This window comes from Homo sapiens, chromosome 13 (genome assembly GCF_000001405.40).
Source record: "Homo sapiens chromosome 13, GRCh38.p14 Primary Assembly".
In the NCBI taxonomy this organism is placed as follows: Eukaryota; Metazoa; Chordata; class Mammalia; order Primates; family Hominidae; genus Homo; species Homo sapiens.
This window is the reverse complement of record NC_000013.11, coordinates 45,742,016-45,885,039: the sequence shown is the minus strand read 5'-3', so window position 1 is coordinate 45,885,039 and position 143,024 is coordinate 45,742,016. Positions and strand designations below refer to the sequence as shown.

At 43.5% G+C, this 143,024-nt stretch overlaps 1 protein-coding gene across 1 annotated transcript, besides 15 other annotated features; it reads left to right on the top strand.

The window, feature by feature from the left end:
- Positions 1,486-2,092: an enhancer, noted in NCBI's record as "OCT4-NANOG-H3K27ac hESC enhancer chr13:46457083-46457689 (GRCh37/hg19 assembly coordinates)". NCBI's record gives its function as "activates a minimal SCP1, AML or CMV promoter by ChIP-STARR-seq in primed H9 embryonic stem cells {active_cell/tissue: H9 hESC(primed)}" and the evidence as "EXISTENCE:reporter gene assay evidence [ECO:0000049][PMID:30033119]".
- Positions 2,093-2,701: an enhancer, noted in NCBI's record as "OCT4-NANOG-H3K27ac hESC enhancer chr13:46456474-46457082 (GRCh37/hg19 assembly coordinates)". NCBI's record gives its function as "activates a minimal SCP1, AML or CMV promoter by ChIP-STARR-seq in naive and primed H9 embryonic stem cells {active_cell/tissue: H9 hESC(naive and primed)}" and the evidence as "EXISTENCE:reporter gene assay evidence [ECO:0000049][PMID:30033119]".
- Positions 10,412-11,040: an enhancer, noted in NCBI's record as "OCT4-NANOG-H3K27ac hESC enhancer chr13:46448135-46448763 (GRCh37/hg19 assembly coordinates)". NCBI's record gives its function as "activates a minimal SCP1, AML or CMV promoter by ChIP-STARR-seq in naive H9 embryonic stem cells {active_cell/tissue: H9 hESC(naive)}" and the evidence as "EXISTENCE:reporter gene assay evidence [ECO:0000049][PMID:30033119]".
- On the top strand, positions 33,287-107,798 carry SIAH3 (siah E3 ubiquitin protein ligase family member 3). The gene is made up of 2 exons (NM_198849.3): positions 33,287-33,545; positions 100,983-107,798. The coding sequence occupies exons 1-2, from the start codon at positions 33,411-33,413 to the stop codon at positions 101,655-101,657; spliced, it is 810 nt and encodes a 269-aa protein (NP_942146.2). The 5' UTR covers positions 33,287-33,410; the 3' UTR covers positions 101,658-107,798.
- Positions 34,178-34,715: an enhancer, noted in NCBI's record as "H3K4me1 hESC enhancer chr13:46424460-46424997 (GRCh37/hg19 assembly coordinates)". NCBI's record gives its function as "activates a minimal SCP1, AML or CMV promoter by ChIP-STARR-seq in primed H9 embryonic stem cells {active_cell/tissue: H9 hESC(primed)}" and the evidence as "EXISTENCE:reporter gene assay evidence [ECO:0000049][PMID:30033119]".
- Positions 37,341-38,031: an enhancer, noted in NCBI's record as "NANOG-H3K4me1 hESC enhancer chr13:46421144-46421834 (GRCh37/hg19 assembly coordinates)". NCBI's record gives its function as "activates a minimal SCP1, AML or CMV promoter by ChIP-STARR-seq in naive and primed H9 embryonic stem cells {active_cell/tissue: H9 hESC(naive and primed)}" and the evidence as "EXISTENCE:reporter gene assay evidence [ECO:0000049][PMID:30033119]".
- Positions 45,998-46,514: an enhancer, noted in NCBI's record as "H3K4me1 hESC enhancer chr13:46412661-46413177 (GRCh37/hg19 assembly coordinates)". NCBI's record gives its function as "activates a minimal SCP1, AML or CMV promoter by ChIP-STARR-seq in primed H9 embryonic stem cells {active_cell/tissue: H9 hESC(primed)}" and the evidence as "EXISTENCE:reporter gene assay evidence [ECO:0000049][PMID:30033119]".
- Positions 46,515-47,031: an enhancer, noted in NCBI's record as "H3K4me1 hESC enhancer chr13:46412144-46412660 (GRCh37/hg19 assembly coordinates)". NCBI's record gives its function as "activates a minimal SCP1, AML or CMV promoter by ChIP-STARR-seq in primed H9 embryonic stem cells {active_cell/tissue: H9 hESC(primed)}" and the evidence as "EXISTENCE:reporter gene assay evidence [ECO:0000049][PMID:30033119]".
- Positions 67,932-68,432: an enhancer, noted in NCBI's record as "H3K4me1 hESC enhancer chr13:46390743-46391243 (GRCh37/hg19 assembly coordinates)". NCBI's record gives its function as "activates a minimal SCP1, AML or CMV promoter by ChIP-STARR-seq in naive H9 embryonic stem cells {active_cell/tissue: H9 hESC(naive)}" and the evidence as "EXISTENCE:reporter gene assay evidence [ECO:0000049][PMID:30033119]".
- Positions 68,433-68,933: an enhancer, noted in NCBI's record as "H3K4me1 hESC enhancer chr13:46390242-46390742 (GRCh37/hg19 assembly coordinates)". NCBI's record gives its function as "activates a minimal SCP1, AML or CMV promoter by ChIP-STARR-seq in naive H9 embryonic stem cells {active_cell/tissue: H9 hESC(naive)}" and the evidence as "EXISTENCE:reporter gene assay evidence [ECO:0000049][PMID:30033119]".
- Positions 100,890-101,390: an enhancer, noted in NCBI's record as "H3K4me1 hESC enhancer chr13:46357785-46358285 (GRCh37/hg19 assembly coordinates)". NCBI's record gives its function as "activates a minimal SCP1, AML or CMV promoter by ChIP-STARR-seq in naive H9 embryonic stem cells {active_cell/tissue: H9 hESC(naive)}" and the evidence as "EXISTENCE:reporter gene assay evidence [ECO:0000049][PMID:30033119]".
- Positions 101,391-101,891: an enhancer, noted in NCBI's record as "H3K4me1 hESC enhancer chr13:46357284-46357784 (GRCh37/hg19 assembly coordinates)". NCBI's record gives its function as "activates a minimal SCP1, AML or CMV promoter by ChIP-STARR-seq in naive H9 embryonic stem cells {active_cell/tissue: H9 hESC(naive)}" and the evidence as "EXISTENCE:reporter gene assay evidence [ECO:0000049][PMID:30033119]".
- Positions 110,357-110,856: an enhancer, noted in NCBI's record as "H3K4me1 hESC enhancer chr13:46348319-46348818 (GRCh37/hg19 assembly coordinates)". NCBI's record gives its function as "activates a minimal SCP1, AML or CMV promoter by ChIP-STARR-seq in naive H9 embryonic stem cells {active_cell/tissue: H9 hESC(naive)}" and the evidence as "EXISTENCE:reporter gene assay evidence [ECO:0000049][PMID:30033119]".
- Positions 110,857-111,358: an enhancer, noted in NCBI's record as "H3K4me1 hESC enhancer chr13:46347817-46348318 (GRCh37/hg19 assembly coordinates)". NCBI's record gives its function as "activates a minimal SCP1, AML or CMV promoter by ChIP-STARR-seq in naive H9 embryonic stem cells {active_cell/tissue: H9 hESC(naive)}" and the evidence as "EXISTENCE:reporter gene assay evidence [ECO:0000049][PMID:30033119]".
- Positions 115,371-115,892: an enhancer, noted in NCBI's record as "OCT4-NANOG-H3K27ac hESC enhancer chr13:46343283-46343804 (GRCh37/hg19 assembly coordinates)". NCBI's record gives its function as "activates a minimal SCP1, AML or CMV promoter by ChIP-STARR-seq in naive H9 embryonic stem cells {active_cell/tissue: H9 hESC(naive)}" and the evidence as "EXISTENCE:reporter gene assay evidence [ECO:0000049][PMID:30033119]".
- Positions 115,893-116,414: an enhancer, noted in NCBI's record as "OCT4-NANOG-H3K4me1 hESC enhancer chr13:46342761-46343282 (GRCh37/hg19 assembly coordinates)". NCBI's record gives its function as "activates a minimal SCP1, AML or CMV promoter by ChIP-STARR-seq in naive H9 embryonic stem cells {active_cell/tissue: H9 hESC(naive)}" and the evidence as "EXISTENCE:reporter gene assay evidence [ECO:0000049][PMID:30033119]".

Genomic DNA, 143,024 nt, shown 5'->3' with positions numbered 1-143,024 from the left:
GTACAAGGATCTGTAGTATGGATGACTGGGTGGAGCTCATGGTCAATGGTGAGATACAATTTGGTCTTGAAGACAGAATAGAAATTTACCTGGATGGGCATGGACTGAGGAGAGGAAGGCATAGGACTGAAAATCAAACTCAGTGAAGATGGAAAGATATGACATAGGGACAAGGTTATTTTAAACTGCAGATAACGCAATTATTAATTTTAAATTATTTGTGATGCTCTATAGCTGGGCAATATTCAAAGAAAATGATTTTGGAGTAAAATATCTTACTTGTAATTTATTAAACAATGTTACCTGCCAACATTTAAAAAAGAATTGAGGTGATTTACAATAAAAATTCCTTATTCTCAACAAAAAAGAATTCTCTTTTGAGCACCTGAAGTTGGAGTGGATGTTCTTGGTAGTCCACGGCCCTCACTAGCCCCAGATATGATGACTGTCTACTGCCAACAGGACTCCTGTGACTCTGCCCCTGTGCTCTGGTGCTGGGTATCTTGCTGTGTGCTCAGATACTTGTTATTCCACTCTGTACTGGTTGGCTTCCTCCTCTTCCCTTTCTCATTTCCCCACTTATTTCCCAGTGCTTCCTGAGACCTCCTCACCAATAAGCTATTTGCATTCAAATGTTTGTCTCAGGGTCCATTTTAGGAGGAATCCAACTGCTGTAGTTTGAACTGTGTCTCACATAAAGATATGTTGGGATCCTAACCTCACCCCCTACTTGTGCATGTTACCTTATTTGGAAATAAGATCTTTGCAAATGTAACCAATCAAGTTAAGATGAGGTCATCCTGGATTAGGGGAGACCCTAATCCAATATGACTGGAGTCCATATAAGAAGAAGAGAAGAGACACAGACACACACAGGGAGAACACTGCATGAAGATGGAGGCAGAGATTGGGATGACCCATCTGCAAGACAAAGAACCCAATGAGCGCCAGACGCCACCGGAAGCTAGGAGAGATGTACAGGAAGGAATGTCCCTCAAACCTCCGGAAGGAGCCAATCCTGCTGACATCTGGATTTTGGACTTCTGGCTTTGAGAACTATGACAGAATATATTCTTGGTTTTTTTAAGCCACCCTGGGAAACTAATACACCATCCTATGACAAAAGTATTTCATTCTTCTGAATTTTCCAAGATTCTGGGGCTCCCAAGTCCCTTATAGCTGGGGTCTAAATTTTTCCTGCTGTGGCGTCAGACTATGATGGCCAGAGAGATCAGGCAGAGGGGATGGAAGAAAGAGATGAATGGACTTTTGTGGAATCTTCCTGGGTGGTTAGAGCCAAGGAAAATAACAATGTAACAAGATATTACAAAAAGAGGATTGGAAAGCCTAATGCTTCTGTAACATTTACAGATCTTTCTGCACACATCTACAAACCCTACACGCACATGTAACTGACCTTGTACATCTTTTAAATGCTAAGGTATGTTGTATGTCCCCTTTATATGGATCACGGCACTTATCAAAACCTGGCATAAGACTGACTTGCTGGAGGGCGTATAATTTTGAAACTTGCCTGTGTCAAACTATGCATTTCAAACCTCTTTGCTGTTTACATTTCTATTCCATTTTTTAAAACAAAAACAAAAAACCCCCACAGGCACAATTATTGAGATCTCTTGAAAATTATCTTTCTTTATCAAAAACAAATTCCAATTTTCAAATCTTCAAATGTTTTTATCTTCTTTTATCTGCCTTCATTGAGCAAGCTACCTCTTCACTAGCTTGCATGCCAGTCCATTTCTATAACAGATAAATCTTTTAAGTGTTTGACTTTGAATTTGGAAGATGGGGCAAAGACAGAGGAAAATAAGCACAGCCTGATAAAGACCCTGCAAACCCACTCCTGAGGCTGAGGGAGATGCTTCACATGTCTTCGGTAACTTTGAGTTTGACTCCTGGATTGTCATGCCTTAGACTAGGGTCATCAGATAGATACCCACAGCAAAACCCAGTGTGGGCCTCTGGCTGCAAGTGGCCACACCAATTTGGAAGTCTCTTTTAAGGATTTGATCCTGCCATTCTGCAGACAGGGATTGCCATGGTAACTCCCTGGGGGGCATTTTCAACTAGACAGAGACATTCCAATACTTGGAGATGGTTGGTTAAGAAAAGTCTATCTTGACAAATAGTTGGTGTTTTAATTTGGGGCAGAGTCAGAAACTCTGCCTGCAGCTCTGAGTGATCCTTTGAGCAGAAGAATGCCAGTGATCAAAGTAACCTGTGATGTGTGTAATCAGATTCCCAGTGGGGGAGAGGAGGGCCCAAAGCCCTTTCTGTGAGGACTCTTCTTAAGAAAGCAGCCCAGTCAGCTAAAGACCCTGTTAGCGCTGTTAAGAGCAGAGTTAATGATGTTGATTTTAGAAAGGGAGACCAGCATTCTCTTTCTTTTACTCACTTCCTCACTCATTCGCTGTTCCCGTCTCCCTCCTAGAATCTTCCTGTCTTTCTGAGTTCTTTTCCTCTTAGCCCACGTACCATGTTGGATTTTGGATTCATTTGAACATGGAGTTCAATCCCAGTTGTGTGACCTTGTTACCTAATCTCTCTGGGCCACAATTTTCTCATCTGCTAAAAGGAGATAATACCACTTATGGTAAAGGATACCTGAAAACAGTAAATAGATGAGATCTGTAAATTGCTTAGCATAAAAGGAGCACAGTGCTATCCAATAAACACTGGCTCCTTCCCCTCTTATAACTTTTCTTCTGTAGTCTTCGTGTAAAGAAGAATGACTATAAATTAGAGATAAACATATTATTCACCATAGTGCTGTGGGAGGTTGGCTGAAATTAAAGTGTTTGGTGGTATTACTGTTCAAATGGAGGAGAGACCCTCACAGGACAAAGGTGTGATATCCTCCAATAGAGTTAGAATGGCACGAGTAGAAATATCAATTAGTCAACAGAGTCTTCTGTGACCATTACGTGAGTCCAGACTGATGAGGGTGGGGGTAGGAGGAAGGGCAAAATTGTAACAAATAGCACAATACGAATGTACTTAATGCCAGTGAACTGTATACTTAAAAATGGTTAAGATGGTACATTTCATGTTATATGTATTTACTGCAATTTTTTTTAAAAAGATCACAAGTGGTTTCTTGAGGATTTTATACCAGATGGAATAATAATAATGTAGAATGAAATTAACATATTAAACTAAGAAATAAATCCATTTAGGTTTTTCATTAATAACAACAGCCACATGCTTCACTGCTGCTCTGCAAAGAAAAAAGTTGCTGTACATTTTGAAAAGCCAATGAGAGAATGAAAAATCATCAAATCCCACAGATTACAAATGTCTTTTCAAATCTCCTTGAACCAGGATCTTATGCACACACAACACTGATAAAGCTTCAGGCTACCTTTAAAACATCGGCATTTGGTTTTCTCTCTAAATGTCTCCATATTTTACCCCTGAAGGTAAATTAATCTCCATGGAATTGCAAAGTCATTAGACAACTGCGTGAATTGCAAAGCCATTAGACAACTGTGTTTTGCCAGAAAATATGTGAGAGCTTCTGGCTTCTCATACTACCCAGATTCCTGATTCCAGAAAACATGGCCTTCTGCTGGAGGAAGGCTACTTCTCATTTATGGGATGGGCCCTAGTGAGGCACTAGGTCCTGGGCTTCTCTTTGATAGGAAACTTTTTAAATATTACTGATTCAACCTTATTACTCATTATTGGTCTGTTCAGGTTTTCTATTTCTTCATGATTCAATCTTGGTAGGTTGTATGTGTCCAGGAATTTATTAATTTCTTCCAGGCTTTCCAATTTGTTAGCATATAGTTGTTCATACTAGTCTTTTCTGATCCTTTGTATTTCTGTGGTATCAGTTGTAATGTCTCCTTTTTCATCTCTGATTTTATTTGAGTCGTCTCTTTTTTCTTTGTTAGTCTAGCTTACAGTTTGTCTATTTTATCTTTTCAAAACGCCAATTCTTCATTTTATTGATCTCTTATAATGTTTATTTAGTCTCTACTTTGCTCATTTCTGCTCTGATCTTTATTATTTCTTTCCTTATACTAATCTTGGTTTTAATTTGTTCTTGTTTTTCTAGTTCCTTGAGGAGCAACATTAGGTTGTTTGAGATCTTTCTCCTTCTTCGACGTAAGCATCTATCGCTGTGAACTTCCCTCCTAGAACTGCTTTTGTTGTATAGGTTTAGTAAGTTGTGTTTCCATTTTCATTTGTCTTAATAAATTTTTTAATTTCCTTTTAAATTTCCTTGTTGACCCATTGGTTGTTTAGGAGCATGTTGTTTAATTTCCATGTAATTATACACTCTCCAAAGTTCCTCCTGTTATTGATTGCTAGTTTTATTCCAGTGTGGTCAGAAAAGATACTTGATATAATTCTGATTTTGATTTTTGAAAATTTGTTAAGATTTGTTTTGTGGGCTAACTTATAATCTATCCTGGAGAATGTTCTGTGTGCTGTTGAGAAGAATGTGTATTCTGAAACTATTGGATGGAATTTTCTGTAAATATCTGTTAGGTCCATTTGGTCTAGAGTCCAGTTTAATTCTGATGCTTCTTTGTTGATTTTCTGTCTGGATGATCTGTCCGTTGCTGAAAATGGGGTGTTAAAGTACACTACTACAAGTGTATTGCAGTCTATCTCGCCCTTTAGATCTGTTCAATGTTTGCTTTACATACTTAGGTGTTTCAATGTTGAATATAGATATTTTTTTCAATTGTTATATCCTCTTGCTGTATTGACCTCTTTGTTACTATAGGATGGCCTTGTCTCTTTTTACAGATTTTGGCTTGAAGTCTATTTTATCTGATATAAGTATAGCTACTGTGCCCTTTTTTGTTTCTATCTCAAAATTTTTGTCCTAAAGGAGGCTTCAAGGATGGTTGTATTAAATTACCACTTAAAACGGCAAATGCAGTAAATTATTTAATGACTTTTCCACTGCAAGGTTTGGGCTTTTGTTTTCTTCGAATTAAAAATGAAAAAAAAAAAAGCAATTTCAGCAAGACACCATTCAATGTTTTTCAAGTCTGTGGAGTTCCATTCCCAGCTTTACTGCCAGAAAAAAGCATGTCAATCATGTAACTGAAAGGAGCTGAAGGAAGACCTTTCCAGGAGAGCTCTGATTCAAGGCGTGAGGACCAGCGCCAGCAACCACCAGGTGGCTTCTGCTATTCTGGGAGTGAATGAGGCCATGTGCCAGAGGTGTGAGTCCACTCATCGGCCAAAGACAGAGGCACTAAACACTGACCCTGCGTGACACGGATGAGCCTGTTCCTGCCTGGCTCACAGGCTCCCTGTCAGGGAGAAAGAATAGTATTTCTCAACCTTCTTATATTAACACAGGACAATTGGTGCTTTATGTTCTGTATCCTTCTGAGTCCTCACACCAACCCTGTGCAGTAGGTACAACTCTGCCCCTCTCCTCCAAGTGGAAAACGGCTCAGAATGAGAAAATAACTCCCTGAAGTTAACACAGATGGTGAAACAGGGGGCCAGTAGGACTCTGGAACCCTCCCTGCTTCTGCCACACCACAAAGCTTCATTCAGCAACCTCAGAGGAGAAGCCGCAGCAGCTATTGGGAGAGGAGGTTTTTCCAGTTTAGTGGAACACATGAAAGTTGGAAAGCAGCAATAAAATATGGTGCTGCTAAACCGACCAATCAGTTAAGGCCAAGTCCTAGGGGCTTTGAGTGCTATGATGAGGCTTACTGCCTGTGTGGAGTAATTAATGGGGAGCCACTGAGGAGCTGTGAGGAAGGCAGCATCCACACCAGATCTTTAGGGCATCTCTTCCCGCAGCTATCTGAGGACAAACCAAAATGAAAGGGCTTTATGAGTGTCAGATGAGCGTGAGGGCACTAGGAAGAGACACCAAGAACACGTGGTGATGATGTAGGCTCCAGAGCGTGGACTATGTTTTCTGAACAGTGAGACTTTCTTTCTGTACACATCATCTCATGGGAGGAGGCAGCATAGTGTGCTGGTCATATGCACTACCCCGCTCTGCCTCTTTATAGCTGTGTAATTTAGGGCAAATTACTTTCCCTCTCTGTGCTTAGGTTCCTCTTCTATAAAATGGGCATCATAACATGCACCTCACAGGATTGTTCTGAAAGATATCTGAGAAAAAGTTTATTTAATATGTAGCAGAGTATTACATATTTATGAATGGCAGCCATTATATAACTATTTGAAATGGATAAAAGTACTTTGCTCTTTCAATATACCTGGGCAGGCAGGTCTGACTAGAGTCAAAACTATGAAGTAAGTAAAATTAATCTTTGATCTTCCATCTCTAATTCTCATCTCCCAAGCTTCAAAGACCAATGATTATTTTGTAACTCATTTGGTGCCAAACCTGACCCAAAGTCAGGAAGGCTAATGATAGGCTTTATTTTACTTAGTGTGAGGACACATTTTACTGCTGAAGTGTTCATGCATTTGCTAATGGGGAGTTAGGCTGCGGTGCCCAGCTGTTTCATCAAATACTAGTTTAGAAGTTGTGTGATTGACATCTAAAATCAGTTGACTTTAAGTAAAGGAGATAATGGTTAACTTGCGGGTGGACTCCTGTGTTGGTTTGCTAGGGCTACCGTAACCAAGTAACACAGACTGGGTGGCTTAAACAACAAAAATGCCTTTCTCACAGTTCTGGAGGCTGGAAGTCCGAAATCAAGATGGTGGCAGGGTTGGTTTCTCCTGAGGCCTCTCCTTGGCTTGCAGATGGCTGCTTTCTCCCTGCATCCTCACATGGCCTGTTCTCTGGTGTTTCTTCCCACTACCCCACCCTGTCACCTCATTTAACCTTCTTCACCTCTTTAAAATCCCTGTCTCTGCCGGGTGCAGTGGCTCAAGCCTGTAATCCCAGCGCTTTGGGAGGCCGAGGCAGGCAGATCGTGAGGTCAGGAGTTCAAGACCAGCCTGGCCAATATGGTGAAACCCCATCTCTACTAAAAATAGAAAAATTAGCTGGGCATGGTGGCGCACATCTGTAGTCCCAGCTACTTGGAAGGCTGAGGCAGCAGAATCGCTTGAACCCAGGAAGTAGAGGTTGCAGTGAGCTGAGACTGTGACACTGCACTCCAGCCTGGGCGACAGAGTGAGACTCTGCCAAAAAAAAAAAAAAAAAAAAGCCCTGTCTCCAAATGCAATCACTTTGGGGGTGAGGGCTTTAACACATGAATTTTGGGAAGACACATTTCAGTCCATACGAGCCTCATCCAATAAGCTGAAGGTCTTAAGAGCAAAAACAGGTTTCCTAAGGAAGGAATTCTGCCTCAAGACTGAAACATGGAAATCCTGCCTGAGTTCCCAGCCTGTCTTACAAAGTTTAGACTTACCAGCCTCCATGATCATGTGAACCTCACTCTTTTTGTTTGTTTGTTTGTTTTTTGAGATGGAGTCTTGCTCTGTTGCCCAGGCTGGAGTGCAGTGGCATGATGTTGGCTTACTGTAACCTCTGCCTCTTGGGTTCAAGCAATTCTGCCTCAGCCTCCCGAGGAGCTGGGATTACAGGCACTCACCACCACGCCCAGCTAATTTTTGTATTTTTAGTAGAGACAGGGTTTCCCCATGTTGGCCAGGCTGGTCTCAAACTCCTGACCTCGTGATCCACCTGCCTCGGCCTCCCAAAGTGCTGGGATTACAAGCGTGAGCCACCGTGCCCAGCCAGAACCTCATTCTTTAAATCAAATCTCTTTATGTCTATCATATGTATATTTTATATGTGATATATACTTTATAGATATATTTTAAATATATATGGTATATATGTAATAGAATATCTATAACTATATCGTATTAGTTGTGTAGTTGAACATATATAGTTGGATTTTCTCTAGAGAACCGTGACTGATACACTTGGTAATTATCTTAGTTTTCTCTTTAAAGAACCCTGTGAGGGAAGAAGGGGAAATGTATTACCCCTTTTTTCCAGTTGAGGAAACAGTTTCAGTATGTCAAAATGACTTGGTGACTCTCAGAGGTTACAGAGCTCGAGAGGGCAGTGCCATGCACGCCTTTCTTCTGGCCTCTCACCTGGGGCTCTGTAGGTCATGCTGCCCAGAGGCTGAGGGCACCAGATCTGGGGAGTCAGGGCATGCTCCGTGAGTGGAGCCGGGTTGAAGAGAAAGTGGTGGGAATGTCAGTGAGAGTAGCTCATTGAATATACATTTTATTCAATAGGGACTGGCCTTTTGAAAGTGAGCCCCTTTTGGTAAAATGGAAACTCATTTTATTTCATTAGATAACACATTTTATCAGTCTTTGGTGGTCAGTGCTCCTTGCCACTTGATCTTGTCCATTGGCCTTATAAATGATCTCAACTGTGACTCTGGGCTACTGATTAAGTCTGCTAAACATTGGGGATTTTTTGCCTCTAGCAATGCTAAAGAAATCAAGTGTTTTGCTGGTAAGTGACTAATCCATCTGAATATATTAATTACTACATGAACTGCTAAAGCTTTTAGAACACTCTAAGAATATTTTAAGAATACCTTGGTAAAGAAACATCTTCCCCATGACTGTTCTTTTCATGGCCAGGAGAATGTCTCACACCAGAGGAAAACCTCTGTGTTAGACACATCGAAATAAGAACTCAAAAAATTAGAATTAAGTTAAGTGATCATTAAATGTTTGATGAATGAATAAATGAATGTTCTTTCACTGTGTTAGATATGAGTTCAAATTTCTTTTCAAATAATCAATATGTCAGTATGTTTAATTCTTTTCCTTCTACTTTTAAACTTGACTTCCTCATAAAGCAACCTTTTTTGATTATCTGCTGTACCCTGACTCATTCCAATCACCTGCTCCACCCTGACTCATTCCGATTACCTGCTCCACTCCCGATTACCTGCTCCGCCCTGACTCATTCTCCATCCTGACTCATTCTCCACCCTGCATAACCATTTCTTTCCCGCCAAACCACTCACACCTGTCACTCTCTTTAAAGTAGCCAATCGGAATTAGTTTAACCTGTGCGATCTAACCTTAGCCAATAGGGGATCGACACAGCAGCAAGGGCCACGTGCGTCAGGGATAAGAACCCCTTTCCCTCCCTTGTCCAGGTGTGCACTCACCATTGCTCCATCTGTAAGGGCACACCCTTCTATAGAAGTAACTTGCCTTGCTGAGAATTAAAAAGAAAATTTTATATTCGAGTGCTATTTCTTTTGTGGCACCGAAACTTTATTTATAATAACTGGCTTCCCCTCCATCTTGGATTTTGTTTTAAATGAAGGGAAATAGTACCTTGGCTACATGTAGCCACCTTAGATCTTTCAGAGAAGTTAGACACATCGAAATAAGGACTCAAAACATTTCTCTCTTCTGATATAAGTACTAGTCGTTGTCTGTTGTTCTTGTTGACAGAACATTCCATCCAATAGCTTCAGAATACACATTCTTCTCAATAGCACATAGAACAGTCTCCAGAATAGTAATAGGTTAGACCACAAACCAAGTCTTAACAAATTTTAAAAAATAAAAATCATATCAAGTATCTTTTCTGACCACACTAGAATAAAACTAGAAATGAATAGCAAGAGGAACTTTGTATTTGTATAAGTACATGGAAATTAAGCAACCCAGTGACAAATCAGAGAGTTACAAGTGTGGATGGTGTATGTCCACAAACCCAACATGTCTCATGTATAACCAGAGAAAATCCTTCAAAGGCAGGCCAAGGAAATGAGGGAGAATGTTCATAGCAGCACTGTTTGTAAACCCCCAGTCTGGAGCACACTCCATGTTCATCACCCATAGAGTGACACAGACATCGTGGTGCAATTATGGGAAGGAACGCTGTGCCGCAGTGAAAATGAATAAACTCCAGCTGCACACATCAACAGAGATAGATCTCACAAACTACCATGAGCGGAAGAAGCAAATCTCAGAACAAGTTACATAGACCTCAAAGACAGGCCAAACAAAACTCTCTTTTTCCTGATGTATACATGGGTGGTAAAATCATAAAGAAATGCAGGGAATTATCATAAAAGTTAGGATGATGGCTGCCTCTGAGGGGATGGAGGCAAGGGAGGGAAGGAGAGTCCAGAGATGGCTTCTAAGGCACCAGCTCTGTTCTGGTTCTCAATCATAGCAGTAGGAATTCAGGTTCCTGCTTCTTTAGACTCTAAAATAGATAAATTGTATATATGCTGCTGGATGTTTATTTCACAATAAACATGAAGGTTAGGCTGGGTGCGGTGGCTCATGCCTGCAATCCCAGCACTTTGGGAGGCTGAGGCAGGAGGATCACTTAAAGTCAAGAGTTTGAGACCAGCCTGGCCAATAAGGTGAAACCCTGTCTCTACTAAAAATACAAAAATTAGCTGGGTGTTGTGGTGTGCGACTATGCTCCCAGCTACTCAGGAGGCTGAGGCACGAGAATCACTTGAACCCAGGAGTGGGAGGTTGCAGTGAGCCGAGATTGCACCACTGCACTCCAGACTGGGTGACAGAACAGGTTCTGTCTCAAAAAAAAAACAAGAAGGTTAAAAAATAAACATAAATATATAGTATGTCTTACTCTAATACACACATTCATATATCTGTGTGTATGTGGATACACTAAAACAAAAATTTCACAAAGAAATGTATCTTTATTACGAGAAGTACACTCATATTTTAATCCTATTCTATTTGTTCCCATTTTTAAATGCCAGTTGTAAACTACTAAGCTGATTTCAGAATCCACTAATGGATTACGACGTATAATTTAAGAACACTGCTTTAGACTAATGATAAATACCACTATTCCTCCTTGCTTAGCTCAGAAAGGCGATTTGAAATATTTGGTAAAGCCCAATGTAGCAAGGGCAGCCCTTATTCTCAGAAGGGATTCACCTCTTTTGATCCGACATTTGCATTTCAACAGCTGAGCTTTTCCCCTGGGAAGCTCGTCCAGTAAGTGGTTGCTGGTTATTGTATTGCAGATTCAGATGCTCTTATCATCTTTTTCAAACAGTTGAAGAAGAAGAAAAAAAAAAGACCCTATGCAACAGTTTAGGGGCTGTGTTTCTGGGGTGGAATAACAGCATTGCCAAGAGACAAAGTATATCATCAGGAAATAAGCAACAGAAACTATTTGCAGAGGCAGCAGGAGTAAGAACTATAGCAGGCACACCCAAAAGACAAGGAATGCTGAGATGAAAATGGAGCTGGGATAGCGCATCCCATGAAGAGAACTTTGTTCAGTGCTGTCCTGCTGTGGTTGGCAAAATATGTCCAAGGTATGGCTTGTGGATGGAAGAGCTGCTTGCTGGCCGGATAACAGGGTGGCAATAGAAATAATCAATAGACAACGGGGGAACAATAGACAATCCTTCAGTGCCTAGATTACTCAGAACATTCCTCTCCAGTGATTCAGCTTTAGCTTTTTTTTTTTTAAAGCAATGTCTTGCTCTGTTGCCCAGGCTGGAATGCAGTGGCATGATCTTGGTTCACGACAACCTCAACCTCCTGGGATCAAGAATCTTCCTGCCCCAACCTTCCAAGTAGTTGGGACTATAGGCATGTGCCACCATGCTTGGCTTATGGGCTTTTTTTTTTGTCAGTTATGGAGTCTCAATTTTTTGCCCAGGCTGGTCTTGAACTCTTGGCCTCAAGAGATTCTCCTGCCTCGGCCTCCCAAAGTGTTAGGATTACAGGCAAGAGCCACTGAGCCTGGCCTAGCATTGCTTTTAAGGTTGAGAATGATCCCAGTTAGAACAAGCCAGCCACAACAGAAAGACCAGGTACCTGCTTGGATGGTCTCATGCCTTTCAGGATCCCTGGAGTAAAAGCCTTGCTGCCTTCTGACTTTCCTGGACACTCCCAAGTTCAGAACTGAATATAAGTCCTATTCGATAGGACAATAGAAGCCAAGAGGCATTAACAGTTTTCTGGGGTGAAGGGGCAAGTTCGGCAAATGATGACTTCCAAACAGCCTCCAGAACCCAGCTAGGCCAGGATGGGAGCCTGTGGGGTGCTGTTTCCAGGTCCCCCTGCTCAACTAGCAAAGCCCCATATGGGCTATATCAGATGGCCTCTGCCCTGGGTAGGTCTCAGACCCTTCTTCAGTGTGTGACTGGAGGAGGGGAGGCTCTGGCTGCTTCTGAGTACTTTGGGACACACTCTATTCAAGCTTTGAGAAGGTAAGCAGATGGAACATCCACGTGTTACCCTCCAGGAAGGGTCAGAGTTAACTGCCACCCAGTTCCCACACTCAACCAGAAGGAGGTAGAGTACCAAGTGTCATTCTGACAAATCCCAGCTGGTGGAGAGGGTCAGAACCTTTCATGTGGGCTGCCAGAAGGCAAGGAGATCATCTGGGCTCCAGATGGTCTCTGCAGGGAGGGCAGGGCTGCCAGAGTCGGGCCTAATTGTATGGGTGGGTTTTGGTAGGACAAGGGCAGCAGTGGGAGAAAATGAGGCAGAAGAAATGACAGCACTCTCATGTTCCCCTATTTTCTCTATAGTCGCTGAAAATTTCTAGCCGGAGTCATAAAATCTGGACTCTCAAATTCCTTTCAGTGCAGTATTTCTCTTCCTAAGTAGGAAGGAGCATTCTGCAACATTATTGGCTCTCTACAAATCTTTTCAAAGTAAACAAAAAATTTCTTACAGGTGTAACCTAGTTAAAACTACAAATCTTTTGTCACCTTTTATGTAGAGGAGAAGACAGTCCTCAGGGGCAGTTGGCATGAATATACTCATAGCCTTAGTTTTGCATCAGGGTACAAGTAATGCAGAAAATTAGGAGCATTCTGTCCTCCAAAAGTGTCCATGAAGGAGGATCTGCTGAGATGACACAAGACGCATTCCCTTCACCCCGGAAAACTGTTTAATGCTTTCTTTGTGTTGTGGATAGGACTGCAATATTGCAGCTGTGTGTGTGTGTGTGTGTGTGCGCGCGCGCATGCATGTTTCTTCATAACTTAGAGAAAGAACAAGCTTCAGAGAGAAAGACTAGAAACTAAAGGAAACACAAATGTTGGCCTAATCAGGAACCAGATATTACTTTTCAGTGTGGGGCTTTTAGCTCACGAGGCCTTCTCCCCAACAGCCGTGGCTCTTGGCTCTTACTTAGCCCAGTCTCCTGAATAGTAATGCCTGTTTCTAACCTACTGGATAGAGAGGGCTCAAATATACATTTTAGGTAGCCCCTAAAAGGAAAACCCAAGTTTGAGAAGTATGCCATCAAAGCTTCATTAAACAAAGACAGTGTTTCACAGTAGGGGCATACATCTTGATAAACATGGAGATGCAGGTGCTGTGGCTTTCTCCTGTCCTACCTGTAAATGCACCCGAGGGTGATAGCCATGAGCACATCCAATAACTCTAATAAATGAATAATAAATAAGCATGCAATCAGGACACACTGTGAGAGAGTAATACCAACAGGCTGAGGCAACACCTCCCCGGGGGCAGGTCAAAGTCAGGTTGAGATGAGGGAAGACAGAGACCCTCTCATATTGTTTTATATTGTTTTATACTCAGTACCTGTTTTAAGAAAAAAAACAAAGAAGTGAAATCAAAGACAGGCAGCCTGGCGCCAGGCCCAAAACCAGGCCTGGGCCTGCCTGGCCTAAACCCAGTAGTTGAAAATCAACTCATAACTTAGAAACCGATGCTATTCATAGATTCCAGACATTGTATAGAAGAACATCGTGCAACTCCCTGCCCTGTTCTGTTTCTCTCTGACCACCGGTGCATGCAGCCCATGTCAAGTACCTCTTGCTTGCTCAAATCAATCACGACCCTTTCATGTGAAATCCTTAGAGTTGTGAGCCCTTAAAAGGGACAGGAATTGCTCACTAGGGGAGCTCGGATTTTAAGGCAGTAGCTTGCTGATGCTCCCAGCTGAATAAAGCCCTTCCTTCTACAACTTGGTGTCTGAGAGGTTTTGTCTGCTGCTGGTCCTGCTACAGAGACAGATCAAAGAGGAAATATTAGGATCACCCATTATAGATTTCCTGACCTGGGCATTTGTCCAGGATGTGCAGCCACAAGAAAACTCCTAAATACATAACTAGCACATCACCACTAGCCTAGCCTCCTTGGAGTCCTGATAGAGTCTACTGAAACCGTGGTGGTTGTTTTCACGTGGGCTTAAGATAGTCCCTGGCAGCTTCAGGCCAATCGCCTTGAATACTTAGATCATGGCAAAATTGGGTGAATTCTGACTTCAGCATCAATCAGCTTCTTCACCAGGAAAAAAAGAAAATGTGTGTGGTGGGTGGGGAAGGGAATTAGGTTATTGAGTGGGAAGAATTAACGTAATGGAAGGGAACTAGGAGCTACGTAAAGTGTATGAATCCATTGCCATGTATAACTCATTCCTTGAAGCATTTTTTTTCCTCTTTATGTCTCCTAGAGGGTTTGGTCCAGTGATTTTGGACAATGTATGAGGCTGCATTTAAATCTGAAGCAGGGAGGATGGAGATCCTTCACTGAAGAAAGAACTATGGGGCAACGGCGAGTAGAGAGGAACAGCGGATGCGTGCGAAGACTTGCAGAGCTCACCCTTCTCAAAGGAATGCAAGGAGGAGGCACTATCTAGTTAGAGAAGTAGTCCCTCTCCCAGGAGCCTCTACCAGGAATGCCATGGCCACTTTTAATAGAAACACCCAGAGCTGGCCTTTGGCCGTGTTCCTGTCGGCCCTGGGAGAGGAAAAGGGGCTCGGGGCCAGTAAACTGTGGTGCGTTCTATTACTGTTGTTAGCATGACCTTCAGAGTAGCAACAAGGTACTAGAGTGTCGTTTAGAAATGGAAGACACAGTCTCTATTTCAGTCCACAGTGTAAAACAGTTCCAAGGTCACACATAAATTAATCTAACAGTTCTCTGTATTCATTTTACACACTTAGCATTGTACCCTGTACACAAGGCCTTTGGCAAAGGTTGTGGCTGATGATTGAAGGAGAAAGGGAGGGGGAGGAGGGGAGGAGGAGAAGGAGAAGAAGAAAGAAAAGGAGAAAAGGATCAAGAAGAACTGAGGGAGAAAAGGAGGTAGAGAAAGAGGAGAAGGAAGAGAAGCAGAGGGAGGAGGAGAGTTTGGTGTTGAGGCCTTGGAATGGTTGGTGTAGTCTTTTCTGCAGAAAGGGGTAAATTAAATGATCTATACTATTCCTTATAGCCTGTGACAAACTACTTTACTTTCGTGTCGGTCCCAGATTCTATAAATACTAGTATTTCACCTCTTGGTGTTGAGCCTATAATCATTGAATAATAAATACCTATTAACTGATTTTATGAATCTATTTAAGGGTATGTGAGTGGAAAAACTAAGCCTGCTCCACCACCAGGCAGCTTGTTAGCAGTGGTGTGCAAAGAGAAAATGATTAGGCAGGATCCCAGATGGAGAACCGGTCCTTGAATACTGAGCTTTTTTGATCCCATTGCTAAGTCCATCTTTTCTGCTGTGAGGAGAAGAGTAAGAAAGCATCAAAGCTGTGATGTCAGAGGCAATGCCTTCCTTAACAAAGGAGAATCACACACTACCACTGAACCATTAGGAGCTTGAAAAGTTAGCTTTTGTTTCTCTTAGAGAGGTCCAACTTCTTGTTCTCTCTGTTGATTGAAGTGAGTGGATTTTGAGCGCCTGCTGTTCATTCACTCATGCAGTGATTATCTGTTTAACTAGATATCTGCTAGGTGCTGTACATCATTCATGCCAAGCCAATTTAGAAATTGTTGGTGCCCTCAGGGAACTTTCAATCTAGTAAGTCTTAAAAGTATTTATATATCACTACAGCTTAAGGCAGGATGAGGTGAGAGAGCTGCTTGGGAAAGCTAGCAGGTGCCCCAAGGTGATAGAGATGTGGCGAGAGAAGAAACCTGCCATCTCCATTGTTGTGTGAGGACAGGAGAAGGAAGGGGCCCATGAGAATGCTGATCATCAGGTCCTGAAGCTTGATCTGACACTGCAGGTGTACAGCCAATGTGTTGCCTTCCCACCTCAACCCCCTCCTGCCCCCACCTGGACACACTCTTTGCTGCCTCTTTAAGAAACAGTGACTTTTGGCCCTCTGCTTTGTGTTTCAGGTTCTAAAAGTCTGAGACTACTTCAAGTGCTCTTAGCATTTGTGCAGTCAGGAGACTAAATCTCTGATTACAAGTCAGCAGTCCAAGAAAGGAACAGGGTAACACGATTGTATGCTGACATTTCTGTAGTGTCCAATCTGAAAAGTGCTGGCTGTTTTCTAGGTTATCTATTCTATGAGCACTCAAGGTGAAATGTCCCAGCATTATCAAGAAATAGCATCATTTCAAGCCCTGCCATTACATACGCTAAAAATATCAGGTCTCGGGGTCTGCAAAGAGGAGGAAAAGAAATCAACTGTCTTCACTGAAACACACACACACACGCCCCCGTGCGCGCGCATGCACATACACATACCCACACACGGTTTCTCAGTACTACCTTTGTTTATATTACTGACTTCTGTTTTTTTGTCCTTAGCCCCAGAACCTTCTCGATGAATGTAGGTTAGCAAATCTCAAAGAGATGCTGTTTTTATGACAACAAGGTATCAGGGCCTCTCCTAGAATTAACCGGCTGCCTTCACTAACTATAGTACATGATCCAGACTCTTTACAAGGAACTGTCTGGTATTGGTGTCTGTGAGCATTTTCTTTTTTACAAAAGAGAAGGAAATCCAATCTAAGAGGTTACCATCAACATTGATGCTAAAATGCCAGTGGAGGGTGAAAAATAACAGATAATGCTGAGAACAGTTTTCCTCCCTGGATGCCCTCATGGGCCTCAAGGAAACCTATGGTCTGCCCTTCTCACCAGAGAAAGGAGGTCATAGGACAGCAAGCAATTAATACCCAAGAAAAGCACTTTCACTTTGGGAGGCCGAGGCGGGTGGATCATGAGGTCAGGAGTTCGAGACCAGCCTGACCAACATGGTGAAACCCTGTCTCTACTAAAAATACAAAAATTATCTGGGTGTGGTGGCACGCCCCTGTAGTCCCAGCTACTGAGGAGGCTGAGGCAGGAGAATTGCTTGAACCCAGGAGGCAGAGGTTGCAGTGAGCCAAGATCATGCCACTGCACTCCAGCCTGGGCAACAGAGCGAGACTCTGTCTCAAAAAAAAAGAAAAGAAAAGCATTTTCCCCTATTTTTTTAAACATACAAGTAAGCATAAATTTAATGGAGAAAAATAAAAAATACAGATAAGTAAAAAGATAAAACAAAATTCTACTAGTCAGAGAAAGTCACTCTAAATATTTTGGTGTATATCAATCAAAACTTATGCGTGGGTTTTAATGGAATTATTTTTAATATATAATGTTTTATGACCTAATTTCCTTTTTAATATGTCATAAATATCTTTGCATATAAATGTTAACAGAAAAACCGTAGTCAAATTAAATTTAACAGAGTTTAATTGAGCACAGAACAATTCATGAATTGGGCAGCCTCCCGAGCCAGAGTGAGCTCAGGGAGACTCCAGTGCAGCCCCAAGGTAGAAGACTTACGGACAGAAAAAGAAAAGTGACAGACAGAAAATTGAAGTGAGGTACAGAAACAGCCGGATTGGTTACAGCTTGGTGTTTGCCTTATTTGAACATGGTTTGAACAGTTGGCCCCCTTTTTTGATTGGCCAAAACTTGGTGATCGACACAAAAGTAAGTTGCAGTCTGTTTACAACCCCATATAGGTTATAGTTCACTATGTAGAGAAAAACCTTTAGGCTGAATTTAAAATATGTAAAGAGGCAGCTTTAGGCTAAACTTGATTTAACGTATATATACATATATTCATTATAGTCCTATCTGCAGGAATTCTGCCTGCAAACAGACACACACTTTTATATCATCATTTTATCATTTTTAATGGTTATATAATATTCTATTCTCAAGATGAATTGTAATTCATTTATTCAATCCTGAATATTGTTGGACATTTAGGTTGCTTGCAGCTTTTCACAATTAAAAGAATACCCTAATGAATATCCTTGTATATACATTTTGCTTTCTTGTCCATCATTTTTTTTAGGATAAATTTCTTAGAGTAGAATTGCTAGGTACATACACATTTTTGAAGCACTTGCTATATATTTTCAAAGTGTATTCCAGGAATATTGTTCTCATTTACACTTTTAGCAACAGAATCTAAGAGAACCTCTTTCCCTAGACCCATGAGAGGCACTTTTAAAATCCTGGGTATCATCTTTGCCCTTGGACTTCCAACCAGGACATGCTGCTTTTCTGACAGCAGGTTACAGAAAGTGCTCTGCACCTCTCATGTGTACCAAACAAAAAAAGACGGGCAAGCAGCCATAAACTGGGGGAATAACTGAGATGGGCTGTCAGAACCTGGTGAAATTTTGCTCCAGAGAAAGAAAGAGAGAAAAGAGCAAGGTGTCATTCTCAGAGATACATGGCTCAGTTCTGTTTCCTTTTTGTCTATTTTAAAAGGAAGCCATACCTTGAGTTTATAGAGCATCACCCTTCTGAAAAAATTAAATCACCCCAGCAAGGTCTTGGCTTTCAATCCTTCTCCAGATTCAAGTACAATAAAAACTCACGCACTTTTATGTAGATGACTGAAGCAAATCTTCCCGCTACTGTATTCAGTGTAGGTCTGATGATCTACTTCACTACGGCTGGCCTAATGGCAGGGTGGAGGGGGAGACTCTGGTCCCGAGTACGGTGCTCTCTTTAGATATTTTCCTTTTTAATTTAATATGTAAGATATTGGCATAAATATCTATTAACTGCCAAATCTGTGGAACAAGTTGCCTTTTTGACATTATTCTTGGTATCAAACTTTTGTTGTCCTTTGTTTTATTTCCTCCTAAGGAAGCACAAATAAAGAAAATCTAAGGTCTGGTCCCAGCTACTCTATGCCATTAACGACATCAATAGGACCCTATTCATTGTGTGAGTGACTTATTAGGGTCATGGTTACTGACTTCACAGAGGGTTTATGGGATGAGAATTACTGATGTTTAGACAGTGCTCTATGGGGCCCCTTGATGGTTATTTTTAAGTGTCAACCTGGCCACTACCCAGATATTTGGTCAAACACCAGTCTAGATGTTTCTGTGAAAGTATTTTTCTTTATGAGATTAACATCAGTAGACTTTGAGTAAAGCAGATTACCCTCTTTAATATGGATGGGTCTCATCCAGTCAGTTGAAGGCCCTAGTAGAAAAAGACTAATTTCCCTTGAAGAAGCGGGAATTCGGCCTGCAGACAGCCTTCGGACTTGAACCACCTAATTGGCTGTTCCCTAGGTCTCCAGCCTGCCAGCCCCCTCTGCAGATTTTGCACTTGCCAGCCTCCACAATTGCATGAGCCAATTCCTTAACACACTCTCTCTTTCTCCCCGCAAACCCTTCTCTATCCATCTATCTATTTGTTGGTTCTGTTTCTCTGGAGATCCCTAACACAGGCCCAGTGCCAATTTGTAACAGAGCTTCCTGGTCAGGGTTTCTACCTCACCTAATCTTACTTTTAAGTCCAGGAAGCAAGCACAGGTGAATTCCATTCCTTCCCATGCTCTAGTGAGAATGATAATCCTAGCAATGTCCCAGGTACCACACCGAAGTCACTCCCCAGCACCAGGAGGGTGGCCTCAGCTCCCCTGTGTATAGAAGAGGAAGCAAAGCACCCAGAGGGTGGGCTCCCTGCCTCATATGTGTGACTATGAACAGCTCTGAGCCCAGGGTTCAGATCCAGGTTCCCCTGACCTGCCTGATTCCCAAGTTCAGGTTTTGTTCTCTATGCCATCCTGCCTTGTTGTAAAGTGGTTTGGCATTTGAAAACATATTCAGTCCCAACTGGGCACCAGCAGGACTCTAAATGCTCTTACTTGTGAGTGAGTGAAAACCACCCAAAGACTCTTTCAGGTTCTGAACACATTAGATGAGGTTCTGAGGGAGACTCAGAACAATGGTCCTGGAATACACTTTGAAAATATATAGCTTCAAAAATGTGTATGTACATAGCAATTCTACTCTAAGAAATGTGTCTTTAAAAATTACAGACAAGAAAGCAAATGTATATACAAGGACACTCATTAGGGTATTCTTTTAATTGTGAAAAGCTGCAAGCAACCGACATGTCTGTGTTAGGACTCTGTTTCTCCAGTGTAGGAATATTTAGATGCTCAGCCTCTCCACACTGATTGTTTCCATGTCTCTCTCTTCATGCCCAGCTTGGATCCTTCTCTAGGGCCTGTTACAGGTAGAACTGGCCTCTGCCCTGCCTAGAGAGCCCCTGACCCAGCTCTTCACAGGTTCCCAGTGGCCGTCTCAGGGCTGCCTTCTGGAGGGGATCCTGTTGGCCACTCTCTCCTTTGGATGAAATTTCTTTAGCACCCTCTCATAATCTCTCGCTCCCTCCTTGCTGCCGCATTCTTCTGCCTTCATCCTCTTCCTTTGCAGGTAGAAAGATCTGTAGGCAAGAGCTAAGGGGAGGAAAGAAGGAGGAGGAGGAGGAGAAGGAGGAGGAGGACCAATGCTATTTCTTTCCTCTCTTCTTCCCTCTCAAGTCTGGGCAAAGTAAAAGCATAATAAGCATCTTTCAACCATGTGAATAGATGCCGCGGCAACTGTCACAGAAAAACATCAATGTGTGTTAGCACTCAAGGGGGTAAAACTGTGAGAAAGCCTGTCCACCACTGTTTGGAGACGTGGAAGGGAAAATGACAACATGACAAGAGCCACTAGGCTCCCATTGGGTTCTAGGAGGATTATAATATGAAAAACACCATTTGCCTTTCATTGTTGACATATCAAGTGCTGGGGAGTAGGCTCACCCAGAAAGTGTTTGCTGTTTTATCATATTCTTTCCCATTTCCCTAGGAAAAATTTACAGAATCATCTGCCTCTTTATTCCCACAGTTTCCCCCTCCCACCACCCTCCTTGTTGCCAGAAGCAGCTGCTGTTGCCTTGGCAACGTTGCAGAATAAACTTGTTGCTCGTGGACCATCTGTACCCAACCGGGCTGTGTGGAGGCTGTTTGCCTCCTTTGCTTGTTATCTACCAAAAATCAGACTTCATAGTTCAGCTACTGACCATCCTGAACAGTTCTACGAGGGCTAACTGAACTTCTCATTCCCATCTCAGAGCCGGAAGGTGAGCCCTGATTCATTCCCTCGGATTCAGTCTTTCCCACAAGACCCCTGGTAAAATACATGCCTGTTACCAGGGAGACGGGACCCATCAACACATTACAATCCAATGGGATTAGTACATTTTCTTGTAGAAAATAGAATCTCAATGGATGAAAGCATACAGCCATCATGTGAAAAAAAAGTGTTTTAAAACTGTATGATTTTTACTGATTTTTAAAACTGAGTTATCTATTTCTCCTTATTCCAAAAGGGGTATAATACAGTGATTATAAAAATAATATTTGTTCTTAAAACAGATTTTAAAAATAATTTTTTAAAAATTGCCAACAATCCTGCTACCTGAAGACAATGACTGTTACTATTTTTGTATTTTTTTCTTTCATACTCTACAGCATACTTCTTTTTATAAAGACAATTTTGTATCCAAATTTTCCTAACTTCATATGTGTTGGACTTTTTTGCACATTATAAAGATCATGTAAACATGATTTCTTTCTCTTTCTCTCCCCTCCCCATCTCTCTTTGCAATGTGTTCCTTATTTGTTAAAGACTTGGGTCAGTTTTCCTGTAGGGTTCCCTACAATCTGGATTTTGCTAGCTGGATTTTCATGCTGTCATTGCTAATGTTCCTCTGTCCCCTATACTTGCTAAAAAATGGTAGCTAAATCCAGAGGTTTGATCAGATTCACGTTTGATACTTTGGCAAGCATACTTCATAAGTGGGATGATAAGCTTCCCGGGAGAGACACGGTACCTGGTTGTCTGTCTTTGTGTGGTCAGCAGCCATTGAGGGTCACTGCCCAGAACCATTATTTCATTAGGAATCTCAAAAAGGTAATATTCTCATCTGACCATTATTTCTTCATTTATTAACTGGAATACTTCTGCAAGAAAAAACTCCTCACTGACGATTTGATTATACTAAGGTGCAGTTCATACAAGAAAGGCAGGATAAATGCTCAATTTATTCCCTTTGTTTGCCAGTTATCAAAACATGAATGAATTAAGTGCCAAACATAATCCAAAGCAAGCTAGGTTTTAAGTATCATTATGAATGCAAGGACTTAAACATGTTTGATGTGTTTTAATCCATTGCAGCTGTCATTTTAACGATGCTCCAATTGTCCCATCTTCAGCAAGTAAGAACCTCTTCATGATCACTTCTGAGTCTTTAACAAGACCCTAGTATTTTTTTCCTTGTCTTTTTAAATTGCTTCCTTACTTTCTGTGGTGATGGGATGCTCCAGGCTCATCTAATACATTTTCGGCTTCAGACCTAGAACTAGCCACTTCTTCAAAGATAACTAGTTTGTTTGTTGTTGGGAAAGTTTATGTGGAAACCACAATCTGTGTTCTTTTTTTTTTTTTTTTTTTGAGACAGGTTCTCACTCTGTCACCCAGGTATGAGTGCAGTGTGCAATGACATGGTCTCCACTCACTGCAACCTCCACCTCCCAGGCTCAAGCAATCCTCCCAACTCAGCCTCCCGAGTACCTGGGACTACAGGCGTACGCCACCATGCCCGACTAATTTTCTTTATTTTTGGTAGAGATGGGGTTTCATCATGCTGCCTAGGCTGGTCTCAAACTCCTGAGCTCAAGGATGCACCCCACCTCAGCCTCCCAGATTACAGGTGTGAGCTGGGGTTACAGTTGTGAGCCACCACTCCTGGACCTACAGTACTCATTTTTAAAGGTCTTTTCAGTAGACGGAACTAAGTAACATACCTTCTTCTCCTTCTCCTCCTTCCCCTTTTCCTTCCCCTTTCTCTCCCTCTTTCTCTTCTCCTTCTCCTCCATCTCCTTTACCTCTGCTCCACCTCCTCCACATAAAATACACCACTGCAATCATTGCAATTCAAATTCAGGACTACAATATATGTATTTTTCACTTCATGCATCTTATACCTGTAACTTCTTTCTTTCAAAGACACCAACATAATTTCTCATTTGCTTCATCAACAATACACACACATCAAATTACTCCAAAACTTGGTGGCTTGCCACAAGGACAAACACTAATTATATTACAGTTTCCATAGATCCGCAAGTCATAAGCAGCATGGTTACATGACTCTGGAGCAAGGTCTCTCATAAGACTGCAGATAAATTATTGGCCAGAGCTGCAGTCATCTGAAAGCTTGACTGGTGCTGGGAGATCTGCTCCCACCGGGGCATACTCACATGGCTGGCGAGTTGATGCTGAGTTGATGCTGGCATTGACAGAAGACCTCGGCTGCCCTTCACATGGCCTCTTACACAGCTGCAAAAGGGTCCTTATAGCATGATGTCTGGCTTCCTCCAGAGTGAGTGATTCTAGGGAGCAAGATGTAAGTGGCAATGCCTTTGATTGTCTAGCTTCAGAAATATACATTTTTGGGTCTATCACATTCTGTTGTTATAAGTGAGTCATTATTTCTGGCTTACTTTCAAAGGGAAGGAATTCATCTCTTCCTGTTGAAAGGGGAATGTTAAAGAATTTGCAGATCTATTTCTTCCTACCCTCTGGCTGCAACTTTCTTACATTTCTCCCACATGCAATATACACACACCACTTCCAAAGATTCCAAAAGTCTTATTCCTTTACAGCATCAGCTCACAGTCCAGGATCTTGTTACCTAAGTCAGATCCAGGAGTGACAGAGACTCCTTAGCTGGGGTTCCTTGAGTTCAGATCCTTGAGTACAGTTTCTCACAATCTGAGGACCTGTGATCTAAAGAGGAAAGTTGCCTGCCACCTGCTCTCCAACATACACTTAACACAATGGTAGGACAAACACAGGATAACTGCTATAGACCTACCCCTTTCAAAACAGGAGAAACCAGGAGACACAGGTGGCAGGAGAATCACTTGAACCCAGGAGGCAGAGGCTGCAGGAGTCCCTGACCCATAGCAATTCTGAAATCCATCAGGGCAAATGTTGGAAGTTCCTTGATTAGAACACAAGACCTGACAATGAGTTTCCAATAGCTCCCAGCTCCCATACCTGAGCCCTTGGTTCTACCCATTAGGTCATTCATTCTTTTCCATGAAAGGTAGCCTATGTTCTCTGCTGAATAGTTTTCTGATCTTGATCTTGCTTCTTGCTGGTAGAAGCTTGAGGGTTCAAAGGCCTCTTTCGATTTTATATGGATTCTGCAAGCTTTCAGTCCAAGTTCCTGATATTTCTGCCAATTTACTTCTCTTAAAAACTTCATGGATCTCCTGTGATTATTTTTTTTTTGAGGTCTTTATTTTCCTTTAAAAATTTTTTTTAAATTTTACTTTAAGTTCTGGGATACATGTGCAGAATGTGCAGGTTTGTTACACAGGTATACATGTGCCATGGTGGTTTGCTGCACCTATCAACCCGTCTTCTAGGTTTTAAGCCACACATATATTAGGTATTTGTCCTAATGCTCTCCCTCCCCTTGCCCCCCACCGCTCAACAGGCCCTGGTGTGTGATATGCCCCTCCCTGTGTCCATGTGTTCTCATTTCTCGACTCCCACTTATGAGTGAGAACACGTGGTGTTTGGTTTTTTGTTCCTGTGTTAGTATGCTGAGAATTGTAGTTTCTATGTCCCTGCAAGGCTGCAGATTTCCTGTGATTCTTACTGTAGCTTACTCAGATTAAACAAACCCACAAACCTCTCCAAAATAAACTCTTCTCAACCTTGGGCTTCCACTAAAAGCCTTTTCAAGATCCTTTAGGTTTTCGTTAATATTCCCAACTCCTATCCACTACCCAATTCCAAAGCCACTACTAAATCTTAGGGTTTAGTGATGGAAACTCTATTCCTGGTGCAAACTCTATATTAGTTATCTATTGATGCGTGACAAATTATGCTTGGAGAAAAGTTACCCTAAAACTTAGTGGTTTAAAGCACTAAACATTTATTCTGTCACAGTTTCTGTACGTTAGAAATTTGAGAGCAGCTCAGCTGGGCAGCTCTCATAAAGTTGCACTAAAAGATTTGGCCAGGACTACAGTTATCTAAGGCTTGACCAAGACTTTGGGGTCTGTTTCCAAGGTGTCTCATTACATGGCTGGCAAGTTGGTACTGGCTGTTGCTAGGGAGATATTAGTTCCTTTCCAAACAGGCCTCTCCAAAGGGTTAATGGAATGTCCTCATGGCACGAGGGCTGGTCCCAGAGCAAGCCATTCAGGAGAACAACAGGGAGACTGCAATTCCTTTGACAATCTAGGCTCAGAAGTCAAACATCATTTTCACACTTTTTATTAGAAGGAAGTCCCTATTTCTGGCCCAGTTTCAAGGGAAGGGGAATTTGGTTTTACCTTTTGAAGGTGAAGATATATTTTTAAACTACCCAAACACTACTACCAACAATAAAATTACTAAAAGTAGTTAAAATGTTCACATTTGTTTTTGTCCTTTGATGGTATCTTACTAAGGACTTCTAGTCAAATTACTATGTCTAAATTCAATTAAAATTGTTCTCTCTATGTGCATATGCCACCAACTTAAAAAATAGTTGATTTATTTTGCTTTTGACAAGCTTTTGTCTAAAGCAATTTTGAAGAATTTCTTGTTTTGTAATTTTATAAAATAATTTCAAGGTTTCAATGTCAAACTATAGAACAAGGTATATTCAGAGAAGTCTGGCTTCATTTCTGCATCCTCTGCCCTCTTCCTTTCCCTCCTGTATATTAACTTTGTTTTCAGCTTTTTATTTATTCTTCTTTTTAAAAAACATAAGTAGCTATTCAAATAAACATGTATTCCTCATTCGAAGATAAACATTTGCACATTATGCATGCTGTTCTTCATATTTCTTTCTTTATCTACCAGTGTAACCTGAATTAATTCCATAGTAGTATTTGGAGATAACTGTTTCTCTACGGCTAATGGTCATCATTGTGGAGTTGTATATAGTTATTCAACCAGTCCCCTCTGGAGGGATATTCTGGAGGTTCCTAGTCTTTTATCATTATAAATAGTGTTTCAGTGAATAGTGTTATGCATATATCTTTCTACATTTTTTACAGAAACATTTTTATAGCTATAATTTTTTCTGTATTGTGGATAGATACACCTTAAATACTTTAAGTCCACTTCTATTGTGGACATATAGTCTCTTTCTGTTTGTTTTTTTTTTTTTTTCCCAGTAGTATACATGATACAACAGCGAACATCCTTGTACTTAAATCTTTGTTGAAATTTCTGATTATATCATGAGAACAGATTTCTAGAAATTTAGTTAGTAGGTCAAAGTTTATGAACCAGCCAGGCACAGTGGCTCAAGTCTGTAATCCCAGCACTTTGGGAGGCTGAGGTGGGCGGATCACTTGAGGTCAGGAGTTTGAGACCAGCCTGACCAACATGGTGAAATCCTATCTCTCATAAACATACAAAACTTAGCCGGCCGTAGTGGCACACACCTATAGTCTCAGCTACTCAGGAGGCTGAGGCAGGAGAATCACTTGAACCCAGGAGGCAGAGGCTGTGGTGAACCAAGATCACACCACTGCACTCCAGCCTGGGTACCAGAGTGAGACTGTCTCAAAAAAAAAAAAATTAGGAACCATTTTAGGCTGTTGGTGTATACTGTCAAATTGTTTTCAAGGAAAAGGTGCAGTAAGCTTATATTCTCAGAGGTAATAAATCTCAGTATCTCTCATCAGAGAGGTCTGGGCTCAAATCCTACCTTTACAAATTACTAGTTGTGTGACCCTGGGCAAGTTATTTAATTTTTCTGAGCCATAGCTTCCTCGTCTGGAAATGAGACAAACATTACTTATGGCTTTGCAGTAAAGAAAAAAATAAGATATTTGACTACATATGTACCTGAATACATAGGCCAAGTATTTAGTATAGTTCTTGACATATGGCAAGTATTTAAATGTTTGTTTTTATTATTCTTGCCACTAGCAGAAGAGAATGTCAGCCTCATAGCAGATTCATCAGCACTGGATATATATATATGCTCCTCCAACATACACTTAATGCAATGGTAGCATGATCATAAGATAACCGCTATAGACCCGCCCTTGGATATATAATATAATATATGTTACATATATATTATATATAATACAATATTTTAAATAATTATATCATTTTAATACTTTTATTATTCAAATATGTTGTTACATAATATTTATTAATAGTAAAAATATAAAGTGCTGATTTAAAAGGTAAAAGGATGTTATTTTGTTTTAATTTTCATTTCTTTGATTTCTTGTTCGGGTGAACTTTTTTTTTTTCATATTAATTTTTATTTTTAAGACCACTTTACTAAGGTATCATTGAGATACAAAAATCTGTACATATTTAATGTGTACAGCTGGATTCTGGAGCTCTCCTAAAGCTATTTTTATCTGTGGACGGTGGTTCAGTTGGTGGGGGATGGAGGGTGGGGACCCCCTATTTTACCATCTTGTTGACCTCATCACTCCCTACTTACTCATCTTTTTATTACTTCTTCTGTGTACTTTGTTTATATTCTTTGTCTATTTTTTCTATATGATTTTAGTTCTTTAAAATGCATGTACAAGAGTTCTTCATTAGAAATGTAAATCGTTTCTCATACTAGCTGCAGCTATATCCTCAATATTTTGTTTACTTTTCCATTTTGTTTGTTAGACATTATTTTGACATACAGAGTTTAATATTTTATGTAATCAAGTATTTCCCTTTGTGATTACTTCAATAGATTTTTAAAAATCTTTATGAAGTACTTCACTATTTCAAAATTCAATTATTTGCTCATTCACAGGTTATTTTAGTGTTATTGAGGGCGTAGATCTTATGTACAGAAAAGTGCACTGATCATACGTTCACAGCCTGATGAATTTCCATGAAATGGACATACTCATTGTATCAGTTTGCTAAGGCTTCCATAACAAAGTGCCACAAACTGTGGGGCTTGGGTAACAGAAATTTATTTTTTCACGGTTCTGGAGGCCAGAAGTCCAAGATCAAGCTGTCAGGAAGGTTAGTTTCTTCTGAGGGCTGCAAGGGTCCTTTTCATGCCTCTCTCCCACCTGATAGTAGTTTGCTGGTCATCGCTGGCCTTCTTTGGCTTGTGGATGTGTTGCCCCAATCTGTGCCTTCATGTTCACAGGCCATGCTCTCTTATATGCATGCCTCTGCCCACATTTTTCCTTTTTATAAAGACACCAGTCATATTGGATTTTGTCCCACCCTAATGACCTCATCTCAATTTGATGATCTCTGTAAAGACTTTATTTTCATATAAAGTCACATTCTGAGGTGCTGGGGGTTAGGGCTTCAGCAAGAATTTTGGGGGAGAAACAATTCAATCCATAACATTAATGAAACTAGAACACAGATCAAGACAGAATAGTGCCAGCTTTCTACAAGCCCACTTCACCTGCCCTTCAGCTATCTCCTTGCCTAGGTTACCAGTCTCCTGATTTCTCACACTATAGATCACCTTGTCCTTGAACTTCCCATAAATGGAATCACACATACATATTCTTTTGCATCTGGCTTTTCTACCTGAAACTTATATCTGTGAGATCCATTTGTGTTATTGCATTGTTGCATGTAACAATAGTTCATTCTTTTTCATTTCTATGTAGTATTTAACAGAGGAAAAATAATGTAATGTATTCATGTTATTGCTGATAGACATTCAGGTTATTTCCAGTTTTTAGCTCTTATGAATATGTTGCTATGAAAATCCTAGTGCATATCTTTTGGTGAGGACATGCTCACATCTCTGTTGTTTGTATATGGGGAGTAGAATTTCTGGGTCATAGAATATATATATGTTTAGTGTTAGTAGATGATACCTAATGGTTTTCCAAAGTGGCTTCTAACGATATATGAGAGTTTTGGTGTTCCACAACCTCACTGGTACTTTGTGTTATTTACACAAATATGTTTTTGATAAGAAGAAGGTAATGATGATGATGATGATGATAGCTTCTCATTGCTACATTTATCACAAAAACTAGGCATTTGGCTGGTCATTTTATCTCTAGTTACTTATTTAATCTTTTAAACTATGCTTTAATGAAACTAATAGCTTATTTTACAGACAACAAAACTAAGCATAAATGAGGTTAAGTAATTTGCCCAAAATAACAGTAACTAACAATTCAGGGTTTGAATCCAGATTTGTCTGATTTTTAATCCCAGACACTTTCTAGTACAGATAATATGTAAATTTGGTTGCCATAAAAAAGAAGGGGATGTCCTAGGCTTCATGGGTAACATGAGGGGATTGGTTTATCTCTTGCAAAGGAGCCAACTTGGTAATAAGAAGTGATCATAGCTCCAAATCTCCACCTCAAGGCTAGTTTGTGCCACCCTATTTTGGGACATTAATCATCAACATTTATTATTATGGTAAGTTCCAAACATTGCCCATCGAATGATTATTTTTAAGACTGTCTCTAGGAACAGATTGATGTACTTCATATTCTAAAATAGAGTGACAGAAGCCAGTTTTTGGGTAAAGAGTTAGAGCTAGGGCTCAAGTCTGAAGCCAGGGAAAGAATCTGTAGTAGCAGGTGTGTGCTGCTAGTCTCATGGCTGATATGGATCGGCACTCTGCAGCCCTTCAGGCTTCACCTTCCCCATCCTGGTCTCTGGGTAATATCAGGAACATTTACCCTTCTAAGTATATTGCACTTAGAAAAAGTTTATTTCTATTATAATAGAAATAATTGTCTATTATTCCCATGTCATAGTTGTGGGAACTGAGCCTTGGTGAGGTTAAGATAACTGGCTGAGGTTATAATAAAGGAAAAAAGCTATATAATAATGGGTTTGCTCCAAGTACACAAGGCTGGTTCAACATTTAAAAGTCAATTAATGTAATTAATTACATCGACACGCTAAGGAAATAAAATCACCTGATCATATTAATAGATGTAGAAAAAGCATTTGACAAAATCCAACACCCATTCATAATAAAAACTCTCAGTAAAGTAGGAGTAGAAGGGAATTTCTTCAACTTGATAAATAATAACTACAATAAACCTACAGCCAACATCATATTTAATGGTGAGAAAATAGAAGCTTTCCCACTAAGATCAGGAACAAGGCAAGGATGTCCTCTCTCACCATTTCTTTTCAATATTGCACTGGAAGTTCTAGCTAATGCAATAAGACAAGAAAAGGAAATAAAAGATATACAGATTGAGAAAAAAGAAATAAAACTACCTTTGTTTACAGATGACATGATTGTTTATGTAGAAAATTCAGAAGAATCAACAAAAATACTTCAAACTAATAAATGATCATAGCAAAGGTGTAGAATACAAGGTTAACACATAAAAAGTCAATTGATTTCCTGTAAGTAAACAATTACCAAGTAGAATTTGAAATTAAAAACACAATACTATTTACATTAGCACCCAAGAAGACATAGTTGTAAATCTAACAATTTTTCAACAAATGGTGCTGAAACTGGACCATCTGTATGCAGATTTAAAAAAGGAATCTAGACACAGATCTTACACAATTCACAAAAATTAACTTGAAAGTAACCAAGATATCCTTCCATAGATGAACAGATAAATAAACTGTGGTCACCCAATGGGATACTATTCAGTGTTAAAAACATATGAGCTATCAAGTCATGAATAGACATGGATATTAAATGCATGTTACTAAGTGAAAGAAGCCAGTTCAAAAAGACTACATACTATATGGCTCCAATTACGTGACATTTTGAAAAAGGCAAAACTATGGCATAGACAGCATAAAAATCAGTGGTTGCCAAGAGCTGGGGGAGGTTGGTGGGATGGGATGAATAAGCAGAACACGGAGGATATTTAGAGCAGTGAAAATACTCTGTATGTTACTCTAACAATGGATTTGGGTCATTTGACATTTGTTCAAACCCGTAGAATGTACAACACCAAGAGTGAGCCTAGTATAAACTATGAACTCTGGATGATGGTGATGCGTCAATGTGGGTTCATTAATTGTAACAAATGCACCCCTATAGTGGGGGGGTGTTGATAATAGGGGAGGTGGTGCAGGTGTGGGGGTAGGGGCAAAATGAGGTATTTCTGTACTTTCCTCTCAATTTTGCTGTGAACCTAAAACTACTCTAAAAACATTAGGTCTTTAATTTCTTAAAAATCAAGATAAAATTAAAGGAGCATTGATTTTTATATCTTAAGCACAAGCATGAGATTATCAACACAAAGTTATAGATCTTTGACCTATTTGCTGGCATCCTTATTTTGTGTACAATCATTTTATTTTAAAAATACCTTTCCAAAAAAAAAAAAAAAACAGCAGAAATCCCCATTCTCATGGAACTTACTTCTAGCAGGATGACGGAAACAATACATCTTTAAAAAGTAAAGAAAAATGAAACAAAACAGAACAAAAAATCAACACAATCGTTCCACTAGAGCCAAAGATGTAAAAATAATTTGAACCTTTCTAAATTATGAATATATCTTTAAGGAATCTATGAGAGTATCTGCACACTTTTAGTTTTTAAAACAAGTAAGCCAATGAAAGGACATTAAATGTTTTCCCAATGAACTGCTGAAAGCTTATTTTCTGGACAATTCAAACTTTAGAAAGCAGATTCTGGTTTTGTGGGCCAGCAACCTTTATTATATGCCATGTAACAAGTGGCTCCAGGGACTCAGGTCCTATAAAAATATCACATTGATGAGGTTCTAATCAGTTCAAATGTTGTCATCTTCTAGTTTGGTGCCAGTGTCGTTATTTTAAAAGTGCAAAGTTTCCATGTTTAATTGGTGTTCAGCTTGTCTCTTAAAACATTGGTTTGGTTTTAAATGCAAGTTAAAATGAACAGCCTGGGCTCTGTCCTGGCATCAATAAACTTGTGCATTATTTTTATCCCGTATGTTATTCTGTTGTTAGTTTAACTGCCTGACCAGGTCACAGACCTAGGTGTTCCACGTGTGCATATGTTTTGCATACATTACAACCCAAGCATTGTAGCCAGAGCAGAACAAGAGCCATGAGGGAGGGGGCTCACACTCACAGGGTACAATTCACAGTGGGGGCTGATCCTGCTCCAGGCAGCACTGGATCTGGCCTGACTTCTCAAGAGAGAAACAACCAGGGAAGAGGGAAAACACAATACACTGAACTCCCCTGCTTTAGCTGCAAAGACTAAACCATCAGAGCTAGTCCCGAAAAACCCAAAACCCTTCAAGTACTGCTTAGGAATCTTTCTTCAAGAACCAGCGGCCTCCCGCCCACCCACCAGCCCTGTTCTGGGGAGCAAGGACAGGTTTGCAGTCTGAGGACTGGAATGCCCTCTGCCTGTGCCAGCACAGAAATGTGCTGCTAGCATTTGCAGAAACAAGTAAATGATGTGGTATGTGCATCCTTAATCTCTATTTTAATGTCTCCAGCAATCTAGTGGTTAATTAGCAATTTGCTGCCCACCAATATGCAAATGAATGACAAGCAAAGGTTCTCTGCATCTGTAATTATTTTGCTGATTTACAAGCCTCTTTCCTCTCAGTGTAGGTTTTTCTGTGTGTGTGCATTCATGCATCAGGGATTTCATTATTTTTTGAAGCATACTCTGTGCATTTTTATCCTTTAATACTTTCAGACTTCAGTAATCACAGTATTTTGAAAAAAAGAAAATATATATATATGTATAGTAATATATATGTATGTGCTTCCCTCCACCCCTCAACTCCAAATGAATTTGTCAGGGATTCTTTTCTTTGATAAAGAGTGGAGAGTAAGATTTATCAAGGGGCTGTAATCCAAATTGCAGAAAGTCAGAACGCAAGATTGAAAGATACACATTTTTGCTGCTGCCAAGTCCTTATCTGGATTCAGAGTCTAGTAATATTTTATTTTCTCCCAAGCAGCTCTGGTGAGTCGAGCCATGATCTGCGTTATCCATCTGCCTACTTTGGAGCGGGGTGTTGTACTATTTGGCGGCTTAAACGCTTTACGTTCTTGCCAGGGCATTAAGAAAGGCTCTCATGTTAAATTAAGTCAATTAATAAATGGAGACACATTAAGCAATCAATTTTGTCAGCCTATCTCCCCAGCATTAGGTATGGTTGGCTGTAATCACAAGATAAATGCAATGTGCTGATCTATGGTAATGTTCAATAATACATTCTCCGCCAGGCTCAATTCATCAGGGAGTTTCGGTAGGGAAGGCATTTGTTATTGGCTGTCTCTGCACCTCAAGGATAACATTTCTGTCCTTTTGATTGGCCGCCTCACTGCTGCAAGATTCTAACCGTCTTATTTTGATGATGAATATGAAGGCGCGCTAAGCCGGGCTGGAGCGGAGTGTCTCAGAGGCTGCGCTCCTTCCAGGGCCCAAGGACTCACAGCTTCCTCCGCTGCCTTCCCGGACCAACAACCCCCCAAAAGTTGTGATGCTTTTCTTTACCCAGTGCTTTGGGGCTGTATTAGATCTCATTCATCTCCGGTTTCAGCACTACAAGGCTAAACGGGTTTTCTCCGCTGCCGGGCAACTTGTCTGTGTCGTCAACCCCACACACAACCTAAAGGTGAGTCTCTGTGTCATTTTACCTTCACCGGGCTCAGGTTCAAGTCCTTTCTCGGAGGCGGCAGCGACCCTCCGGCGAACGTGTGCAGCCCTTTGCAAACCCGGGTCTCGGGGGCTGGGACGGTGTCTGGAACCCGGCGTGTTTGCCTCGGCTCACTCTCGCTCTCTAGGTGATTGGGTGCTGTTAGTGACCGAGTGTTGTTTCCCCAGCTGGCAGGAAAAGCTGGATTGATGGTCTGATGTCTTTCCCCGACGCTGTCAACCTGAGAGTGGCGTGGGGGGCAGAAGTGAGGGTGGTGGAGGGAACAGGGGGGCGTCCCCATCACTCCCCCTACTATTTGTGGGCAAGTGCTCAGGAGACAGGATTTGAAGTTAGCCAAATTCTCTCTGTCCCATGTGTTGGGAGAGGTGGTCAAACACGAGGATTTTAGAAGCTACTGGGGGGTGAGGAATCCTGAAACAGGGACTTGGACGTCGGTGGGGTGGGGGGAGGGTTCTTTCTGCAAAGTGTTTGTCCTTGTCCTCAGACTCGTGTGTGTGTGTGTGTGTGTGTGTGTGTGTGTGTGTGTGTGTGTGGTGTCGGGAGGATTTTGGCTTATTTCCTTCCTGCTGGTTAGATGCGCTCTGTGTACTGGAGCAGGATTTGCCTGGCTTGTGTAATAATGACACCAGCTTCTAGCTGCTGCCGCCGCTGCCTGGAGCACCCTAGGCAGCTGGGTGCTGGGTTGCTCGCGGCTGCCTAGCTGCCCCGGGGCCTCTGCATTTGTACCCTCAGGTCAGTGCCCTTTTAGAGACCAGACAAAATATGGGGTCCGGCAGAGCCGCTTAACATCACAGCCAAGACTGACTGGGAAAGGAATGATGGGCCACTGGTTAGGGGTAGTAGGGAGGAGGGGAAGTCAGGGAGGTGGGGGCTGGGGAGAGGGTGCAGCTGAACTCCCCGGATGGGAAACTCAGCACCTTGCCTCTCTCCTAACATAAAAGATGGACTCATTGGAAGTTCCTTTCCTGTACTCCTGTGTAAGGCAGGCAGGACTGAGTGCCGGGGGAGGGGCCGTGTCTGTAGCGACAGTGCCTGACAGTCTCTGTGAGGATAGATCTGTCCCTCTGACCACTGCTGTTGGGCAGGAAGAGCATTGCCTGTTGTCCATTACTTTATAAACTCCCACGGCCGGACTGTCCTCAGCTGGAGCCCCGCAGGTCAGCGCTGATGGGTGCCCCCACTCCTAGAAGTTCCGCCGAAAGACAGCTGCCTGGAGCTGCTGGGGTTACATGCCAAGGCCAGTCCTGGGGGAGGGGCGATGGACTATCCTGGGACCCCTATGGTGCATCTGACCTAGGATCTGACTCTCTCTGATATCCCAGCTGTGACGAATGCCATCGCATGCAACCGTTCACACCTGCTCTTGCTTGCGCGCTCTTGCCTCTCATTCCACTATTTCTTTTTTTCTTTTATAGCTTAGTTTTATAAATGAGAATTTACTACCAGTCATCCTTGGCAAAGCAAGTATGTAGTATGCACATTAAAATAAAATTCTGAATTCCATTTTATGGCCACTTTTGAGACTGCATTCAAACTTCCATTATTTTTTCCACTTTGGATTAGTTAGTTCCCTGGGGCAAGAAATTTTGTTTACTTCTGTTTTGTATTTTAATACCTTTAAAAATTGCTTATGAGACTTTAGCATTTCTGAAGTTTGCATTTATATGGTTCATTGACTGCAGCTGATGATGGAGAATAGAGAGGTGTTAAGGTCTCTGTGTGGAGTGAGGGGAAACCACTTGTGTATATTTCTCAATGATGTCTGCCTGGATTTTGACAAGTCGTCTTGCTGCCCTGACCCAGGAGTTCAGAGTCAGGGTTGGAGGCCTTGAGTCATCTCTGGCCAGCTGTGTGAACTTGAACTCCTCCTCCACCTCTTTGAGACTTCCCTTCCTCACCTTTTAAATGGGCTGATGAACATCTGCCCTTTCTCCGCCTCAGCTTTTGAGACTGAAAAGAGGTATCAGAGGTGTTTCATAACTCTCCTCTAAAAATAATGTATGTTATTGTATATATAATTTGTAGAGTTCCAATAGCAAATTCAAAAGTTGTCACTTAACACCTTCAGGCAATTTAGAAATTGTATAATCAGCAACATAAAAATGGATGACGTATGCTTTGAGAGGACATAGCTCACTTTTTCACTTACACTCTTATTTGGCTTTTCATTTCGCACACAAAAAAACCACTTATGGATTTTGCTCAGAGGAACATCACCCCAGATAAACAAAGCAAGTTGAGTGCTGCTAATGCCCCCTCAGGATTAGGCACACAGGATTTGGAGAGGGCGCCAGGTAGGGAGAGACCTGGAGGGTCCAGGTGGCCCATCAGGTAAGTTTCACTCCCTTCTCAAACCTAAGGGCTAATAGCCATTTGCAGAGCTTTAAAAGGACTAACTCCATAGGAGTGTCACTGCCCCATTGCTTGTATAAAAAGCACATGTAACCTCAAAAAAATTCTCCTTCTAAACGCTGATTTCCATAAACAGACCACGGAAATATGCCTTGGACGTAATAAGCTGTGATCTATGTAATGAGGAGGAAAGTCCTTCTTTTGTTAAAGGAAAAAAATAAAACCTGTGGCAGTATTAACCCAGAATAGCTATTGATCTGCCGTGCTTCCCCACATTTTGTATGACAGGCCAGTATATGAAATGGTGACCAAGGACAGAGAGACTGCAACCTTGCTTTCAATTTTATGGGTTGCGTGTAGCTACAAAGAGGGCTGGGAAGCTTGTGTTTTTCCTTGTGGAAGCATTTATGTGTTTTATCCTTTCCTGGGCTTTCCTGAGAATTCGAACCAACAGCATTTTAGAAACTGAGGCAAGTGCTGAGTTATAATCAAAATTCACTTACCAAGCAAAGAAAATTGTGTATTTACCATGCTTCTATAGGTCACCTTCATTCTCAATCTTATTATGGTGATTACTCAGTAACCTGGGATTCCTTCGAGCAAGCTGATGCCTTTCCTTCTAAATGGAAGGCAGAGCCTTCCTGGGGACATCAGATCCTCTGGTTAAAGCCATTACACCCCTGAAGCTCACCCTAATTAAAAGGGACATTTAGAGTAGCCAGCCTTGAACATAAGAGACCTCAGCTTTCAGTGAGTGCCAGGCAGTGGAGTGCAAACAAGACCATTTCCCTCAGTCTCTGCCTGTCTCTGTCTCTGAGGACCACTTGCACAGATTAGGGTTCCAAATGGTGCCCCCACTTCTTTCCACCCCATGAAAAGTGACCGTCAAGGAGCCAGCTCTCTTGGCCAGCTGCCCTCTGCTTCCTCATTCACAGAGGTTATTGAAATGTGACGAGCAGACTTCAGGCTGGCGCTCATGAGGGCGCCTGCTCCTGGTCCTGATTCAGCACTCCTCTCTCCCTCCTGTCCTTTGCTTGTTTCTAAACCAAGAAAGCCTTTCTCTCCTGGCTCCACTCCCATTGGCGCCAGCTGCTTCTACAGCGCCCTGCCCTGGGCAGCCCTGCCTTCTTTTGCCCCATCTGCAGAGGTGCCCTTTGAGGGGAGGAGCGGTCAGTCCCTGTGCCCAGGTTTTTCCAGAGAAGGCTCTGTAGTGCTAGGGGTCGGTCTGGGGTCAGTCATCAGCACTTCCCAAGCAGGCAGTAGCTAGGCTGAGGCTGGCTGAGTGACTTCCTCCTCTTAACCACAGCGTTTGATAAACAAGTTTCTGAAAGAAGAATAGTAAAATGCTTTCTGGCAAACTTCCATGAGGCCCTCTCTGATACCTCCAACCTGTGCCTGCACCACCCCAGACAACCCCATTAACCTTGAGGTGCAACAGAAACACACACGTGCACACACACACACACACACACACACACGAACACATGGAGTGGGAGGGGCATATGGGACAATCGTGGCTTTAAGTGCCCGACAGATATGAAATCTAAAGCTGGGGCACTTCAGTACCATTTGTTGATGCATCCACGTGCCTTCCATTCTAAGACCAACTTGTGTGGATAAATGTGTATTGAGTGGCAGTGGGGAGGGTGGGAGCTGTAAGGAAGAGGAGGAGGCAGAGACCAGGAAAGGAGAGATGTGAGATGTGTGCCCACCTTTGCCATTTATGGGATAATCTTTGGAAATCCCGTGCTGCCCCGGGGTTTGCTAACTCTGTTTCATACAGCACAGCAGGTGGCTCAATGAGAGGTAAAGACCTGAGCATTGTCTAGAGATTTAGAGGTGGCCTTTGGAGTGTTCTGCGTGAATACCTACTTTACAGCAGTTAAAGGCTTCCAACAAGACTGTTTAATAGCTGGTATGTGGGTTACTCAGTTCCTCTCCACACAGTCACCTCTGACAGTCCCATTCCCAGTCCTCTGGGCATTTCACTGTCTTGTTTCTCTGTCCAGTCTGGAGCCACTTTGCCAGAGGGGCTGGATAAAGGGTAAGGAAGGGGACCCCAAGCTGGTGGTGGTCACTGTGCGAGCATTATTCTAAAGGCTTTGCAGCCTCTTCCAGCCCATGGGTTCTGTGAATATTGTATGACACTCCACTCTGTGGGCTCAGAGCATTCGTGCGGCTTTTCTGGTTAATGGTGATTGCAAATGAGGCTCCTGAGTCACATAACGGGGAGGCCCAGAGCCTGGAGCAGTAATTTGGTTAGCCCTGTGCCGGTGATTGAGTTGTAGGGGAGGCTGAAGCTGGCGGCTATGATGAGGTGAGCCGATTACCTCTGTACTGCATTTATCCAGCAGCCCCGAAGCAAATTTGGTGGAATTCTCTTCACTGTGATCCCTCAACCTGCAGGGACTATTTGGGAAAATTAGAAAATAGATACGGAAAGCTTTCTTTGAAATCCGCAGAGAGGTCTGAATTACTTGGATGGCTTCCCTGGGTAAGATGGATTATTTTCCTAGCAATTAACAACAAGAAAAAAAATTAACTGTCTGTGGGGGTATTTTACCCTTAGCAAAGTCATCTTCACCCAACTAGCTCTGTTTCCTCCAAAGGGAAACAGTGACCTGGTTAGACAAGAAATGTCCTGTGGAAGGAATCAACCCAAAGAATGGAGACCTTACTGACAAAATTGAGACTAGAAGTTAGGTCTTCTAGGTCAGGTGCGGTGGCTCACGCCTGTAATCCCAGCACTTTGTGAGGCCGAGGCAGGTGGATCACCTTAGGTCAGGAGTTTGAGACCAGCCTGGCCAACATGGTAAAACCCACACTCTACTAAAACTACGAAAATTAGCTGGGCATGGTGGCGGGCACCTGTAGTCCCAGCTACTCAGGAGGCTGAGGCAGAAGAATCGCTTGAACCCGGGAGGCAGACGTTGCAGTGAGCTGAGATCACACCACTGTACTCCAGCCTGGGCAACAAGAGCGAAACTCCGTCTCAAAAAAAAAAAAAAAAAAAAAAGAAGTTAGGTCTTCTAACATCAGATCTATATTCCTACACTGCCCCAGGTTGCCTTCAAATTATGCTAAGTTAATGTCCCTTCCTCCAGATACATGGTGTGGGAGCGAAAACTTGCAAGGGTCCCCTTCCTGTACCCTATCTCTCCTCCTGGGGCCAGCAGCATGACACCCTGGGCTGTACCACACACTCTACCATCTCCCCTTTACCACAGCCACATTTTCTTCACAAATTAGAGCTTCTAAGTCATCATCCTTCCTCACTCCCTCACCCCTTCTATGAGTTTGGGCCATAATTTTGAAAGGCACAATCCTGAATGTTGAAATTGGGAAAGATGAAAGTCCCAAAAATATAATTATGGAAAAAAAATTTAAAAATTTTAAGACCTTTATTTACATTTTTAAGAGAAACATACAAAACACAACAGAGTGTTTTACAGGCCACTTAACACAATAAAAGAGGCAATAGTAACATACATATTTTTGCAAGCATAAACACTCAGATATACTAACAACTGTAGCATGGGGATAAGTTATAAGCAGACAAACTATATTCACAAAGAAATAGATCAAAAGGGAAATGTATAAACGCGTATTACTATGATTACTAATTGTGTGCACCCAGCTTTATAACTGTGGCCATCTGAAACACCGTGATGGACAACTTAAATCTTTTGATGGACAGCTCAAAAACCAGCGAGTCACCATTGCATATGCAGTCACCCAAACCGCCGAGATCTCAAGAAATTGTACCTTTCACAAATGCAGATGTACAGAAAGGACATCTCTTTATTTACTGAGGAAGTTTCAGCGTTTTTAACACACGCACAATGCATACACACAAAGTCAACATTGTGATAATGCACCTTCCTGGAGTCAAATTTGCAAAAAAAAAAAAAAATGCATAAAACAAATGAGAACTCTCTGAAAGTCTCTACACAATGTATACATCTATTATTGGAGACAATACGAAGATTAAATATATAGCATAGTATATTGGCACTATGTGTGAAAGGGCAGAAGTAGTACATGATTAAATAATTTGGCAGGGGAGATTTTTTGTATCTTTCACCTGCATTTTCACTTCTTCTATAATCTTCGAAACAGTCGTTGCACTTGTATTTGGAGAGTGGTTGTGGTCTACAAATTTTCTAAGTGTATGCTGTCCATTTGAAAGTTTGGTTGTTGCTGGGCCATTGCAATTAAGTAATTTTCTGCTAACACAGCACCAGTATAATTAGCTTTTAAACTTTTATCTTTCACCAATAAGTAGTTTCATACACTTAACTTATCACAGCATTTTTGTGAGGGATCAGTTTCACAGATCTCTTCCAATGTGTTGTAAGGAATGCATAAGAATGAATGATATTCGGCTTCCTCAGTACCAAATATGTATTAGTCAGGGTTCTCCAGAGAGCTAGAACCAATAAGATATGTATGTATATGGATATATGAGAGGGGATTTATTAGGAAAATTGGCTCACACGATTATGACGGCTTAGTAGTCCCATGGCATGCCCATCTGCAAGCTAGAGACCCTGGGATGCCAGTAGCATGTCTCGCTCCAAGTCCGAAGGCCTTAGAACCAGGGAAGCCAATGGTTAACTCTCATTTAAATGTGGGTGCTGGTGTAAGTCCTGGAGTCCAAAGGCTGGTGAGCTTGGGGTTCTGATGTCCAAGGCAGCAGAAGAGATCTGTCCCGGATCTCAGAGAGAGATCAATTTGCTTTCTGTATTTGTTTCTCCCAGCCATTGGCCAATGAGATGGTGCCCACCAACACTGAGGGCAGCTTTTCCTCAGCTAACCCACTCATACTCACACACTAACCTCCTCTGGAAACATCCTCACAGAAACATCCGACATAATGCTTTACCAGATTTCCAGGTATTTTTAAATTCAGTCAACTTGACACCTAAATTTTAGTTCACAATCCACAACTTAGCACCCATACGCATCTCTTTAAATCATACTTCATTTCCACATAAGACAATAACAAGGTAATAGTTCTGCCTAACATGATACAACTAACATGGTGCAGATATCCTGCGCACAACCTAAATGTACTAATCCTTTCTCCAGATTTTGACTTTCAGAATTTTAACATTTGGGATTTTAATCTTTTGGGAATGAGATTTTCAGGGTTTTAGACTTTAGGAATTTTGATCTTTGGGGAATTCAACTTTCAGGATTATGATGTTTGGGACTGCATCTTTTGGGATTATGACCGGCACCAATTGTTAGCATGGTCATTATGACGACAACAGCTACTCAAAGCTGGCTTTGACTCCCCACACTCCCCACCTGGCTGTCTTTCTCCGCCTTCCCTTCCTCTCTGCAAGCTTTAGTGCTTGCTGTTTCTTGGTATTTTGTGAGTTATCTTTGGCCTTGAAGAGAATTGTGAATAGAACAATTTTTTGCCTCATGTGAAAGTCGGATTTGTCCTTAATGTTTAGCTTCAAAGAAAGCACGGAACCCCACTGGGCTCTGAGCCTGGAAGACAGGCTGGGTCTCAGGAAGACACTCATGCCTGCAGTGGGACAAGAGCTGAACGAGCTGGGACCTGTCATTCACAGAGCCAGGAGCCATGCAGATAAATCCCCTTCTCTGCTCATCCTGAAAACTTGCCCCTCATGACTTATGCATTACTTCTTTTCATTAGCAGAGGCTTGAGTAAGCACGTGGGTAGGTGGCTCTGTGAGGGGTATCTGATTCGAAGAGTATATATCTGCAGGCTCGATGACACCACTCTGAGATTCAGCAGGGTAGAGACAGAGATGGAGGCAGAAACTGCATGTCCCTGTGAGGTTGTACATTTTCTCTCTGCCCTGCAGTTCGTTGCACCTTGAGGACACAGCTTTCCTCTGAGCCCGGCATGGATGAGAAGGGGGATGATGCTCAGTCTAGGCTGCAGCCTCTGGAATCGAGGAAGGGCAAGACAGAACTCCTAGATCCCACTGTCATCAGAAAATTAAACATGAATGAGCTAAGCCCTAGGCCTGAGTTGCCTACACTCCAACCTGAGTTTCTACACACACACACACACACACACACACAGAGAGAGAGAGAGAGAAATAATGGCAATTCTGAGATGCTCCCCTGTGTGGGCCCTGAGTGGACTCTGAATAGAAGATCACAGGATGCGAAGCCCAGTGGGTGCGGAATACTGGTCCCCAGCACAGTGGAAGAACAAATAGAGATAAACAAGACCCTTCTTCCCCACCCAGTCTGTAACCAACCAGCTTCAGGAAAGAGTTAAGTGGGGAAAGTGGTGTTGGGAAAGAAGAGAAATGTTTTAGTTGAGGACTTAAGGTATGAGTTTTGGAGTCAGATCTGGGTTTGAATCCAATGTTGCATTCCTTGGATAATATCTTTGGCCTCCCAGAGTCTGCATGCTCTCCTCTATAAAATGGTTGTTGTAAAGATTAAATAATACGATGTACAGGCCAGGCACGGTGGTTCACGCCTATAATCCCAGCAGTTTGGGAGGCTGAGGCAGAAGGATTCTTGAGCCCAGGGGTTCGAGACCAGCCTGGGCAACATAGTGAGACCTCGTGTCTCCAAAAATATAAATATTAGCAAAGCATGGTGGCCCACACCTGTAGTGTCAGCTATTCAGGGTGGAGGGGCTGAGGTGGGATGATCGCTTGAGCCCAGGAGGTCCAGGCTGTGGTGAGCCATGACTGCACCACTGCACTCCAGCCTGGGTAGCAGAGCAAGACCCTGTCTCAAAAAATATACATATGATTTATATAAAGTGTTCAGCACAGCACCTGGCATATTATAATTACTCCATCAATTGTAGTTATCATCATTACTAGTAGGTGAGTCCTGCAGAGATGTTACCTGATGCACAAAATGTGACCCAAGTTCCTTTGCCTAAGTTTGGGTGACCAAACTTTTACTCCAACTGTATGTTGGAGGGAAGGGGGAAGGTAGAGCAGTAAAAGGACATACCTGCTGAGGACCATGCTTTTGAAGCACACAGTGTTTAAGCTGAGAGCCAGAATAATGTCCTAGTTTAAGGAGCCGGTCTAACAAATGTGGCTCAAGGGGATGAAGTGACTTGCCCAAGGTTCCCACTGATGAGGCTCCAGCAGAGCTGGGGATGGTACTTTGGTTAAGGACATTGCCTCTCTAATATGTCCCCATGGCAGTGTTGGACCTCTTCCCAGAGGGGTCTTGTTCTCAGGACCTTGCCAAGGTATAAACCAGCTGGACAACAGCGGGGCATTAAAAAGGCAAATGTTCCTTGTGTCTCTAGCGCTGGCACAAATATATAGTGAGGGACAGGGATGAGGCTCCAAATGAAGTCACCAAACCCTTGCAGCCATTATCCCAGACCTTCAAACAGCAGGATGGATCCAAAGGCTACATATTCATCTTGACTATGGCACCATCAGAAAACAGATGAGAAACAAACACAATGTTTTTACCAGAAGAACAGGTTCTTTGTGGATTATTTAGAATTGTGGTCTAACTGGAAGTGTCAGTTTTACTTGCAAGTTGCTATATCTTGTAATCATTTCTTGGTCCTTTAATGTATTTTTAATCAAGAATCTATGATAAGGAGGGCACTGCTCATTGCAGGGCTGTTTCCAGCTGTGGCACAGCACTGGAAACAGCATGGAGCAAGTAGCCTGAGAAAGGAAACGGTAGGCCCTGGCTCCCCAGGACAAAAAGGACAGGATCCTCTGCAGAAGAGATGGGCCACTGCAGCCCCTTGGAGAGGGAGGGCAGGGTTAGCTTGGCATTAGGAAGGCCCCATAGAGATGAAACCAAATGTAGATCAATAACACAGATTTTACAAGAGACTGGCCAGCAAGCCTAGCCACCTGCCAGCTTCATAACCAGACTTCATGGCCTCTCGGATCTAACAGCTACGACTCTGCCAAGATGTGACAGGGAGTCCAGGGCAGGTGGCCACTTGGAACCCTGGGTTCCCTCTGTGTACTTTAGGGATGTATAATGACTTATACTAGGCCAAGGCAGCTAAACATCCTGAAACCCTGATAATAGTTTTCTACCGTATTAGTTACACACACAATAAAAACAATAATGATAGTAACAACCACAAAATGCTACATCCAGGAACTATGTTAAGTGCTAATGCATTTAATCATCACTGGGAAGTAGTATATTGTTATCATTCTCCATTATACAGAATATCAAAACAGAAAAAGGTCAAAAATCTTACTCAATGTCACCCAGCTCTTTGTGGCAGAACCTTTTTTAAAAATTAAATTTCTGTGCTTTAAAGCGCGTCTTGATATGTCATCCCTCAGTTACTTTTCACAACAAACAACTGAGCCGACATGCTTGGCCTTAGGATTAATATTGAGTATATTTCACTTTAAAACGCTGAGCTGGGACCCTGTCTTATTCATTCTGTGTGTATAAATGCACACAAAGATGCTCCGGCTCGGGGTGGGCAATCCTGGTAGCATCCTCTGTGCTTCTCTATGCTGCCTGGTGGGATCGAGTTCCTGTGGCCTCCAGCAGTGACTTCTTCCCTTCTTCCTGCTTGCTGGAATAGCCTCCCAAATTTACTACTGCATCCAAATCATTATCTCAGGCTCTGTTTTTGGGGAACCCAAATTAAGACTATGTGTATATTTTTTAACTACCTAACATTTATTGAGCACTTACTAAGTGCCAAGCACTGTGCTAAGTGATTTACCTGAATTGCCTTTTAAAAAATCCTCAGGATAATTCATTAGTCTATTTCCAGTTTACACATGAGGAAGCTGAGGCACAGAGAGATGAAGTAACCTGTCCAGAACCCATTCCATGAGCAGCAGAGTTTAGCTTGTGGTTTCTCGTGGGTTTTTTTTTGGCCAGAGTTTCCCTCTGTCACCCAGGCTGGAGGGGAGTGGTGCGATCTCAACTCACTGCAATCTCTGCCTCCTGGGTTCAAGTGATTCTCACACCTCAGCCTCCCAAGTAGCTGGAATTACAGGTGCACACCACCACGCACAGCTAATTTTTGTATTTTTAGCAGAGATGGGGTTTCACCATGTTGGCCAGGCTGGTCTCGAACTCCTTACCTCAGGGGATCCACCCACCTCGGCCTCCCGAAGTGCTGGGATTTCAGGCGTCAGCCATGGCACCAGGTCTAGCTCTTGCTTTTAACCTTGATGTTGAGCTAGCTCTCCTTCCTGATCATAGAATTGGTTGTCTGGAAGCTTCTACAAAGAGCTAAGCCCTCCAAATTCAGGCTTGGTAAAAATTAATGATTTTTGTTTGTTTGTTTGTTTTTTGAGACAGAGTCTCACTCTGTTGCCCAGGCTGGAGTGCAGTGGTGCGATCTCAGCTCACTGCAACCTCCGCCTCCCGGGTTCAACCGATTCTCCTGCCTCAGCCTCCCTAGTAGCTGGGATTACAGGCAGGTACCACCACGCCCGGCTAATTTTTTGTATTTTTAGTAGAGATGGGGTTTCACCGTGTTAGCCAGGATGGTCTTGATCTCCTGACCTTGTGATCCACCCACCTTGGCCTCCCAAAGTGCTGGGATTACAGGCGTGAGCCACCGCACCTGGCCTAAAAATTATGGTTTGTATACAGTATTTCTGGAAAATCTTTGACACAACTTTATGTAAATGCTCAATTCAAAATTATCCTGAAGGAAAGGAAGTTTGTGCTCTATGACCATGTTTTTTTAAGAAATGGGTTACCTGGTTTAACAGGTGGACAAACATGTCTGAAACTGGGACTGATCTCCAAATCTGGGCCATATGATTGTCTTGTCATTATCTAACAGTGGAAGCTGGTTGGCCACATTGGAAATGCAAATGCTCTCTAAGCATCCAGATACTATGAAACAGGCTGCTTTTTCTCTAAAAAATAAAAAAGTTAAAAAAAAAAAAGAAGAGGAGAAAGAAGTCTTTTTATACAAAGCAAAAACGGCCTTTAAGAGAACGTGGCTTTTAGCATGTAACACCTGTTCTCTAAGAGATCCACAGGCCTTTGAAATTTCCTTTCTCATTAGCGGCCATACTCTATAACTAAATTTATTTATTTTTCCTAAAATCAAAGAGGAACGAAATTTTAATGACCATTTCCTACCTAATTTAACTCGGCTTCTACCTTGGTTTCTGGTAAACGCTTCCCCTTATGCCCTTCCAACATTTTCTTTTTCAAACACTGCTGTGAGAAGAACCGAGTGAAGGAGGCATCAGGGTGAGAGGTGGGCTTCTGGAAGGAAAGCGGGATGATGCCTACAAGCCATGTATCCGGGTCAAAAGCCAGAGAAAGGAGGGACTGTGTCCACATTGACCCTAGAAAGCGGGAGAAAAACACTCAAGCAGGAGCCAAGGAGGGAAAATCACCAAAGGAGGCCCCAGAGTCACCTCATTAAACAGCACTGACGTCTGGGAAAAGTCACCAAGGGGTGCAGAAGCCTCGCCGGAGAGACTGGAATGGAAGGAATGAAAAGGAAACCTAAGGAAAGGCCTCAGACATGAGTGATATGCCATCATCACCATTCCCTGTCCTCCATGATGTCTGCTTGTCACAGTGCCCCCCAGCGTGGTGGCCTGGGGGCACTTGGGGCAGGCGCTGGCACTGCAGGAACCTGACTGTTCTCTGCCACCCCCGTGCCCTGTGCGAGCCTCCCTGTAAGCAGGAGGGCTGATGAGCACATCAAGAAGCTGCCTCATTGAAGCCAAAGTGCTACATCTGTTTATGGTAATTAAATAAATGCCAGTTGGACCCTTCTCAGCGTGCTTACTGAAGCAAATGCCAGAAACGCGCTGCTCTCCAAGAATCGGAGAGAAATTAGAAACAGAAAGGCGAGCTCCCAGGCACTTACCACCCACTCCTTGAAAAGACTTGGCCAAGGAGGTTTATGCAGAATCAAGAGGCTAAGCTTTCATTTGCAGTTCTGGCTTGCTTCCTTGTGTGGTCTTGAGCAAGTCACTTAACCTTGGCTACTTCATCTGTCAGATGAGAAGATGACACTTGCCCTTTACCTCCCTCCAAGGTGACCTTGGTGTGCAGAGATGAGTCTTTACAATTGAACTGATTTACAGGCTGCCTCTTTTCAAAAAAGTTTGAGGCAATTTACACCAAATGGGGGGTGATGTGGTGAATACAATAGACATAAAATAGAGAATGAAACGAGGTTAATTTTATGAGCTTAACCCATTTATCATGGGTGACAGAAATTTAGTAGAAAAGAAAAGTCCACAGAGGTATTTTAAACACTTCTCAACATGTTGGAAACATCACGGACTTTGGACTAGGATGTGGCTTCAAATTTAGTTCTAATATTCATATCTATGAGATGCTTGGCAAGTTACTTAATCACCTTGAGCTTCGTTTACCTTGCCTGTAATAATACATACAATGTGAGACTAAAGAAGAATTAATATGGTAAATATAAGCAAAAGCACCTAGACCAGATCCTGGCACACGGTAGTTCTTTCATAAACATTGATTTCTTTTGGCCTGCATGCATTCCTTCTTCCCTTCCTCCCTCCCTCCCTCTGTCCCTCCCTCCTTCCTTCCTTCCTTCCTTCATTCCTTCCTTCCCTCCTTCTTTCCTTCCTTCCTTCTTGTCTCTTTCTTCCTTTCTCTCTGTATTTTTCTTTCTTTCTTTTTCTTTCCCTCTCTTTCTCTCTCCTTCCTTCCTCCCTTCCTTCCTTTTTTTCATTCTTTTTCAAATTTAAATAAGGAAGTCCCCAAAAAGCTCCTCATATTATTTGATGAGTAAGTTAGAAAAGAACCTCTGGGAATGAGAAAGAGTTTGAAATTAGGAAAGGAAGTGAGCCTTGACGTGTAGAGAAGGGACAAATCTTCAAAATGAGTAATGACTCTATGAACAAATCCAAAGTCACCAGATGAGTCTCTTAAATCCTCTGAGTCTTATTTTGTTACTGGAGTGTAGAATTAATAAGATTGGTTTCCTCCTTTGCCCCCTAGATCTCCCCAAAAGATTTGGGAGTAGAAAAGGGAGAGCTGGGAAGATGTTTTCTCCATGTGAAGCTGAGAAGACGAAGGCCACTGTTATGGTGTCCCTAGGGGACACAAATCCAGACAGATGTGAAGCTTCACTGGGAGGCATGGGGCTGGCACTAGGGCGGCAGATGTCTACACATTTACCACTAACCAATTATAAAATAAAGATGACAAATGCAATTCTCTTTTACTCTCTGAGGTCACCTGGGTATGTCCAAGCAGGCAAGATGTGATGTCTGCAAAGTGACCACTGGCAAATATTACAGGCAACTGGGGACATCCAGGAACGTCCAGCAACAGGAAGCAGGGTCATGGCCCACAAGGTTACTGACTGAGGCAGGATTTCTTTATTTCAACTTTTAAGTTTGGGGTACACGTGCAGGATGTGAAGGTTTGTTTCATAGGTAAACGTGTCCCATGTTGGTTTACTGCACAGATCATCCCATCACCCAGGTAGTAAACTCAGCATCCATTAGCTGTTCTTCCTGATGCTCTCCCTCTCCCCATCCCCTCACAGGTGCCCAGTGTTGTTGTTCTCCCCTGCCATGTGTCCATGTGTTCTCCTCAATAATCAGCTCCCACTTATAAGTGAAAACATGCTGTATTTGGTTTTCTGTTCATGCGTTAGTTTGCTGAGAATAAGGGCTTCCAACTCCATCTATGTCCCTGCAAAGGACACGATCTTGTTCCTTGATAATATAGTGGCTTCCAACTCCATCTGTGTCCCTGCAAAGGACATGATCTTGTTCCTTTTTACAGCTGCATAGTATTCCATGGCGTATATGCACTACAGTTTCTTTACCCAGTCTATCACTGATGGGCATTTAGATTGATTCCATGTCTTTGCTATTGTAAACAGTGATGCAATGAACATATGCATGCATGTGTCTTTACAATAAAATAACCTGGCAGGACTTTTCAAGTCCTAGTCCCTGCCTTCTCCTCTGTGAAGCCTTTCCTGCTAATCCTTGACCCCCTCTATCTGCCTCACTCGTTCTCACTGATTTTAAGCACAAAGCTCAGACTCTCCACTCTACGCATTCACTTGCATATCCGTGTCCCTATCAGATGGTGAGTACCCCAAGGGCTCTGTATCCCCAGGCCTGGTATAAATGACTGGCTGGTATAGTGGGTGCATAGTAGATGTAGGTCTAATTAATAAATAAAAGGCTAAGAACTGCAAGAACAAGGCAAGAAAGTGGGAAAACTAAGCGTGTTATCAATACAGAGGCTGAAGAACAGGGAAAGAATCAGGCGTCTCCCAAAGCGTGCTCTAAGGCAGAAACGTGATATTCAGAGAGCTGTCATATACAAGTCCAGAGCCTGAGGAGCAGTGAGACTTGGTCCCAAGCCCCGCAGATCCCTCCAGCCTATGGAGAGTGTTAAGTTTCTGAGCCAGACTGGGTCCGAGCTCACAGATGGGGTAGATGATATATAAGGTTTAGCGTAATGCTAAGTGCTGGTCTCTGGAGTCACACTACCTGGGTTCAGCTACTGCCTCTACAGCTGCCAGCCATGTGACTTTGGACTTGAGGTTTAGCTTTTTGGGGACCTCAGTTTCCTCATCTGTAAAATGGGGTAATAATAACCGCCTGCCTCCTCCAGTTGTTCTGAGGACTAAATGAGTTAATATAATAAAGTGCTTGGCACAGAATAAATGCTATACAGATGTTAGCTGCTATTATTGCTATTGTTGTTGTTATTATTATCATTACTAGATGTGAGGAGGGAACACTTAGTTCATAGGTCCTGATGCTAGTGTAGTGAAAGGAGAGAAAAGAATCTACTGTGTCCGGCTTCCATTGACTGGATTACAGCTGCTCTAACCTTGACTGATTAGTAGTTGATAATCTGAAGACTAGTTCTCTACATGCTATTGAGAAATACTTCAAGTTTCATTTTTGGAGAGGCTGGGAAATAGTCACTATCACAATAATACCAAAGTTTGGCTTTTTTGAAAAATGGGTTTGAGATTTGTTTGTGAGTATATTCAAATAAATCAGGGAGCTTTGTGGTTTGGGAGGTGGTGGGAGAGAATCAGTCTTCCTCTTTCTGCCTTTCTAGTCTATCTTGTGGGCTCTCACACCTGCTGAAGGGAACAAAAGAACATGAAAAGGGCCCTTTAATAATTAAAGGACAGTTTATATTTACTTGTCTTTAAATACACACTTATAAAGCACTTACTATGTGTTAGGCACGCCCTGTTCTAATTACCAATATTAATTTATTTGATCCTTAAATAACCCTGTGAGATAGAGCTATGATTATATAGATGAGGGATCTGAGGCCCAGAGAGGTTTAGCAGTGAGTCCAAAGCCACACAGCAGCAAGTGGTAGAGTCAGGATTGTGAACTCAGGAGTTCCTCCTGCATCACCTCCAGAAGGCCTAAGTTTAGGTACCTGCACAAGACGGTCAGCACCCCTCTTCTGGCCCACAGTAGGTCGGTTTGCGGGCTTGACTCTAGGTGGCCCAGCTTTGGAAGGGAGGTGTCATGCCCCACAGACACTGAGCTGGAAGCCCAACGGGACAGCCTCCAAGAGGACCGGGATGCTGCCCACCAGCCATAGGCCCTGAGCTCCCAGGGAGAACTGCCCTGGAACCCGAGGCCTCTCTGCTGCATCTTCCTATTGGTTTCCTATTCCTCAGTCTCAGAAGGTGCTAACTTCTGAATTTCAGTGAAATTTGAGGCCCAGGGGATATTCTCCCTTCTTTTCCAAGCAAGAAGAGAAAGTCCCAGGGAGCCCATCGATGTCAGTAAGCAGGTCTGTGTGATTGCTGGGCCTTCACAATCGGACAGCCTTTTCTTTCCCCTGGTAGAGATAAATGCTGATAACTCAATGATGATGAAAACATTGTAAAGTGTCAAGCACAGCATGTTTAGTTACAAAAGCTGGGAATAATTGCTTCAGCTTTGCTGCTAAGAAAACCAGTTGTTGAGTCCAGGATAATTCTAGTAAGAAATTGGCATTCAGGGATTAATTGTTTGGAATGTAATGACTGCTACAACCCAAACTAATGAGAACAGAAGGCAGTTTCCAATTAGAATTCCGGGAATGAGATAGGCTTTGCCAGGCTGAATGGTACAGAATGGAAGGGCTTTTTTTTCCCCTTCTTTTTTTTTTTTTCTTTTTGACCTCAGTATTGGTTGGGCGAAAAATAAGAAAGCATTTTGCAAGAACAGCTTCTGAGAAGACCAGCCAAAAGTCTGTGCAGACGCCTCAGGAAAACTCCTGATTGATTGTTAAAAGCCTGGCTGAGCTCTTCCTGGAGGCCCTCAGCAGGTTGTGGGCAAGAAGGCCAGGGTGAGTCATCGCCATGCTTGGGAGAGGGAGCCAGCTCTGGGCATGGAATCAGACCTGTCCCTGCCACTTACCAGCTCTGACCTTCAGCAGGTCATGTCCCCTTTCTGAGTCTGTCCCCCTGTTGCAAAACCAGAATGGATAGCAGCACTTACCCTGCCAACCACAATGGTTTATCGTGAGGATCGAATGAGAAAATATCTGACAAGGTGCTCTGCAATCTTTAAATCACAATGTGGATAGAGAGTATCATTTGGATGAACCACCCTCTTTCTCTTCCTTTTATTTGTGTGCTTAGCCCTGCCTTGTTCTAAAAAGGACTGCCGTGTGTGTGTGTGTGCGTGTGTGTGTGTGCATGTGTGTGTGTAATTTCTTGCAAAGCTATGAGCGCCATGTAGAATAACTGTCATGGCAAGCAGCTGGTCAGTACCAAAAAAGACCCAGGGTGGTTGACTGGGTCCAGCTACACAATAGCCTGAGGGCCCTGGGAGGGATAGCTCTAAGGGAGTCTAGGATGTCTGACCTTCAGCGATGCCCTTGTCAGACCTGGATCATGGATGATGGAAGAGAAATGAGGAAAAGAAGTGGGAGTAGCTCCTTCATTCAAGTGTTTATTTATTGAGCACCTTCTATGAGCATATATTTATTGACACCTGCTATGGAAAGTGGTGCTATAATGGGGAGAAGAAAAGAATCCTTAGAAGATGCCCACTATAATGGGTACCTCATGGGAGAGGTCCCAAATTTGTCACCTCTTTCCCAGTTCCTATGCAGTTTCCCCCCACCTCTGTCTCTGTTTTCTGGCTGTCATTGGCAATAGGGATGCTGAACAGAATTTCCCGAATTCTTTCAACTACCCAGAAGGCACATGCATCAAAGTCCCACCACAAAATAAAGACTCTTCAGATTGCCAACAGGACTTGGATGATCAGAGCATGTTCTGAGAGAGGATTTAGACCTGATACTTTTAGGATAAATCAAAGTCAACAGAAAAATAACAAGTGTTTCTGAGGGTGTGGAGGAATTGGAACACTTGTGCATTGCTGGTAAGAATGTAAAATGGAGCAGCTGCTATAAAAAATAGTATGAAGCTCCCTCAAAAAAATTTAACATAGAATTACCATATGACCTAGAATCATACTTCAGGGCATATACCCAAAAGAACTGAAAATAAAAAGTCAAACGGATGTTTATTGCAGCATTATTCACACTAGCCAAGAGGTGGAAACAACCGAGTGTCCATCAACAGAGGAATCAATAAACAAATGTGGCAGATACATACAATGGGATATTCAACCATAAAAAGGAATGAAATTCTGACATCCTACATGAGTAAACCCTGAAAACATTATGTTCAATGAAATAAGCCAGACCCAAAAGGATAAATATTAGATGTTTCCATTTACATGAAATTTCTCAAATAGGCAAGTCCATAGAGACAGAAAGTAGATTACAGGTTACCAGGGATGAGGGAATTGGAAACAAGGAGTTCCTGCTTCACGGCCACAGTGTCTCTTTGGAGCGAGGAAAGGTTCTGAAAATAGATAGTGGCGATGGTCACACAAATTGTGAATATAATTAATGCCACTGAATTGTACGCTTACACATGGCTAAAATGGAAGATTTTATTTTAGATATGTTTTACCACAATACAGAATATATTTACTTTGCTCAAATCAAAAAAGGCCAAGTCCCCAGGCAGGGTTGGACATGGCAGGGCCCTTGCCCACCTGGGTGGCTGCACCCCACACCTCTCTTCCCTCCTCCCTAGGCACTTCCGGCTGGCTCTCCCTAGCACTCATCTTGCCTTCCCACCCCTGGGCTGGAAATGCTCTCCCGCCCTCCCAAAGTCCATCTTCTCAGGCCAACCAACCAAGGTGGGATTCCCTGGCTGTATGCTCTCAAGGACCTATGTTCCTTTTCTCCAGAATACGCAGCTTAGCAGTGGGATATCTGAATGGTGTCTGACTCCTCCATGAGACATGAATGCTGTGAAAACAGGGTTTTGGTTTCATCTCTCCACTACAGAGACACTGCCCATAGTAGGCCCTCAATAAATACAAACATGTTGGGTGAAGAGACACATGAAGAAATGAGCTGTTCCATCTTCTTTCTCATGTCCCCTCCCTCCTCTTTACCCCATTATCCATTACCCACAGCACTCACCGCTGTCTGAAACAGTGTGATGTCTTTATTGCTTTGTGTTTCTATGGTGTCCCTGCCTTCTCATTAGAGTATAAACTGCTTGAGAGGAGGGACTATTTCTGCCTTGCCCACCATAGCTTCCCCAGTCTAGAACAGCGCCTGGCATATTGGAGGCTCAATAAATATCTACTGAGTGAATGCATAACAGACCTTCATTAACTCCTTACTGGATTATCTTCTACTCCATATCAGTGCCAGAGTTGTATGTCTACAAATATCAATTTGCGCATGACCCCCTTCTGCTGAAAGCCTTAGTGCCTCCCTCAATTCCTGGAAGTAATAAAATCTGTGCTCCTTTTGGTGCATACACTGGCCTCTCCTGGCAACCCCTTGTCACTGATCATACCTTCTCACTGCTGGAAGGCTCAAAGTCATTATTACATAGACGATTCATTTTTTTATTTTATTTATTTATTTATTTATTTATTTATTTATTTATTTATTTATTTTGAGGCACAGTCTCACTCTGTCACCCAGGCTGGAGTGCAGTGGCCCGATCTCGGCTCACTGCAACCCCCACCTCCCGGGTTCAAGCTATTCTCTTGCCTCAGTCTCTCAAGTAGCTGGGACTACAGACATGCACCACCATGCCTGGCCAATTTTTGTATTTTTAGTAAAGACGGGGTTTCGCCATGTTGGCCAGGCTGGTCTGGAGCTCCTAACCTCAGGTGATCCGCCTGCCTCAGCCTCCCAAAGTGCTGGGATTACAGGTGTGAGCTACCAGGCCCTGCCAACATAGACCATTCTTAACTTATTCTGTGCTCTCTCCCCAAAATACCTTCCTCTGCCTTTTTTTGGTTAGTACTTTCTCACCTTCTAGGACCACTCAGAGGTCCTCTCCTGCTCAGAGCCCTTCCTCAAACCTCCTATGTCTGTCTCTGACATGGTATAAAACTGCTACCCAGCTGGGTTCTCCCACTAGACTTGAGGCCCTGAAGAGCTGGGAGCAAGTTTAGTTCATCTTCATGCCTCAATGCCCAGCAGAAGGTAAGCACCAGTGAAGAGGGCTTTAACCAAACCCAACTCTTCAGAGTGAATTTGGGAATGAAGCAAGTTGCCTCTTGATTGAGATGAATGACCTCAGTGTTGTAAAACCACCCTTAGGCCAGGCAGGTGTGTACGCTAAGCTCTGCAGGACCCACCTGGCCTGCCTCGGGCTGTGCCCCTACCCCACGCCTTGAGGAATGTGCATCCCCACCTGACTGTCCCCACTTGGAGCTCACACTTCCCTTTCTAGGTCTCTCTCTGGGTGCCTGGGGCTTGCTTGTCTTCTGCAGGTCTGTCCTTCTCCCAAGAGTGCACAGTGCCACCAGCATGCATGCCCCTGACAGGTATCCAGGCTCACTCTTTATGGAGACTTTAGACAGAACTTGGATGTACAGGCTCAGGTGGCCACATACATCAGGTATGGGATGGAACTAGGGATGAGAAGAGAAGAAGGTGGCTGCCCCTGGGGCTACAGCTGACTGTTTCCAAGGGACGTATTCTAGAACTCCAAGGAGTCCGAGCCCTCTAATTCAAACCTGGCTTTCTCATGTGTTATGAAGATGTTCATTTATCAAGATAGGAAGAAAAATGGACTGCATTTAACAGCCTATTGGCTTAGTGTGTACCTCTGAAACATTTAGACAAATGGTTCATGCTTCTTTCTGTGACCCTTGCCCAGGGTCTCGCAAATGTTAGAGGCAGGCCTGTACCGCAGCCAGACAGGAAAGCTGCACCCCGGGACAGAAGGCTCCTGGGGTGTGGTTCATCATGGCCTCGAACCCAAGCGCCTCTAAAAACAAGATAATTGCTGCCCTAAATAGGAGTGAGATTTATTAGAAATTAGAAGCAATGTTTGGTCTTCTCAGAGGGAAAAAAAATACAGAAAGGGAAACAAGCAAGACAGTTTTGCCTCAAACTAATTGATGGAGATAGATGTCAGAACAGGGGTTATCTCTGGGGGCGGGAGCGCAGGTCTGCCTAGGAAGTGGCATGAGACAACCTTCCATGATGTAGCAAGTGTTCTATATCTTTTGAGTCAGGGTCTTGGTCTGTCGCCAGGGCTGGAGTGCAGGGGCGTGATCATGGCTCACTGCAGCCTTGACCTTTTGGGCTCAAGCAATCCTCCAACTTTAGCCTCCCAAGTAGCTGGGACTAAAGGTTGACACCACCATGCCCGGATAATATTTTTTTTATTATTTTTTGCAGAGACAAGGTCTTGCTATGTTGCCCAGGCTGGTCTTGAACTTCTGGGCTCAAGCAATCCTCCCACCTCGGCCTCCCAAAGTGCTGGGATTATAGGTGTGAGCCACTGCACCCAGCCATGTTCTATATCTTGATCTGGGTGGTGGTTACTGGGTCATGCGTAGGTTAAAATTCACCAAGCTGCACAGTTGAGATTAATGCATTTTACACACAAGCAGTTTTTGGAGTCAGTCAGCTTGCTGACTTTTGCTAGCTCTATGCCCTTGAGCCAAGTTACTGATCCTTTGAAACCTCAATTTACTCCATTGCAAAGTGAGTAAAATCAACACATCTACCTCACAGTGCTGTGGTGTTGATGAAAGGTCTTGGTGCTTAATCAGCGGTAATTCTAGATTAACTATTATTAACTTAGTTATGTAAGCTATTGCTTATTAAAATGCTTTGAAACTTTGAAAAGGGTGGATTTTTTTAAATGCAGTTTTTCTGCAAAAAAAAAAATAGAGTTAATTCTGTTCAAAACTCTCCTCCCTTCTAACTATTCTGTCAATACCACTTGTTTTCACTGACTGATTCCTTTTAAACCACACATGGGTCTAGATGCTGGCTTTTCTGCATGGTAAGCAGGTTTCCCCTTCACCATCAGGCATGACAATGAGACCGGAATTCAATCCTAGAGGAAACCAGAGCACACTGTTGAAAATGACTTATTGAAAGAGACCTTTATTGTCATGGACTTCACCTCGGGCCCCCTGAAAGAGGCTTGGTCCTGGGTGCATTTGATTCCTTATGGAAATGTCCTGGCTCTAATCTAATTCCACATGGAAGCTCAGCCTGGATTGAGAGGAAATTTGGACTATCTTTCATTAGATAAGCTGGGATAGCAGTTTTTGAGTCTCGCAAAATAGTGAATTATGCCTTCCTTATTATACTGTGGTTAAATTTTGCTGTTCCCAAAATGCAACTTCAAAAGGAGAAGTGGGCTACGACACAGAATCCTAGCAGCTTTCAGAGTAGCATTTGTTCACTTGTCAAACCTTTACTTGGTGCCTGCTAAGGACAGGCACCGTTGGGGTGAAGATCATCAGAATAAAGATCACCATGCCCCTCAAAGAGTTTAGCTAGTTCATCTCTAAATGAGGCATCAGGACCATGAACTTCAGCCACGGAAGGTTATGAACCAGTCAGGGTCAAATACTCAAGAGGAGAAGGGCAGGAGAAGAAACCTTCACAGAGCACTCCCATAGGTCAGACAAAGGGGGATGCTTTGCTTATGATATCTCATTTAGTCCTCCCAACAACCCAGTAAAGCAGTTATTATTATTCTCATTTTACAGGTGAGAAAACTGAGGTTCAGAGGAGCTAAGACATGGCTGAAAGTTGCAAAGTCCATTAGCAGAGGTGGGACTGGCTACCTAATTTGTGGGGCCCAGTGAAAATGAAAATGTGGGCCTCGTTGTTAAAATTTAAGAATTTCACAGCAGTGACAGTAGTGCATTAAATTGGGGCACTGTTGGAACTGCACAGATTGGATGTCCATGAAGCCAGCCTTGAGTGGAGATGCTACAAACAATTATGGAAGCAGAGAGAAGGAAAGACAGAGGTTGGCTGGAAAGATAAAATTAAAAACTTTATTGGTAGAGGTGGCAGGGGCCTGGAAGGGAAATGTTGCTTTGGTATCATGTAGTCTGAACACAAGGCTACCCTGGTGACTGCTTTTACTGAATCAATCAGAGCCTGATGTAGCCAGGAATTGAATGAAGTATCTCCTGAAGCCTATGGGACTCATTAGTCTGTCCTGGGAGCAAACCACCTATACTGAGGGAGGAAAGGAATCCAGCTCTAGGGTTCCTTTGCTGCTGTTTGGAACTTTCCCAACCCCTCTGAGAACTCTGTGACCTCCTGGACTGGCTCCAGGCCTGGATTGGACATGTCTGTAGAGTTCCATATTAGTTAGAAATAAAATCAGTTATAAATAGCAGAATGGTCAAATAACAGTGGTTTGAATAAGTAGAGGTTTGTTTTTCTTACAAATCACAGCCTGGGGGTAGATGGTTTCTAGCATAGTTCAGGTGCTCAGAATGTCAGGATTGGCCTGTCTCCTCTTCTCTTGCCCTTTCCTTTGCATTTGCTGCCTCGTGTTTGCAAGACACTGGCTGCAGCTCCAGCATCTTGACTGTATTCAAGACAAATGGAAGGGGAAAAGGGTGACACTGTTTCATTTTATTAGGAAAGCAAAAGCTTTGTCAGGATCCTCTCCTCCAAAAGACAGCTCTTAAGTTTCACGGACCAGAGCTGGGTCAGTCACACAGGCATCAGAACTGTCAAGAAGGGCCAGGGAAACAAAGAATAGTGATTGGCTCAGAGCTAAGAGTGGCCACTTAGCTGACATGAATGAAACTAAAGAGCTGTTAGCCATGAAGAAAAAAGGAATTGGTGGTGGGCAGGCCGTTAAAACTGTGGTTTACTCGAGAGACTAATCTAGCCCGCTGAGTTCATCACAGTTAATGTGTACATCGCCCAGAGACAGTCCTAGGGGATCACCAGGTCAGGGTTGGTCTGGGTGTCAATCTGGAAATGTTTGTCACCCCAGAATGTTGGAGGGGTGCCAGCCTCTGCAACCCACAGCCCTCAGCCCTCACATTATCTTTTTATTTTAGGGAACCCACAACTCACACGTAGAGTTTAGGTCTTTCTGAACCTGCTCTACCTTCCCTCCTGGACTGTAAACTCCTAGAGAGCAGATTTTCATGTTTAACTTGAAGAAATATGTTTAACATGTCCACTATGCTAGGATTGAGCTATTAACATGTGATGAAGGCTGCAACATGAACAGGAGGCACGTGATAAGGTAAAGCATAGAGTGTAATAAATAATAAAGCCCGGAGAGTCAAGGAGCACTTGCAGAGAACGCTATTGATTGATCCATCCATCCATCTATCCACCCACCCATCCATCCATCCATCCATCCATCCATCCATTCATCCATCCATCCATCCATGCATCCATTCATCCATCCATCCATCCATCCATCCATCCATCCATCCATCCATCCATCCATTCATTCATCCATCCATCCATCCATCCACCCACCCACTCATCCATCCATCCATCCATTTAAATGTTTATTTAGCACCTACTATATGCCAAGCATCATCCTAAGCTTTGAAGATGTATTAGTGAATGACATAAACAGGTCTGATCTCACAGGGTTTACAATCCAGCCCAGAGAAGAAGAAAATGATAATAAGTAAATAAATATATCAGGTAATGTTAAATGCTTTGCAGAGAATTAAAACAAGCTTCTATGGACTGAGTCATCCAGGAAAGCTTTCTTTAAAAAAGTGTCACAAGAGCTCACATCTGAATGAAAAGAACATGCACTGAACCAGCCATACAAGGCTCAAGGGAAAACGCCTTCCAGACAGAGGCTAAGGAGAAACCAGGAAACAAAGACACAGGGCTGGGGTGTTGAGGGCCAGGGGGAGGAAGGCAGAGATCTTTGAATGCTGAGAGACTTGGGTTTTGGTCTTCATGGTCAGGGGAGGGAGCCTTTGGAGGAAAGCTGTAACTCAGAGAACAAGGCCTAGGAAGCGAGGGAGCTGGGGTAGGGCTGTCCTACAAAACGGAGAAATGTCACAGGCACAGAGGATGTAGCCAGAACAGGTATGATATGAGGGCCCAGTGTGCACTGATGCTGTTGAATGAACGAACAGATGAGGAAGCTGCTCAGAGCTCAGGAAAGCAGCAACAGAAAGTACTGTCCCAAGTAACTTCTTGCTCACCAAGTTGTTTCCTAAGAGACTCAGCATTTCACATTTTCCCCTATGGTTACCTTCTGCAGAAAAGTGAGCTGGGAAAAGTGGATCCTCAGGAAGACTACTTCACGAAGGTGTGAAAAGGTCAGTTCAGATGTCACTCCCTCCAAGGTGACACTAAGCACACACCCCAGGCAGGGCTGGGGGCTGCGCTCCTGGCTTGGGGGAAATCCGTTTTCTGGGGAAGAGTGTGGTGTGAGGTCTTTTCTCCATCATCCACATTCCCATCTGTTAACGCAGTGCTCCCAGAGTCGAGATAATGATTTAAAAGCTCTAATTTTGTTACATTCTGAATCCTGTCTGCCATCAAGGCTGATTGTAATGAGATTTGGCTAGGAGCTTGGCTCTTAGCTGGGGTCAATTTATCTTTGGGAGAAAGCGCTCCCATCAAAACGCCCAGGAATTATTAGCACTTAGAGGAAAGCTGAAGAGACCTATTAATGCGAGATGCCTAGGGAGTCCTGAAGTGTGAGGTGCAATTATATTTCTTATTTATTTCCCCCAGCTTCATGTTTAAGAGTGAAGAAAAGATGGGTAAGTAAGATCTCGTGGAAATCGATAAATATGTATTAAGCACCCACGATACTGTCATGCTGCCGTACGTTTGCATACCGCTTTAGCACTCACAGCAGTGGACACATTAGCACACGCCTTGGTTCTCTGTCACTTCTCAGCACAGCCCTGCAGAGTAGAGGATGGCTTCTTTTTTTGGTTTTTTGGTTTTTGTTTTTTTTGTTTTTTTTTTTGAGACAGAGTCTCGCTCTGTCGCCCAGGCTGGAGTGCAGTGGCGCAATCTCGTGGTTTTTGTTTTTTAATAAATGAGGAATAAGGCTCAGAGCAAATAAGTCCCCTTCTCTGATAAGTGATAGAGATTTAAACCTGGATTTTTCCAACTCCGATGCGCTGCTTTAACAAATTATACCACAAAACATTGTTTGTGTGCCAGGCTCTATGTGTCTGGAGGTCCAAAGACATTTAGCACTGGTCTCTTTCCCCACAGTGGTTTTCAACTCCACCTGCATGTTGGAATCATCTAGGGAGCTTGAAACCAAGGGGAAGGGCTGAAACCTGGGTCTCAACCCCAGATACTCTGCCTTAATTAGATGAGGTTAGGCCCAGAGCCTTCCAGCTTACAAAGAAGGAAGAAAATGGCCAGTGACAGGTGAGGGGTATGGAGGCTACCCCAGACCACTTTGAATATTCTGTTATTGCTTTTGTTAATAGCAGAGCTTTATCGACAGCAGCAAGGGGGGCAGGTCCTGTGCCTGCTGTGGGCCTGACTACATTCAATCTAACTTACAACCCTTTGAGGCAGCTAACATTACTGACACTCTTAGAGAATTCGATGTGGCGTTGTGGGACAAATAAAGGGTTTGGCACTAAAAGGAATTGACTTCAAAACCAAGTTCTGCCAGTTTTTACTTGTATAATTTTTTAACTGAAGTTCACTTAAACCTAAGTCAGATTTGCCTAGTATGTAAAACGGGTTGTAAAAATTGCCCTAATTATAGAGTGGTGAAGATTAAACAGATGAGAATGGATCTTTGACCTTTGTAAGGCCTAAAATGTAGACTATTTGGTACTATGTTCACTGTTTGGGTGATGGGTTTACTAGAAACCCAAACCTCAACATCACTCAATATACCCATGTAACAAGCCTGCACATGTACCCTTGAATCTAAAATAATATTTTTTTAAAAATACAGTCCCAATGTTACTACAGAGGAGAGAGCTGAGGCTCAGAGCCAGTAAGTAATTTGCCCAAGGTCACACCAGGTCACAGCCCAGATCTTTGACAAACACTGTCAGCACCACTCCCTATACTGTCAGGCCTGTAGGACTAAACCACCAGATTAACACTTGCACAGTGCCTGCTGGCCCTGAAGGCCTTTGCATCTTTTGACCTTGTCTTAAAGGTAGGGTAGGATAGTGCTGAGTGATGAGAAGCAGGACAGGCTTCATGGTGTCTTTGGATAGCAGTTTTGAGACCAAAATCTTTCAAGTGCTTGGAGAATCACAGAATAGATGGAGTTCTCTAGGGCTGAGAGTTTACATTCAGGTAACTGGAGAGTTTTAAAGCTGAAAGGCATATCAACGGTAGATTTCACAAAGGAAAAGAAAATTGGAAAAACTCCAGAAGTAGACTGAGATTTAAGGTTTTTAAAGTAATGCTATAAAAAGACCTGCCTGGGAAAATAGGGCAGACTTGCCTTGCCTATAGTGGTTCTGAGGATCAGCTGAAATAGTGTACACGTGCTTTAAAAATTCGGAAGCAGCAGTTTTCAGCTCTGGCCACGTATTAGAATTGCCTGGGGAGCTTTTACAGAACTCCAGCTGTAGGTGCCCACCCCAGACCGATTAAGTCAGCACTCTAGGGTTGGGCCAGGCAGTGGTCTTCGTTAAACGCTCCCCAGGCAGTTAGATTGTGCCTTTACAGTTAAGAAATCACCACTCTAAAGCGTCATGAGAATACGAGTTGTAATTCTTTTATTATTCAAGTAGACCCAGGACTATTATGGAATAGGATGCCCACCTTCTACTGAGGTTCAAATAAGAGCTAACAGCTTTAATCTGGAGCAGAGGGGACGGGTTAGATCTAAGGAGAAGCTTTCTGTCTGGAGAGGGAGGGATTCAAAGAGCTCCTAAAGTGCTCGCCCCTCTCCAGGGTGCAAGGACCTTGGGACGACTTTGTGGCCTTTGTTCTTCATTTCCTCATTAAGAAAGAAAATAAAAACAGCCTCACAGAGATAACTTTCCAGGCTGGGGAGGAGGCCATGGGGCAGGCCGTGAAGTGCAAGAACACGGCACTTTAAAACCAGCTCCGTTTCAGGACAATGATGAGTTTCTGTCTTCCAGGCCTGCGGCACACCCAGCTCCCAAACAGCAAACATTTGTCATCCAGGCTGAGGATTTCAAGTCCTTTACAAGTAACATTTTTCTGATGATATAAAAAATAAGTTCATTTTCAAAATTAGGAAATCAAAAATATAAGAAAATAAAATCACCTATAATCCTACTGCCCAGAGGCAATCATTATTAATACCATTTTTGCCTGTTCCCTAGTCTAATATATATATATATATATATATATATATATATATATTTGATAATGAAAATGTTAGCTCACTTCTTCACAGCATTGATCACTCAAGTTAGTAAATTTGTAACTGAAGCTTAGATCAGAAAGACTCAAATCCAAATGCAGTTTAATGATCTTAAAAGTCCTTTTGGCTCAGTCTGTTTTCAAATGGTCCAATATACTGTCTTACTATACTTGGAAAAAATAATGAATGATTGCTAAGAAAATATGTTCACCTCTAGGAAAATTATATTGGAGCTGAAGAACAAGTTCCCAGATCACATTCTAGAAAGACAGCAATTTTTCTGTTCTCTGTTCCTGAATCATGGCAGTGGGACACCATATAGGTCCGCATTGAGACCCCAGTGTCTTCAGAAAAGCTCCCTGTTGCACCAGCTGTCTCAGGGATGATGCTGGGGAGCTTGGACTGGGAGCGCCAAGGAGCCAGATTTCTCTGAGACACTCTGGGTCCACGTGTCACTTGCAGCAGGGGACACATGTCACAAGAGCAAAGGGGTATAGTCCTGCCGGGGACCCACAGGTGTGAAGCATTCCCTACAACGGCCACTGATAACCCTCATAAATCACTCCTGGCTGGTACTCAGGCCCCTACCCCTGCTCTGTGGAGGGTGGTGCTGAAAGATAAGAAGCAGAAATCAACTGGGCACATGAAAAAGAACCTCCAGATATTTCACAGTGAACATTTGTTCTTGTTCTCTCTTCCTACCCAACGTGCTGAGCAACAAACTGTCTCTTGACTGCCTTTTGGCCCCACTCTCATTGATTTTCAACCCAAGAATTGAGCGCAGCTATTTCCTAGGGGCCATGTCTAGGTAATGATATAATTAAGAGGGCCACAGAGTCATTTGCATAACACTTGCTCATAATTAGCATCTTTGCTATAGTTAATTAGGACAATGGTTAAAAATCTCTACGGTGATTTTCCACCTTGAAGTCTAATTATTTTTATGACACCAAATTTTTTTGATGGCATACTATGTGTCAGGCACTCTACTGGGCCATGGGGCAGTAGGTTCAGGCCTTTAAGAACCAATGGCTTTGCTGGGGAGACAAGAAATCAAATTCATGTGACAGTGTGATTGGGCTACTAGTACCTGTATTTGAATCCTAGAGCTGCCACAACAAAGTACCATGAATTAGGTGGCTTGAATAACAGGAATTGATTGTCTCACAGTCCAGGTGTTGGCAGGGCTTGTTCCTTCTAGGCTGTGAGGGATAATTTGTCCCAGGCCTTTCTCCTGCCTAATGGCAGCCTCGGGCATTCCATGGCTTGTAGATGGCATTCTCCCTGTGTCCTCACATCATCTTTTCTATGTGTCTATGTCTGTTTCTGCCTCCAAATTCCACTTTTTACAAAGACACCAGTCATATTAGATTAGGGCCCACCTTAATGACCTCACCTTAATTCAATCAACTTTAAAGACCCTATCTTCAAATAAGGTCACGTCTGCAGGTTCACAGGTACTGGGGTTTAGAGCCTGAACATCTTTTTGGGAGACTATTCAACCCATAATGGTACTCATATATATGCAGAAGGGACAGAGGGGAACACAGAGAAGGAAACAACAGACCTTGGTAGGAGACAGTCTGGGGAGGACGGAGGTGGGGAAATTCCTGGAAGAGAGTATGTTACGTGCAGAGGGCCAGAGGGCAGGCATCAGCCTCCTAGAAACTGGAAAGTCAGTAACGCAGCAGGAAGCAAGTGCCAGGAGCTGCCTGGTTCCCTGGTAAGGCCAGTAAGTTCTGAGGGCCCCAGAACCTGGGAGAGGAGGGGAAAGAGAAGCCCCAGGTAACCCAGAAACTGCAGAAGCAGCCAGGCAGAGTCTGTTTGCTCCGGGAGGGGATTTCGGAGGCTGGTGGAAAAGGAGGGCCGCGGTGGTGGGAGGAGGGCTGGAGGGAATGCTGCTGTTCAATAGTCCTCCGAAATTGCCTGGCTCTACCACCCACACCGTACCATATGTCTGCACACTTCAGAGTTAGAAATCAAATGAACAAACTCTTAAACAAAATATGTTCTCTCCTTCTACCTTTACAAACATAGGCCTTAAACAGTCGGGAAGACCAGGTTCCAGTCACAATCCCTAGATTACAAGGAGCTCCTCACCAGAATGCAGTAGTGTGAGGAGACGCAGCCCCTGGCCCGCAGCCCAGACCCTTCTCGTCCCATCTCTGGCTCCGTCCCCACCACAGGAGGTTCACCTGCATGGTAGCCTGGCTCACTCGTCAAAGCTTCATTTATCTCCCGGCCAACGGAGCTTCTTGACCACCTCTTGGCTTAGGGGTTCGCTCGTGGTGCTGTGAACCATCTGGGGAGGTGCTGTGGTTTGAATGTGTCCCCTCCTAAATTCAGGGTTGAAACTTAGTGGCCAATGTGATGGTATTAAGAGGTGGGGCCTTTAAGAGACACATAAGTCGTGCGGATTCCTCCCTCCTGAATGGGATTAAGGCCCTTATAAAGGAGGCTTCACACAGCATTCGGCTCTCTTGCCCTTCTTCCTCCTGCTATGTGAGGACACGGCGTTCCTTTCCTCAGAGGATGCAGCAGCGAGGCACCATCTCCGAGGCAGACTGCAGCCCTCACCACACGACTGAACCCGCTGACTTCCCAGCCTCCAGAACTGTGAGGAACCCCTTTCTGTTCTTTATAAGTGACCCAGCCTCTGGCATTCTGTTATAGAAGCACAAATAGACCAAGAGAGGAGGGCAGAAGTCCTGCAGGCCCTGGAAGTGGGTTTGGGGCTTTGAGGGAAGAGACTAGGTCCCCGAAGTGATGTCTATCTAAGTCACAGCCCTGGAGACCCTGCCCCTGAGGTGGGCACAGCCAAGGCAGCCAGAGCCAGCCCTCCGACATGCAGGGCCCGTTTTACATATAAGCACAGAGCAATCAGAAGCTATTTCTAAAGCCACATTGTGTGGCCACCCAATAATTATGTTCCTCCTAAATACCAATTTCCACCACAACCTCCTTTTTCTAATTTTCCAAAGTCTGATTTCCTCTTTGCTGTTTTTTTCCCTAATTTGCAGTTATTGGTTTCTTGTAGAGGCCATAATGATCTGACTCTTCCTCAGCGACCACCACTCCTTCCTGTCCCGTCCACCCAGCCATGCCCAACACTGTGCAGCCCAAGGCCATGGCTGCCTCCTGGCTCTGTGAATGGGTGCACACTGTTCTTCCTTGCTTCCTTAAACGCTCCTCCCATCCTGTATCTGTTAGAAGTAAAGTCTAACCCAACAAAACAATCAAAAACAATGGCTCACGTAAAATTCATAGTGTTGCTATATTAAAGCAATCTGGAGGCAAGTAGTCCCTGATGATTTGGTGACAGCAGGGGGCCATCTGGGATCAGGCTCCTTTGACTTTCTACACTGGCCTCTCTTCCTTTCTCTGTGTCGTGCATGGTCAGAAGCTGGTCCTGGTGCTCTGAGCCATCACAAGCACACTGCAGCCAGAGCCCTTTTCGTGGCTCTGGGTCAGCATTTAGCCAGCACCCTGTAAAGGTGGGTTTCCTTGTCCATCTCTTCATTAGAATGTGAGCACCTAAGGGACAAGGACTGCCTTTTATTCATCTCCATACCCCTAACACCCTAGCACATGAAAAGGATTAAGAGTAAAATTGCTTTGCATGAATGACTGTCTTATCATGGTAAACTGATGATGGCCCCCACCGCTGTCCACCTCCTAATCCCAGGAACTTGTGAATGTGACCTTGTGTGGCAAAGTGTTTGTAGATATGACTAAGTTAACCATTTAGATATGGTGAGAATATCTTGGATTATCTGGGTGGGCCCTAAATGCCATCACAATCGCTCTTACAAGAGGGAGATCTGACAAAGGCACACAGAAGAGAAGGTGATGTGAAGACAGAACAGAGAAAGATTTGAAGATGCTGGCCTTGAAATTGCAGTGATGCAGCCACAAGCCAAGGAATGCCAGCTGCCACCAGAAGCTGGAAGAGGAATGATTCTCCTCTAGAGCCTCCGGAGGGAGCGCAGTTCTGCTGATGCCTTGATTTTGGCCCAGTGATAATGATTTCAGACTTCTGGCCTTCAAAACTCTGAGAGCATAAATTTCTGTTTTTTATGCCACCAAGTTTGCTACAGCAGCCATAGGGAAAAACAATGATCTCTTTAGAAGTCATTATTTAACCTAACTAGATGCATGAAAATAGCAAATATACATATCTATGTGTAGGTGTCTTAGCTTGAGTTCTTCCAGGAGCAGACCCTGAAACAAGGACATGAACACAAGTAATTTATTTGGAAGGTGACCTGAAGAAACACCAGTAGGGGAATGAGAACATGAGATACAGATAGAAAGGAAGTCATGCAAGGTGCATTCTCAAGCAAGTTACCACTGCGGGCAGGTGGGCTGCAGTCTCCCTGGGGACCCTGGGAGGTGATGTAGGATACCTCAGAGTTGTCCTGCTCCAGAGGAGGCATCTGGGTATTTTCCTCCAATTTCTCCACATCATTTGTCAATAGCTCCCTCTAGGGCACAGAGTTGCAGGAACTTGCAGTAGGAAGGCATCAGTGAATACAAAAGGGATGCAGGCTGGGCCTCTACTGTACCTTCTGCAACGTAGATAACAGGCAGGTGGTCTCTCCTCACACATACAATAGACAGCAAAAGGGGCACAGCAGGTAAGAGGATAGATTCAGGGCTCTGACAGACCTCAGACCAGATTTTCATCTCTAGAATGGGAATAGCAATGTTGCCTGCCTCTTGGGATTGTTGGGAAGAGTAAAATACATGTATACATATTCTCTTTATGTATAAGCTCTAAGAGAGATTCATCCTTTGCCTCTTCCAGCTTTGGGTGGCTGTTGGCATCCCTTGCCTTGTGGTTGCATCACTCCAGTCTTCGAGGCCAGCATCCTTCACATCTTTCTCTGCTCTGTCTTCACATTGCTTTCTCTTCTGTAGGTCACTCTTCAAAGGTCCCTCTGCCTCCCTCGTATAAGGACACTTGTGATGGCAAGTAGGGCCCACCCGGATAGAATCCAGGATATCTCCACATCTCAAAATCCTTAATTTAATCACATCTGCAAAGACTTTTCCCATCTAAAATTGTGTGTTGTTTACAGAAATACATTCTGAGAAATGCATCAGTAGGCAATTTCATCTTGTGAATATCACAGATTGCACTCACACAGACCTAGATAATCTAGCCTCCTCCACACCTAGGCTATATGGCATAGCCTATTCCTCCTAGGTTACAAACCTGCACAGCATGTGACTATATTGAACATTGTAGGCAATTGTAACAATGGTATTTGTGTATCTAAAAATATCTAAACATAGAAAAGATACATTAAAAATGCAGTGTTATAATCTTATGGGATGACCATTGTATATGGCCTAAACATTGTTATGCAGTGCATGACTCTGTGTGTCTGCGTGTATGTTTACAATTATCCAGGCACTAGTTTAAGTGCTTTTAACAAATTAACTCATTTAATCCTCACAGTAATACTAAAAAGCCAGTGATATTATTCCTATTTTACCCATGTGGAAATTAAGGCATTAGCTAGTAAGGAGAGTAAACAGGATGCAGGATGCATCCCATTGCCTGGTGCAAATTCCTAACCATTATCTAGTACAGCCTTTGTCAATGACATTAGTACCTGGTTCAGTGAAATAATAACCTGGTTGGCAATAATCACTCCATATATTATAGTTATTACTACTGTTCATTGCTACTACCTGTAGGCACATGTAGTTACCGTGGGCTGTTTCTCCCCATGGTCATCATACTCTGAGCTGTCACACTGGATTGGCTGTCTTGGAGCAGGTGAGGGGCAGTTAAATGCTGCCCAGAGTGAAGAGAAACCCTTGCTGAATGTAGGTGATGTCAGAGGGCAGCCTGAGCGCAGCAGCAAGGCGGCCAAGGTGCACAGTGCAGTGAGCCTCTATCTGGGGGAAGTGTGGTTGTGGGGCACGCCCGAGGGGCTGAAGTTGGGAGCGCTATGTTGACATTTACATTTGAATGAATGCCATTCCTCAGGGTTCATAACTCAGCTGTTGTAATTTATAGCAAGGCTTTTAAAAATAGATGAATATTACTTTCCAATCCATATGTTAGTGGAAATAAGTGGCTATAAACACCCTGTCTTCTTTGGCTGGGATATTGCTGTGTTTTTCTGGATAAACCTCACTTCATGTCTTTATTCCAGTTCAGTCATCAGGATCCTAGGATGAAAAGGCCAGCAGAAACAGGGCCTCAAGGGTACCATTCTCTGCAGGGCACCATTCTCTGCAGTCCTTGTGAATAGAGGCAAGGGCTCCTGGAGTTGTACAATGCAGTGGCACAAAACAGATACATCAGCAAGGATGAAGCTTTGACGTCAGCTCCTTCAGGTCTCAATCAGGCCTCACAGGGCAGTGAAGCACAGGGGCCCAGGCCAGCTGCCTGGGCTCCAATCGTGCCTCCATCTGCCTGTGTGCGCCTGAGCATGGCAGCTACATTTCTCTGTGCCTCGGTTTCCTCACCTCTAGAATGGGTGATGATGCTCCGTAACTCGTGGCTTAGCTATGAGCATTAAATGAGATAGGCACGGCATGTGCTTCATGTGGGCCTGGGCTCCTGAAATACATTATAATACAATTTGCTGTGATTTTTGTTGTGGGGATGCCCTGTACTGCCATGTCACCTTAACGGCCTCTGTCGGCTGTGTGGCAGATAAAGAAACTGAATTCTAGGAAGTTAATCCACTTATCTAGACTTGAGTCTCATTTCAGGCTGGGGCAGGAATGAAATTTGTTTTGTTTCGCATTTTCCTACCCAGCCCTCTCACATCATGGAGTGAACAACTGTAATCATCAGGAAGATCTGGGAAGCATGGTCCTTCCTAGTGGATGAGATGTAATGCTTTCAAATGAGTCCAGCAACCTAAAGGGACCTGGGTTTATGCACTGTATTTGTCATGGTTCTCCGGAGACCAGAATGAATAGGATGTCTACATACACACATACATACATATGCACACACACATGTATATAAAGAGAGAGATTTATTTTAAGAAATTGGCTCATGCGATCCTGGTAAGTTCAAAGTCCACAGAACAGGCAGGCAGGCAGACTGGAGACCCAGGGAAGAGCTGATGCTATAGCCGGAGCCCAAAGACAGTCTGTAGGCAGAATTCCTTCTTCCTCAGGAGGCCTCAGTCTGTTTTCTCTTTAGCCTTCAACTGCTTGGATGAGGCTGGCCCACATTATGGAGGGCCATCTGCCTCACTCAAAGTCTTACTGACTTAAATGTTCACCTCATCTAAACAACACCTTCATAGTAACATTTAGCCTAGCATTTGACCAAATATCTGGGTACCATGGCCTAGCCAAGTTGACACATAAAATTAACCTTCACTGCCAGAAAGATGAAATGCCCCTCTCTAGCAAGAGCTGGAATTGTTTGAAATGGTTGATTAAAAAAAAAAAAAAAATGAAGGTCTATTAGGTTGGTGCAGAAGTAATTGCAGTTTCTGTCATTTAAAAGTAATGGCAGGCCGGGCATGGTGGCTCATGCCTGTAATCCCAGCACTTTGGGAGGCCAAGGCAGGCAGATCACTTGAGGTCAGGAGTTTGAGACCAGCCTGGTCAATGTGGTGAAACCCCATCTCTACCAAAAATAAAAAAATTAGCTGGGCATGGTGGCACACACCTATAATCCCAGCTACTCTGGAGGCCGAGGCTGGAGAATCGCTTGAGCCCGGAAGGCAGAGGTTGCAGTGCGAGATCGCACCACTGCACTCCAGCCAGGGCAAGAGAGGGAGCCTCTGTCTCAAAAAAAAAAAGTAATGGCAAAACCCGCAATTACTTTTGCACTAACCTAATACTAGAACTCTGGGGGCAAATAAACTCATGACTTCCCCAGTAGCCCAGAAAGATCTGAGCAGTGTGGGGTTGTGGGGAGGGGCTGAGAAGCTAGGCTGGTGAGAGAGAATGAAGCTTACTAGGGCAGCAGCACCTCACATATGCTGTCTCTTTGGCTGCAAACCTGCTCCGTTTGTTCATCTTTGCCTGCCCAGCTCTTGCTCATCCTCCCAGAGGTCACTTCTAAGAAGCCTTCCATGATTCCCCGAGATGGTGCTGGTTTTCCTGCTAAATATCTCCTGATACCCAGAGCCCACCCCACACCGTGGCACTTTTCCTGAGTAATGTAATTGCCAACTTGCTTGCCAGTTTCTCCCATTGAATTGTCGGCTCCCTGGGGACTATACTCCAAAAACACTTCTTGAATAGATGCATGAGTGTTATGGACTGTATTTTTTTTTTTTTTTTTTTTTTTGAGACAGAGTCTTGCTCAGTCACCCAGGCTAGAGTGTAGTGGTGCCATCTCGGCTCACTGCAAGCTCCGCCTCCCGGGTTCACGCCATTCTCCTGCCTCAGCCTCCCGAGTAGCTGGGACTACAGGTGCCCGCCACCACGCCCGGCTAATTTTTTCGTATTTTTAGTAGAAACGGGGTTTCACCGTGTTAGCCAGGATGGTCTCAATCTCCTGGCCTCATGATCCGCCTGCCTCGGCCTCCCAAAGTACTGGGATTACAGGCGTGAGCCACTGTGCCCGGCCTATGGACTGTATTTTTTATCACCCCAAGATTCATATATTGAAATCTTAACCCCTTTGGAATGTTTTTAAGAGGTGGGGCTTTGGGAGGTAGGTGGGTTTAGATGAGGTCATGAGGGTAGAACCCTTATGATGGTATTAGTGTCCTTTTAAGAAGAGAAAGAACCTAGATCTTTCTCTTCCTCCCTCTCTCTGCCATGTGAGGATACAACAAAAAGGCAGCTGTCTGCAAACTAGGAAGCAGGCCCTCACCAGACACCAGACCTCCCAGGGCCTTGATGTTGGACTTCCTCGCCTCCAGAACTGTGAAATATTAGGTTGGTGCAAAAGTAATTGAGTATTTTAGCATTACTTTTAAATGGCAGAAACTGCAATTACTTTTGCAACAACCTAGTAAGTGTCTGTTGTTTAAGCCCCTGAGCCTATATTCTGTTATAGTAGCCCAAACTGACTAAGATGGATGATGAATGAAAGAATGAATGACTCTGTAATGCTGGGGAATAGGGCTTGTGGTCACCAAGCTGGCCAAGGGGGCAGAGCCCTAGGGACAACATTCTCCAGGCTCCCTGACACCAAGTCTTGGGCTTTTCCTTTTGCTACCTTTGCTCTGGGGAGGCCAGACAGCCTCTTTCCCATCCTCTCTCTCTCCTTATTTCAACTGCATGACAGCATCACAGACTGAAAGAGCTGAATGCAGCCTGGTGCCAGGACTCAGTACTGATATAGGCTCACCATGTTCCCACTGGGTCCGGGACTCAGTACTGACACAGGCTCACCATGTTCCCACCGGGTCTGGGACTCAGTACTGACACAGGCTCACCATGTTCCCATCAGGTCCGGGACTCAGTACTGACCCAGGCTCACCACGTTCCCACTGGGTCCAGGCAATCGCCTTCTAAGTGTGAACAGTGCAGACAGCCAGGGCAGGACACCCCCTCACTTCCCTACCATCCAGATGGGAGCCCAGAAGGCCTGGATGGGCTTCAATACACTGGCTTCCTTCTCCTGGGAAGACACGGCCTCACATTTCCAGCCCAGGAGGAGACTTGCACCTTTATTTGCTTCCTGCATTTGAGCATGTGAAGACATGCAAAACTTTCTCCAATTGTCCTAACTTCCCTTGTGTGTTTTATCTGCAAAGCCTTTTATGTCACTAGTGCAACAAAAAATCCTAGGAAATTCCTGTTTAGTCATGCTGGGATCTCAGGCTTCATTCTCAACACTCAGTGAAAGCTTCCTTACCTGGTTGCTATTTGGAGTGTGAGTGTGAGCATGTGTGTGTGTCTGTGTGTGTGTGTTATATATTTATGCACCCATATGCATCACAGGAAAGCATAGCATTAAGGAAGCTGTACCCCGGGGTCCTAGTAATTCTGTGTCATGATAGCAATCATTATAATCATTATAATCTTAGCCACCTGCTGTTCCTGAATAAATGTGAGGATTAATGGAATGCTATTAATAATGTTCCTTGAGTCCTTAGGGAAAGCTCTTTAGCAGGCACTAATTTTAACCTCTCTCAAGTGAAAAGAAAAAAAGGATGAACTGGCAATTGGACCACATCCCAGCCTCTGCTGGCTGTGTCCTAGCCTGGGACCTTGGGCCAGTCATGTAACCCTTCTGATCCTGTCTCCTTGTCTATAAAATGGGCTCACAGGGCTTGTCTGTCCCCTTTCCTGGGGTTTAGGTGAGGATGAAACAAGATGGTATCAGTGAATGTCCTTGAAAACTGGAAAGCATGGGACATAGGAGCACACTTGGACCTACATCATCAGCCCTCAGGCTGTGTCTGCATCAGGCAGCGTGGGCATCACCTGGAAGTTCTTCTGCAGAATTCCCTGGGTCCATTCCAAACATGACTCACTTGTTTCTGCTCCATCTCCACCGGTGCTGGGCGGCATCCTTTTGGTGAATGGCATTGAACTAACAGTTGTGCATCGGGGAGAGTGGGGCTGGAGTCTCTGAAAGTTCAGAGGGAGACTTCCCATGGGATTCCAGTGCAGGCATGCCCAGGCCAGAACCCTTCTCATAACTAAACCAGGCTGAAAGTTGTCTGGTTCTTCGGAGACAGAATTGCCTTCCCTTTGGTAGACTCTTTTCCTAAAATGACCTCCAGTCCCTAGGTCAGTAGAGGTGAATGCACCCAAGAGGCAAAAATGAAGAAGCCTGGCTGAGGCATACTTGGAAAGATAAAGTGAATGACCATGAAGGTGGCTATCTCCTGCCCTGAACTCTGACTTCAGAACGCTAGGATCCTGAAGTGGTTTCCTGAGATGCAATGAAAATATCATCTGTGAGTTTCATTAGAAGTGCTTTGCCAAATACAAAAATTAGCTGGGTGTGGTGGCATGCCCCTGTAGTCCCAGCTACTTGGGAGGTTGAGGATGGAGGATTGCTTTAGCCCAGGAGGTCAAGGATGCAGTGAGCCTTGATCATACCACGGCATTCCAGCCTGGGCAACAGAATAAGACCGTGTCTCAAAAAAAAGTACTCTTTCAGGCAACAGAGCAAGACCGTGTCTCAAAAAAAGTACCCTTTCAAAACGTTCTATTACATATCAACAAAGATTAATTACAGAGTTTTCAAAGTCTAGTTAGCCTGAAAACATTCATTTCTGTTAGGAAATATTCATTGCCCTCACCATGGCCAGAGTACAAATATCACCACCTCTCACCCTCTCCAACTAGTCCTGCCTCACTAAGCTCAAAGGAGAAGAATCATTACCATCATTACCATCACCACCACCAGCACTCATTACCAACTACTGTGTCCCAGGCAATATGCCAAAGTTTTAAATGAAATTCTTTTTAATTCTTGAAATCACCCTATTATTGTTCTGATTTTACAAATGACACTCTGAGAGGTTAAGTAACTTTGCCCAGGTTGCACAGCAAATGAACAGCTGAACCAGGACTCAGCCTTAGGGTTCCAAAGCTCATTCTCTTAATCTCTTTCCTATTTTGCCTCTGTCAGTCATACCAGAACAATCCTTCAACCACATGTCCATGGAAGCCAACCAACAGATATGGGTATGCAAGCAGTACATTCTCTTTTCTTCTCACTCTGTTCCTGCTTTCTGCAAAGTTCACCCCAGGCATTTCCAGGCCCCATGCATGCAGACACTCTTTCTCACTAAAAGGTCCATGGCAACAATGCACCAGAGAAGCAGGGGATGTTTGCCTCTTCCTATCTCTAGAGCCATCCATAACTGACCAGCAGCGACAATGCAGAGCCAAATTTTAGCAGTAGAATTTCTTCAAATTAAACATTCTTGGGAGTATGAATTCTAGACTCCCATCATACTGCAGCACATTTTTTCTCAATGTCTTTGTCTCTGACCATAAGCCCAGGAGAGGAGAAACCAACCAGCCCCAGGCAAACGCACTGGGACAAAATTCCAGTCTACATGGGTCCCTGTCACCACATTTTTCTATTTCCAGAGGGTGATTTTCTCCAATTCCAGAACACATCAATACCTCCATATGTAAGCCACCAAACACCAGCTGCCGGTAGCAGAGTTTGAAAAATACCTCCTGGATTTTAAGTATCCAGAGTGGTTTGCGGCAGCACTATAGCGGCCTGACAACCACACACACAAGAGTCAAGATATATGTGAGCTTCTGGTGCAGACTATTCCTCACCCAGGCACTGGTGCTGAACAGGACTTCATCCATCCATTCAGCTGACTAGCCATGATGGAGCGTCCCAGTGAATGACGGATAGGACTGGGCCACTCGTCTCTGATCTCCTTTGGGTAGTCCAGGTGGGACTGAGCATCCTCAGGAGGCTGGTGTCTCCTGAGGGAGGATGGAGAGTTCAGGGTCCAGAATGTTGGCTGTGGGCCCTGTTGTCTAAGTGACCTTTGTTGGACTGTGCCTTCAGGTCGCTGCCTCAGGGCTCTGGGCTGCTTTAGGAACTTTGGGGGCTGTGACTCAGGACTAGCTCGACCAGGGAGCCCATGGCAACGTGACAAGCTTCTGCCTGGGCTGCTGAAAGAAGTTCTAAACAGAGGCAGATTTCTTGGTTTGGTTTTGCTTTTGCTTTTGCTTTGTTCATTTTGTTTTGTCTCCCCCTTGACTACATTATTCTTGAAACAACATTTAGTTTTTTAAATTATAAAAGTAGTATTTATTCTGTACAGACATCTGTAAAATATGGAAAGCCACTAAGAAAAAAACTGCCTGTAATTCCACCCAGAGATAACCACAATTATCTGGTTCTTTTGCTTTCAGTAATTTATTAAATGCAATACATTTGATTGTATTTTTTATAAAAGCATTAAATCATATTATGCATATATAGTTTTACCTTACTTTTTTAAAAAGCTATATATTGTAAACATTTTACAATATCAGAATGCAGGTAGGGACTTCTTGGGTAAGCAGTATGGGGTCTTTCCAGCCCAGTAATTTCTGATTTCAATCTTAGCCAGGCTAGAGAAAGAGGGCCCAAATTATTGATATTCTCGACTGAAACTTTCCTTATGGTAGCAAAGCAGACAATTCTGCCCTGGCAATTTCTCCATGAGGCCCGGCCTCTCAATCTCTGGTCAGCATATATGATTTATCTGGGCCGTCTGTTATAATGTCCAGAGATTCTGATTCTGCAGATTTGTGGACACAAAAACATGTCTAGCACGTGTAATGATTTCCAGACCACAGTCTATAAATTTCTGGTGTAGCCTTAAGGGTGGAACAAAACTTACAGAGTCCATTTAAAGGTCTCAGTTCTGCGGAGCCCCCAACACACGCATTCTCCCCACCTTAAGTCCTAGAGGCTTAGGCAATTACCTTGAGGCAGCAGTCACTGAAAGTTCAGAGGTTATGCAGCGCAGCCTCAGGATTTATGTCCACTTCAGGAGTCATTGACCCACATCAACTTCTTTTATGAGTCAGGACCAGGCAGGGATCATCAATATTGTTACAATAGGGTTGGAAGCCCACTCATTCACTGTGTGGGATGTACTGCCGAAGGCGAAAATGGAGGCCTCAGAGCCTCCTTGTTTAGCTTTTAGGTTTACTTTGCCTTATCAGATGCGAAATGGGTACAAGTCTTAAACATATTCATAATTTGAGATGTGCAATAGATATAACATTCTTTTCTCTATAACTGAATTTAATATATATTCTGGTTCCCATTCCATCAAGAATGGAAACCTAATTTTAACCAGGATGGAGATTCCCTACTGTGCCCAGTGTTGAGTCCAAGTTTTGGGGGGCCTATGAAGTAATGTTCTGGTAGATAAAAGTATGCACGTACATATGGACATAAGTTTATTATAAATTTTACTGATATAAAGTATGTGTAATACAATTTACAAATAATAACAAAATATACAATATTCTTTATTTTAAATTTCATATAACTACACAGAATGTATTTATTGGTTTTGTTGAACTCTTGTATCTGTAGCCAACCTACAGTTACAATTCAGCCGTTGTTTAACAAAATTAGACTATGTTGGCTATCTAGTTCATAGAAAAAGTCACCATGTCATTGATGAATGTGTGTGACTTAAATATGAATGTTGGTTGATGTTTTCTTTTATGTTAACAGATAAAAGTGAAACAACAAAGATAAATGTCAGATTATCACTCACTGCTCAGTGACGTGAACTATTTATTTGCTGAGTTGGATAATAGTCTTAGGATACTAAAAGACTATTTCTGTAATTTTTTGTGCTGTTTAACACAAAGTAACACCTATATACCAGGACACTTTTAGGTATAGTTTGCCCTTATTAACATTTTCTTCATCACTTTCTTCAGTCTACTCTAGAAAATCAACAAAACAGAAAATCAAGCCCTGATTTATAGCATTTGCCAGTTTCCATGGTGTAAATATTCCCACCATGACTAATTTTAAGCTACCAACACAACATCACCGCACATGAAGTTGGGAAGAGGTTTTTAGTATTTCTACCATATAGATACAGATACAAATACAGATTTACAGATATGTAAGCAACCTCAAGAACACATTTAATAGCAAAATATAATAAAATATTTAGGAAGTAATGAGCTTTGAGTATTTACTACCTGGGTTGTTAATATAAGTTATTTAATTCTGTTTGTTTAATTTTAACAATGGCTGTGTTTAACAATCAGCTCACAAAATTTCTAAAACTTCAACAATTAGCTCTTGTGAGCTAATACACTACTGGGCATATGCAATGTCAATGATTCGATTTGGAGGGCATTCTTTCTAGCTGTTGTCATCCATCCATATTGACACCACTGAGAGTCCTTGCTGCCATCTGGTGTCCAGTCATTGGTCACAGCAAATTGCTGCTGTGTCCTGACTTTTTTACACTGAGTCTTCTCTAGGTCCCTAAGTTCTCTCTTGCTTCTATGCCTCTCTAGACGAATGGGGAATACAGATTTAAAAACTCAGTAGGAGTAGGGGATTTTTTTTTCTCTAATAATATACAATGCTAAACTTCCTGCTCTACTAAATCTAATAAATAGAACTATAAGTATTTGGTTCTCTGTGCTGTTCTAACAATCTGCTTTGTTTTCTCATGCACTTGAATCACCATGTTTTAATACTGTAGCTTTATTCTATGTTTTACAATTTTATTGAATAGTCTCCTTCATAACTATTTATTTTTCAGCAATCTGACTATAATTGCACATTTATTTTTTCATATAAACTTTTTAAATCACTTGAGTTTTTTTTTTTTAGTATTCTGGTGTATTTATTACAATCTTGTTAATTTTAGGGAATGTCAACATATTTATAACAGTGAATCATCGTATTGAATAGATGATACTTTTATTTATTCAATTCTTTCTTAGAGTTCTTCTGTAGCATTTTACGTTTTTTTCTTATAGCCTGTGACTGTTTCCTATAAAATTTATTCCAAGGTATTATTTTTAATATGAACAGCTACTTCTTATTTGAAAGTGTGAAAATTATTGATTTGTATTTACTAAATTTGTGCTTTACTGAATTCTTCAAATTTTATGATTTTTTCCAGTTGGTTCTCTCATTTCCAAACTTTTATACCTTTTATTTCTTTTTCCCATCAAATTGCATTGGCTACTTCCTGTGGAATGTTAAATAACAGTAATATAGTGAACATTCATGGTTTGTTTCTGATTTCAGTGATGCTTCCAGAGTGTACCCACTAAAAATGTCAGTCTACTTGTTAAGGAAGTTTCTGTCTTTTACTATTAGTGTAACAGTTTTATTGAAATAAAATTCACATACCTTTAAATTTTTATTTATTTTCTTCAGCTTTTAAGTTTAGGGGGTAAATGTGCAGGTTTGTTACATGGGTAAATGACGTGTCACTAAGGCTTGGTATATGAATAATCCTGTCATCCAGGTAGTGAGCATAGCACGCAATAGATACTTTTTCAACCATTGTCTTCCTTCCACCCTCCCCACTCTCATAGTCCCCAATGTCTATTGGTGCCATCTTTATATGCGTGTGTACTCAATGTTTAGCTCCCTGTTGTAAGTGAGAACATGTGGTATTTGGTTTTCTGTTCCTGCATTACTTCGCTTAATATCATGGCCTCTAGCTCCATCCATGTTGCTGCAAAGGATATAATTCGATTCACTTTTATGGCTGTGTAGTATTCCATGGTGTATATGTACCACATTTTCTTTATCCAGTCCACCATTGATGGGGACCTGGGTTGATTCCATGTCTTTGCTATTGTGAGGAGTGCTGTGATGAAAATATGAGTGTGTTTATCTTTTTGGTAGAACAATGTCTTTTCCTTTGCATATATACTCCATAATGGAATTGCTGGGTCAAATGGTAGTTCTGTTTTAAATTATTTGAGAAATCTCCAAACTGCTTTCCACAGTGGCTGAACTAATTTACATTTCCACCAACAGTATATAAATGTTCCCTTTTCTTCACAACCTCATCAACATGTTATTTTTTGTCTTTTTAATAGCCATTCTGATGGGGACAAAATGGCATCTCATTGTGGTTTTGATTTGCATTTCTCTGATGATTAATGATGTTGAGGATTATTTCATATATTTGTATGTCACATGTATGTCTTCTTTTGAGAAGTGTCTGTCATGTCCTTTGCCCATTTTTAATGGGGTTATTTGGTTTTGCTTGTTGAATTAGGTTTCTTATAGATTCTGGACATTAGACTGTTGTCAGATGCATAGTTTGCAAATATTTTCTACCATTCTATAAATTGTCTGTTTAGCCTGTTAATAGTTTCTTTTGCTGTGCAGAAGCTCTTTAGTTTAATTAGGTCCTACTTGTCAATTTCTGTCTTTGTTGCAATTGCTTTTAGGGACTTAGTTATAAATTCTTTGCCAAGGCCACTGTCCAGAATGGTATATCCTAGTTTTCTTCTAAGATTTTTATAGTTTGAGGTCTTACATTTCAGTTTTTAATCCATCTTGAGTTAATTTTTATATATGGCGAAAGGTAGAGGTCCATTTTCATTCTTCTGCATATAGCTGGCTAATTATCCCAGCACAATTTATTGAATAGGGAGTCCTTTTCCCATTGCTTGTTATTGTCAACTTTATCAAAGATCAGATTATTGTAATTGTGCAGCTTTATTTTTGGGTTCTCTATCCTGTTCCATTGGTCTATGGTCTGTTTTTATACCAGTATCGTGCTGTTTTGGTTACTGTAGCTTTGTAGTATAGTTTGAAGTCAGGTAGTGTGATGCCTCCAACTTTCTTCTTTTTGCTTCATATTGCTTTGGCTATTCGCACTCTTTTTTGGTTCCATATAAATTTTAGAATAGTTTTTTTCTAATTCTGTGAACGGTAATGTTGATAGTTTGATAGGAATAGCATTGAATCTGTAGATGGCTTTGGGCAGTATGGCCATTTTGACAATATTGGGCATAGGAAGCTTTTTCATTTGCTTGTATCATCTATGATTTCTTTCAGCAGTGTTTTGTAGTTCTCCTTGTAGAGATCTTTCACTTACTTGGTTAGATGTATTCCAAAGTATTTTGTGTGTGTGTGTGTGTGTGTGTGTGTGTGTGTGTGTGTGTGTGTGTTATAAATGGGATTGAGTTCTTGATTTGACTCAGCTTGAACATTATTGGTGTATAAAATGCTACCAATTTTTGTACATTGATTTTGTATCCTAAAATTTTACTGAAGTCGTTTATCATCTCTAGGATCCTTTTGGTGGAGCCTTTAGGGTTTTCTAGGTATAGAATCATGTCATCAATGAAGGGAGATACTTGGACTACTTATTTTCCTGTTTGGATACCTTTTATTTCCTTCTCTTGCCTGATTGCTCTGGCTTGGACTTCCAATACTACGTTGAATAGGAATAGTGAGAGTGGCCATCCTTGTCGTGTTTCAGTTCTTAAGGAGAATGCTTCCAGCTTTTGCCCCTTTAGTATAATGTTGGCTGTGGGTTTGTCATAGATGGCTTTTAATATTTTGAGTTATCACATACCTTTTAAAGTGTATAATTCAATTGATTTTAGTATATTCACGGAGTTGCACAACCATTACCGCTATCTAATTTTAGAATGTTTTCAACACCCCAAAAGAAATCCCATATTTGTTAGCAACCACTCCACTCTACCCTCCCTCCAACCCTTGGCAACCCATCTTTTTTCTGTATCTGTGCATTTGCCTATTCTGGACAGTTCATGTAAATAGAATTATATAATATGTGATCTTTCGCCACTGGCTTCTTTGACTTAACATAATGTTTTCAAGGTTTATCTATGTTGTAGCATGTAGTAATAACAATATATTAATATTAAACACATTAATAGAATTAATAGTAATAACAAACTTGCCTAAATAATATATAGCTTTTATTTTTAAAAATATAATATGTATGCCCTCCCCAAGCTTGCATTTTTGACATTAAAGTTAACTTTTAAATTAAAAGTTTTTAATTGGGGAAGAAAAAATATATGTAAAATAATTATTTTTGTAAAAGTTCCAGCCACAGTTTACTTTTTAGGAATCAATGTGTTTTCAGTGTATAATTGTACATATCTCTACAAATCGGTTGTAGGTAATTGGATAAAAATATGGATTTTGTAACTGCTACCAGTCTTATATCCTTCTTTACATCTTACCCCACCTACCTGGAATTTTTTATTAGGAGTTTTCTTATGTCATCCTTGTCCATATCCCCCTTAAAATCCTTCAGTGGCACACCAAAGCCTTCATAACAAGACTCAAACTCCTTAGCAGTCTTGATAACAGGACTCAAACTCCTTATACATAGCTCTTCTATGCTATGTATAGCATAGAAGCTATGTATAGGGGCCTCTTCTGTGTAATTTCTCATCATTCTCACCCACCTGGACATCAACTACCTTGACCTTCCAGGATTGCTGAACTATTTGTAACTTTCAGGGCTGCTGAATTCTATTGCTTTTTGTCTACCTGAATGTTCTTTTCTTCTCCCTATAAATGGTCCTTTGCCAAGATAATTCCCATTCATCCTTCAAGGCCCAGCTCACTTACGACCTCCTCCATGAGACCTTCCTTGGCCAGAGTTTTCTCATTGTCTTTCCTCTGTGTTCCCACAGCTCCCTGGGCTTATTTCTATCATAGCATTTATCACACATTCCTTGTAGTTGTCTATTTTCCAGCCAACCCCCCATTAGACTGTACATCCTTTTGTGGACAGACACTGGGTATTATTTATCATTTTGTCACCAGGATCTGGCACATGAAAGAGGGCTGATAAAGTTTGATGAACGAATGAATGAATGAATAAAACTAAATCCATATACTCCAGCTTTAGGCATTTGAATAGGGACTACCTGATCACTTGCTGTGTATGCACCTGTGACCTAAGACAGAGCTATAGAAAATGCAGGCCTCACTTTCAAACTACTTAAAAGATTAAGGCACTCCTGCCCACACCCTGCCAAACAGGCTTTCTAGTCTGCGGCTGCCTTTTTTTTTTTTGACAGAGTTTTGCTCTTGTCACCCAGGCTGGAGTGCAGTGAGCGATCTCAGCTCACTACAACCTCCTTCTCCCAGGTTCAAGCAATTCTCCTGCCTCAACCTCTTGAGTAGCTGGGATTATAGGCGGCCGCCACCACGCCCAGCTAATTTTTGTATTTTTAGTAGAGATGGGGTTTCACCATGTTGGCCAGGCTGGTCTTGAACTCCTGACCTCAGTTGATCCACCTGCCTTGGCCTCCCAAAGTACTGGGATTACAGGCGTGAGCCACCACGCCTGGCCTGCAGCTGCCTTGATCCAGCCTCCTTGCTCTGACTTCTTTATCTAGCCTAATGCATATTAATTTGGGATGGCAACCTGCCGAATGTAGATCTGGAGCTAGCTGGGGGCTTCATAAGTCTCACCAAGGCCTCTGATCTCTGTTTTAGAATATTGCATTATCCCAGAGTGTCCCCACGGCCTATCCCAAGGTATCAGTTGGGGCTTCTAGTGACAGTAAATGTAGCTCCCTAGTGTCTGGGAGTGAATACCTCTGCTGAAAATCATCGTAAATATCCAGAAGCTTTTCCCATTATCCTTTCTGCTCAGGGGTCACATTCCCACATCCAAAAGAAGGACTAACTCAACAGTTCCTTCACTGCCTCACTGCACCTCGCCCCCTAACCCCACTCTCATCATTAGGTCCAGAGCTCAGTGACTAGAAAAGACAACTCCTGCCACCCTGCCACTTTACCAAACTTTCTTCTTCTTGCTTTTATTTTTTGTTGAGATGGAGTCTCGCTCTGTCACCCAGGCTGGAGAGCAGTGGCACAATCTTGGCTCACTGCAGCATCCACCTCCCGGGTTCAAGAGGTTCTCTTGCCTCAGCCTCCAGAGCAGCTGGGATTACAGGTGCATGCCACCACGCCCAGCTAATTTTTGTATTTTTAGTAGAGATGGGGTTTCACCATGTTGGCCAGGCTGGTCTCAAACTCCTGACCTCAAGTGATCCACCGCTTCAGCCTCCCAAAGTGCTGGGATTTTACAGGCGTGAGCCACCACGCCCGGCCCCAAACTTTCTTACTCTGCAACAGTCTTTCAGTTGATTCTTCTGTGTAATATCACAGTTTCCAAAAACGGCATTTTCCCTTCCTGCTACCCATGTCCTCCAGTGAATCAGCATGGACAGGCAGGATTTCCACCAAAACCCAGCCCTGCTGCCCCTTGATATCTTCATCTGCTTGCCTAGACTAATGCCTGGAGCATGCAGAATATCAGCCAGCAGATGTTATTGCCCAGGTAACCAAAGCATTTGACCTTACCTATATTCAAATTTACATGAGGTACTAGGTATGAAAACACTTTGTAAAATGCTGAAATGATGGTTCAAGGTAATAGTTCTTGACCAGAGAGATGGCATAGGAATAATGTAACACGTTATTAAGTATATGTTGACCCCTAGCTGTGTGAAAGGCTGTATACACACACATTTTCATTGCAATTTTTAGTCCCTAATATTATAAAACATATAATATTCAATACAGCCTGCAAGTCATGGTCACATATCCAGGACATGGAACCAATCAAGTGTTGTGAAACTCCTTCCGTCTTTCTTACTCTCGTCTTGCTTTCAAAGCTCTCTGTAATCTGATTGCACCTTCCTTACTTAGCCTCATTTCTCCTTGTTCTCTCAAGGCCTCATCAGTCGGTGGAAAGCACAGCTCCTCCCTGCATTCAGGGATGTCCTCTGTCTTCCAGGAGTGCTCACCTCTCATCCCTTCACTATCCAGAGTTCCTCTATTGTTTCTGACCCATTTCAAGTGTCACCCCCAACACAAACCTTTTCCTGCAATTCAAGCCATTTGGTACTGAGGGAGAATGTACCCTGTATCACTCCATGCACACATATATTGCAAAAGCATATGGCTTCACATATGTCAGGCGCTGGCGAACTCCCGGAGGCCAAAATAGCAACGTCTACAGCCATGCCCCCCCCCGCCACCCATCACTTCACCCAGTGTCCAGCATATTCTAGTTGCTTCACAGGCATATGCTGATGGATCCTAGTAGAACATGACCCTGAGCCTAAAATCAAAGGTGGACACAGGCAGAGTCTACCCTTCTCATGGGATCATTGTGGAAGCGAGGTTTCATCCCTTTCCCTCTTGTGAACATGGCGCCAGGAGAGGTCGCCCACAAAGACGATGTTCTATCTCATTACCAATTCAGTGCCCATGGAAGCCCTTGCCAGGGCCCTTAATTTCTTGTGTTAAAACAACAAACGAGGTGACCCAAGCACAATCTCTAATAGGTAGCATGGGTCAACAATTATTCATTTGTACTAGTGCTTTTCGCATGACGGGCTGAGATGAAAATTTGTCCTCTTCCTAGCAAGAGCTATAAATTAGTTTTATGCCACTGTTAAAACCAGAGGCAGAAAAGGAAGGGATTGGAAGTGGGGGAGGCTCAGCGAATAAGGCCTGGCTGCTTCCAACAACAAAGCAAGCTGCTTTTGGGGCCATCTGAACAAGGAAGGTTGAGGGTGGGCAGCAGAGGTCAAGAGATTGGGCCCAAAAGAAATCGACACAGTGACTCTGAGAAAAGACAGCAAATTCTTTGAGGCTCTGAACTACACTTTATTTTTCTTTTCATCCACAATATCTGGCAGGTTTGCTGAATCGATGAACAAATAAATAATTGGATGCATGAAGCAATTGTGTCTCTCTTCGCTAGGTTTGAATAAAACCAATTATGCTACATTCATATGAGTTCTCCAAGGCCAATGGAGCCACCAAAAATAATGGTGTTCAGCTACATCTCTTGACGCATATAGTTCCACAAGATATCAAGTAGAAAAAAAACAGTTTACAAGACTACAAGTGCAATATTTAGGCATTTATGTCGAAAATGGCATTGAAAGAAGTACACGCCAAAATGTTAACAGTGGTACTATCAGGATGGTGCTATTCTGAGAGTTTTCTATTCTTTTCTTTATACTATGCAGGCTATTCTAAATATTTTGTGATGAGAATACATGATCTCCTAATCAGAAAAAATTAAGTTTAAAAACAATATGTCATCAACCCATAGTTATCTGTGCTAGAAAGAGAAAAAGAGAACAGTGATGTGGATCATCTAGAAGATGGGAAAAATCACCCATGCTTGACTTTGGAATATGTTACATACATTTTCCCCCCAGAAGATTTATCTTCCTAATTATGCTTTGCTCTTTACTTAATATTAGGATTAGTTCTAACTCCCTGAGCTCCCCTGCTAACTAAATGAGCAAGCTGGTTGGCAGGGAAAAGTCAGCTTGGAATGAAATGAAATATGAGCTGCAGATAATACACATGGGGATAATTGAGTGCTGGCTGCTTGCAGGGAGAGGAGCGGGAAGCCTGGGGCACAGTGCCCACACTCTGCAGCCAGAATCCAGAGCATCAAAGCCCAGCTCCACTACCACCAACCCCCAGGCCTTGGGAAAGACCATCCTCCATCCTGAGCTCCAGTGTCCCTGGGTACAAACTACTTGTGATAATGATACCCACCTCCTGGAGGCCACACGAGGATTAAGTGAGATGAGGCATGTGATGTGCTTAGAACAGACACTCAGCAGGTGTCAGCCAGGACCATTCCGTATTTCAAGCATGCCCTTCCATGATTTGCATCCATATGATACTTTCTTCTAAATGGATTGCACCATTTAAAACACATTTTAACGCATTCCTCCTATTATCCAGGAAGGAGGCAGATATCATCGTTCTTATTCTATAGACATGGAAATTAAGGTCTGAAAAAAGTGAAAGGAACTATCCTTGGTCATATAAGGAGTGGAAGACCTGGACCCATATCTCCATTCTCCATGCACCTTCATGCCATGTGCCCCTGCCCCAACCCCATCCGCCTCTTTATGCCTCAATTCCCGATCTTAGTCAATGCAGGGAAATTGAAGTTTCATCCTGTAGGCCTGTCTATAAAGACTTGTGAAGATTACCCAGGGAATTACTGTTAAGTGCTTGGCCAGGATCTAGTGCTGTGGAAACACAGAGTTCTGGCAGTGGGGAGGAATTGAAGAGGCCCTGGTTCATTTGGACTACTTGTCGTGAGGCTGGTACATTAGTAGATCTGGGATGGAGGACTTGTCATTTCTGTGTTTTACAGAGGAAGGCTTTAGTGCCATCACCAATTTGTTTTCCAGAAGAATTAGTCACCAATATTAGAATCATGGAAGAAGATAAGACAATTTGCACTTGGACCAGTTTAAAGATAAACTTTGGTACATCATAATTTTTCAAAATGTATTTGTGCAAACAGCAATTCCTGAATCAGGAAGCTCCAAACCAGAAGTGGTTCAGGGATCTGCCGGAAGTGACTGCAGGGGAGAGCTTCTATAGGGCCAGTGCCGAAGTGAGCAAAGCCATGATTAGACTGGTTACAGTTAGAGCACTGCCTCATCTGGACGGTTCTAATGGGAAGTTCAAGACAACTTAACTAAATACCAGTTGGCTGCATGTGATTGGTCATCTAAATTACCTCCCATTTGATTATATTAAAAGACCTCTCCAAGATACTGGACAGGATACCATCCTGAACGTTCCCCTACAAATCCTGCCCTGACTCCCAGAAGCAATTCCTCCCCCTACTAGAAAAGTAAGCTCTCTGAGGATAGGGACCACATGTGATCTGCTCACCATTTTATACCCATCATCTCCCACAGCACATGGTGAGTGATGAATTTATATTCGTTGCGTGATTGATTGAATGAATGGATTCACTATGTAACAGCAGAATGGTATGGAAATCAATGGGCCCTGCTGAAAAGCATGATATTTATTGGTTTATGTATTACTATTTAAAACTAAAAAGAGGAAGCTGCTTCTAAATTCTGAACATGAAAACCCAATTAAACTAAATAGTAAGGAATTACGAGTAGCCATAAAAATGGAGAATTTATTAATTAAAGCGAAGCTCTCCCTTAACAAATGAATTTAAATACTGTTAAAAGAAAGAAGATAAACTTCCCATTTTCTGCTTAAGAATTTCCTCGCAGCTCTGCTTCCCCTCTGCCCCCAGTGAAGTCCTATGTTACCAAGCTGTCTGCAAGGGGACACTGCATGACTAACAAATCAAGGCATTCCCTCCCTGGAATAGGGCAGCCCTATCACCGCCATCATGAAAGTAACCATGGACCCTGCAGGGACTTGTTAAGGAATCAGAGTGTTAGAAAGAGATGTCTGAGGTTATTAAGAATATGCTATTTGATTCCTAAAGGGATGTTAGGGCTTTTGTGAAGGAAGAAGGATGCCCGGCATGATGGCAGTGGGCAAGGACGAGTGGGTCTAACTGCTTGCCCTTCACAGTGAGGTCTGTGACCCAGCAGCTCTGACATCCTTGAGAGCTGGTTAGAAATGCAGAATCTCAGCCCCATGCCAGACCTGCTGTATCAGAGTGTGCATTTTAACAAGATGCCCAGGTGATTTGTGTGCACCCTGCACAGTGTTTGAGGATTGCTGGTCTAACCCTCTCTCCGCAGACTCATGAATGGAGAGTTTTGCGGCTTGGGTAGCTGCAAGGGAAGTTGTGAGAGATTTCTACAAGGGCAGGACAGAAAATCAAGTGCTTTGGATCCGTTGAAGCTGTGCATGTACCTTCCCTTCTACAACATCCCCTTAGAGGATGGGGAAATGCAGACAGAGAGGAAGAAAGTCCAGCCTTCAGGATGATCCTAGAGGTCACCCAAGCGGCAGGCATTATGCAGGCTGGAGCAATCCTGGCCTGGGAGAAGGCTGAGCTAGAGCCTGGGGACTTAATCTCCTTCCCCTTGGGCTAATTGGAGAGCATGGCACTCTTGTAGAAAGTGAGCACCTTCCAATGGGGGAAATATGAACAAAATAGGACCAACGTTGAAATGTAGTCATGGTGAATTGTGTTAAAAAAAAAAAAAAACCTGCATAGAGACGATTTGAATTGCGTTGAAGTAGATTAGGCTAATTATCTTAGCAGACACTAATAAACTTGTTCCTTAGAGATACTCAGTGACTATAATAACCCAAAGATGAATATTGGATGAACGAATTATTAGGGACTGGCCAGCCTGCCAGCCTCCCAAGCCCTGGGGGCAGGAATTCTCCCTTCTGCCTTCCCATCCCTGCCCCCCAAGCCTAAGATTTTTATTAAATATGTACCCAGCTACTGGCAAAGATTTAGAGTCAATAAAACACCTGCCCCCACCTCGCTTAAGGGGATTTACTTGGAGCTGTCAGCAGCTTTCTGTGGCTGCTCCGTCCCTCAGCTCGGTGTGAGGAGAGCCACATTGCAGAGAGGAGGAGCCATTCATTCAGTGAGGCATTTACACAAAGTCAGGGTGCACCTCCTGTGACACTACAACCAGGCCATAGCACAAGTGTTGGTCCTTAGCCGCCAAGTCTAATCTCAGAGAGGAGCTTTCTGCCTCTAGGAGCAAAGGGCAAGGCCTGTGCCACTCCAGGCATGGTGTGAACACCTTCAGCAACTTATCTACTGTGTTTCTAGGCCCTGCGTCTCCCTGGGAGTGTCAGCCATGACTCTGCCTTTCTAAGCCAGGGAGCTCATGCTCCCTGAGCCCGTCCCTGATCTGACTCTCATCCCCATCCTCCAATCCCCCTAGCTACTGGTATCGCAGGCAACCTGATGCAACCAGACCTACAGACAGGCCAAATGAACAAGTGAAATAATGAAAGAAAAGACCCCCTAGGGTTCTTGAGCGCCTCCCCCCCGCCCATGAAATATGTCCATTTAACAGTGACCTGAAGACAATGGCCACATACATCCGTTCTCTGTCTCTCTCTCTCTTTCTTCCATTCTATTTTGTTTTTTGATGTATAGCATGCAGTGAAGTACACAGATCTCAAGTCTAGTCCTCAATGAATTTTTACACACATATATATATATAAAATCACATATCCATAGAGCCACCACCCATCCAGACCACGAGTTATATTTCCAGCCCTCAGGGGCTCCCTCGGGTCCCACCAAGTCAATATGTCCACACACAAAGATAACCACTGTTCAAGCCTCTGTCACTATAGATCAATTTTATATGTTTTTGAACTTCAAACAAAATTCTTAAACATGTACTCTTCTGTGTCTAGCTTTTTTAAAAATTCAACATGTTTTTGAGATCTATCCATGTTGTTGGGTATAGCAGTAGCTCATTCTTTTTTTATAGTTGCATGATATTCCATTATGTAGATATATCACAATTTACTCATTAGAAGAACATTTAGGTGATTTTTAGATTTTGGCTATTATGAATTAGTGCTGCTGTAAACATTCGTGTGCAGGTTTTCTGATCACATAATGCTCATATTTGTCAGGTATTGATTATAACTGTGAAGAGGCTCAGATCTTACCCCACTACTAACAAGCTCAAAAGGTGACCTGCCACAGTTTCATGGATGCTGGTAGAAGACACGAGACTCCTGGGTCAGAGATGAAGGGGTGCAAAGTGTCAGCTTGTGCCAGGCAGCTAGCCCTGACAGGCTAGTAACTCAAGACACAAATTTACAAGCAGTATACTCTTTATGTGACCATGCCAAGCTGTCAGAGGAGTTTGTCTTAATAAACAGGCCCCAGTCTATACGGAGGCATTTGTTATCTCAACCTCTGTTGCCTGCTGAGTGCTGGGAAACTCTCATACAAGTATCACCTACCTGGTGTCACAGATTAGCAGGTCTGTGACTGGAGGCATCACACATGGTGCCATGAGGAATGTGGGTGACTGAGATGCTGTTCACATAAACATCATCCTTAAATGCTTGTGGCAACAAGGGTCTCTGGGTTTCTTTGTGTATCTCTGGGAGTGAGCTTCTTGGATCATGGGGCTCACATCTTCTGTACCCACTCTGGGAATACCATAGTGTTTTCAATGGAAAAATTACCTCTGGATCTCTCCATGAAAGGTTTATTGGTTTGAGTCATGTTTGGAATAAATAAATTAGCTATATTTAAAAGGAAGATTTTTAAAGATGAGCTCTCATTCTAAACAACTACTGGTTATCTATGGAAAGATCAAAATAAGTTTTTTTAAAAAAGGAGAGATAAAATGAAATATAATGACTAATCTTAGAAACTTACTTGGCAAGATTTAAAAAAAAAAAAAGGTCCTAGTGAGAATTGCTAGAAGGCCTTAAGGGAAACGTGGAAGGACATTAGTGTTTTTATGATTTAATCTTATTCATACATGATCCTAGAAATTATGGAGAGTGCATTTCCTTAGCTTACACCTCAGTCAGCTAGATGTGTGTATTAGTTCATTCTCTCGCTGCTAATAAAGACACACCTGAGACTGGGTAATTTATAAAGAAAAAGAGGCTTAATGGACTCAGTTTCACATGACTGGGGAGGCCTCACAATCAAGGCAGAAGTGAAGGAGGAGCAAAGGCACGTCTTACATGGTGGCAGGCAAGAGAGTGTGTGGAGGGGAACTGCCCTTTATAAAACCATCAGCTCTCATAAGACTTATTCGCTATCAAAAGAATAGCACAGGAAAAACCCGTCCCCATGATTCAGTTACCTCCCACCGGGTCCCTCCCACAACACATGGGGATTATGGGAGCTACAATTCAAGATGAGATGTGGGTGGGGACACAGCCAAACCACATCACTGTGCAATAATGATGATGATGATAATGATAATAACATCTACCACTTATGCCTTCTTGCTCTGGACTAAGCACTATACAACGTCCTTTGTATCTCTGGTATTAGCACATGGGTATGGAGTTGATAATCATCCTGGGAAGGACCTATAGGCTACATCCATGTGTGTGTAGACTCAGTGTTTCCTGATAGTGAGGCCATTCCCAGTCTACAGTGCCTGTAGTCCCAGCTACTCAGGAGGCTGAGGCAGGAGAATCACTTGAACCCAGGAGGTGGAGGTTGCAGTGAGCCAAGATCACACCACTGTACTCCAGCCTGGGTGACAGAGTAAGACTCCATCTCAAAAAAAAAAAAAAGTGTCAGGAGGGCCACACAGCTTCTGAAGGTGCTAGGGAAGAATTCCTCCTTGCTTCTTCCAGTTCCAGTGGGTCCAGGTGTTCCTTGGCTTGCAGCCACATCACTCCAATCTCTACCTCCATCTTCACATGGCCTTCTCTGCATCCGTGTCTTCTCCTCATATGTCTTTTCTAAGAACACTGTCCTTGGATTTAGGGCCCAGCTGGACAATACAGAATGATCTCATCTCAAGGTCTTTAACTTAGTTACATCTACAAAGACAATTTTCGCAAGTAAGATCACATTCACAGGTTCTGGGGATTAGGATGTGAACACATCTTTTGGGGGCAGTCTTCTAACCTATCATAACTAGTTAGAAGGCTATTGTGTAGCCCAGAGAGGCAATGAGGGTGACTGCTGTCAGATGAAGAGAAGCGGTTGAATTGTGTTAGGGTAACAGGTCAATGGGGAGGAGTTATTTATTCATCCTCTCCCCACATACTTCCCGGGTACCTACCATGTTCCAATCACTGTGCTGACACTTCGGATACAGTGGGGAAGAAATACAGTACTCACCCACCTGGAGCCTTTGTTGTGGTCTAGCAGGAAGACTAGATGTTGAATAAGTTTGTTGCATGTTATAAGGGAGCATGCAACATACAGACCTGTCCTAGTTAGAATAAGGAACCCCTGAAGGATGAACACAACTTAATCTGGGGATAGAAAACAGAGGAGGCAGAGAGTACTGTGGAGTTCCTGGTCATGACATTTTTGAAGAACTCAGAGAAACAAGGATGGCATGTGGCCTGGAGGCATCAGATTGTCTCAGGCCACCCAGGACACACCTCTGCCCATTTGTAACCTCCTAACACCTCTGCTTCTGCAGTTTGCATTTGCATGTGTAACCAGTTCCAGCAACCTGCCTCCTCTCAAAGGTTATGGCACTGACTCCAGCCACAACGGTGTGAACAACACTGTTGCTCACAATCTGAGGTTATCCGAGGTGGCGGGACAATCTCTGGACATGGTGTCCAGTCACTGCTGTGGTTCTAAAGTCATCCTAAAGAAAGGCTCATAGTTAATGTGGCTTTGGGTAATTAAAAAGGTTAATCTTTAAACTGTTCACTCAGGCCCCAGGTTTCACTTGCCAATTACGGATATGAAAGTCTAACTACACAAAAAGTCGCCTTGAAGAAAAAGTCTTTCATCTACAAGATTGATTAGACTCATTAGCACACTCAAAACCCCGCAGATGAAAAGCAGAGCCAAAGAATAGAGACAGGGCAGCATTCCTGTATGTGGTTTGACTACAAGTCTGCCTCTAAGATTTGCAAGACAGGAGGCAAAAGTACACGTGGTGGTCCACATACTGTCTATATAAATGCTCAAAAAGAAAAAAACAAGGTATGAGACTCTCAAAATACATTCTGTCCTCCTACCTTAATAATTATACCTTCATGGCCAGACACAGTGGCTCGTGCCTATAATCATAGCACTTTAGGAGGCCAAGGCTGGCAGATCACTTGAGGCCAGTAGTTCGAGACCAGCCCGGCCAACATGGTGAAATCCCGTCTCTACTAAAAATACAAAACTTAGCAGGGCATGATGGCACCTGTCTGTAATCCCAGCTACTTGGGAGGCTGAGGCAGGAGAATTGCATGAACCCAGGAGGCGAAGGTTGCAATGAGCCAAGATTACGCCATTGCACTCCAGCCTGGGGGATAAGAGTGAAACTCCATCTCAAAAAAAAAAAAAATTTATACCTTCATAATGAGTCACATGGTGGCAGCTCCCTGGTAGCAACCTGTCTCACTTTCTTCCTAACCCAGCTTCATCCTGGGCTTTGATGAGTCTCTTACAAAGGCAAGCTAACACCCGAGCCCACACATTCAAGCTCTGCTTATACCCCAACCCCTGAAATAGTCACCCATTGGCCATACCTCACATCTAATGGTCTGCCTTCCAGAAGATGGATCCCAGAAAGAGCACGGGCTGCAGGAAGCTGACTTAGAGACACTGGGTAGGGAATTCCAGCATCGCACTTATGCAGAGTGTGGTCTAGAGGGTGGGCTCTGGGGTTCTGTGTGGGTACAACCCTTTAGCTCCTCATCTCATGGGTAGGGACAGCTGGAGGAGCTATGGTAATCTTTGATTGGGTTAAAGTTACCTCCTGGTGATTGTTAACAGAAAATGGATAAGGAAGTGAGACAGCACTTCCTTTTTAGCTCAGGGGTCCTGCCAAGGTGCAGGAGGGGAACATTGGCCTAGAGCAATCTGGGAGGTGGCCAGACTGATTTGCTGAGTTAACCCAGCAGACTGTCCTTCCCAAATTGGGAGAAGCAATTCATTACTGAAAAAGAGAATGCCTGAAGCATCAAGTAATCTCAGTAAAAAGCAAAAGCAAAGCAAGTACCTCTCTGGCAGGAGAAATTTCTTCTTCAAAGCTTTTATCATACTTCTCACACTGGCAGCTGGGCACGTGTCAGTACCCTCCTCTTGGTCAGGGTCAAATGTGACTTCTGTGTTCCATCACTGTTGGGTTCTGGGTGAGGAGCTGCCAGGGCACCTTCCTGAGGAGCTCACAGCCGTGGACACTTGGCCACACACACACACACCATATTTCTATAGCACCTGAGATGGAAGGGTAGAGGACAGAGCCTCTGACTGAAGACAAACAGCCTTTCCATTGATGTGGTCCAAAACAGGGATCTGTTTATGAATCATTCATTCATTCATTCATTCAAGCAGCATATATTAAAAGTAATGGCAAAGACCACAATTACTTTTGCACTAACCCAACATTTATTGAGAGTCTACTACATGTCAGACACAGCAAGTCCATCACTGCACTAAACACTGAGCAAACTTAACCTCTGCCCTCAATGACTTCCAACCTAGTTGAGGAGAAAAGGCTACCAATTAGTGATTTTCTTTTTTTCTTTTTTTTTTTCTTTGAGACAGGGTCTCACTCCATGCTCAGGCTGGAGTGCAGTGGCATGATCTCAGCTCACTGCAGCCTCAACCTTCTGGGCTAACCTGATCCGCCCACCTCAGTCTCTGAGTAGCTGGGACCACAGCTGCCTGGCTAATTTTTGTATTTTTTGTAGAGACGAGGTCATGTTGCTCAGGCTGATCTCAAATTCCTGGGCTCAAGTGATCCGCCCATCTCAGCCTCCCAAAGTGCTAGGAGTACAGACATGAGCCTCTGCACCTGGCCATAACTAGTGATTTTTCAATGCAAGTTGAAATAAGTAGTGAGTTGTGCAGACAGATCTTAACTGCTGCTTAACTACTTCACAAGTCAGGTAGGGAGGCAGCATTCCTGTCTTACGGCAGCTGATTGTCTCAGACAATGCCAGGTGGGACAGTGGCTGGCACACCTGAATGGTATAAAGGACAGAACCAGTGTGATCTTCATATTGGAAGCTGTTACTAATGCATCGATCTGTGCTATGAATATATGGCAAGCATACATTGCATGTCGGGCACTGTACTAGCAGTAAGGACACACGAACAATTAGTCCCTGTCCTGAAGGCACTCAGCAAGCAGGAAAATATTCATGGATAAATCAGCTAACGCTTGTCAGCCAAGGATAAGGATCTGGAAACTAAAGGGTCCTGGGATCTCTGAGATGTATTTTTTTTTTCAGTGTCATCCACTTATTCCTTCCCTTGTGGCTGGCAAATATGTTTATAAGAAGACCGGCTTGGTCAGGAGGCTTTTGAGATCATAGGACTGGTGTCTATGAAGACATCTATATGGACCCTTTTCATTATTTTGCACCCATAGATCTTGGTTTGAAACAGTTTTGTTCACAAAGTTGTCATCTTTTCAAAGTCACAGCCTATTAGCCTCTTTTCTAGCTAAACAATGGCATAGATAGGTCAAGACTCAAGGCTTCTGTGTGTACTAACCAATCTCTCCACACTCAAGTTGCATAATTTTGATCACCAGTAAAGAAAATTTGTATGCAGTGGTATTTCAGAGGCAAGATTCCAATACAGTTAAGAAGTGGCATCAGAGCACCAGAAGTCCTGACTTAGCAGCTGGACACAAGGATATTTAGGGAACCAGCTTTCAAGACCCATTCATAAAGTGAGAAATCTCTCTGCACTATTTTAACTAATCTTTACAGCTCGAAAACCACTCATTTCCTCAACTAGAGCCCATTTCTAGCATCTATTATGCTGATTAACAAACTACTAATTTCACCAACCAAAACATTTGTGGAAGTGTTAACTAGCAGCATCTGACGTGAATCTGAAATATGGGTACTAATTGAGGCCATTGTAGTCATTAGCTCAGGTATGGACTTTTCCAATACAGTGTTAGGTGATTACCTTGATGTTTGAATTCCTGATTCAGGAATTGACAGGCCCTAGAGTATAGTTTAAAAATACATATGTTTAGGCCAGGTGTGGTGGCTTATGCCTGTAATCCCAACACTTTGTGAAGTTGAGGCAGGCAGATCACTTGAAGTCAGGACTTCAAGAGCAGCCCGGCCAACATGGTGAAACCCCGTCCCTACTAAAAATACAAAAATTAGCCAGGTATGGTAGCAGGCGCCTGTAGTCCCAGCTACTCAGGAAACTGAGACAGGAGAATCACTTGAACCTAGGAGGTGGAGGTTGCAGTGAGCCGAGATCACGTCGCTGCATTCCAGCCTGGGTGACAGAGTGAGACTCTGTCTCAACATATAGATAGATAGATAGATAGATAGATAGATAGATAGATAGATAGATAGATAGATAGATAGATGATAGATACACAGATAGATTTATATCACATTCCGTATACTAAAGTATTTTAAAGGAAATTGCAGACATGCTCATACTGTCCACATGAAGATCTCATCCATCTACGTAGCAAGAGCTGAATCTGATATGGAGGAGAAGGAGCATAAGATACATTTTCTAATTAAGATGTTCCTATCCCAGGTGGTAAAAGCCTTACTGTTGTTTTCTCTCTTGGCTTAACTTATTTCTTACCTGTTTGGAAGCATCTAGAGTCCTTCTGAGTTTTGTGTGCAGGGCACAGTCCTGGAGCGGTCAGTTCTTCTCCCCTCCTAGCAGACCTGACTCCCAACTTGGCTCAGACCTAGACTTTACCTCAGTACTCTGATGCCTGCCCAGAAATGTTACCCTACCCTCCACCTCAACCTGCTCATTCTCCCTTTGTGTGAAATGCATCGATAGCATTGCTGCCTTCCCCACTTCACCTAGGACTAAAAACTTCAGTTAATTAATATTCACAAATGAGGGCATGAGCAAACTCGAAGCAAGGGCCTGCCATATAAAATTGGGTACAAAATCCTCTTTCAGCTAAAATGCATGGCACTGTTCCTGGAAGTAAGTGGAAAGGAAAAGCAATCCTCTAAGTGAGCTTGGTGACCACAGGGAGCAGAGGCCAGAGAAAGGGTCATGTAGTATTTCCAGAGGCAGGTTTCCCCTTCAGAAGCCAGGATTTGGAGGGCCATTACCAACCATGGGAGTGTGGCTGATCAAATTAAGGAATGTTTTTTAAATTCAATTACACCCTCAGCGGAAATGGCCTCACTAATGCTTAGAGAAAGTATTATCCCCAGCCTATAAAGCCTAACATTGCTAAACCCAATTTTGCGCATTATTCTAAAGGTTAATTCAAGATCTCTCTTCCAAATGGGAAGTTAAACACAGCCAATGGAAGGAAGGCATCCACTGACTGACTGAGGGGTTTATCAGTCTGTAAGAGTTCATTAGGTTTAATTAGTGTAATCACTAATGTTGCATTAACAGTTTAGTGAAGGAAAGTAATTACTCACACATCCACTGTATTAGATGGGAAGATTGGAATTCATTTTCTGAAACGATTAGCATTTTGCCAATTAAAAGAATCCCTTCTCCCTGCCAGCAGCCCTGTGACCTCACTCACCCAAGGATCATTTAAATGAAATATATTTTGCATCAGAAGATGGAGCAGGAAGAAATAAAAAATTAAGGTTGTGTTTATTCTGAGCACCATCCCAGGGCACAGCAAGTACACAGGTCTCAATGAGTGTATCACGTCCCACTCTATTTGCATAGTTATTCACTTCAGGCTCTTTGGATTATACCCTTGGCTGCTTTGTAACACAGCAGCAATTAAAAAACAAAAAGGCTAGTGGAAGATGAAGCCACAAGGAAGCATTGGGAGAGTCTAGGGGGAAATGACCGTTGCTGGGGTCTGCTGGTTGGACAAGGGTTGGGTCTTGCTGCTGGCCCCATTCTGAGCACCAGCTTAGAGCAGGCTGTGCTGCTGGGCGTAGGGGGCATTGTGCTACCCACAGTAGCTCCCTAAAGCACATAGCTGGGTCTCTTGGATATTCCTGCTAATATCCACCGTGCACTGGGTGCCATCTCAGAGCCTCAGCTTGGCTTACAAGGCCTGGGCAATATGACCCGACATCTCCTCTCCATCTCCACCAGATTCCCTCTCAGCCACTTGGAACTTCTTGTCACTTCTTGAACATCCATGTTCTTTCATACCCAGCTCCTTCAAACCTGCTCTTTTCCCTGTCAGCAGGTCCTTTGCCTTTTCTGCTAGAGAATTCACCCTTCACGCTTCAATTAGTTTAAATGTCACCTCACACTGGCTAGAATAGCTACCTCCCCCACTTGGTGCTCTCAGAGCCCCTGGTGTACCCTGCATTTTTGCATTGCTTTCACACAATCATAGTGAGCTAGTGAGGCAGGATAGGAACAAGGAGCTTATTCTGTTCAGTATTCTCAGCCCCTTGCACAAGATGGGTGGTGTGTACGTGTATGCTGAATGGCTTAATGAACTACGGGCATCTTTCTCTCTCCCCCTGCCATAAGCCCCATCAAAACTTAGCCCAGGAGCCCCAGCCTGTTCAAATCAGCATCATCACATAGAAGGAATGGAGACATTTGCATGCAGGTGCAAATATCTCCATTCACCCGTCTTCACCCATCCACCTGACCTAGCACCACTTTCAAAGGGAGCCATCTTTGCTGAGTGCACCTGCTGGACTCCCTTTGCTGGTAGGTTTCTGCTTGGGTTTCACCAATGGAAGGCACTGGCAGAGATTGGAGAGAGGAAGAGCCAGGTATTTCTTCTCACTCCCTCCCTGCTACTTTGACCTCCCATCTCTGACATTAGCTGTACAGGTCAGGACAGAGAAGATGGAAAATGGATCTGGGGAAGAATATGGAGAAATTGGAAAGAATAGGGGAAAGCCCAGAGGTCACTTCTGAATGGGGATTTCAGGACATTCTATCTGTCCTCACAGGTCAGCACTGGGACTGGTGGCCCCAGGCCAAGTGTGAGGCTGGGTTCTCCAGGTTTTATGGTGGCCTGCACTCAGCCCAGATTGCTGCTCGTGTGTGAAAGTGACTTGATCAGAATGGAGACAGGCAGGCACAGACTGCAGTGGAAGGCTGCCAAGTCTTCACCCAAAACCACATCTAAATGGAAATGCCCTCTCGAGGTAACACTTGATAAAGTTTGTAACGCCGTTTTACAGACATTCTCTCATTTGATCTCCTAACATGCCCTTGAGATAAATATTTTGCCAATGAGAGAACTGACTGAACACGTAAACAGTGAAACAGATTAGAGTCTTTCGACCTCCAGCCTGTGAACTTCCTAGTCTATGATCTGTCACCATTAACTGATCTGGGCCCCATTCCCAGCTGCAGCCCTTAGGAGCTGTGTGACTTTGGCAAGTGACTCAATCTCTCTGTGTCTCTGTTTCTTCATTTATAAGACAAACATAAAATGTTTCTCTCCTGATTGTTGTAAAGACTGGTAGAGAGGGGCCTTCTCAGAGACTGGAAGAGGGACACCATTTGGGTTTTTCATGAGAGCCCAAGACTGGGTCCTCTTGAGTATAGGAGAAGAAGTTGCCTGCCTACCGGCCCTGCAGACAGTGGGAAGGTCCATGGGAGGGTCCTGACCCTGGCTGATGGAAGGTGTGGGCCCTGGGCTTCCTGCATGATCCCAGGAGAGGGGAGAAACCCCCCCGACCAAATCACTAAATGGTCCATGCCACCAGCAGGCAGGTGGGGACAAAGCCAGATTTTTATTTTTTAATAAGGAAATTGATCTTTTCTGTGAAAAATTAAATGAAATAATTATTTTAAAAATACCTCCTTTCCATAGCAGCTGACACTTAGTAGATGCTACATACTAGTTAGTTTCCTTCCCCATACTTAACACTGAGGGATAAGTCAGACTCATCACTAGCAGGATTTTGGAACACAGCTTGTTCCTTCATAGCTGAAGACACACTGTTCACCTTGGGGAAGGGGAACCAGGTGGGGTTGCAGGATGGAGGACAGCAGACTGCCCAGCAGCTACCATCCAGGGGCAGGACAGGCGCTACTGGAAGAGCCCCTGTAGATCACACTTCTGGGGGAAGAATGAGGAAACCAGCAGATGGAACTAACAACTGGAGAGGAGAGCTGATCTGGCCCCTACCTCCTCCAGGTCACCTCCATCACTCGGGTGACAATCCCAGTGCACCATGTGTGCACATGTATGTGTCATGAGCGTGTGTGTATGCATGCATGTGTATTGCGTGCATGACTGTGCATGTATGTACATGTATGTGTGTCCTGAATGCCCTAAAGAAAGGAAGCTAGCTGGCTCACTATTAGCCACAGGAAGTCAGGGGAGATAGATAGAAACTCTGGCAGCAACAGTGGCTGGTGACCTTCACCCCTGCCCTCTGTACTTTGGGAATGAACTGAAGCAGGGTGAGGAGGCAAGTGCCCAAAGGCATCTGAAGTCCAGAAAGCATTTGGAGAGCTAGGGCAGAAGGGACACTCCCTACCTGAGGACAGCCTAGGAAATGGCTGCAAGGTGAGCGACTCATGCCTGGAGCGCACTGCAGAGCTGCCACCTCCCCTGTGTGACCTAGACCATGCAGGCTAATTACGGAAAAGAAGGAGTCAGGAAACGGAGGAGGGAGCTGAAGGCAGGAATCACTGGATGGGGGTGTGCTCTTGTGTTCAGAGTCAGGGGGCGTGAAGATGAATCCCAGTCTTTCACTTACCAGTTTTGCAGGCTCCATCACGTTATTACTGAAGCCTGTTTCTTCAACTGAAAAATATGAATCACAGTCTTCATGACACATGGAGGACCTTTGTCAAAACTGTAATTAATTATAAGTGTAGTAATGTCTGTGCCACCCACACCAAAAGACACAGTATCTATTGTGCTCACAGCTGTATCCCTGCAAGGCCCTGGCCACAGCAGATGCTCAATAAATGTTCACAGACACCTGATCAGAAGGCATCCTCACAGCTCTTGGTGTTTTGGGGGGCACTTGTGGGCACGCCACCATGAGGAACAGATGATGGGGAGATTCTCCAGGTGGAGGCTGCCTGGTGATGAGGCTCTGGGAAGCTGCCCTGGGGCAGAGAGCTAGAAATAGGGTAGATGTGTGCCTGGTGCGGCAAAGTCTCAGGAGTCACAGCGGGGACTCTCTCCTTAGGGACTGTAGTCCCAGTGCACACGATCAGCTCTGCATCCCACCAGATGCCTTAGGACGCAGGAGAAGGGCGCCCAAGACAGGACAATCCCTGACTACACTGGAAGGACAAATGGGCATTATGTAAATTTTGTTCTAAAATTAATAACTATGACAAAATAGAAAAAAAAAATCTATTGACCTCCATTGCCTGCACAAAATTATCAACAATATCAAAAAAGCAAAAAAAAAAAAAAAAAAAAAAACAGCTGTCTTTGTTCTTTGTGATTGATGACCATCCTACTGCATGTTACTTGACGAGGAAATTGCCTATTTGCTTGTGTATCTTATTAAAGAACCACAAAGGCACAAATACTGCATTTTCTTGGACTGACTTTTCAGAATCTCAACACCCCCCACCCCAAGGCGCCCACTCTGTCCTTTGTGGTTTTGTTTGTTTGTTTGTTTGTTTGTTTGTTGTTTAAGAAATGAACCTTTCTCAGCCTGCACTGGAGGATCTGCTTTTTAACACTTTGAACATCAGGGGAGTGGCGGCCTGGGAGAGTGGGCCTCATCCCCGCACTGACGTTCTTCTCTTTCCTTACAGTATGTGTCCAGTCGGCGCGCCGTCACTCAGAGCGCTCCAGAGCAAGGCAGCTTCCACCCTCACCATCTCTCCCACCACCACTGCCACCACCGCCACCACCACCACCTCCGCCACCACGCCCACCCCCACCACCTTCACCACCAGGAGGCGGGGCTGCACGCCAACCCGGTGACGCCCTGCCTGTGCATGTGTCCCTTGTTCTCCTGCCAGTGGGAAGGCCGCCTGGAGGTGGTGGTGCCCCACCTGCGGCAGATCCATAGGGTTGACATCCTCCAGGGAGCCGAGATCGTCTTCCTGGCCACGGACATGCACCTCCCCGCGCCGGCTGATTGGATCATCATGCACTCCTGCCTTGGCCACCACTTTCTGTTGGTGCTGAGGAAACAGGAGAGGCATGAAGGGCACCCCCAGTTCTTTGCCACCATGATGCTGATTGGGACCCCCACCCAGGCCGACTGCTTCACCTATCGCCTGGAGCTCAACAGAAACCATCGGCGCCTCAAGTGGGAGGCCACGCCCCGGTCTGTTCTTGAGTGCGTGGACTCGGTGATTACGGACGGGGACTGCCTCGTCCTCAACACCTCGCTGGCACAGCTCTTCTCTGACAACGGCAGCCTTGCCATTGGGATTGCCATCACCGCGACAGAGGTCCTCCCCTCAGAAGCTGAAATGTGAGGCCAGGAGCCACGGATGCTCCCCACACAGCCTCCCTAGGAAACGCCTGGGACCTCCCAATACCAGGACTCCAGACTCCTTTTTATTCTTCTCCTTTCTTTTTTTTTTTTTTAATTTTTAATTATTATTATTTTTTTGTCTCAGGTACTTTGTGAGATTTAGTTTTTGTCTGCCATGGGCATTATATTATGTAAACATCCTGTAATTTAAGATCTTGGTGTGATGTTTGTCCTGCCTTGTTGGTGTTGTTTTATAGAATGTTTGTAAGATTTATTCAGAATAGTTTTTTCCTGTCACCTCCAAGTCCTTTCTCCGCTAGTTTTGAAAGGATCAAAACACCATCAAGCAGACTGTTGGGGTTGAAAGGAGGCTTCGTGTGAGAATCATTTCTTGTTTCTCTTTTCAGTCTATTTCAGAGCAAGCTAAATCTGAACGTGTGCAGTCGGCAGGTTGGGGAAGGGGCCCAGCTCAGAGATGGATCACATTTCAGACCATCCAGACATGACTCTGACAGCTTCCCAGGAACCTCAAGGTCAAAGCTGAGCTAGCCGGGCATGAGGAGATCGTGTCTCCACCGCAGGGCTGGGGACTGGGCTAGAGGTGTCATTGTGTGCTGAGTGCTCAGGTTGATGCTGGGGCTCAGGAGAGTAGTCAGAGGCCCACCTTCCTGTGACGGGCTCTTGTCACCTTGTTCCCAGGCTGTGCCGTCTTCTCCTGCTCTGGAATCAAAGTCCTCAGATTTTTGATGCTTTCTTAAAAACCCCTTTGCCTTCTGTTGAGCAAGTAGTAGAAAAGAATAGGCAAGATGGGGGGTGGGGATGAAAAGCAACAGGAAAAAGAGAACATAAAATTAATCTCCCATCTCTGAGAGGGCACTCCCTCCTCAGAGAGTTTTATTATCAAGTTATAAAATCCATCAGTTCCTCCCTAGGGTGCAGTTCTTTCATATCATGCAAAAAGCAGAACCAGGACTCATCATCAAATGCAAAGAACTCAGAGGGTGGCACCCAGGATCTCTGACCTGGCGGGCTGGTCATCACTTACAAACCTGGGAGGCTCTCTTCCCTTTCCTCACTTTCTAAAATGCTCCTACCGTCCCATTCAGCACGCAGACGTGACCACGGCTCAAGTATGTATTCAGCACCTGTTGCAGTATGAATGACACAGTGACGGAAATCCATATTTCCTCTGCGCAGGCTGCTTTCTCTTATTTGGTTGTCAGAACAATTCATCAACATCTTCTTGTAGAAGTCTCTCGTGTATTTGAAGAAAGTCAGCATGTTTAGTCAACTTTGTCTTTTCTGTTCTAAGTTGGACACCTATAAGCCTTCCCAGTAGGACCTCTTCTAGCTCCTTTTTATCGCATTTGTCCCCCCCCTCTGGCTGCTCTCCAGACACTGCAGAAGTCAGGCACCCCATCCCCAGCACATTCCCATGACAGCCAAATGGGCCTTTGGCCAACCAGACATTACTCTCCGTGCCCTGTTCCTGCACCTCACCCCCTCGGCTTGGTCCTGGCAGGCATCCAAGTGACTACTTAGTCTCAGGCAGGTTGCCCTGGCTGGCCATCTGCAATTTTTTCTCCACCAAAAATAACTGATCCTGAAACACAACACCCTTCCCCCAACAACTGGGTTAATTCTCCAGCCACTTTTGGTGCCAACTTACACCCCCACGCACCAGAAGGGAGGTGCCAGTCGATACAAGATTTAATAACAGAGGCTGCTCTGGTCACACAGTAATCGCTGGGCCCCTGGGGCTGAGACTGCATTCCGTCAGAGCCCTGAGAGGGGCAAAAAACATTGCCACAGATGGAGGCACATGTCAGATGCTGCAGTCGCAAAAAAGGATTGGGGCCTGCGCATTCTTTGAGCTCTCAGATGCCCTGCCAGGGCACCAGCCACCCTCCTCCAATCACACAGATGCCCAAGAACACCTGAGGCTGGTCCGTCTGTGCGTGGAAAGACTGGCTGTCTTCCTCCTCACTGCATCCCCAATCCCCTTCCCAGAACCTAAGACCCCCTTGGCTGTAAGTCTTATGCCTTTAGAAGCCACAGGTCCTCTCCTGGTTTTTGAGACTCAACCACTTTGAAAGCATTTGTGTAGCATCACAGGTGCTCCAGATCAACAAACAAAAACCTCACTAAGAATATAACTAACATTCACAGGGCCTTAGGGCTCCTGCAGACATCACCTTTGCCTTCTGGTTGTGCCAAGTTACCTGAGCCACACTGGGAATGACTTCAGGTTATTTTCACTGCACACAAGACTGTATTATGAATAAGTGATCCCAGATGGGAGCTTATATTTTTGTTCCTAGAAAGCTTTAGGACAAAGCATGGGAAATGTATTATTATCTTCCATCTATGGTGCTCCCCAAAAGGCCTCTCCATATCCATATGTGAAGAACTGGAGAAGAAGGAGCAAACTAACAACCAAGAATTGGGAATAGGAAATGGTACCAGCAGTTTGTATTTGAGCTTCACAGTTCCTGAAGGGCTCTTTGATTTGAGTCTCAGGTTAATCCTCATTAGTATCCTCAATATACTAACAGAATAGAGGTTCTAAGACATGAAGTGATCTTTTCAAGGTCACACATCAGGTGGTTAGACCACAACCAAAACCCAGATCAACTGACTGCAAACTTGGTGTTCTTGAAGTAAGACTGATCCGAAATATTCAGCAGTCTTGCCAGCTTACCAGTGGACTGAGGACCTGAGAATCAACTGAGTCTTTGTCCTGGGATAGTTGAGGGAGCAGGGAGAGAAAGACTGGAGTAGATTTGCTTTTAGAAGCATCTCTGCTTTAAGAACTAGGCCAGGGATGGTGGCTCACGTCCATAATCCCAGGACTTTGGGAGGCCAAGGAAGGAGGATTGCTTGAGCTCAGGAGTTTGAGACCAGCCTGGGCAATATAGCGAGACTTCATTTCTACAAAAAAAAAAATCAGCTGGGCATGGTGACACAAGCCTATAGTCTTAACTACTCGGAGGCCAAGACAGGGGGATGGCTTGAGCCCAGGAGGTTGAGGTCACAGTGAGCTGTGATTGCACCACTTGTAACTCCAGCCTGGGCAACAGAGTGAGACCCTATCTCTTTAGAAAAAAAAAAAAAGCACTAGTCCACCTGGAAGCAGGGGGCCCAGGAAGTGGGTGGGCTGCAGATGGAGGCTTCAGTGCGCCAGGCCCTTTCTGAATCCCTTTGCCCACACCCAGGTTTCTCACCTTAGAGTCCCAGGAGTCCCTGCACAGAACGCTGGGATCTGGTTGCCTCATTCACACCAAGGTGCAAGAGTTAATGACTCACTCTCTAAGGAGTAATTGCCTTTTAAAAGAAGGCCTAGAGAGACAGCGCACTTAACAGTGAAAAATGAGTTACCAGTATCTGAACTTCAGGCATCTGCCAGAGGTTTTTTTCAGGAGGTGTGGAGAGAGGAGCATTCCTCCCCTTGAGGCTGAGCCTACATACATGGTTGACGCCGAAATGGAGGTCAGGCCACACGAAGATTGTCTTTAACAATTGGTATCTGCATGAATCTGTACCTGGTAAACCCCATCACTAGCTGTGGCTACTCTGGACATTTTAGGAATAGATCAGCATAGTAACCATAATAGTACTCATGGCTACCACTTATTGAGGCTTTTCTATATGATCCAGTAGGCTGCGTACTTTGAATATAGTAGATCATGTAATCCCCATAACAACCTTAGCAAGCAGGTGCTCTTTATTGTATTCATGTTACGGGTGGGAAACGTAAGCTAAGAGAATTTAGCCAACTTGCTTAAGATCACCCAGCTAGCAAATGGCAGAGCTGGGCCTGGGACCGGGTACGTATGGCTTCTGACCAACAGCAACCATGTCATTTCTATGAACATATGGACCCAAGGCTCAGAAGGACCGAGTCATAAAGTGTGAATGGCATAGAGGCCTTTTAGTGCTTTCATACTCAATATGGCCTTTTAGCTCCCCTTTTTCTCCCTCTTTTTTCAACCCAAGACCTAGTGGAGTACTAGAGCTGCTTGTATTCTGGTTGTTAATCTTTCAGGAATTTTGCAAGCTGATTGTTAATTAAGTACAGTCAGTATTAAAAATGATATACATTTACAATTAAATAAATTATATTTAAAGCAAAGGTCAAAAGTACTTAAAACTCATCACTTCCTAATTATTTCACTACTCTTTTTATTCTCTATGCTCCTGGGGTTATTTACATCTATCACATCTGTATGATGAACATACTATATAATAATGTGCTGCACCGCATCTTCCAGCTCCACATTTAGTGACGTCATGGTGATTGCTTGAAATTAGCCATGGTGGAAGTATTCATACCATGGAAATTAGCAAATGCTACTAGACAGGGATTTTTCTCCCTAGAAAGCCAGTTGTTAAGCACTTAACAGTATAATCATCCCTCAGTATCCTTGGGGGATTGGTTCCAGGAATCTCGTGGACACTAAAATCTGAAGATGCTCAAGTCCCTTATATAAAACGGCATAGTATTTGTATATAACCTACGCAATCCTCCCATATACTTTAAATAATCTCTAGAGTACTTATAATACCTAATACAATGTAAATGCTATGTCAATAGTTTTTATACTGCATTATTTCTTATTGTTGTATTATTTCTTTTTTTTTTCCTGAATATTCTTGATTCACAGTTGGTGGAATCCACAGGTGTGGAACATGTGGATACAGAGGGTTGACTTAATACCACTGCCTAGACATTGCTGATGAGCACAGCAGGGTGGGAGAGGGGACTTTGGAAGGAGAAGCAAGGCCCTGGAAGGCCGTACTGACAAGGGCATAAATGACAGCCAAGCCAGCGGAACAGCAAATTGTTGGGGAAACACGAACTCTTCTGGAGAAGAGACTCTGAGGCTTAAGCAGCTTCAAGAGCATTTTCTGCCACAGAGCACCCTCTGCTTTCTCCCCGGACACTTCCCTATTGCTGTTAGTGTGGAAAGTTCTATTTGGTGGCTTTCATGGAAAAATTGGGCTCCGCAAACTCAGCCTATTGGCTATCCCAATCCAAAAAGCAAAACCAGCTCTATAAAGCTCAAATTTCCTGTTACTTGTTCTTACAGGTCACCCTCCCTACCTCTTTCTTACATGCTGGCCAAAACCTAAAGAAATGTTTTACTTTGAAATTAGAAATTGGAAATATCTACCATTCAAGAGACACAGCAAGCAGTGGTGTCAAACACCACATAAGATGCATTATCACAAAAGTGGGACCCCCGTAAAGCATGAAGCTGAGGGACAGAAAACATAATGAGCCAAGGAATGTCACATGAAGAACAGGGCCCCGGGCCTTACTTTCCTACTTGGCTACCTCACTTTTTTGCAACCCAGTAAGGACCCTGTTCACAATCCATAGCCTACCCAGACCAATACTCTTTCTAAATCTGGGGCACAGTTTCCACTAGGACAAGAGTCACTGGAAACTTCCAGCTAAGTCCATTGAAGCAGGCAGAATCTTCAAGGTCAATAGTGCATCAGTTACTCTGATCCCAGTGGTTTCAGTGGAAGGGATGGAAGAAGTGAGGGTTGCTGAAGTTTCTACTTGGATGCATTTCTAAGGGAAAGGGGAAGGGATCATGGGTGGGACCCCAAAGAGTTAGGCTTTGATTGAGGTTCAGCTGCAAATAGCATCATGAGTGGCGTCTCCTAGTCAGATTGTTAAATTTCAGATTTTTTTGTTCATAAGATTTTCTTCAGGAATTGGTGAGTTCCCCATTGTGTTCACCTGGAAAATAGCCAGCTGAAGAAAAACTTCACTGAAAAGAAATCTGAGAGATCTAGTGTAGATAAACATTAATTTCCCCCCAAATCAGGTCATCACATGAACTACCTGGGTTAGAATTTGTCTTTTCCAATATTTTCTGAAAGTATTTCACCTTGGCTACTATACTATAAATACTCCTCAACCTTTTTCAGTCTTTTTTTTAGGGTATTGAGATAAGAAAGAGAAAGGAAATTGAGAAGCATTTTACTTGCCCTGAATTAATGTATATATAATTTTCTATGCTTTCTTATAATGTTAAAGACAATAACTTGGACAAACTCAAACTGCTACTTCATCTCTGCCCTCTCATAGAAAATGTCATTAAATTGCATTTGATATTGTTTCCTTCGACCCTTTGGAGTTGTTTCTGTGGCAGGTTCCTTTTCCTTCCACAGGCTACTGTGCGGCATGAAGGAATAGAAATGAAATGCTAAGAGGGAAAGTGCAATTATCAGGAAGTTGCCAGCTGCCACATTTGACTTATGCTTCATTATCTTCCTCCCCTCTTCTTTTCTGCCTCCATTTTAAAGTCATAATTGAATGTAAAGAAGAAAGTGCTACCAGAGGTGAATTGAAGCCCTGGCAACTAACTTGCCCCCGGAACTATTCCAGCGTACGGTGCTGCCCTGAGATGAGACACCAAAGCCTCTCACTGGATTGTAAAGAAAGAGACAGGGCTTCCCTCCCGCTCCAAGCACCCCAGTGTCCCTTATCATTGCTCTCCCCTGCCTCTGCCTGACAGCGCTGCCCCTGAAATTTACTTCTGGGCCTATCAGATCAGTTGTCAAGGCAGCCTTCATGGTTTAATTCTTTAATTTCAGGCCACTGTTAGTTACTGGCAAGATCAGGATTGAGCAGAGTTCTAATCTTATTGCCTGTCAATTCACTTTAACCTCAATCTTCTTCCCTGCCTCCTTACTCCCAAGACCTGTTTCCTGCTCTCACAAAGGCTTATAGCAAATGCCCTGAATTGATCTGAGTGATCAAAACTGACCGCATGGCCAGCATGAATATTCATGAGGCAACACACTATTCAGGCCAAGTCCTTTCTTGGGACCATTCTGCGCCCCAGTAGTGTCTTAGATATGCACCTCTTTCCGCAAAATACACTCAAAGACCTGCACCGTGGTTACTGAGTGCTGGAGAGAGAGATTTGCCTGAAAGAAGGGAGAAAGTGGCCCTCCCGAAACTAACCAGGGGAAGAGAAATCCAGCCCAACTCCAACCCTGGGATCCAGGGTTTTGGTTCCCAAATGTCAGTGTGCTTGAGAATTACTTGGAAAACTTGATTTCTAAGCCCCAGAACTGGAGATTCTGACTCAGGAGGTCCAAGTGGAGGCCAGCATTCTGATTTGTAATAGTCTCCCTTGAGAGATTCTGCTAGGGGTGTTTGGCTGAACTTTAGGTTCTTCAATTTAGAGCCAGGCGTCTGGTGAGACAAGTGGCCGCCAGGAACAAAGAAGCAGGTAAAGTCACCTGAAGAAGAGAGCTGGTGCTTCTGCAAGAGAGAGGAAGGCAGCAAAGTGACTGGAAACGGCCACAGTTACATTCTGATGGAGAAGCAAGAAAATCTTAAATAGAGTCCAGAGAAGATAGCAGAGTAGTATTAGGTAGGAGGTCCCTGTCAACCAGTGCTAGAGGGAACACTAGACTTCTGTCATTTGGACATAGGAGGGAAAAGCAGAGGGGACAGAGGAGCAAGAGGAGGTTGTCCTAGCAGATCCAGACACAGGACCTCATCAGCATGACAGACGGACTGGAGCTGGCTGTGAGGCCAATGTGGTGCAGTCTCACTGCTGAGTGTCACACAGTCACGGTCCCCACAGCTTGGTGCTGATGAGGTGGCTGTGTAAATCTTCCTGTGAGTACAAAAGGGGCTCATTCTATAAATCCCTGCCTGGTTGGGATGGTAATTCATATTTAAATCTCTGCCCCCAGCCTTGACAGGGAGTTACCTAGCAAATCCCTGGGGAGGCATTTATTCATCCTGCAAATCTCCCCTGGCTGCCTGAGCAGGGGGCCACCATTTCAGGGCCCTCAAAGGGGAGTGTGAATTATCAGACCTCTCTCTCTGGCAGCTGAGAGCTAAGCCCCACGTAAGCCTTGCCTACAGGGTGAGGGAGAAGGAAATCCCTGAACTAGTTCCTTATTAGCCTAGAGGTAGACAAGATAGACTCAGTGCACTCTCTGCAAGGAGGCCAGTGGGAAAAGTATATATTAAGTATCAAAGTTGGGGGCTTTGATTACCACCCATTTGGGAAGTAACTGAATCTTCCATTCCCTCTGCCTCTTCCTTGATTCCAAATCAACTTCCATGAGTACACAGGAGGTGGACATTTCTTGATTTTTAGATCTGACTTTGCAAACAACTCTGGGAATTACAGATTTAAAAAATAAAACACAAACAGAGAAGCAACCACCCCAAAACATTGAAATGCTTCCAGGCCATTCCAAGTTGAGCTCACCACCCACCTCATGGTCCTGCAAACAGTGACAAAATCTAGGCCAATCAGCAAAACTCAAGGAAGTTCTCCTGAAAGGCTGTATTTCCTAAACATCCAGCTCTGCACCTTCACCAACCAGGAAAGGTGCTCTATTGAAAAAAAGAATAAAAAACCCATGATCATAGACAGGCGCGATGGCTCACACCTGTCATCTCAGCCCTTTGGGAAGCCGAAGCAGGCAGATAACCTGAGGTCAGGAGTTCAAGACCAGCCTGGCCAACATGGTGAAATCCCGTCTCTACTAAAAATACAAAAATTAGCTGGGCATGGAGGCTAAGGCAGGAGAATCACTTGAACCTTGGAGGCAGAGGTTGCTGCGAGCCGAGATCGTGCCACTGTACTCCAGCCTGGATGATAGGGCAAGGCTCCGTCTCAAAACAAGCAAACAAACAAACAAACAAACAAAAAACCCATGATCACAGGAGAGAGTTTAGAGAAGTGGCCAGATCTGAGGATGAGGCACCGTTGAGAAATGGGCTTTAGAGGAAAGAGGGCAGAGAATAAGCTTCCTTGGTAAAATAAAGGACACCTAGTTAAATTTAAATTTTAGATAAACAACGACAACAACAAAACTTAGTGTAAATATAGCCCATTAAATATTTGGGACATATTTATACTAAAAAAGCATTCAATATTTATCTGGAATTCAAATTTAACTGGACGTCCTCTATTTTTATTTGTGGAATCTGGCCAACCTAGGAGAAAAAATGTCCACAAAATGCATTGGTTTCATTGTGGGCACTGGTGGCTATCTGAAGCAAGCAAGCAGAAGGGAAAGCTCCCCCTGCCTTGCCAACTCTGCCCCTAACCTGGGGAGCTAAGTGTGTGGCCAATTACCTCTAGCCACAAGGCTGAAATGCTATAAGCCTGTTTTCTGTGCGGACACTGTTGAGGTGGAACTTGACTCTGAATCTTAACAAGGCCAGGATAGCTTTAGATCCCAGAGTCTCGGATAACACGGGCATGTGCACAGAGGGAAGCCATGGCAATTTAGAAAGTAGTTCCAAGTCTTTGTGCACCATTAAGAAGAGAATTTCAGGACAGGATGTATCCTTGAGCAACAAAACATTACTGAATGCCTACTGGATGTTGGGCTTGCTGGAGGATCCAAAGAAAACAGAAGATTGGTCCCTTCCCTAAGGGAGTTTCTCAGTGCACTTTAGGAAACAAAACAAATGCATTTATACCTGCATCAAGCAACTATCAAGTGGTCCATTAGTTCCTGAGCAGCAGCAGCCCAGTAGCAGTGGTTGGGTTGGTTTGCACAATTCCATAGATTAGGCCAATAAGCAGAAAATGAGCCCAAATGTATTTAGACAGCTTATTGATATAGCATCAGAAACATTTTGGTGCAGGTTCCTGGAGCCCCAGTTCCAACAAGACAACACAACAAGGACTGGGTGCTGCCTGTACATGCAGTGGATGGGCATTACAGCACAAAATCCCTGAGACTACGAAAGAAACCCTGATCTTATATGGGGCTGCAAGCAAGCCTGCCATCTTCTGCTGTGCAGAAAGAAACTATTTTTATTACCCTGGAATATAAGCAAATCTCTCTGAGGAGGGAATACTTCTATCTTTACTATTCTCAGATAAATAAATTTGCTCCACAGTGAATCACTGTTTCCATGCTTATATAAACATTCCTGAAAAGATAGCTCTGGAGCAATTGATTATTCATGCCTAGACATGTAGAAACATGAGATTCATGGACAATTGTCTCCCAACAGCAATACACAGCCTTATATAATGACGAGTTAATTAAATGATTAAGATTTTAACTGATGTGGTTTGAGAAGGAGCTTGATGGCAGTTATTATGGTTAAAGAATGCTTTATCAAGGAAGAACTTGAGGTTGTCCCTGAAGACCTTGTAAATAATGTCCAATATTACCAGCCCATTTTATCCACCAAAACAGGGATCAGCAACTGTTTTCTGTAAAGGGCCAGATAATAAATATTTTAGGTTTTGCAGACTATATAGCCTCTATCACAACTATTCAACTCTGCTATTATACTGTGAAAGCAGCCATAGACAATATGTAAATGAATGAATGTGGCTGTGTTCCAATAAAACTTTATTTACAAAAACTGGCATAATCTGGATTTGTCCCATGGGCTATGGTTTGTCTACTCTGCATTAGAACATACAACAATTAACGTTCAAAGAGATGCAACAGGATAATCAATTGTGGGAGATGGTAGAAGGAATTTATTCAAGAGGAAGAAGGTTGGATGGAAAAGCACTGAATAACAAAAAAAGTAATAGAGAAAATACCTTGATGAGGTTATTCCTGGGGTTCTTTTTCACTCTGAAATTCCCTAAATGTTTAAGGATTGGGTAGAGTAACTACAAATGATAAAGGCATTCTGGGCTTTTTCCCAAATATAAGAATAAAGTCAGCATACTGTGGAAACTTAATCTATGTATTTGTATCCAAGATTCTACAAGAGCAGGCTACAGAATCTTACTCATATGGAGCATGTAGGTTCCCTGAAATAAATGATAAAAGTGGCTTTGAGTCTGATGGCCCAGGACCTGTCCCTAACATCTGGATGAAGTCTTCATCATAGCAATGAGGAGGAAGGCATTGCTGGGGAATCCTGCAAGTAAATTTCCTGAGGCAGAAGACAGTTAAAATGTCAGGGCTCTGTCTCGGGAAATCCAATTCATGATAAGAGATAAACACTTTGGAATATGATACTATGTGGCGAGATGACAGACATGGAGACATCCTCTTTTAAAAGAAAAGTTTATTACAGTTTCCAAGAGAAAGGGGCATGTCACACCATGAGAGCCACACAGGGAAGAACAAGGTCAATCAGGAAGCAGCAGAATGAGGAAAAAGCCTGGGCAAAACCTTTACTGTTGTTTTCACAGAAGGCATGGGTGAAACAGAGTAAGCAGCCGAGCAGGCTGAGGATTGGATAGTTTCAATAAATAGGCTCTAAGCTATGGGGTGAGCTCTATTTTTCTGGTTCCTGGCCCTGGGGCAATTTAGGGTAGGGGGACAGACTGTAGGAGCAGATAAAATAAGGATGGTGAGGGTGCGAACTCAGGATTGGTTGGTTTGCGTACTAAATACATGCTCTCAGGTAAACTGTTCACTCACGATAGCAATTAGCTAACCCTGGGATGGGCAGTATGCCCCCTAGGTCTGCAAGGCCCTAAGAAGTCAAAGCCTCATAAAATATGGAAAATAAAATAAATGATTAATATACCCAACCCCTCAAAAATTTTGTTCTAAGAGTGCGGACAAAAGAAGCAATAGCCCAAAAGAGCTTAATCTCTTGGAGTTCTTGTGGGCTGAAAGAATTGTGATCTTTGTAGAAAACTCTCCCTTCACACTCAGGTGGAAATAGAGGCCCAAACTAAGGCAGTAGGAGCAAAAAAAGAACCTAAAGAAAGAAAACAGCCTTTCAAGAGGACAGCAATTCATAAGACAATGTTGGTAAGCTTATGTGAATGGTGCCTCTGGATGGTACAGTGCACTATCTGCACAACTGTGTACAGTAGTCCTCAGTTTGAGTGCCCAGGACACACAAGAAAGGGAGGGCATATCAGTCAAGGTTTTTAGTTACAAACAACAAAATCGACTTTAGCTAGTTCAATCAGAAAATATTCGGTCATTTATAGCATTGGGGCTCAGAAAACAATATATGGTGCTTTGGCATGCCAAGCACTCTGAATTAAAGAAAATTGGAAGGTCTTAGAAGCTGCTTCAGAATTAGGGTCTCTCTTATCTTGTTTTTCCCCCAAGGGTAGGGAAGGTCTCTCTCTCTCTCTCTTTCTGTGAAGTTTTCTTATTTGACTGAGGGAAGTTTCTCCAAAAGAAATATAATTGTCTTTAATCCCTGTCTGAAATCTTATTAACCAGGAAGAATTAATCACCAAAGATGAAAACAAAGGTCATCACCACATCCCCACCCAGACAGACTTTTCATCTATTCTTTTGAAGGATATTACCTGAGAGGCTTTATCTTCATTGTAAGACAACCTTTGTTCCCAGTGCAGTTCTGCCCCTCACCTTCCCACAACTTGTCACCACCTCCCCGCAAGCCCAGAAGAACTTTGTTCCAGGCTATTATTTGTTTTTCAGGCCTATCTTATCCCCTGGAGACTATTTACTCTTCCTCCAAAATTGCCTATGTTCCCCACTTCCCTCTTCCCTAGGAAGCGGGTATGTAAGCTTTAATCTGGCCCTTCTTTGAGTTTCATATTTTGTGTGTGTTTGCATATTAACAAATTTGTATGCCTTTTCCCCTGTTAATCTGCCTATTGTCAGTTTATGTCAACAGACTCAATTATCCAACCTTCAGAGGGTGGAGAGAAAGTTCCCTTTGCTGTGACAACAGGAAGGCTAGAGAGTGACAGCCAGGGGCAAAGCAGCCAGAGGAAACACCGAGCTACAGCACAGACCTCTTCTAGCAGAAATGCCGCTGCTGCTGCTTTCTGCTGCTTGGCACCTTGATGCGAGGGACTGAACTTTAGTGGCAGAAACTCTACCCCAGCTGCCCCAGAAGAACCAGCTATGCCTGTCAGAAGATTAAGTCTCTAAATCATATGAGGATTCCTAAATGCCAGGGAAACTGGGGAATATGGATGTTAGCCTTTAGGCACTCTAGCTCAGGAAGGCAAATTAAAAGGGCACTGGAACCTGGGTTAAGTGAGCCAATTTATGCTATCTGCCACAGTAAAATATGAGAAACTTGGAGTTTCAGGAATAAAACTGGGGAGTAGAGGCAACTACCACTGGGATTTTCACCTGAGTACTTGACGGTCCTCATGCCAGCATAAGCTGGGGAGCAAAGGCTGAAGTATCTGAAGTAAGAAGCACCAGAACTCTTCCAGTAGACAGCCTTTTGCCCATAGACACATTCCCGAAACAATGAACTAAATCACGTGCTAAGTGCCACATATAATATTTATCACTTTAAGAATCCCATTGTGAATTCTTTTGCAAAGTGAATAACCATTCTTCTATATTTCTTTCCTGTGAAACTGGATTTAATATATTGAACTTTCTTAAATCAAGGTATACTGTCCCTTTGGAGCCTTTTAAAAGAACAGAACATCACAAATCTCATGAAAGGAGGCTATAAAAAGTCACAGTTTTGACATAACAGGCATCACATAACTGCACATGGAAACTGACAACTGTCGATGCCATTGTTCAATTTCCAGCCTCCCAAATTAAGAGCTGCAACTCAACAGTTTGGACGTGGAGGGAGAGAGCTGTGTGATCCTCATACCTGGCCGTGTCTGCACAGTAGCTAAAGCCCTCAAAGGATCAACTCAAATGTAGATCATGGGCCCCACATTGACATGTATACTATAAATACTCACGACGGTGCCACTGGTTGGGAGGAACGGGTAATCAATGCACTTATAAAAAGCAGCAGGCAGATGGTAATTAACACCTCACACCTTCCTTCCCCAACATGCAAAGTAGAATTGTTACAGTGGCAGCAGCACAGAGAGGGGTGTTGGGCTTCGTGTCCAAGCTTTTGCTCTTACTTATTATCTTAAATTTTTTTTTTTTTTTTTTTTTTGCCCAGAGAGCTGGAGGCCAAAGCAGCACATTATGAAAGATTTCTCTGCCTGCTCACTCCAATCTCAGCTCATAATGGAAGTTGGTTCTTGTTAATAGATTCATGTACTCCTTCCCCAGTGCCTTGTCAAATAATAGCACAGTCAAAGCAATAGCAGAGAGTCCACACTCACACATCTCACAAGCCCAACAGGAGGAGGGGGCTTGTTTATTGCACTGTCTGGAGCAGAATCCAATTATTTATGGACCATTTAGATGCAAATGTATCACTCATTTAGCAAACATGCTGCATATGCAGACAATTTAGCCAAACAATGGATCTGTGAGGACATCCCCGCTAATCTCTGAGTATCAACTGTGCCTTTTCAAAGGGGATTTGGATTTTCTGTGAATTGATCAAACTTGACAAGTAATTTCTACCTAATGTTTAGGCTAGCCTCTTCTCTCTTCACCATTTGCAGGTGAAAAATCCTATTTTCTGCTAGTGACGAGGTAGTGCAAAAGGCTACAGATGCGGGTTAAGGAAGAGAAAGAGATTTTGTGCCCACAACTATGTTGCCACAGAAAATAAAACCATTCTGAAGGATCTATTTTGTTTGGTTGCTTTGAAATTACAAAACATTTTCATTCAACACACACCCCATCCCCCAACCCATTTATGCTTCCTGAGCTATTGCAGAAGAGGAAGCTGTGAATAAATCTAAGCCATCTTTGTACAAAGAGAGAGAGTGATTTTGCACACACACTCAGAAGAATGTCTGAGTCTCTGCCTGGGAATTATAAAGAAGCCTCGGCTGCTCCAGCAACTCCTGGAATCAATGAAAACCATATTAGGGAAAGAGACACCAAATTTGAAAACTCCACTAGTCCTGGAGTTTATTATCAAAATGTCAGCCTGATTCAGTTGTGCCAAACGATTTGGTGAATAGGAGAAAGGTAACATAATAAGCACAGCAGGTCAGGGAGGTAAAATGGAATTAGGTGAATTTTTCTGCTGCAGGCTGGGAGAGAGGGGCAGAGGGGCTGTGCTGCCTGAGTGAGGTCTGGGGATCAGGCTCTAAATATTTTAATTTCACAACTAAAACCTACATGCATTGCTGCCTGGTGCCAAATGAGTAATCTTTTTTTAAAAATCACATCGTCCTTTTCCCATGTCAAAATGGAGAAATTGTCCATCACCACCTCAAGGAGATTTAGCCCAACAGAAAACTCCAGTGACCACAGGTGATCCTTTGGCCTGGTCATTGGAAAACAATAATTACATTTCCAACACATTCTTTAGGTAAGTTACCGCTTGTTTTACTGGAAGGCCAACCCAATGCTTGGATTCAACTGACAAGTGATAAAGTGCCTGTGATATGATCCAGGAGCACTGGGCTAGGTGCCTTTTATATTTCTTAAGAAAACCACAACAACAACAACAACAACAAAACCTTGATATGGTTTTCTATTAATTCAACAGATTTTTTAACTAGAACTCATGTCAAATGAATTGTAATTCATCCTCATCTACCCTACTCTATATCCCCATTTGTCTCCCTCCCCCCGCCCCCACCACACACACACAGTACCCACACTCATTTTCTACTCTCCAGTCCTCACAACTGCTAAGGAACTCCTTACAACTGCTAAGGAAATCCAGAGCCTGACAGTAGTTAAAGCGGTAAAAATAGATTTTACTCAAGAACAATTACAGTAGAAGAAAAAAGACCTCAGTATAGAACTGGTCTCAGTTCTGAATACAACCATGGCAAGTGGGAATTTACAGCCAAGGAGGAGAGTGGGGAGGAGAGTGGTAGATAGAAAATTACCAAGAGGAGACAGCAAGGTAGGGGAGTTCTTGCTAAACTGGCCTAACAGGGGCCAGGCGTGGTGGCTCACTCCTGTAATCCCACCACTTTGGGAGGTGGAGGCAGGTGGATCATTTGGTACCAGGAGTTTGAGACTAGTCTGGGCAACATGGCAAAACCACATCTCTACAAAAATTCAAAACTTAGCTAGTTGTGGTGGTGTGTGCCTGTGGTCCTAGCTGCTTGGGAGGCTGATGTGAGAGGAAGGATCATTCGAGCCTGGGAGGTGGAGGCTACAGTGAGCAGTGATTGGACCACTGTACTCCAGCCTGGATGACAGAGCAAGATTTGTCTCAAAAGATAAATAAATAAACTGACCTAACGGGATTCTTGCTCAAGGCAGGCCAAGTGGATCAGGTGCGTCCCTGGGGGATGAGGAATTTGACCAGATATTGAGGGTGATCAGATATCAAGGGTGAAGGCTTCCTCCTAAACTGACTTAGGAGGATTCTTGCTAAAACTGGGTGATGCAGGCCCCACAAGGACAATCACTGAAGCCTGCCGTTGAAGCCTTGTTGAGACAAGGCCTTAGAGAGCCTAACACAGGTGAGGTCAAGGAGGAAGTCTGTTACCACACTCCTGGTTGTAAAAACCTGCTGCTTGTACTTATTAATGTAAGGTTTTCTTTTTGTGTGTTCTGGCTTCATTCCTCACGACTCTACTTTCTCAGCTTTTTTAAAGTCCTGAGCTACCATATTTCTTTGTTGTTAAATTTCAGTGGCCTCATCTCAGTCTTCGTTTTCCTCAAGCTTTCTGCCACATTTGATGCTGTGGGAGCTCATGGGTTTCCAGGAAGTTCCTGAGCGCTACACAGAGAGACCCACTAGGCAGCTTGAACACAATAACCTGAACCAACGTTTTCCTGCATGCTCTCACTGGCATTAGGGCCTCCCCACCAAACCCTCCACTCTTGAGCTCCCTGCCTCTGGGGAGGTCACACTTTCCTCTCTGCATCTTAAATCCTTCCTGCTTTCTCACCTCGCCTTCAGGGCACCTGGCGTCCCCTTCATTCTTTCTCTCCATCTTTGCTTCTCCACATTTCAGATGTGCCAACATTTCAGAAAAACCACATCACACATGGTGATGTCTCTCAAGGTATTCGAAATGCCCATAAAATATCCTACATTATATCACGTTGTACTTGCAGTTGTCACCCTCATGATGATTTTAGTATGGGTGAAAACATATGACTACTTCACACTGAAATGCCTACTATGTTATTGTAAATAGCTTTCTTTCTGCTTCTTCTATATATTACACTTAATGTATTATAATTTCTGAAATTATGAGTAGGTTCATTATATTATTTGTACATTTTTTTCAAATGGGTTGATAATACTGCTCTCTTTTATACCTTGTGCTAATCTTTCTTTTTCAGACCCACTCCTCCTTTCTAAAGTCTTGCCTAGATTCCAAAATTATTATTTGCCAGCCCCCACCCTAATCCTTACATTTCCAAATTCTTGCCTCTCCAATTCTCCCTTTGCACTGCCAGAAAGATTATCATTATGTAGCACATATCAGACCATGTCCCTCCCCTCCTACAAAGTCCACCATGGATCCCTAGTGCCTCCTGAGGGGATTTTAACTCTCGAGCTTGGCATGTAAAGCCATTGCCATGGGGCCTCTGCTACTTCTCAAGCTGCATTCCCCCAGGTGTCCACCCCACATCCTATGCTTCTGTGGGAGACTGGAATATGCCACCCCAAAATATGAAGGATTGTTGAGCTGAAGGCAATTAAGAAGAAAATGTAGGAAAGCTCTCTGCCCTTCCTCTATTTGCCTAAAAGCAGGACATAGATTTCTAAAGACAAAAGGTAACTCCCCCCAACCCCACCAGGGAGAATAAACATTAACCATTAAAGACAACTTTGGACCCTGAGTAGAAAACACAAGCTCTGTTTCTCCCACTATATTCTCACTAGATGAGTGTCTTCTGACACTAGATAAGTGGGGATTTCTACCCACACACCAAGTAAACAATCAATTCTGCAGCAGGCTGCAGCTGGGTATCCTCTAATTCACTTCAACTCTGACACTATCTACGTAGAGATAGCATCACATCACACTGGTTGAGGACTCAGTCCCACGAGACATCCGCCCACTTCCAGTGCTGACTGCAAGCACCAGGTTGTTTTGCCTGTGCTTCCGAGCAACCAGCTATAAATTGGGGATCCTAAGACCCCCACCTTGGGTTTGATGAATTTGCTAGAGCAGCTCACAGAAATCAAGGAAACAGTTACATTTACTGGTTGATCATAGAGAAAAGACTCAGATGAAGAGATGGATATGTAAGATGAGGTATGGGGGAAGCTCCAGGCATGCCACCCTTCAGGAATCTCTGGAAGTTCACTGAACACAGTCTTTTTGGGTTTTGACAGGAGCTTCATTATGTAGGCATGCCTGATTGCATATTGGCCATTGGTAGTCAACTTAACCTTCAGCCCGTGTTCCCTCCTTAGATGTTGAGGGTGGGGCTGAAGGTTCCAACCCTCTCATCCTCCCTTGGTCTTTCCAGTGACCAGCCAACAGTCAGCTCATTAGCATACAGAAAGACATCTCTTTGGAGATTCCAAGGGTTTTAGAAGTTGTATGACAGGGCAAGACCAAATATATATTTCACAGTATCACAGAACCTTATCAGCCCAGAGATGGTACCAGAGGAATTTATATTCACAAGCTTTCCCAACTAGTTTTTCCCACATTTATTTGCATTCCCGCAATTTACTGCCCCTAGAGACTCAAAATCCTTTTCCTTCATTTTGTCACTTCTCTAAAAATGTACTCTTCTTGGTTGAAGATGCTATATAAGCTGGGATTCTCACCTTTTTGAGAATTGTTCATCTCTGGATGTCTCCCAAGTATATATGAGATATGTGTGTTAATAAGTTTGGTTTTTTTTTCTCTTACTGATCTTTTTGTTACAGTTTCCATTCCAACTAATAACTTGAGAGAGCAGAAGAAAAAGTTATTTTTCATCCCCTACACTTCAGTAACTGGGGTTTACTCCTGTAGACCCTTGTGTAAACTGTTCCCTTTGCTGGAACTCTCTTTCCCTCCTATCATGACAATATGAGCCCGCAAAACTCAGTACAAGGGTCACTCCTCAGTGAAACCTTTCCTGCCCCAGTTTCCATTTCACCTGTTTCTCCTGGGCACTTTATTTGAACTCCATGAGAGAGAGCGTCCACTTATTCCTTCCAGTACCAGATTTGTTGTTTCCATACCTCTCCCTAACTAAGGTGCTAGTCTCCTGAGCCAAGAAGGTCTCATTCATCTTCGTAACCCCCTCAGTACCTAGCACTTTCACATAGTGGGGCCTCAGCAAATGCTTATCAAGTTGAGTTAAAATAGCAAATCCTGCTAGAGCTGGTGAAAGTTGTCAGAATCAAAATGGAGTCACCAACGTTAGGAAAACCTTGACATATAGAGTCCAGGAAGGCCGTGAAGAGCAGGTTCTCCTGCTTGTATGCCTGATGACAAAAGAGACTCTACAAGAACCACAACCTTGCACAAAGGCCATCTCAACCTTACACAAAAAAAATACTTCTGCAAGGACAACTGCCCAGCAACTGCCTGTCCAACTTTGAGCTGGTATCATCCTTGTTTTTGATCTTTGTAGCCAAGGATAATTATTTCAAAACACCTCACACCTTTATCACTCAATTATGGAATCCTCCTTATTTTTTCCTTAAAAAAACCCTTGTTTTCTTTTACCTCCCTGAATATGCAAATAGTTTACTGTGCATGCATATTCCCATTGCAATGCTGTATTCCAAAATAAATATCATTTATTTTGGCTTTCTTTTAGAAAGCCTCTCTCTGTTTGTTATTTAAGTTGACAAGCTCGAAGTATTTCTGGAGAAATATGGGTCTGGTGAGACTGAGGAAAGGAAGACAGAGTTGCTGTCTCCATAGCCCTATCAACGGAGCTAAATTCAGGGCTCCCCCAGGAAAGGTCTCAGACATTTCCCTCCTAGTATTTTAATTAAAATTAAGAGCACACATCAATAAAACAATGAGAAATAAGTGCAGCACTATTTTTTAATGCCACACAGTGATGCTGACTCAGCTCCTAGAGCTCTGCTTCAAAGTACCTCTTCTCTGCCCACCACCGTGAGTTCAGCCCCAGAGGTTCTTCCCAGTGGTACTACTGGGGTCAGTGAGACTCTACTGCCAATGTTCTTTCGCTAAGAGTGGATTCACACCACTCATTCAGCAGTGGGCCTGGGGCCAGGACGCCCATGGGGGCCATCATCCCTGCAGGCAGTGGTCGTGCACAAGGGACTGCAGTGCCCAGCACTCAGCACTGCCTTTCACCTCTTTGCGGCCTCCACAGTCATCTGACTCTGTCTGGACTCTGCCCAGTTCATGCCTCCAACCTACTTTCCCTTCTGTCTCTGCCAGCTCTACCCACGTGGCCCACTTTGACTCTACTTTCCACATCATTCTCATTTCACCCATCTTCCCTCACTCTCTGTTCTCCTGCAACTCTGACCAACTCTCAGGCCCTGGAATTTGCTCTGTGTCCTCTTTCTTCAGTGTCTTCATGTTGTCTCCTCTGCTTGCAATGCTATTCCTCCTACCAACCCCACCTCCCTTTTTCTGGATAACTTCTACTCCTCCTTCATGCATCAAGGAGACCTTTCCTGACACCTCAAACTCTAAAGTGTGCACTGGGTTAAATCCTTCTGGTTTGAGCTCCCTGAATCCTGTCACCCTGTAACACTCATCACATTTATAGAAGCTTGTGTTTTGTTTGGGTTTTTTGTTTGTTTGTTTGTTTGTTTGTTTGAACATACCATAACTTCATTGGGGATTGACTTGGCTGCAATTATTACAAAACAAACAGACTAAAGGCAATTGTGATCCACTAGGTAGAGGTAACACATTTCCACAGCATGATTACTATATGAATGAGTGACATTATGTTCCTGAAAAAAACAGCTGCATCATGTGATGGTAAACATTTTATTGTCAGTCAAATCATATGGGTTGGTTTTACTTGATCTTAGTCATTTTTCTTCACTCTATAGCAGAAAAGCTAGAAATTTTACTTTCTGTTTACCTTCACATTTTTGCTATATAACCTGCTGTTGCATTGAATTCTGGCTGCATTTATAAAGTTTAAATTATCTCTGGTTGATATCCAAAGAGAAATGATCTAGAAAAAAATGATATAAAATATATTTACAAGTTAGTTTTGAAAGATCATTTTTACTCTTAGTAAAAATGCAATGGTCACAATACAAATTCTGTAGATATAGCTACTGGTATCCCTGACAACTTTTAAGATCATTTAAACATTCTTGATCTTAAACATATCTTAAAAACTTTTCATTTACAATATAAAATTCCAGAAAGTAACCAGTGGTTGAAAAAATATAACTACTTAAGTGTAATTAAGATAACCAAATAACCATGTAGGTAAATAAACATGGCATGGTTTCTCTTCTGCAGAACTCAGGAACAGCTAAAATAGAGATGCACAGAGCAAGGTGGTGATGGAGGCGGCATTGCTCAGAGCTTCTGGAGCTTCCATGCCCTCTCTTGGCACATCATCCTCCCAGCCCCTCCATGTGTTCACCAACCATGAGGCTCCTGTAGTAACTTGTTTTACGTTTGTTTTCTCATATCTGTATCTGTTCACCAGGTCCCCATGGCCCCAACACAGGGTTTGGCACACAAGAGAAAATCAATAACTATTTGCTGAATTGAAATGAGTTGCCTGACTGGGCTGGTCTGCATATTTCATGTGAATGTCAGATCACATGCCAGACGTTGTTCCCCAAGTGTTAGGGGAACAGCCCTGAACAAAGCAGGCAGAATCCCTGCTGTCAAGGGTCTTCTGTTCCAATGGGAGGAGACAGATTTTAAAAAGACATAAAGAGATGACAAAAGAATATAATTACTTCCAGTAGTGATGTGTTTTGAAAAAAGTTAAAATCCTCCCTTTCTACATTGACCTGTTAAGTTTGCCAAAATTACATAAGCTCCAACTCCCTTGAAGCCCATGATAACCCAATACCTGGACAAAATTAGAATGATATTAATGAGAAAGAAGCAAGACCCATGGCTTTTGGGTTGACAGCTGGGGTGTCTGCCACCTTCTGTCATGCTGGATCCATCACTCCCACCATCTCTACGTCTACTCCACAGCTCCAGCTCAGGCCCTCTTCAGTTTCAGTTATTGGCAAATATCTCCCTCTCCATTTGTGAACAGGAAGGCAGGGACCATCACTTCTTCAACCCTGCACACAGCCCAGCATGCAGTAGGAGCTCAAAAAACATTCACTACTTTCAGTAAAGTTGAACTTTAACTTATGTACAGAGAAATAGAGCAAACAGCAACTTCAGTTTGCAAACTCTGAAATAATCATTCTATACGATTCACCTCTTGGCCTTTCTGATAGTATCCACTGGGTCCTTGTTGGCAGATTTGGGGATTAGCTGATGTGACATTGGTCAAAGGCCCCGTTCTGTTGTCACTCAGCTATCCCAGCAGTTTGGTTCACCGAGCTTCCTCTCTATGCCTAGCCTCAGATCACGCATCACCTACGTCAATAACAGCTTCCTCTGGGGCTCACCAGGAATAGGCCACTACTCATGTGGCAGTTGGCAAATACAGTTCCACAAAAGTTCTCACTGTCCCCATCCAAGTCAGAGCCAAGCCCAGTGGACTGGGGACATCCAGAATGTGAGGCAAGGCAGGAGTGTCTCAAGAGCCTGGATTGGAGGGTGAGCAACTTTTCAAAAGGGTGGCATCAAATTGTCCCATGGGGGTGTCAGAGGGAAAGCAAAAGGAAAAAGAGTGCTAGCTGATAGCACTCCAAAGGAAGTAGCAGTGCAATGAGAGAGGCGAAAGAGGTGTTGAACTTGGGAGAGGAAACAAGGAGAGAATCAGGCCAGATCAGTGATTCTCATGCTTTAAGGGTGCCCCAAACCACCTGGAGATCTTGTTTCTGTTTTATTTTATTTATTTATTTTTAGAGATAGGATCTCCCACTGTCATCCAGGCTGGAGTACAGTGGTGCAATCATAACTCACTGTGGCTTGAACTGCTGGTCTCAAGCGAACCTCTTGCCTCAGCCTCCCAACTAGGTAGGCCTACAGGTGTGCAACACTAGGCCCAGCTAATTGTATACATTATATATATACACACACACACAGAGAGAGAGATGGGATCTCTTTATGTTGCCCAGGCTGATCTTGAACTCCTGGCCTCAAGTGATCCTCCTGCTCGGCCTCCCAAAGTGCTGAAATTACAGGCATGAGCCACCGTGACCAGCTGGAGTCTTGTTAAAATACAGATTCTGATTCTGTAGGGCTAGGTAGAGTTTCAGATTCTGTATTTCTGACAAGCTCCCAGGTGATGTTCGTGCTGTTGGGCCTCAGATCACACACTGTATAATAAAGAGCAAAATGATTTTTAAGGCCCTTTCTGTTCTGGGGTTGAGTCTGATTCTCTGAAGGGTTAAAACTAGGGTGACCACACTGACTCATGGGTGCTGGGGAAAAGAGTCTTTATTTCATACAGCCATATGCCCAGATCAAGTGGGCTAAAATAGTACTATATAAGAAAGAAAGAATAGATTTTGGAGGCTAACTACCACCTCTGACACAATAACATTGAATCACCACTTATTTTGTGTTAAGCACTGTGTTGGTACTTTACCTGCAAAGCACTACCGTTAAGGTGTGTACTCTCATTCTCATTTTACAGATGATGAAACTGAGGCTTAAGGCTGGGCACGGTGGCTCATGCCTATAATCCCAGCACTTTGAGGGGCGAAAGATCTCTTGAGCCCAGGAATTCGAGACCAGCCTGGGCAATAGGACAAAACTCCGTCTCTATAAGAAACACAAAAAATTTAGCAGGGCATGGTGGTGAGCGCTGATAGTCCCAGCTAATCAGGAGACTGAGGTGGGAGGATTTCCTGAGCCCAGGAAGTCGAGGCTGCTGTGAGCCATGATCACAACTCTGCAATGCAACGTGGGTAACAGAGTGAGACCCTACAATGGTTAATACTGAGTGTCAACTTGATTGGATTGAAGGATAAAAAGTATTGATCCTGGGTGTGTCCCTGAGGATGTTTTCAAAGGAGATTAACATTTGAGTCAGAGGGCTGGGAAAGGCAGACCCACCCTTAATCTGGGTGGGCACAATCTAATCAGCGGCCAGCATGGCTAGAATATAAGCAGGCAGAAAAATGAAAAAAGAGAGCCTCTGTGCCTACATCTTTATCCTGTGCTTGATGCTTCCTGCCCTCAAACATCGGACGCCAAGTTCTTCAGTTTTGGAACTCAGGCTGGCTCTCCTTTCTCTTCAGCCTGCAGACAGCATACTGTGGGACCTTGTGATCGTGTGAGTTAATACTTAATAAACTCCCATATGTATTCCATTAATTCTGTCCCTCTAGAGAGCCCTAATACAGATGTTGGTAACAGGAGTGGTTCTAGAGGAACAGAATATTAAGGATGGAGTTCTTTCATTGGCTTTGGGGTTTCTGAAGTGGCTGCTTAATATGATTAGACCCAAAAATGCTAAGGACCCTATTTCTAATAGTACAGAGAACACTGATAGTCCTTGGCCTGAACTGTTCAGAGAATTATGTAAAATAAAAGCATTTGATACTCCTGATTCATTGCTTATGAGAGGCAAGGAGTTTAGTGACTATACATAATACATTTGACCATATGTGGAGAACCAAGGAACACAATGAACCTGGTTTGTTGCTCCTAAGTTCAGTGGACAAAGTGATGAAAGAAAATGATGAACTCAGGGATTCTATTTCCTGGCTTCAGAAGCAGATACTGAGCCTCAAATCTGCTAAGATTGCCCTGAGTGAGAGTCTTATCTCCTGTAGAGAAAGAGCCGAAATTGTGGAAAAACAGACACAAGCTCTTATCTTGCAAGTGGCTGACCTGCAATGATAGGTGCATGCACCTGCATCTCCAGGTGCCTACTGTTAAAGTGAGGGCATTGATTGGAAAAGAATGGGATCCTGCAACTTGGAATGGGGGCATGTGGGAGGACCCTGATGAAGCTGGGGATGCTGAGTTTGTAAATTCTGATTACCTTTTTTGCCAGAAGGAACAGCTTCCCCATCCCCAGTAGTGGCAACATACCTTCCCTGACCTATGCTGCCATCAGCCTTTCCACCTTTGAGAAGATAAACCCTGTTCTGCCTGAGGCAATGGTGATGGCCTCCCCTGAGGCAATTGCCAGGCAAGATAATCTCAATTCTCCTCAGGAGCTGCCCCAACACCCCTGTTTGCTTCTAGATCTATAACTAGACTAAAGTCCCAGTGGGCCCCTAGAGGTGAGGTTGAAAGTGTGGCCCATGAGGAGGTGTGCTACACACAAAAAACAACTGCTTGAGTTTTCTAATTTATATAAACAGAAATCTGGAGAACAGGCATGGGAATGGATATTAAGGGTGTGGGATAATGGTGGAAAGAACATAGAGCTGGATCAGGCTGAATTTATTGATTTGGGCCCACTAAGTAGAGACTCTGCATTCAGTGTTGCAGCTTGGGTAGTTAAAAAAGGTTCTAATAGTTTATTTGCTTGGTTAGCTGAAATATGGATTAAAAGATGGCCCACTGTGAGAGAGCTGGAAGTGCCTGATCTCCCTTGGTTTAATGTAGAGGAAGGGATCAAAAGGCTTAAAGAGATTGGGATGGTGGAGTGGATTAGTCACTTTAGACCTACTCAGCCCAGCTGGGAGGGTCCAGAAGATATACCCTTGACCAATGCTTTGTGAAATAGATTTGAGAGGGCAGCACCTGCATCTTTGAAGAGCCCTGTAATTGTTCTTCTCTGTATGTCAGATCTAACAGTGGGAACCACAGTCACTCAACTATAAAATTTAAATACAACGGAAATAATTGGATCCCAAGGTGGCAGGGGCCAAGTCGTGGCACTCAACTGTCAAAGGCAAAGTGGGCATAGCTACTGTAATAGAGAGAAGAGGCAAAGTGGCAATCAGAATTGTCTGACTCGTGTAGAGCTCTGGCATTGACTAATTAATCATGGTGTTCCTAGAACTGAAATTGATAGGAAGCCTACTGCATTTCTACTTAATTTATACAAGCAGAAAACTTCCAGGTCAAATGGACAAAAGACTAATTTGAATTATAAAAACAGAGAATCATGACCCCTCAATCAATTTCCAGACTTGAGCCAGTTTACAGACCCAGAACCCCTTGAATGAAAGAGAGGCCGGGTCTCCTCGAGGAAGGACCCCACTATGTTACTGACAATTTATGCAGTAAATCTGTCTCTCATCCTTCCCCAAGGTGACCTCTGGCCTTTTACTGGGTAACTGTGCATTAGGGAAAAGGAAATGATCAGACATTTCAGGAACTACTGGACACTGGGTCTGAGCTGATTTTGATTCTAGGGGACCCAAAATATCATTGTCCTCTAGTTAAAGTAGAGGCTTATGGAGGTCAGGTAATTAATGGAGTTTTAGCTCAGGTCTGACTTACAGTGGGTCCAGTGGGTCCCCGGACTCATCCTGTGGTCATTTCCCCAGTGCCAGAATGCATAATACATACTTAGCAGCTGGCAGAACCCCCACATTGGCTTCCTGACTGGTAGGGGGAGGGCTATTATGGTGGGAAAGGCCAAATGGAAGCCATTAGAGCTGACTCTACCTAGAAAAATAGTAAATAAAAAACAATATTACATCCCTGGAGGGATTTCAGAGATTAGTGTCACCATCAAGGACTTGAAAGATTCAGGAGTGGTGATTCCCACCACATCCCCATTCGACTCTCCCATTTGGCCTGTGCAGAAGACAGATGGATCTTGGAGAATGACAGTGGATTATCGTAAGGTCAACCAAGTGGTGATTCCAATTGCAGCTGCTGTACCAGATGTGGTTTCATTGCTTGAGCAAATTAACACATCTCCTGGTACCTGGTATGTAGCCACTGACCTAGCAAAATGCCTTTTTCTCCATTCCTGTCCATGAGGCCCACCAGAAGCAATTTGCCTTTAGCTGGCAAGGCCAGCAATACACCTTTACTATCCTACCTAAGGGTGTATCAACTCTCTGGCTTTGCATCATAATTTTATTCAGAGAGACCTTGATCACTTTTTGCTTCTGCAAGATATCACACTGGTCCATTACATTGATGACAGTATGCTGATTAGATCCAGGGAGCAAGAAGTAGCAAACACACTGGACTTATTGGTGAGACATTTGCATGCCAGAGGATGGGAAATAAATCCAAATAAAACTCAGGGAGCTTTTACCTCAGTAAAATTCTAGGGGTCCAGTGGTGTGGGGCCTGTCAAGATATTCCTTCTAAGGCAAATGATAAGTTGCTGCATTCAGCCCCTCCTGCAACCAAGAAAGAGGCACAATGCCTAGTGGGCCTAACTGGATTTTGGAGGCAACACATTCCTCATTTGGGTGTGTTACTCTGCCCCATTTATCAAGTGAACTTAAAGGCTGTCAGTTTTGAGTGGGTTCCAGAACAGGAGAAGGCTCTGCAACAAGTCCTGGCTGCTGTGCAAGCTGCTCTGCCACTTAGGCCATATGACCCAGCAGATCCAATGGTGTTTGAGGTGTCAGATAGGGATGCTGTTTGGAGCCTTTGGCAGGCCCTCATAGGTGAATCACAGCAGAGGCCTCTAGGATTTTGGAGCAAGGCCCTGTCATCTTCTGCAGATAACTACTCTCCTCTTGAGAGACAGCTCTTGGCCTATTACTGGGCTTTGGTGGAAACTGAACGTTTGACTATGGGTCATCAAGTCACCATGCGACCTGAACTGCCCATCATGAACTGGGTGCTTTCTGACCCATCTAGCCATAAAGCCGGTTGTGCACAGCAGCATTCCGTCATCACATGGAAGTGGTATATATGGGATCGGGCTTGAGCAAGTCGTGAAGGCACAAGTAAGTTACACGAGGAAGTGGCTCAAATGTCCATGGTCTTCACTCCTGCCACACTGCCTTCTCTCCCCCAGCCTGCACCAATGGCCTCATGGGGAGTTCCCTATGCCCTATGATCAATTGACAGAGGAAGAGAAGACTAGGTTCTGGTTCACAGATGTTTCTGCACATTACGCAGGCACCACCCAAAAGTGGACAGCTGCAGCACTATAGTCCCTTTTTCTAGGACATTTCTAAAGGACAGTGGTGACAGAAAATCTTCCCAGTGGGCAGAACTTTGAGCAGTACACCTGATTGTGCACTTTGCAGGGAAGGAGAAATGGCCAGATGTGCAATTATATACTGATTCATGAGCTATAGCCAACGGTTTGGCTGGATGGTCAGGGACTTGGAAGAAGCATGATTGGAAAATTGGTGACAAAGGAATTTGGTAAAGAGGTATGTGGATGGACCTCTCTGAGTGGTCAAAAACTGTAAAGATATTTGCATCCCATGTGAGTGCTCACCGACAGGTGACCTCAGCAAAGGAGAATTTTAATAATCAAGTGGATAGGATGACCCATTCTGTAGACACCACTCAGCCTCTTTCCCCAGCCACCCCTGTCATTGCTCAATGGGCCCATGAACAAAGTGGCCGTGGTGGCAGAGATGGAGGTTATGCATGGGCTCAGCAACATGGACTTCCACTTGTCAAGGCTAGAGCCACTACTGAGTGCCCAATTTGCCAGCAGCAGAGACCAACACTGAGCCCTCGATATGGCACCATTCCTTGGAGTGATCAGCTAGCTACCTGGTGGCAGGTTGATTATATTGGACCTCTTCCATCATGGAAATGGCAGAAGTTTGTCCTCACTGGAATAGATGCCTACTCCAGATATGGGTTTGCCTATGCTGCCCACAATGCTTCTGCCAAGACTACCATCCGTGGACTCATGGAATGCTTTGTCCACTGTCATGGTATTCCACACAGCATTGCCTCTGACCAAGGCACTCACTTCACAGCTAAAGAAGTGCAGCAGTGGGCTCGTGCTTATGGAATTCACTGGTCTTACCATGTTCCCCATCATCCTGAAGCAGCTGGATTGTTAGAACAGTAGAATGGCCTATTCAAGTCATGATTACAATGCCGACTAGGTGACAATACTTTGCAGGGCTGGGGCAAAGTCCTCCAGAAGGCCATGTATGCTCTGCATCAACATCCAATATATGGTATTGTTTTTCCCATAGCCAGGATTCATGGTTCCAGGAATCAAGGGGTAGAAGTAGAGATGGCACCACTCACCATCACCCCTAGTGATCCACTAGCAAAATTTTTGCTTCCTGTTCCCGCGACATTACATCCTGTTGGCCTAGAGGTCTTAGTTCCAGAGGCAGGAACGCTGCCACCAGGAGACACACACAACAACAATTCCATTAAACTGGAAGTTAAGATTGCCACCTGGACATTTTGGGCTCCTCCTACCTTTAAGTCAACAGGCTAAGAAGGGAGTTACAGTGTTGACTGGGGTGATTGACCCAGACTATCAAGATGAAATCAGTCTACAACTCCACAACAGAGGTAAGGAACAGTACACATGCAAAACAGGAGATCCGTTAGGGCATCTCTTAGTATTACCATGCCCTGTGATTAAGGTCAATGGGAAACTACAACAGCCTGATCCAGGAAGGACTACAGATAATCCAGAGCCTTCAGGAATGAAGATTTGGGTCACTTCACCTGGGAAAAAACCACAACCTGCTGAGGTGCTTGCTGAAGGCAAAGGGAATACAGAATGGGTAGTAGAAGAAGGTAGTCATAAATAGCAGCTACGACCACGTGACCAGCTGCAGAAACGAGAACTGTAATTGTCATATATTTCCTCCTTCTTTTGTTAAAAACATGTTTGTACATGTATACACTTGTACTAAGAAAATGTCTTCATTTTATTTCCTTTCTCCTTTATCCTGTGACCCAGATTTATTGACTTCACATCAGCATTTAAGTATTGTTAACATTATGTAATAGGATTTGGTTTGGGGATTGGTATGTTTCTGGTTGTACGAAGGATAGTTTTATTATGTTAGGTGTAATTATGACCTTATTATTGTCTTTATTTGAAGATTATGTATGATCTCAAAAGATGTGTATGGATTCAAGTTGACAAGGGGTGGACTTGTGATGGTTAATACTGAGTGTCAACTTGATTGGATTGAAGGATAAAAAGTATTCCCTGGGTGTGTCTGTGAGGGTGTTGCCAAAGGGGATTAACATTTGAGTCAGTGGGCTGGGAAAGGCAGACCCACACTTTATCTGGGTAGGCACAATCTAATCAGCTGCCAGCATGGCTAGAATATGAGCAGGCTGAAACATGAAAAAAGAGAGACTGGCCTAGCCTCCCAGCCTACATCTTTCTCCCATGCTGGATGCTTCCTGCCCTTGAACGTCGGACTCCAAGTTCTTCAGTTTTGGAACTCAGGCTGGCTCTCCTTGATCCTCAGCCTGTAGATGGCCTATTGTGGGACCTTGTGATAATGTGAGTTAATACTTAATAAACTCACACATATATATATATATATTCCATTAGTTCTCTCCCTTTAGAAAACCCTGACTAATATGGACCCTGTCTTGAAAGAAAGAAAGATCGAGAGAGAGAGAAAGAAAGGAAGGAAGGAAATGAGTGATATGGTTAGGCTTTGTGTCCCCACCCAAATCTCATCTTGAATTGTAATCCCCGTAATCCTTGTAATCTCATTTCAAAGGAGAGACCAGATGGAGATAATTGAATCATGGGGGTGGTTTCCCCCATGCTGTTCTTGTGATAGTTAGTGAGTTTCCATAAGATCTGATGGTTTTATAAGGGGCTCTTCCCCCTTTGCTTGGCACTTACTCCTTCCTGCTGCCTTGTGAAGGAGGTGCTTTGCTTCCTTTTTGCCTTCTTCCATGATTGTAAGTTTCCTGAGGACTCCCCAGCCATGCAGAACTGTGTCAATTAAACCTCTTTCCTGTATAAACTACCCAGTTTCAGACAGTTCTTTACAGCAGTATGAAATCGGAGTAATACAGGAAGTAAGGCTTAGGGAGCCTTAAGCAATTTCCCCAAAGTCACCCAGTTTGAAAATGGCCAAATTAGATTTTGAATGCAGTTTGAATGCAGTAGGTTGAACTGAGGGTTAGGGTTTGTAATCATTTTGCCATGCCCAGGTGTCTTGAGTTTAAATGAAGATTTCATCCCTTCCTGGCTGTGTTCTTTGGAGCATATGTTAAGTGCTCAGTAACAGTGGTGATTATTGTTAAATGAAATAATAATTAAATGAAAGATTCAAAGTTATTGAGACCATGAGGGAGGTTGCCTGTAGGATTCAGAAAGAAGGAGGAGGAAGAAGAGAGGGTTGCTGGGATGTTACTGAATCTCCAGCTCAAATTTAACCCTGTTCATGCAAAGCCCTAAACCAAGAAGTGTTGTCCCAATTATTTGCCCTAAACCAGTCATTCCCCTCCCAGAGGCATCAGACACTCAGTAGGGGAGTGACATGTGGGGCAAAAGTTGAGCTCAACCTCAGAGTCATCATTTTCATGACATGCATCTATGAGGGTTGGGACACATTTACTGAAAGAGGACCAGAGACACATGGCCAACTGCTCAGTGGCCTCAGTGGCCAACTGCTCAGCTCATGCAGGACAAAACAGGCAAAATAATGGATTGCAGGTGGCAGTGAACTAGAGAAGGCCTTGCAAGCTGGCATAGGGCCAGGAATACTGTAAGAAAAGTGAGCCACTTGCTTCAGGCACAAAATGTAAGGGAATATCAAAGAGTTGTCATCAAGATAAATTGAGATAAATAATATTTCAATGCAATATGCAATGGATGAATGTTTATATTCCCCCTTCCCAAATGTGTGTGTTAAAATCCTAACCCCCAAGGATTAGAGGAGATGGAGAGGTGGTTAGGAGGCAGAGCCCTCATGAATGGGATTAGTGTCCTTGTAAAAGAGACCAAAAGAGTTCCTTTGCCCACTCTGCTGTGTGAGGATACAGGATAAAACAATGACCTGTGAGGAAGCAGGCCCTCACCAGAGACCAAATCCACAAGCACCTTGCTCTTGAACTTCTCAGCCTCCAGAACTATAAGAAATACATATTTATTGTCTATAAGTCACCAGTCTACGATATTTTGTTATCAGAGCCTGACTGGATGAAGACACAATATTTTTTAAAAAATCAAAATTGATCCCTAAAAAATCCATGATGAAAAGGTATCGAAATTGTAAACAAGAATAAACCTGATCCTGTACTTTGCATAACCCTAACAGCGAGTTTCTCATTCACTTCTTGTCCCAACTTTGATTAGCTGGACATGGACAAGAGACTTAGTCCCCAATATGCAGTGTAGCGACAAAAAGAGGGGGTGTGGTTCTTGCCCTTCAGGAACTCACAGGTTTACCCAGGTGAAGCTAGAGAGGAGCCATAAGAATATAATTCCTTGCCAGGCCTAAGGAGGTTGGAGCAATATTTAAGGAGGTTAAACTGGTCAAAACCTCTCAGAATATTGTCAGAGCTCTGAATATAATATCCCCAAATACGGCACCTTGGCATACTAAGTATTTTAAGCTGAAGGAAATGGAGGAAACTGTAGAAAAAGAAGGCCACTCTCTGACTTTCTTTCACCTTTCTCCCCTGAAACATGGCCCTAGAAGAATTGTCTGACTTCTCTCCCCTGAAAGTAGATGGTAAGACCCTCATTTAACAGTTGTCCTGCCCTATACCTGGAAGCCAAGAAGAACCTGAACAAGCAGGCCTTGCTGACTTCCCTGTAGTTTAACACCATTAGATCATACCCCTTTTTGTCCAATCATATATCTCCACAACTCTCCACTTCTTTCATCAGACTTAAAATAAAAATACAGTTTATCCTGGGTCTTTGGGTTTTCATTTCTGAAGACTTCCTGCGTCACATAAAACTTTGGTTAAATAAACATGTTACGCTTTTCTCTTGTTAATCTGCCTTTTGTTATAGGGGTGTGTTAGGGCTCAGAAAATGATCTCCCATGTATGGTGACTTGACAGCTAAAGTAGAGAAGCAGCTTCAAGGTCTCTCAGACTCTCCCATCCCTGCCTCCTGTCTCTCAATCCTCTGTCTCTCCACAAGCACAGGATGGAGCTGTTCTCTGAAGTGCCCTTATCTGCCTAGAAACCGGACCCCCAGAGAGGCAATTGCCTTTGATTCTTTCCCTTAAGTTTACTAACCAGAGAAGATTAAAACTCAAACCACAGAGAAAGCGACTAAAAATGAAATACCACACCTAGAACTCGGATGAACTTTGAACTTTGTCCCAAACGATGGTTTGTTCTTTGGTCCCTTCAATTCCCAAAGAGAATCATTCACAAGCAAATGTCTGCCTCCTGAATCTATTTTTCCCTCCTAAAATTATCTGTTCCTACACCCCCAACTCCCCTTCCCCTCTGAAGAAGGTAATATAAGCATCAGGACCTCACTGGGTAATCATTCTCCTGATTCTCCTGGGCCATGCACATAAATACATTTCATATGCCTTTTTCTCTTATTAGTCTGCCTATTGTAAGTTTATTTTCAATGAACCTTCAGAGAGTGGAGGGGAAGGTTTTCCCTTTTGGCCCTATAGGTATTAGCCATGAACCTTGCAATGAGTAAGGAAAAGATATTACTTTTGCTCCCCTACAACACAAATGATTTTTAGACCACTTGACCATCCTGACACTACACAAATGCTTTTTAACTCAGCAGTTCCACTTCCAGAAATGCATCTTAAGGAAATAATAACAGATATGTAAAAGGACATTCATCATTGCACAGTTTATATGAGAAAGATATTAAAAAACCCCTAAATGGCCAATAATAAAGAATAGTTTTAAAAACAGTAACAACATATCCGTATAATAAAATGTTATTCTGCCATTTAAAATTATGCTGTAGAAAAATTGTTAACGATGTGAGAAAAAGCTCATGGCACACTGCCAAGTGAGGAAAGTAACTTAATATGTATCTAAGAAAACTGTCACTAAAGGGCTAAAAATGATTACCTAGTAGTATATATTATATTTTGTATTAACATTTTCTAAAATGAATTGCTCTGCTGATCAAAACATACAATTTTTTTTAAGAAGCGAGGTCCTATTTATAGACTGCTCGTGCTCTAGAGTCCTGACCGGAAGGAGATTCGTGTAGGATGCTGTCCTTGAACTGGAAGAGCTGGCCAAGTGTGGTGGCTGAAGAGGGACGTAAGGAGAGCTTTCCAGGAAAGGTGATGAGCACAGGCAGAATGTGGCGGCCAGGCTGCCTGGAGCCGAGGGACAGAGGGGTGCAGGAGTGGAGGAAACTTTCACTGGGCTCAAAGCGGGAAACAGCCGACCACACAGCTGCCAATTCCAGAAAGCCCTGATAATCTCAAATCCTACGAGAAGGATCCAGTGACCTGTTCCATCAGAGGATGGAAGGAGCCACGGGCACAATTCAAAGGCCATGATGAAAGTTCCAGCAGCTCCTCTGATTAAAACCACAAATCCACATCTCTCCACCTAATCCCCTGGTGAAAAGGGGAGATTAGCACAAGTCTCAGCCCTGATAACTCCTATCTCTTTAAGTTGCATGTAAAATTTCAGGCATCTCCCTGGAGATCCCAAGCTGGCCTATTGCCATTGCTCTCCCACTAATTGGAAAATTGTAATAAGAAAGCAAACATTGCCAATTCTGTAATAACCTGGATAAAGAGCAGCCTGCCTTGTGCTCCCTGATTACTAAATATACTTGCATAGCTTGAAAGGATGAATGACGGGGGCTATTGTAAGCCGCTGATGTCACTGCATTTTTCATTATATTAAAACAATAACATCTGAATTGAGGGAGATCATTTGGTCCAGAAAACCTTTAGACTCCTGCGGGTTGGGATAGAGGCTTTGCAAATTTGAATGACTCCCTTTGGGGACATAAAGCCATCCAGCTTTCTTTGCCTACAACTGAATTATTAAACCACAGCAGGAGAAGGAGGCAGCACGAATACAGGTGCCTTGGTGAGGCTGTCACTTCTTCCTCCCTTTTGTTCCAAACCATTTCACATCTGGAGTCTGCAATATCTTAGGAGGCTATGTCTGTGTGAGGCAGAGGCCAGAGTACCTGGGGGTGGGAGAGATTGGAGCACTTCCGCAGAATAGATGATGTGGAGCCCGACCCTACTACCACACAGGCACTGCCTCCCTGCCCCCCTGGTCACAAGGTCCAGAGAGCTCTGTGGCCTTAGCCTGCCCACTGCACCTGGGGAAGACCCAGCCACCACCCACAACAAGCCACTGAGGAAATTGCCATTCGGGCAATTCTTGCAGGAAAGGAAAGAGATGCCGTACATTCCCAGTTCTGGGTGGTCCTTACCAGTAGAATGACAGAACAGGAACCCAAGGACCCCTAATGCAGGATCCACTGATTTCCTGATGTTTTCGCAGAATTTGCTCTAAGACTTTCTTGCTTGTATTACTGGTTTCTAGAGAGTTAGTGAGGTGTGGGAACGGGACGGGGTGGCAAAACACTGCATCAGAATGTTTACTTTAGTTCAACCATTCTACATTGCTTTTTCTCGCATTAATTGCAAAAAGATATTAAAACTTTATGAAGCTATTAAAACAAGGGACAACATGAAAGGAAGCTTAATAGAGTGTCATGCTTTGTAAAGTATCAAATTTAAAACACTCAGAGAAGACATTAGTGAAATTTTAATGAGAAGTCAGCTTGCTGTAATTTTACAAGTAATGATTATCTTAAGTCCAAAAACTGTCTGATTAACTGTCACCACAGTGATGCACGTAGTTAACAAAAGTATGTATTACTAAGAAAACCAGTCAACAAATAGACCACAATGGTTATTTCTGCTTAAGAGCAGCAGAACGTGTTAACTGGTGAATCTGTCTAAGGCTTTACACAAGGAATGCATTTTTTAAATGGGTTCCTAGTTTGTGATAAAATTGCAGGTGCATTTTACAGGTGTTAACAAAGGAGAATGGGCTGGGGCACAGTGGCTCATGCCTGTAATCCCAGCACTTTGGGAGGCTGAGGTGGGTGGATCACTTGAGGTCAGGAGTTCAAGACCAGCCTGGCCAACATGGTGAAACCCCCGTCTCTACTAAAAATACAAAAAAAAAAAAATTAGATAGGCATGGTGGTGGGCACCTGTAATTCCAGCTACATGGGAGGCTAAGGCAGGAGAATTATTTGAACTTGGGAGGCAGAGGTTGCAGTGAGCCAAGATCGCACCACTGCACTCCAGCCTGGATGATGGAGCGAGACTCCATCTCAAAAACAAAAACAAAAACACAAAAAACAAAGGAGAATGCCTCTGACAAATGCAAAGCAACCTTCCAGAATACTGCAGATAATACCATTTCCCTTTACCTGGACTAAGCACTGGAAATGAACAACACTTGAACTGCAGAGAGCATTCAGGCCCAGAAATAAACCAGGAGCCATGTGGTAAGATGTGGGTGTTTGCCTGCAAGCCACAAGAGAGGAAGTGCTAAAGGATGGAGTATAATGTGAAGGGAAGAGAAGAGGATGTTGCTGGACAAGCGTACAGTGGCGTGGCCCTTGGCATTCATTGTCCTTCACTTGGCCTAAATCCCAAGTCCATGACATTTTAAAAACCCTGCATGTTGGGACTGCACCAATTTTTTAGGAAGATGTTTTCCAAATGTATGACAATGCTCTTCCACATCATAATACTAGTTAAGGCTTACTAGAAAAACAGGCTTTCTCCAGTCTTAATAGGCATATGAATCATCTGAGGATCTTATTAAAATGCTTATTCTGTTTTGGTCACTCTGTTGGAGCCTGAGATTCCTACATTTCTCACAAGTTTGTGGGTGATGTAGATGCTCCTGGTCCATGAACGAGGAGGAGCAGTGTTACATAGCATTACCACGAGCCAGGCACTGTTATGGGTGCTTGATGTATAGTGTTTACTCATCACAATATACTTCTTAGGTAAGTACCATTATTTTTTTCCCTTTTTGTAGATGGGAAAAGATAGACACGGAGAGGTTATGTAACTTACCTAAGGTCACATAGCCAATAAGGAACCAAGACAGGATTTGACCCCAGGCAGTCAGTGCCAAAGTCTGGGTCTCTTTGAGAGCTGACTTTCAAAAAATCAGATTTAATTCTTACAGATACAGTTCCTCACACTCCCCTATCCCACTGTGAAATCATACATGCAGGCTCAGCTTTCTACTTGTAAGCATTTCTTCACACATTTCTTTGACAACATTGATCATGCAACTACTTCGAACCAGCCCTGGGCTAATCTCTAAGTTTAAAAAGAGCAGACCTGTGCCAAACGGAGTTCACAGGTCAGGGGGAACAGGCCGGGCAGAGGGAGAAGTAAACCAACAGCTCTAATGCAGGCTGACCCACATGGGAGTCACAAAATGCATCAGATACACTTGCATTTCCAAAATGGACATAACTAGGTTATTGTTTTTTTCTTCCTTAAGTGGAAGGGAAGAGAAGAAAAGGAAAGTTAAGATTTTTAAAAAACTCTTATATAATAGGCTTTGGACATATTACCTCATTTAACCCTCACATCAACCTGAAATACAGGTTATATTATCCCCTCTTTAAAGCTGTATCAGACACTCTCCAAGATCACAGAGATAGCCAACTGGGAGTTGGCATTTGAATTGATGTCTAACTGACTCCAAAGCTGGTATTTTCTGAATACATCACTGTTCTAACAATCTATTACTGCAAAATGATCCCAAAACTAAGTGGCCTATAATAACTATTTTATTACGTGCAAAGATTCTGTAGGTCAGGTGTTCAGAAAGGCCACAGCTGGGAAGGTTTTCTGCTCCAAGATATCTGGGGCCTCAGCTGGGGTGACTCAAAGGTGGGCAGAAGGTAGAGAGACACAGGTGAGGCTGGAGAATCCACTTCCAAGGGGGCTTCCTTATTCACTGTCTGGTGCCCGGGTTGGGAAGTCTTAGGGATATGTGTATTCATCTGGAATTGTCACTTGGAGTGTTTCCATGTGGCCTCTCCAGCATGGCAGTCTCAGGACAGTCAGGCTCTTCACATGGTGGCTCAGGGCTCCTAGAGTGAGTTTTCCAATAAAGAAGATGGAAGATGCATTCCACCCTTTGAAGTCATGTAACATTACTGTTCTTTTCTCTACAGTCCACTCATTGGTCACAGAGCATACCACGTGCAAGGGCAGAACGCAGCCCCCATCTCTTGATAAGAGATGTGCCAAGGAACTTATGACCACATTTTAAAACCACCACAATCACTTTCACCACAAGAACCAACCTAATATGTAGTTCTTGCCTCTTAGAACCACATGGAAGCCTTTCAATAACACAGCCCTTTTAATAACAGAGGACATCCACAGTCCAACATGGGTCTACTTGGACCCCATCGAAGAGAGTGAGTTACTGAGTGAGTGAAAGATACCAACAGAGTGAGCTCCCCTGTAATCCACCCTTGGGGAGTACTCTAAGAACTGTGTTTACAGCGAATCATGGAACCAGCACTGACCCAGGGTCTCCCCCATTAACACCCAGCCCTGCTGGCAATGCTAATGCAGAAGATATTGCTGACGAGCAGAAATAGCTTTTGACCTATCCACATCTTTCTTGGATCCATCTCCAGGCCACAGGATCAGGAAGAATGGAATGAAAGCTTCCACATCAGGCTCACACAAGCCATTACCCCCAGGAAGGCCTGGTTTCTAGGGGACACCTTCAGTAAGGACAGTTAGTCTCCAATAAGAAGGCTCTCTCAACCTGTACTTGGGTTAGAATTTCCTTCTGCCTCACCTCGGAACTTCATGTCACACACCCCATAGCTCTGAGAGCCTGAACAGAGCTGGAGGAAGCCATCCCCCATTCAATATGGCTGACAGGTGAGAACACAGATAATAACTGATGGAGAGCTGATTAGGCAGGAAGCCATTTAATCAATCTGTGCAGATGCTGCAGACCACTCATATAGATTTCAATCAGAGACAATCAGTGTGTGAGAAATGCTTCCTGTACCAGTTCTCAAAAATTTGGTTCTCTTTCCTCTACTCAGCATGAATTAATGTTAATTTCAGTTTAACAACCTCTATTCCAATATTTAGGACTTCCTAAAAATGGAGTCCCTTCCCTCCTTCCTTCTTTCCTCCCTGCCTGCCTTCCTTCCCAACATTGACTTAATAGTTTAGGCAATAGAGAAATAGTAAACAAATCAGACAAAAAAAATCCCAGCCCCACTTTCATTCTGGTTGTGAATAAAAAAGACCAATAAGCAAATAAATAAAAAAATGTACACAATATGCTAAAATGTGGTAAAAAGCTGAGGGAAAGTTAGGACTGGATAAGAAGATTACAAGCACTGGTGAAATGAAGCTTTTTAGTTTTTGTTTTTTGTTTTTTGAGACGGAGTCTCGGTCTGTCGCCCAGGCTGGAGTGCAGTGGCGCGATCTCGGCTCACTGCAAGCTCCACCTCCAGGGTTCACGCCGTTCTCCTGTCTCAGCCTCCCGAGTAGCTGGGACTACAGGCACCCGCCACCACGCCCGGCTAATCTTTTGTATTTTCAGGAGAGACGGGGTTTCACCGTGTTAGCCAGGATGGTCTCGATCTCCTGACCTCGTGATCCGCCCGCCTCGGCCTCCCAAAGTGCTGGGATTACAGGCTTGAGCCACCGCCCCCGGCCTGAAATGGTGAAGTTTTAAACTTAGTGGTGAGGGACGGAATTGCTATGAAGATGGCATTTGAGCAAAGATGATAAGGAATCAAGGGAGTTATCCACTGGACTCTTTAAGAAAAATGCAGAGAACAGACATTCTGGGAAGGAAGTACCTGCTATGACCATTGAATAGCCAGGAGGCGAATGTCACTGGGGCAGACGGAGCAAGAGGAATACTGAATGAGGCCACAGAGATATGGAAGGGTCTGATTATGGATTTTAGCTTTTATTCTGGGAGAAATTGAGGGATAGAGGGGTGGAGAAGGATTCTAGCATGTTTAGCAACAGAGTGACATGATCTAACTTGATTGAAAGGATTCCCTGGGCTGCTGTATCAAGCACAGACTAGAGTAAGGCAAGAGTGAAGTCAAGGAGACCACTTACAAGGCCATTTCAGAAATGCAGAAGTGGAATAATGGTGGCCAAGACCAGGGTGGTATCAGCGCAGGGGTTGACATGCAGTCAGATTCTGAATCTATATTTAAGATCGATTGAGCAGAATTTGCTGCAGATTGGATTTGGGGTGCAAGAGGAAGAGTGGCGTAAAAGGCTGCTCCAAACTTTTGGACCTAAGCACCTGGAAGCCTGCAGGTGTCACTTCCCAAGATGGAGAAGATGGTGGGCAGATCGGAATGGAGAGGGAGGATGAAGAGTGTTGCTCAGGGCATGTTGAGTTAGAGACTTCCACTAGACATCTAGGAGGCAGTTTGGCAGTGGGCATTATCTATTGCAGAAGCCATCTGAGATGCAGCCATTCTGGAGTAATGTCTGGTAACTGCCAGCAGGAGCAGCTTTCCCTTAGGATATAAGGGCATTCATCAAAATGAGATAGGGAGTCAAAGGTCAGCAATCAATGAGCATGTGCTTTCTGGGCACCTGCATGTGGCATCACAGTTCCAAGCACACGAGGGATGGAGCAGGAGACTCAGGCAGGCGCATCTACTTCAGGATATCTTGAAGTTCCCGGCTGAACTGACACTTGAGCTGCACCTATATCAACACGTTCATAGACATCCTTACAGCACAACCTATGCGCTGGGCACTAGAAGAAATGCAAAGAAGTGCCAAGACAGCCAAGAGTCATCTGTAGTTAGAGGGGAAAGACAGAGACTTATAAAAATGTAAGGAGAAATCCAAGAAAAATCACTAGAAAGGCAAATAACTAAGGTAATATAAAAGTGAGAAAATCCCCAGCAAATGACTTGTTCAGGATGCTTACTGGGGATGTGAGTATAAAATATGGGAAGTGGTAATTGTTTGGATTTTAGGATGCTGTCTGTCCATGGTCCAGCTCCAGAACCATCCATCTCTGGTTTTCATAAGCCTTCCAAGATGTAATGCTCTGGCCAGGTGCAGTGGCTCATGCCTGTGATCCCAACACTTTGGGAGGCCGAGGCAGGCGATCACCTGAGGTCAGGAGTTTGAAACCAGCCTGGCAAACATAGTGAAACCCCATCTCTACCAAAAATACTAAAATTAGCCCGGCATGGTGGTGCACACCTGTAGTCCCAGGTACTCGGGAGGCTGAGGCAGGAGAATTGCTTGAACCCAGGAGGCAGAGGTTGTAGTGAGCTGAGATTGCGCCACTGCACTGCAGCCTGGGTGACAGAGCGAGACTCTGTCTCAAAAAAAAAAAAAAAGATGTGATGCTCCTCTTTGCTGATAATGGATTTTAGGAATCATTTCATACATGGACAGTAAGTCACTGGTTTTCAAACATCAGTGTTTTAGGACCTTGTCAAAATTCAGGCTCCTAAGCCACATCTCCAGGAATCTTACTTAATTCATTACGTGATTTTTGAGAAACCTTTCTCTAGGCATTATGGTCAGCACTTCTATAGTGGTTAATAAAAAAGCCTGATAGACTAGAATCCGGTCTCTGTTGAGAGTAAACACCCTCCAGGGAGGTGTTAACCTGATAATAAGTCACTGCAGCCACAAATGGGAATAAGCAGGAGGCTGCCAGGTCCCTGAGGATTAGATTTAGGGAGACGTCAGTCAACAGAATTTAAGAGGCCTTTGCTTTGGTAGCAATCT

Excerpts from the sequence above, each read along its gene's own strand:
- SIAH3 (NM_198849.3), top strand. The coding sequence starts at position 33,411 with ATGCTTTTCTTTACCCAGTGCTTTGGGGCTGTATTAGATCTCATTCAT. Across the intron at positions 33,546-100,982 it reads ACCCCACACACAACCTAAAG|TATGTGTCCAGTCGGCGCGC; the intron begins GTGAGTCTCTGT and ends CTTTCCTTACAG.